Consider the following 142,923-nt stretch of genomic DNA (forward strand, 5'->3'; position numbering starts at 1 on the left):
TTAATTCGCTTAGTAAAACTACAACTGAATATCAATGCATCATTCGTTTGCATCCTTATCTTCCATCTCGGTAATGAATCAGAATTAACAGGTCGGTTTACAGCAGGAGACACGGAGTCTGGCAGTAAAGACATTCAAAACAGTGTGATTTTACTCTATTATTACAACAGATTTTGACATGCGTCCATATATCAGCCTGGAAAATCTTGGAAGCATTGAAAACGTATTACTTACTCAGGAGATGGTTATCTAAACCCGACAGATATGTTACCTTCTTGCAATAATTCACGAGCGTTTCCAACAAATGCCAAAAACTTGTCACGCCTAATACACACAAGTTTTAAGGTAAGTAGCACAGCAGCCACAACAGAGGATTGTATCAGGTTACCCAAGATGGAACATGTTGGAGTTCTGCATTAGCAGACGTCTGTCAGTGACGCTGACGGATGGTTGGAGATCATCCCATTGGACAAAAAAAAAACATTCTTCCTGGAAAGTGTTTAATTGTTCAAGGATTTTTACACAAGAGACTTTTTCACTTGTCATGGTTGGAAAGTAGAGGTGGTACTAACATTAACAATGGTTCTATTAATGTTAACAGAACAATCTGGTCAGGACAGGAAACCATTACGCACAGTACCAGGACCCAGACACTGATGCAACACAGATTTCAGCCATTAATGTCTGAAACAGGTCCATTGTAATATTGGATAAAAATAAACTGCCAATCATGAGCCTTGTTGTTACACTGTGGACTAGATGGAGGCGTCACTATACTATGACAAAGAAGTGTATGAGTACATTATAATACTTAAAATATTAAATTAACTGACTTAATAATGATAATCTGACAACCACCATCCCTTTGCTCAATAGCAACATTGGTGCAGATACTGACACCATGTGGCCATCATGGGAAATGCAGCTCACTTGAATTATTTTGTTCTTTCAAATGCATTAAATTCTGCATAGTCTTGACACACACATGCAACTGGCAACATACACATGGATAATTTTGAAATAAGGTATTTGTGCCATCTAGTCTCTTTGTATGTGTACTCTAACAACTAACCTATATCCAAGTCATGTTTGTTTTTATTATCAATTTATCATAGTCTTAAATGTATGTGCCACTTAATACAAGTTACATATAAAAGCAATATTCTGTATGAATGAATAACCATTACTGCTACCACATTAAAAATATTTCTGGAAACATACCCCTCTACTGATGAACCAGTTCAAACTAAAACCCTCCCTCCAGAGGCCGTCTCTGGTTACAAAAAATGACAATCAGTATATTGTGATCAAATAAACATCTTTATTAAATCTGTTCACAGCTTAATACACGACAAAGGGCAAAAGATAATCCCACCTGTACAGCACTCCTTACTTCCTCCCATTTAACTCATCTGAAAAAAAATGTTGACGATGAAATAAACGCATGTACAACACATTTACACTATTTACAGTGTCCGTAAACTCTCGTCACACTAGTGTGACTTAGTGAGTTTGTGTTTGCGTGCTTTGGAGGATTTGCCCGATCTGACTTGAACCCAGTGACCGTAGGGCTTCCTGCTTTCATAGCTGTCCACTCTGGGAGTTACCTTAGCAGAGGACGGAGCTGCTACAGTTGGTTTGGCCACAGAATTCTAAAGATGAGAAGAAAAGGAAACCCATCAGGACATCATCATACGTTCAGGGTGATGTTAACAGCATACGGTCTTGTATATAGACATCATATCTATAACAGATCAGTAAAAACAGGGACAAGATGAAACTTACATTAATGCTGAAAGAGATGGTTTTTCTAATAGGGGACATCTTTGGGTTGGAAATGTCATCAGGCTCTTCATCACTGCTCTGTTTCAAAAAGACAAGACAGACACACCTAGTTAGATGTGAGCAAATCTAATGCACCGAGCTTTGACAGTTTATTAGGTCTATATAGATGGATTAAAAAGGATAATGCTAATATTTTAAAGCACTTCTATAGCATCGATAAGCATTAGCTTCAACAAACTGCAGCTCTCATGCACACCCCCCAACAGCTGTCAAAGACTAAACTCAAACATTCAATGAATGCTTCCATAACAGACCTTGCAACTGAGTTAAACTAAAGCAATGCAAACAAAAAGAACAAATTAGAAAGGATGTCTTCTCTGACTAGAGTGGCAGAATGATGGTGACGCAGGTTTCCCAGCCCCTCAGCACACGCCTCGTGTACCAACTTATCTTTGGCATACGGAGAGGAGTTCTTCGTCTTTTTTAGCTCTCTTGACAGGAATAGTCACTATAACGCAGTCCACACGCCTGCGCTCCATCAGTGAGAGGAGGAGTCTGCTAAATAACAATGACCCATTTCAACGGCAAGCATACATACAATTGTAATGTCAAAATTGATATTGCTTTTCTATATGAAGTGTCATAAAATATCACAAATTTTGTGTAAAACATCCTGGTATCAATGTGTGTAGTTAGCATTGTGTCAAAATGTGAGCATGTTTACATATATGGGTGGGTTTGTTTGCAGACCAACATCACAAGAATTATCAGTTTAACCTTTCAAGCAAACACAATTAGTCTTCACCCAAGTCACATGACAGCCTTTTTATCCCAGGTGCCGATGAGTGAAGGAGACCACTGTCATGTTATCTATGAAGACAGGAATAAATACAGAGAGTATGTGTGTTCCCTCAGAGGTCCAAAGGTCAACACAAGACAGGAAATTCAACACAGCACAGAACTCATGCTTATCAACAGACATGTATGTTACACTGCGTTTGATCAACTACAAGTCTGTTGCTACTTTGATAAAATGGTTTGACAGCTAGGAGCAATTTTTCTCTCTTGCACAGTCTAAAAATGTAATACATGGTCACTGCACCATTATGAACAAGAGGTATGAAAATTATTACCTACCCTTAATTGTCAAATCCACTTGATTTGTACCTACATGTAGTCCAGGTTGATTAAAAACTAGATGCAAGACGGTTTAGAATCTGTGACGATGCCTCTTGTATTGTGTGTGATGTGTTCAGTATGAAGCCTACATTCACGTTCTGACACCCACCTGTGATGTCGTCTTTTCAGGGTCTTGTCTCACCCATGTCTCCCGTTCTGGTGAAGCTTCTTTGGACTCCACCCACTGCTCCGACAGGACTGGTTTCACACTTTCTGGAAGATCAAGCTTCTCCACTCTGAGGATCTTCATTGCGTTGGCTTCTCTCTTATCTGGGCAACATAGGGAAGTATTGAGAGAAGATTCAATCAGATGAAAAAATTAATGGGAAAAAGATTAAGATTACCTGTAAAGGCGATTTTAACTTACCATCAACAGCCAGGCGGACTGTGTGTCCTGAAGATCTGGATTGGCTCCTGTGGCTTCTGTTTGGGGATCTGGAAATTTTGTGTCTAACCTGGCCCTCGTTCTTCCTGTTTCTACTCCTGTAGCTAGCAGACTTGGAGCCTGACCTGTGATTTCTTCTACTCGAGTACCTGTCCTTCGAGGACGAGCGGCTGTGGGAGCGGGAGCGTGTTCTGAGGCGGCGTGGCGGGGAGCCCCTATGACGGTCACTCCTGCGATGGCTGTCGCAGCGGCAGCGTGAGGAACGTCTGTGGCAGCGAGGGTGAGAGCGGGACCTAGGGCGAGATGACAACTTGCAGCTGGATGAGGATGACACTGAAGATGAGGATGAAGACCTGTGAGGTCTCCTGTGGCTGGCGCGCACCCTGTGGCGGCCAGAGGAGCCACCGCTGCTGCGGGAGCGGGAGCGAGACGAAGCAGGGATGTTGTGGTCAAAGATGACGCTGATGCCGTCACTCTGACGAGCGTGGGCCATTTCTGAGTGTGAGACTTCTCCTTTGGCCATTGTTCTGATCTCTGCCACAAGCTGAAACAAGAGCAGAAATCATGAGCTTTCAACAATTCGCTTTTTATACAAATTCAGATTTAATGAAAAAAGTTTATATAGTATATCAAAAGTTAAATATATCAAAGTTAAATATAATATTATAACCGTTTGATTTAGAATCAATGCCTTAATAATACCCGCTTGTTTATGAGTGTGTGTGTGGGGGAGGGGGGGTTATGACTGTTGCATAACAGCTGATACCTCAGTGCTGCCTCTAGCGGGCAAACAACAGACACGTGATTGCACAAACTGGAAATTTCCAGAATGACTCAAGCTAAAGTAGCCCCGACTAGCACGAGCTACCGTCTGCTCCAACCAATAACACCGTCATTATCTCACGGCCCTCTGCATGTGATTAATTACATGGATATTACATGTATATTTACAACAGCCCGTTAAAGACGATTACAATAGTTAGGCCGTGACTCTAGATTTTTAAAACAGAGCTATGCTAACGTTAGCTGCCGCGGTGCTACTTACCAAGGCCGGTCGAAGATTCAATCCTTTGTTCGGAGGTCGTCGGTATAAACGCGGTTTAGAGAACGTCGCTGTGAAACACGAGTCACCGGGTGAAAAGCGAACGATAAGAAAACCGCAGTTGTGATGTTTCTCGTTGGTTTGAGGTGAAATCTGTTCTAAAGCGCAGGAGTCCGTCTCCGTCGAGGTTCGAGCTTTTAGTCGTCGTCACTCGAATGAGGTGAAGGAGGCGGAGCCACGAGTTTAAACGGGCTGTGGAAAATTCCAGTCACGTGGTACACGGGAAGGTCGGACCGTTTTGAGCGGCGTACCGTCGTCATGGCAAACACAACCGTTCACTGTGGCAGCCATTATTTTCTTTATTATGATATGTGTTCTCCTAAAGTGACACATGTGGCCTTATCATCGAATAGAATAGAGGAATATAACATATAGAATAAGTGGAATAGAATAATACAATATAACACACAACATAACAGAATAGAATAATAGAGAATATAACATAACACAACACAAGAGAATATAATACAACACAACAGGATAATAGAGAATACAATATAATATAGTACAACAGAATAAAATAGATTATAATACAATAGTATACAACACAACACAACATAACTGAATAGAATAGAATAGAATTAAGTAGAATAGAATCATAGATAATACAATATAACGTTACATAACATACTGTATTATAAGCTTTTCCCCCATTACTATGTGAAAGTCACACAATTCATATGAAACAAATGTGGTATACAATTCAAGCAAAGCGACAAAACAAAACATTGCACATGGTAGAAAAAATTAAAGACTTTACTCATTTCTACGGTTTCTTACTTTATCGCATTACAATTCTTCAGTCTTTGTATTGTTTCACTTTGGTGCCTGATGTCTATTTTTGAATCGTTGTATGTATATTCTATTTTAGTCAGTGTTTCTCATACAGAGTAAAACGGTTCAAACTGTCTTTTACCATCAATAATAATATCAATTCTTACCAAACAAACGTGTATCGTTATTTTCTAAAATAATAGTTTTGATGTATGAACAAAATCATTTAATGCATAAAAACAATTCAACGACACATAATCTCGTTATTGCGAAAGAAGCGATTCCCGTCAAATTCATCTGTGGGTCCAGAAAGCGGCAGGAAGTCTCGCGATGTTTTACGTAACCGCAGTGTTGTTGACACTTCCTCCTCTGAGTCGGTTAAAGTCGTCTCGCCTCCGCGTGTTCCTGCAGCTGAAACCTGACCAACACGTCGAGCGGAGATGGACGTCCTCACCGTGTTACCCTCCAACTTCGGTTACGCCATATTTACCTACCTGTACAGCTGGGTGATGCTGGGGTATTTGGCAGTCAAGGTTGGAGGAGCCAGGAAGAAGTACGGAGTTAAGGTCGGTGAAGTTGGACTTGTAGATAATTATCTTGACGGTGGAATGTGAACCAGTCTGTCTGTTCTTTATTGAATGTCTTCATGTTGCATTGGATCCTTAAACGTGTTATGGCAGCCTTTCTAACATGCATGCTCTCTGCAGTATCCCGCCATGTACAGTGACAAGGAGCCAGTGTATAACTGTATCCAGAGAGCACATCAGAACACCCTGGAGGTTTACCCTCAGTGGCTGGTGTTCCAGACCATTGCAGCTCTTGTCTATCCGGTATGTATCATTTTTAAACAATGGTGGTCAATTCGAATCAACTACTTGTGTTTTTTGTGCAAAACATTCTAATCATTTTGACTGCACTAACTACTCAGAGGTGGATATTATAAGCTACATAAGGTGATATTACATGTTATGTCAGATTTGTGGGAGGAGCAACCACTCCTTGTGATCTTTGGTATATATTCTCCAGATAACAGTCAAAGGGAAAAAAAGCAGAGTCATTGTGATGAAGCATTTTGTCATTAAACTAACCCTTGTGTCTTCCCTTTGATTCTGATTGTCTGTTTTTTAAATCTCAGTTATCAGCGTCCGTGCTCGGGGCTATTTGGGTGACCAGCAGGTTTTCCTATGCCTGGGGCTACTACACCGGAGGTAAGATTGACTTTAATGGCTACTGGTTTGTGAAATGATGTAACAGGAAAGGACAGATATTACTTTCTGTTTAATTTCTTACATATACTAGAAATAAACATATAATAAGGTAAACATGAATTGATGGTATGTTTTCTGCAAATGTCATTGTGCATTGACCCTCAGGGCCACTGTACAAATGCACCTAAACCCTTTGTAGCCACTGTTTATATGTGTTAAATAATTTTTAAACACAATTTTAGGCTGTTACATTTTAAATATAATTTATTAATATTCATTTGTGAAGTGTTGACATGAGTTAGATGTGTTAACGGGCCTTGAAAGATTAAAACACAAAGTACATAATTTCCTATAAGCTCATATTTCATCCATTTTATTTCCCACTGCTCTGCAAGTTTCAAAATTTTCCTGTTTCGTGTTTTATTCCAGATCCAGCTAAGAGAATGAATGGTGCCTATGGTTACATTGGACTCTTCGGAGTCATCTTTCTGTCCATATCTGTCGCTCTACAGTTGCTTGGTGTCTTTTAAGGTGATTGTCCTTTTCTCTGACTGATGACTTTGCTCATCATTATTAGCTTGCATGACATTTTCAAATGTATCGACAATAAAGTAGCATTACAATTCTTTAAATACTGTCTTTTCTAATTATATGTGAAACACACTTTGATAGACCACTAAATGCTTGATATCTTTGTATTCCAGTATTTGTATGAAATTCTGCTTCATGTAATCACTGACAATAAAGAGGATTCTTGTATCACAGACTCTCTTAAATCTGTCAAACTTGGACACAAAGATTTATTGATTAGGGTTTGCTGGTCAAGAGCACGGACTGTACTGTTTAGGAAGATGGACGACATGACAGTTGCCCAATAGTGAAACAAAAGCCCCAAATCACCACCAGGTGCCTGGCTGCAGTGTAGATCATAAACCTGACTGCTCCATGTTATCCGATGGGGCATGTGTCAAACAAAAAAAATCAAAGCACATTTCAAATACAATTTTCTCAAATGTGGTTTACGTCATGTTAGATAGTTCTTATTACACTGATGTTCATGTAAGTATTTTTTTCCCCCTTAACTTTGGTTTTAATGAGTTATTTGATGCTATAAAAATGGGGTAAAACTTGACAACGATTGGTCGAGTGTGTGTATCAGTGGGACCTCAGTACCTTGGCTCCATCTCGCTATTGCTACTCTGCAGACTCTGGCTCCAGATGTGCAAGATGGCAGCAGGAGTATATAAGTAGGATATAGGATATAATTTTGGCTTCATTTATGGACAGTGGGAAGAATTAGAGAGGTGTCGTCCATCTTAATAGCCTCTGCGACCTCATAAAGCAAAAAAAATCCCTCATATGTTTAATAGGACACGATTATGAGATTTTTTATCCAAAAGGGTCCTGGGTGAACTCACTGTGGCATTATTATGTTCTGCAAAACACTTGTCTGGTCATTGTTCAACCAGCCATAGCAGAAATATAGACTCTAGTTTACTTATAATCCATTAAATTACCCTGTCCCTTACAACTGTTACAACTTGTAATTCGTCATGGAAGAAAAGGTTTTAACCCAACTTTGATCAAGTTGGTAGGACAATAAACCACTAATGGTAGAAGGTGGACATTTTATTGAGACATATGCTTAGTAAATACAGAGTCATTTTTTAAAAGTTTTTAGAGCTGCCTTTATTTCCTCCATTGTACTGAGATGAGACGAGGTGCATCGTTGTAAGAGCTGAGCTCATTCTGAGTGGAAATGCAATGGATTCTACTTCGATTTCCTCTTAGGGTGATGTCATTGTTTGATGTTGCATTTGTTCATAATACATGCAACTAAAAGAGAAATGTGGACTGACCTAAATGCCACAGAAATGTATAATTTCCAAGGAAATGTGGATGGCATCAAGAACAAGCTGGCAGCAGTGTTTTGTAAAACCAACTGAATAAGCGTTGAATTCCAAAGAGGCAGGAATATGGGGTTGTCAATGCAAGGCTTTCCATTAACTTATAAGCACATTGTAAACTCTGCTGCCCTGAAATCTCAGGAAAAAACCCTGGTCAATGATTTTTTCAAGAGAGGAATGCTGTGTGATACCACTGCTTCACATACAGTATGTTCTTTATAGTCCTCTACCCAGTTGAAAGCACAGTAGAGTGTGAATAATGAAAGACTTAGCAGGAGGCATGACAGCCCCATGTGACTCACTCACGCTGCGTAGCCAAACCAAGCACTAATGTCCTATGAGGTTGAGGATACTCAAGATCCACAAACAATATTAGATGAAGTCAAATGTACTGTTGACTGTCTGTTCTGATAGACCCTCTGTTATTTAAACTTGTATTTAGCCGTTGTGCTGACACACTTTGAGCTTAGTCAAATGCAAATGGGCCATGCAGGTCTACAAGGGACAAAAATCTTCCCAACTGTTCTAATAGTAAGGTATAATCTCTTTCTTCATTTTGTTTTCACTCTTGCAGCCTTCACTGAAGCTGCCTCCTCTCCTCCATTTGAAACAGCATTTAGCTGGAATGGTTCAAATCAAATCAAATCACTCACATTTGTGAGTGTGAGGAATGTGGTGCAGCTTGATTAAAGTTAAGGAGACGGTTGGGCCTTGGCAAAGGTGAGCGTCATTCTAGTTTTAGATTGTTTGCCTGCAGGTCTTTATTTTTAACCTGTAAAGCACCTTCTAACTATGTTTTGAATTGTCATATAGATCAAGTTTATTTTATTTTATTATTATTAGTAGTAGTAGTAGTAGCAAAAGCAATAGTATGAAATGCGTCAATGGATCTCTAAAATATGCTCATCCACTGTGTTTCATATTAAGTAAAATATAAGTTGAACGTATTACTATCCCTTCTAATGAGGTTTACTACAAAATGGAATAGTTGCGTTCATGTTCGTGTACTTTTAAGAACAAGTCCCGTCATGTCCCACAGTTCCTGAACGCAGCGGATCTCTCATCTACCAACTGCGCATGTGCGTGACCCCAGCTCCTTCTGAAGCAGAGTGTGGTTGAACCGGGGCTCCGCTGCTGAACACCCACCGAAAGGTAACGAATCCATTTCCAAGACCCTGTCGCGAAATAAACACACTGAGCTGCATGTCGTTGTTTGCCTCAGACTCTGTCCTTCCTGCCACGACGCTGTTTTCAGCCTCTTACGCAGGAGGAAGAAACCTTGAAGGAAATGATCGCTCGTATCAAAGCGATGAACAAAAGCCTCGACTCGGCCGTGTCGGTGGGGAACTCCGTGAGCTTCTGCTGCGTGTTAATGTGATATGTCGACACTCTGGTGGTTGAACATGTGTCAGTCTGCTGCCGATCCAGTGGATAAAGATGGAGTTTGTGTTGTTGTTGTTGTTCAGTGTTCGACCGAGGAAGCTGAGCATCATCTTTCCTGCTCAGCTGCTGCGCCCGGAAGTAGTCTACACGCTGATTTCTACCCACTGTACACATCGATCTGATGACGTATACAATCCACCGTTCATCACTCGTGTCGTTGATCTGGATTCAATTATTTCTCTGAAGTTGATGATGTTGCTTTCACTTTCACACTCAACAGATTGAGTCATGTCAGGTTTTCTGGACGGAATCCGGTGCGGAGACTGCGAGTGTAATGTGGACTGGGGGGAGCGGAGGAACACCATCGCATCTGTAGCAGCTGGAGTGCTGGTATGAACACTGATGTCCTCAGTTTAACACACACACACACACACACACACACACTGTAGGCTACTTTGAGATCTGAGTTACTGTTGTGTATTTTTTTGACAAGAGCTCAACTGTCTGCTGACCTGCGGAGCTTTAATAATAATATGTCAACCTCTGCGACAATCTGTATACAGTTAGTCAAATTGGGGAAATGTAGGGGCCAATCCCAGCTGACATTGGGTGAGGGGCAGGGTACATCCTGGACAGGTCGCCAGGGTTTGGCAGGAACAACATTTAGAAACGATCATTCCATTCCCACTCTTCCCACTTTAGAGTCTTCAATTAACCTTCTGTGGGCTGGGGCACCTAGAGAAGAACCCACACAGACATAGGGGAGATCGTGCAAACTCCCCCCAGAAAAAGCCCAGTAGACTGGGATTCAAACTGGGACCGTCTTGCTGTGAGGCAACAGAGCAAACCCCCGCACAGCAAGACAGATGCAGATTATACATTATTGTTATTAAAGCTTCATGGATCAGCAAATTGTCAAGCTCTTTTCAGACACAAACAATATTCGGATCCCATTTTCCAGACATTTTCCACAGTTTACCTTCCACATTTGGGGAACGCAGCAGAAGATTTTGTGGATCAGACATGTTCACAACAAGGGAGATGCCCGGAACATTCAGGCAGGGGTTGGTACTGCATGTCGGAGGCAGGACATGGCGTGTAAATTCTGCTGTGGAAAGCACAGTGGTTTTGTTTACTGCATACCGACATTGGTGTAGGTGCTTAACGCTCTCAGATCTTGTCGTCTCTCCACATTGACAAATTCGTTCGCTTCTTTTTATGTGTATGTATTTGAATTCTTCTGCAGTGTGTCCGTCATGTGTTACAAAGGCCATCAATACGTCCACTCGCTCACTGTGAATTTTTCTGGACATTTTCCTGCAGGATTCTCACTTGGACTCACTCTGACATTTTACTAGGGGGCTGCGATTTGCGTTCTCACATACTCTGGGGAAACTTGTGTGGAAAATGGGTGGACTTCAGTTCATGTCTGAAAGCAGTGATCTCCTCTGACTAACTATGAATCGTGTTGTTGCAGTTCTTCACTGGTTGGTGGATCATCATCGACGCTGCGGTGAAATATCCTGATCAGGGAGAGTTTCATCATGCATATCACACTTGTGGAGTCATCGCTACAGTGGCTTTTCTCATGTGAGTCACCATTAGTGGACTATTTCTCTTGGAGGGAATATAATCGCCTAAAGTTTGGGGAAAATTGTCACTGCATGGTCCACTCACTTTGTGTTGCGGCCCCATCTTGAGGTCTCTCTCAGCAGATAGAGTTAGGTTGCAACTGAAATGGAACATTTGTTTTGGTCACAAGATAACAGGTGGACGTATGATAGTGGGGTTTATTTAAATGTTTTAAATCATCCTTAGTCTTTCACTTTAAGTCTACTGACTACTGGTTGTTGAATTATGATCTTTTCCAGTTATAGCTGCAAGTCTGTTTATTCTATTTTCCACTTTCTGACATCATGTGACTGAAATTCCATACTTAGGTCACATGATAGCGACTAAACCGTCTCCATGGCAATTCAGCATCTACATCCACAAGTAAAGCTGGGCTCAGATGACAGGAGTTTTAAAAACCTTATGAATTATTATGAAATTGGGTTCCACTAAGAACATGAGGACCATCTTCATAGATATTCTTCTCTATAATCTTAAACACACCCACACTTAAAGATTAGAAAATAATGGCACATCATGCACTACAGACTCCATCTCGAGTCTCTCCTGGGACCTCATGGGGAAGCATGTAGCGACAACTTGCTATAATGGTAATAAACAAAAGCAGAATGAATAAATCGTTGCTCAGTAGCACCATCGGCTGCTCCTGTCTCTCTCATTGGCTGTTCCCGTTCTGCTTGGAAATTACAGATATAATCATCCAATCAGGATTAAATAGGCAACTTATTAAGTAGCTTCTGATATGTTTGTAATTGTTTTTTTTATCTCTCCTTTGACCCATTTAGGATAAATGCTGTTTCAAATGGACAAGTGAGAGGAGACAGCTACAGTGAAGGCTGCATTGGACAGACAGGTGAGTGTGGTAGAAAAGACACGATGAGTTACTCTGTATTATGAACATATTTCTCCATATACAGTTCATTTTCTCCATTTCTCATTTCTCATCTCCTTGTACAACTATTACAACACATATGCAGTAAAACACAAACCCATAAGGAAGCAGCATTTTGAGCCACGTAGTAATCCACCCTCTCTTATCTCTGTCGGCAGGTGCACGAGTGTGGCTCTTCATTGGCTTCATGCTGGCTTTTGGTTCTCTCATCGCCTCCATGTGGATTCTGTTCGGAGGATTTGTGGTGCCTCGTAAGTTTGTCCACATGGCGCATCGACTGTTCAGTAATCGGTTTTGGGGTGTCACGCATTGGAAATAGACGACCCTTCTGTCCGTACTCTGCTTTCATTTTGTCCTTATTCGTGGACGTTTTGTGAAAGCTTGCAGATACGGACTGAACGGAGCATGGCCACTGGAAATCATGGAGGTAGCGTTAGTAGCTCAAGAGAGACAATCACAGGACACCAGTATGAAATTTCAACAAAGAATTCACTGTCCACGTGTGTCCGACCACAACGCGTTTACAACTTTCTCCACCATCGCCGTGTTTGTCAGAAACTCTGCCCGCTTAGTGGATATATCGCTTAACAGTCAATATAAGGGATGCATGCAAGTTTGTGGACAGTGACGGACAGTTTGCATCAGACGAACCTGTTTGCGTACATAAGCTGTGTGTTCTCAAAAGACAGAGAGAATAAACAGGAGTAACTGAAAATACATATGCTGAAAAAAAGAAAAAACATATTCTCCAACTTAAGTGTGATACTTAACAAAATAGTAGAAACTACCCCACTTGATAACCTCTGTGAACCTGTTGTCTTTTGCAGAGAAGCCTGTCGTGTACCCGGGTATTGCCATCTTCTTCCAGAATGCATTCATTTTCTTTGGGTAAGTCGATAGTCCTCAGTGGCATCTTACTTCCAACCCATTCTCAGCCTTCACTTTCTCATACCACCCTCCTGTCTCTCCTTGCAGGGGTTTGGTCTTCAAGTTTGGTCGCACAGAGGATCTGTGGCAGTAATGGACTGTGTGTCTTTATGTCCGCTGTTCTACTCGTTGCTTTCTATATTGTATGAGACAATATACTTCACTTTATAAATATATATCTAAAAAAAAACTTTTTTAGCATTTAAATTAACATGTTTAATTTAAACCATTTCCCGTTTAAAAGCTTAATCATAACTAAGCACAAATTGTAATAGAATCATTGTAAGTTTAAGTATTTTCAAATGCACTGCATCGTTAAATGTAGCCTAGTTAGTGGGTTTACAAGTTGTGTATAACAAAATATGTGTTTTGGAAGATGCTCTGTCCTGAACTGTCCTTGTTTCCTTTGGACTGCTACGACGTCATTTAATTCGAACTGTTGAGTGAGCAATTGGAAAAACATAAGTTATTATGATACAAAATGTATTGAGAGCCAGGTTTCAAAATACTGTACACATACACACATGCTGAATGTAACCATATTGGGTTGTTTGTAAAAGACGTCAGCTCTGAAGCATCATCCACATTTATTGTTTTATTTCACTGCTATATTTACTCATATACATTTTGCTTGTGTAATATCCAAATCCATGAGGTTATTTCCTGACAAGTATGACAGCATTAAACATAAACCTACTGAACAATAAATGACTTACATTCATGTTTCTCTAGTTAAACATTCATTCTTAAAAAAACACCCTTGTATTAAAATAATACATGTATATAATATTATACACTGACATGAAAATATTTTTCACTTCCAGGATTCCAGACTTGACCCATTTCTTTCTCCACCGTCTCACTTTCTTACTGCTAATTTAGGAAACTGCAAAATATAGAAATTATTTGTCTTTGAAAGAAAACAGAAAAATGTGCAGAACTGTTTAGTCTCACTGGAAATGATTTTCATTGTAGAAAGGGGAATATAATGTCGATTACATACCTCCCAGAAAGCCTGGTCATCGAAACATTTCTTGTCCTGGGGTGGTCTCCAGAAGTCCCACTTAAGCAGAAGTCCTTAAACAGAACAGTCACCAAGAAAACAATCTTACGAATGGCACACATGTAAACACAGTCGATACACAGCTGGGGTTGTGATCCGTTGTATTGTAGGACACTGTTAAATGAGGCGTTTTAAGGGAGTTTCACACATTTTATTCATGTTCTGTCCTCTGTTATACGAGGTGGTGAAAGTGGAAACTTACCAGTGATGATTCCCATGACCAGACTTATAGCGATGGTGATGAGAAGAGTAAAAATGTGAAATACAGCGAAATGGATTGCTCTGAAAATGAAGGACACAAGGTATCACACCTTTTCTGCCTGTGTGTGCTGTGATGCCTTTCATACGACTGATGCGTTCTTACGTTGTGTGGTCGTCGCAGTCTTTTATCTGCAGCAGAAGATGTGCCGTCCATCCCAGTAGTCCAGGGAGTCCATGTGTACTGAGAACAGCACAGGTGTCGTGGCATAGAAATGCAAGTTGCATTTGAGTCTGGAAAATATTAGATTATCAGGAATCTGGACGTATACATTATTTGATTTGTGCTATTGGTGATAAAAACCTTGATGTATCTGTGTCCAATGGTTGATACAACAGCAGCAGTGAATCCAATCATCATGGCCTCCCATGGCTGATGAACCACAGACATGGACACACCAACAGCAACACCACCAGCAAGGCTGCACTGCTGCAGATGGATCTGAGAGAAGAGCGAAGACGCAAAGAATCAGATCATGCCGACACCACGCATATTGACTGATTCAATTTTAGGGTAGATTTCATGGTCTCAAGGCAGTTCCATGAAGAGGCATAAGTGTGTGTTAAAAATATCAGGTGTCAGATCGTACCAGGTTGAGTTTTCCTTTGGGACTGGAGAGCACGGAAAGGGCAGCTGCTGTAACAGAACTGACAGCCAGGGCCAGGTAAGTGCTGCACACGGCCCCGAGCTTCCCCCAGGAATTACGATCGTCCAAAAGCACAGAGTTAAAACTTGGCCAAAACATCCAGAGGAACAAAGTCCCTGCAGAACAGAGAACAGGGTTTCAATTTTGTTCTGCCATCCCACCTGCTGCACAACAAACCTTAGCAGTAACACTAGAAAAACTGAATGTTACACACCCAACATGGAGAATAATCCAGATCTGTGGTGGATTTTCTCTTTCTCAAATCGCCATTCTGAACCTTTCCGTTGCAAGATCCAAGTCAGCATGAGTCCAAAGAAAGCCCCAAAGATGTGAAGCATCATGATGCTGTTCACCAGTCGCACCTGCAGTCAGGGAACAACAGCAGCAGTATACAGTGCCATCAAAATCAGGACAAGCCAATGCACTGATGTTGGATCTGATGAAAGGATCAAATGTTATTTACCTTCAGCAGAGTCTGCAGGACCCATTTATTCAAGATGAACCCCGACACCTCCAGCAGGGCGATGGGGATGAGCTGAACAGGGTTGGTCTTACCCAGTACAGCTCCAATAGAAATGAGGACGGAGGCTGTGCACATTTCTGCTTCTACCAAGCTGTATTAAAACATTCCAAGCAATGGTTTAAAAGCTAGAACTCTGAAATTAAATACTAATAATAACAATAAGCTTTATTGATAAAGCATCTTTCAAAACATGCTTTTACAAGGTGCTTTATAAGTTTATAAAGAATAATCAAGGGTAAACAATAGAAAAGTAATTTGAAGATCACATAGACACAAATAATTAGTAAAAAAAAAGAGTAAAAACAATAAAGACAAAACATTATGGAATTATTAAAATAATTGGTTTAAATAAATTAATAAAAACAAAGACATGAAAGTGAATTCAGAGCAAAAGTCCTGTGAAAACACACTTCCCCTCAGGTCCCTCAGGAGGTCTTTCTAGCAAGACCTCATTCATGTGTGTATTCAGAGTGGTTCAGAAACTTCAGCCATTTTAATTTGGATATTCAATTTTAGGCATTTTTGCATTTGGAAGAGTTAGGAGAGGTTTGAAAGAGAATAGGGAGTTTACCAGACAGATCTCCTCGGGGGGATTGTTACAAAGAGTATAAGGGCTGTTACAGAAAAGGCCTTGTCACCCTTAGTCCTCAGGAATAGCTAGTATAGGGCCTCTGCTCAGGACCTCAGATCTGAAATGTACTTAGGCGTAGGTCCAGAATGGATCAGAAACCAATGAAGAGATGTTAAAATTGGAGAATGTGGATTTGGTGAAAGGTCTGACTGCTGTGTTTTGGATAAGCTGACATTTATGAAACTCTGTTGGCTCAGGCATGTGAGAATATCAGTTATCAAAACAAGAGCAAATGAAGGCATGAATAACAATTTCTGGGTTTCTTTTGGATAAAGCTGATCTTAGAGAGTGTTGACATGCTTGTTCAAGGTACAGTAAGATCGTTATTAAAGGTTCAGTGTGTAAGATTAAGGCGATCTATATACAGAAATTAAATATAGAATAATCCTAGTGATTTTTTCACTAGTGTGTACCATCTACCAATTGTTTTCTTTACCCGAGAATAGACCCTTTATAATTAAATTCTTTACATTAACATTGGGAGTGGGTCTTCTCTATGGTGGACTGTAACTTCACCACTAGATGTCACCAAATTCTACACACTGAACCTTTAAATGTGACACTGAGGTTTGTACATTTATATTAAATTTTTTGGGATGATCCAGGTGCTTTAATGTGTATTTGCAGGGCGGCTGTGGCTGAGGGGTACAGCGGTCATCCTCCGACCAGAAAGCCAGCAGTTCGATCCCCAGTCTTCGCCCATCTGCATGCCGAAGTGTCTTTGGGCAAGATGCTGAACCCCCTCATAGATGCACTATATGAATGTGTGTGAATGGGTGAATAGCAAAACTGGTCATCAAGACTAGAAAAGTGCTATATAAATACAAAACATTTACCATGGGCAATAGTCATTATCTCTGACTCGTCAATATTAGGCTGCAAGACATTTTTGAGCCATCCAGCATTTAATTTCCAGGATGGAGAAGGAGGTAAAGGAACCAGAACAGATTGCTCATAAAATCATTGAAAATAAAATATGACCTGGTACCTCCTCAAATCCAGCCGTATCTTTCCTCTGTAGTCTTCAATACCGTTGAGTATGACTGCCCACTGCGTGGCCATGACGGCCACGAGGAGGTTGAAGGCCGAGGCACTGAAACCATACCGAACAAGGAAAGTGCACAAGAAGCCAAAGCCAAAAATCACCATCACGTTCACATCCTGAAACTCTGCAAGAGAGACGTGCAGCATGTTTTAAAACCTGTCACATATCTGAATAACAATACAGATGTGTTATACAATCACTTCTGGTTCATTACTGCTATGTTTTCATGAGACAAACCACATCATCTGCCCCAAAACACAGCCAGTAACTGTAGGATGTTATCAGCAAGCAACAGTAACAATTGCAGCCCCTCCCTATACCCCTGACATATAATGTGACTTTATTTAGTTTTTAATGAAGCTATAACATGCAGATGAAAACGCATTTTTCTTGAATGACTCATGAAGTGTCTACATTCTACTCTCTTCCAAATTCACTACTCACCTGGGTAAATGTTACTGAAGGTGTCCCCATGTGGCTTTCCATGAACCTGGATCTCAGTGTAAAAGGCATATATGACAATGAAGGCCAGCTGCAGGAGGAGCAGCAGAGGAGCCAGACGGGAGCGCAGACTTGGTGCGTACTGAGGAGCCATTAGAGATGTTCTCTGCACACTTCTCCTTCAACTGACACATGTGGAGAGTTTGAACATGGGCGTAACCCTAAGTGTAGCTTTTTTTTTATCAGCCCTGGGCAAGCAGAGTGAAATAGCTCTAGACTGGTCCTGCATATCAAAGATTGATTATAAAGCTGATTGAATCCTGACTTTTATTTTAACTAAGAACACTAATCCTCTAGTATTCGAAAGAGAATTTGGGCAATGGTAAATACAATAAGATGAGATCAAACTAATCCCACAGTGAAATTCACTTTTTGGTTTGTGTGTTATTAGGTTATATATGTTTTCAATGTGTTGACTCTCATGGGTGATCATATTATTGTCAGCATTTCAGTTACTCACTGTTTATTTTTTGGCTTCACAACCAAAACTACGCCTTAATGAGTAACGTTTCCTAACAGTGACAGACAGTCTCTTCCATACACTCTGAGTGATGTGATACTCTGTGTGGGATTTGACAAAGACAAACAGAAAAAGTGAAGCCAACATTGCTGCCTGATTACACATCTATTTTTTTTTTTTTTGGCTTTTAACACGAAAGACAGACACTTACATGAAAAGTTGCTGTCACTGATACATCTTCACTTCTTGCCATGAGGCCAAGAGGATCAACAAAGTCATTTTGATTCCTCCTCTGGGGACCAAGAAACCAGCAGACTGAGAGATCAACCTCACAAGCACAGCAAAACATGTGAGGGCTGGACCACCTGTATTCAATTCAAGGTTTAATATCAGCAACAGAATTTCTCTGAGCAATATCTTAGCATTTATTTTTGCAGACCAAGGTCAATTTTTCCCCCAAAGTTTCGCTTCCATCATGTAAACACCAAACCAATCAGATTGTTTGTCATTCTAATCAGTTACCAGAGTAATTTGTACACTGTCACTGGTGTTTATGTGTTTAAGATAAAACAAAAGTCAAGGTTCAGGTTTCTGATGTGCGTGTGTGTGTCTAATTTACTTTTGAAAACTGAAGATGAAGGAAGATCCTAATGATGCCAAGGTTTTTTTTGTCAAACACACGATTATAGAGACAATACACACACACTTTCACCTGGTAACAAAACACAGAGAGCACACATGAGTCAAGTCTGTCAGTGAATATAATAAACCCCAGTGTGTTATAATGTTGGACTCTTGTGTTTGGCACAAACTATATTAGAGACGCGTTTTTTCCTGCTCACGATAATAAACCTAAAGCAGAAACCTCTACGACTGAGCCCGCCTTCCCTGAGCAGCTGATTGGTCAATCGTCGGTGCCCGATTTGTCCACAGACACCGGATTGGTCCAGGGCCGAGACGCTCCGCACGCAGCGGCCCTCGGCTCCTCGCTCTGTCCTGCTGCGTTTGGCGGAGAGAGGAAGTGACCGAGCGGCCGCGGTGCGACCTGAGTGGCTCGTCCCCGCATCCGTCACACGGAGCGGCTTCGGCGGACACATTCATTGGACGCTCCAGCCGTCTGACAACCGCACGTAACGTACAATACAGCGCGGCGGCTCGAGGCTTATTGGGCCTGCGCCGACAGAAAAAGAGGAGGTTCCCGAATAGAGTCCTTTATTTATTTCTTTGTTTCCAGCGGGGAGAGAAAAATAACAACAGCGACGCACGACCACAGCGACTTCATTTATCCATTTGTTTTTGTCCGCGTACGCAAGAAAACTGGATAAGACTACAGCGGTTGCTCGAAGGCCAAAGCCAAGAGGAGGAGGATGAAGCGGCGCAATGCGGACTGCAGCAAACTCCGACGGCCGTTGAAACGGAACCGAATCACCGAGGGTATTTACGGCAGGTAACTTCTATGGAGCCTGGCGGAGGGTCCTCCTCCTCACGACACAAACGAGGGCCAGTGAATGGAGATGCCCGCGGCTTGGTCTCTGCACAGCGTGGGCTTTAGTGTCATTACCACTCGCGTGTTAATGAACTGCAGCCGTTAGCACTCTTTAATAACCCAGCTAGCCGCTGGTATTAGCCCAGTGTATGCTAGCAGTATGTTTTCGGTGCACATTCAGTTGGAAGGCACCGTTAGCTGTTAAGCTAGCTGCAGCGCTAGGCCGCAACACAGGCCGTTTTGAACCGTGTCACAAAGTCTCTGCAACAGCAGCGTTACTGTCCGAATTAAGCTTTTGGTGATACTGTGTACACAGCCTCCTGTCTGTTGTCAGCCACCTCTGTCAGAATTAGCTGCCCCCCTGTTAGCTAATGTAACTTCAGTTGGCTAGCTCCACAGCAGATTTTTGTGCTCGTTGCCAACTTCACCACACACACCTTGCTGGTTCAGTAATACTCTAACCCATGTTAATATTAACCGTATACACGATAGCACTGCACCCAGTTCACCTGCCTACTGTTGACCCAGCTTTACAACCAGTCAATCTGGACACTAAACTGACTTGAGTGTCACCTGACAGATGCTACATCTTTATGACTTCCTATGAGTCTGATAAACCAAGCGGTAGAAGCCACTTGTTACACACGTGGCATCTAAGGCTGCAGGGAAGTCCTTGAATTATTGAGCAGACGCCCCCTCATCACACAACCATCATACTTTGGAGCTCAAAGAACCCCCCCACTGTGTCACCTTCTGGGTCTTACTGTTCCAACAACAAAATGTCAACTGAGATCAAATGAATCTATCCTATTAAACTGACATTGACTGTGACACCAGGACAGAGCCAGCAGCAATTTACATCAGCACACGCTGGACATTTGCTACTTCATCAGCTCTTAGGAAATACTGTAATAACATAATACATATGAGCTATTGTCATGTCCTAATGTTCAAAGCAGCATCACAAGATCATACCTAAGTGCAGACATAGGCCTGTTACAGAAATCCTGCACAAGTCTATTACATTTCCATATACTTGTACCCAGTTGCAGTTTTTAACATAAGCTGCTTAGACTAAGTGCAGCACACACAAGCACCTAATCTGTCAAACAGCAGCTCCAGAGACATTCATCTTACCCTCTACTCGACACACGCCCACAATCAAGCTCAGCTTCTTTGATATATCGACTTAATCACTCATGTGGGTAAAGATGAGTACCATTTATCAACACAAATCACACGGCCAATATGAAAATAAACACTTTTGAAGGTTGTGGTGTTTTTGCATTTCAAAACATCTCAAGTCATCTAATTTTCTGCTCATTTTTTCAGTACCTTCCTGTACTTGAAGTTCCTGGTGGTGTGGGCACTGGTGCTATTGGCAGACTTTGTACTAGAGTTCAGGTTCGAGTACCTCTGGCCATTCTGGCTCTTCATCCGGAGTGTCTACGACTCCTTTAGATACCAGGGGCTGGTGAGTAGCTATGGCTTAAATGTATTAGACTGGAATTATGCCTTCTGAAGAAACATTTGTCACCTTTTTCAAGGAAAATACATTAGTAATACAGTATTCAACATTGTACTAAAAATGAGACTAATTCTCACAGACAAAAACTAATTAGGATACTGGAGCACACTATTCACTTTAACAATTTACTAAAAAACATCTGACTAAACATCTAAGTTATTGTTAGTTATGCACAAGTATAAAAGAAGCAGCACATGTCTGAGCAGTTTAAAAAATGCGCAGCTTGAACAAGGATACCAATTTTAGACATTGACCACCTTTCAGCCTTCTGTCTTAAATTGCACACAGACAGAAGCACATTGTAGACAGTTATCTCACACACTGCAAAACCTGACTTATCATTCCACCATAAGTCCAAATGCCTGTACCTAAAAATAATAATATATATACAATGTGTTGCTGTAATATGCCATGTTATTTGTTATTAATAAGCTTAAATTGTGTCTGCTATGACTGAAAGCAGTGAATTCATACTTATGTGAGTGCACCAAATAATCTGATTTCTTATGTATGTGTAAAGATCATCATTGATATACCCCATCATTCAAGACGAAAAGGGATTTTGTGGAGTAAAACATCAGATGATTATCATCATATATAATCATAGAATAACACACAGAGCATTCATTCTGACAAAACAAAATCCAAACAAATGAAGGAGACACTTCATGAGAATCTGGAAGACAGAATAACAGGAGAGAGCATCTACAAATGCAGCAGGCAGAAGGTGCTGCAGCAGGTGAACAATGAACATCACAAATCAGATCATATTTTTAGTTCCATCCTAAAGAAATGAACACTCTCAGAAACAACTATCTGTTTGCTGCTTCTTTGGATGGTCCTTCTCATCTGACATGAAATACATATAGATATATCTATAGATCTGATCAGGCTTGCATGTCATTACTCTTGCTGTAAATCTTAAAAAATGATCCTAATGTTAATATATCATAATTTTATTTATCCATGGGTCCGCTATAGATGCTGGGTATCTTGTTCTCATTGAAATGCATTGTGTAGGTGTGCGTATGTTGGTGCGTCTGTGTCTCACAAAGATGTAGCAAGAGAGAAACGAACACTTAATATTTCTTTATTCATGTAGAATTGTTCATAATTTCAATATGGAGTTAATCACCCAGGAGGAGATCCCTCCCATTACAAATGATACAGATACAGCTACGATCCTTTAGTGAACTGATGTCCAACAATTAAACTCGACTTGACTCAACTGACTATTTGTCAGCCCAGAAACCATTTTCCTTTTGGTTTAAATTTTGGTTTAATGTGCTGACATTGGAATGTTTTGAGTTGAGCGTGAAATACTAACTACATCTCCCTTCCTTGCTTATGGTTCTTGTTTATTATAACCACCTCTCCTCTCACTTACAGGCCTTCTCAGTATTCTTTGTGTGTGTGGCGTTTACCTCGGACATCATTTGCCTCCTCTTCATCCCAGTGCAATGGCTATTCTTCGCTGCCAGTACCTATGTGTGGGTGCAGTATGTTTGGCACACAGGTACGGCCCTTTTCTGTTTAGATGTCTGGACATTTGTTATTACATTTTAATACTGCATAGGAGAAGTTGACAAATGTCAGTGATAAGGATACTTAAGGTTTCCAAGAGGTGTGTTTGTCAACCAGGAACAAAATTTGACATTCGTGTCTACAGAAGTTCTGTGGACCCGAGCTTTCATTTTATTTTCTCAAGACATTTAAGATTAATCCCCCTATCATGGTAATTTCTATATGTTAATATAGTAATATATAAAGTAAATATATATATACTATATAGTCATTTCACATACTTATGGGAAAAGAAGGTATAAAAAGTGTTGTTTGCTTCGCATTCACATTTTGCTTCGTGTAAGTGAACTGCACTTCACAGATTAGTTGTCGCTCTGATTTAGTGGTATCCCCCTGTGTTGACCAAAGGCCAGGTGTCAGATTGAAATACTTGTGCCAGTTGGGGGAGGGAGAAACACAGAATGGTCACCAGTTGCTTTCGCAGTCTTCCGACGCAACTTGCAGGACATTCACAACCATAGAAATATTAACATTTCTTACCTTTGCACAGCCTGTATGTATATGTGTGTGAGTATCTTACAGCAAAGAAGACAGTGGATAAATTCTCTACTGTGACCACAAAGTCATAAAGGTTCAGTGGTTATGCAGCAATGAAGAGATCACAGCAAGTGTTTACCAGGTTGTTAACCTTGTCTGTCTCTGTCTCAAGTGTGCAGGGACAGAAAAGGTTAACAAAGGCAGACAAATGTTAATCAAGGCTAATGGCCCTGCCATCATCTGTTGGGACACTTGAAGCGGTTGCAACATCATTATGTACACGTGGTCTGCAGTCAGCAGTGTCTTTACAAAACCAGTGTTGCACCTGTTGTTTTAGTTGGATTAAACAACGATAAATATAAGAATCAATCCATTTTGTACCAAATTCTTTAACTGTCAGTGAGAAAATGTTTTAATCATGGCTAAGTATTCTGTGCCAGCTTTGCTAGTTATTGTTACTCTTTACTATGAACACAATTTAATGCTCAGTTCTTACGTTTTCATCCTGCTTTTCTTTTCAGAGAGAGGTGTCTGTCTGCCCACAGTGTCTCTATGGATACTGTTTGTGTACATAGAGGCAGCCATCAGATTCAAAGACCTGAAGAACTTCCACGTGGACTTGTGTCGTCCGTTTGCTGCACACTGGTGAGCCACTGTTTTGTTTGAACAAGGGGCAGCGGCACACTGTCCTTGACGGGCCCGCTTTGATCGAAAGGCATGTTTGAGTTTAGTGTCGACTGTAAATGTGTCACCATTGTGCTGTGGAATGATGTGAAGGAAAGATGGCTTTATCTAAACCAAACACAGAGAGACAGACTTCATGCAGTCAGTGATGTCATGCTGTTGTGGGCCACTTGCCTGTAATTTTCTTCCTTTTGCTGATTTTCATGATAAATCGGTTTAGGGTTAGTTTTCCTGAAAAATGTAAGCCTAGAAACATAGCTTATTATACAAGTAGGAACTTCTGTATCCTTCCTATTGTTCTGTCCGCACATTCATGTGATCTGAAGGAGGCTTAAATGAGTACTCTATGGTGAACATTGATATTCATACACAGTATTGTATAAGGTTAAGAGGGCTTAATCATTTTACTCCAAGGAGTCCTTTATGTTAGCCTGTATTATGCCTTAAGTTAAGCTGGTTACATAGAATAATGCAGAATTATTAGTTTGATAATATGAGTAAATTTTTGCAGCAATATTTTCTTTACTGAATCAACACTTTCTGATTTTATTTTATTTTTTTCTAACTATAACCAAACGGTAGACTTGTAAGTGTATTTTCTATGTCCTTCTCTGTAGCATTGGCTACCCAGTGGTCACGCTGGGCTTCGGCTTCAAGAGTTACGTAAGCTATAAGATGCGTCTCCGCAAGCAGAAGGAGGTGCAGAAGGAGAATGAGTTTTACATGCAGCTCCTGCAGCAGGCTCTGCCTCCAGAGCAACAGATGCTTCAGAGGCAAGAGCGCGAAGCAGAAGAAGGTAAGCTTCAAACCCATGTGTATTTCGTACTGTGTGCACACATGAGGCATCAGGTTCATATGAGGTCTGGATAATAAAATTACACAGTTTTATTAGACGTGTAAAATCATAAAATAGTCTTGAAATGAGTCAGTAATGCCGCATCCACAGGCAGTAAGTTCTGCCAGTCACTTTGCATCAGTCATTGAAGACTGGTATAAAATCTATAGCAGGTACTTGCCCCATGATTCTGAAAAAATAAACATTAATGTATAGTTAAAGTTTGTACAGCTACTGTGAAACATGAAAGCCGAGAAAATAAAGTCTGTCTTTTATTTATGACCTAGTTTGTGTAAACTTGGTTGATTGAGTTACGAACAGACTGCAATGGCATAGTGACAAACATGCTGTACATCTACAATTCTCAAAAAAGTTAGAAAAGAATGACACCTAATAGTAGATATTTTCAGTTTATACAGAGGGAACATTCAAACATCAGTTACTTATGGAAAGAAACAGGACTGAAAGGTTGAAATAATATAATGACATGAGGAATAAAAGTTACAATTGAATGAAAATAAATCAGCAAGGGACCAGAGTAAATGATGTTCAGAGATAGGAATATAGAGTTTCCTGGTAGTGCTTTTGACTTTTTAAAAAATATATTTGATAAGTTAAGTATTTTGTGCATTCCACAATTGGGGAATTGAAATGACGATTATACTGTGAACCAAAAGTTCAATGTGTTTATTGTTCAAAATTACTCCTGACTGGACAAATGTGACGTTAAGAAATCAGGGGCTCAGGCGATCATGTGAGGATTTACATCAGTTCTGGATCGTGTCAGGAGAATAAAACAGCTATTCTGTTTTTATATTTACATGGATCTGTCTACTTACAACTGCCATGTTGTGCATGATTTCCCATCACTTTAAATGTTGCTGCTGAGATGAATTATGAGGTGGCATTTTGTCCTTTTCCTTCAAAAAAGATTGTCCAGTTCTAAAATAGATAAGTTAGGAAGTATTGAAACTCCTTTATCTTTTAGAGATAATGTGTAAGCAGATCTACAGACTTGTCTGATATACCGGGAGACTCTTTGAGATGAAGTCTCAAGGCATTTGTCATATATATTTCATCCCCTTTTTAATTTCTTGTTTTCATGCAGCAGCAGCAAAAGGAATATCTGAAGTGGACACACCTCCAGTGTCACAGAACGGCGCCCCAGCCAATAAAAAGATATCTGCACCACTGCCAGAACTAGAGTATAAAGAAAAAGGGAAAGAGGGAAGGGGCGGCGGGGAGACTAAAAAGCAGCACAACAGCAACAGCATCCTGCCATCATCAGTGGACACTAAACTCCAGGAGATGGAGTATATGGAGAACCATATGAACAACAAGAGACTGGCCACAGAGCTGGGCAGTACAGAGAACCTGTTGCTCAAAGAGGACAACAATTCATCCTGCTCCTCCTCATCCTCCTCCTCATCCAAAAACTACAAAAACGCTAGCAGCAATGCTGTAACACTCAACTCCTCGCCCCGCGGCCATAGTTCTAGCAACGGCAGTGTTCCCTCCTCTGCACCATCATCCTCTTCTTCCTCGGGGAAGAACGATAAGAAGAACAAGTTATCGCTGGGAAAGGGGATGTCGGGTGGCTCCCACAGGGATCCCACGGACAACTGTATCCCCAACAACCAGCTGAGCAAGCCAGAAGCCCTTGTTAGGTAAGAAGAGCATGCAAATTCATTAAGACTATAATATTGTAGTCTAAATGTTTGGTCAATGAATACATGAACATGGAAACCTGCATTATTGCTGTTGTTTGGTGGTATCCTCTTTTTTGCATTATATCTCTGATCAAGAGAGGAATGGTGTGGTGGATCTGATGTGGCAGGAAATCAGAAACAAAACTGTTCAATAGCAGAACTTTTAAAGTATGATTGTGTCACTTTACTTACATTGCTTGCTGCTAAACTGGTATCATTGGCTGAAAGGTATTTTGCTGCCTGCTGTTGATTTTGTGTTTTTTTTTTTTTAATTAAGTCACTCCTGTGTTTTTATTGAGCGCACCATTTACATTTTGACCTCTCATGCACCTGGAGCAAACAAACACAGGCTCAGAGATTGATTGTGCTTCATGCAGCCAAAATCCATTTAAAAAACTGAAATCTGCTCTGCTGACCTCCCTAGCTGAGGCCATTAATGATGTAAGAGAACATGCACAAAGCAAACAGATGGTCATCAGTGTTTCCCACAGAATTAGATTCTATTTGTGGCTGTAACTGATGGTTCAAATTGCCAAGTACTTGGTGACTAATAAATAATTGAACTAAATATTCAGTTCAGTTGCTTCATGTTGTGTCAAACAACATGACAGGGTAAAGACACTCTGTAAAAGCTTTCTAGAATTTTTGAAGAAAGAGGAACAGGACACTGATGTTGCAGGATTTCTCCTTGGGCGCCCAATTATGAAACAAAGTTTGAAATTTGTCAATGGTTTACTTTTTCAAATGTGGATTTTTCTTGGTGACTGCCAAAGTTGACAGCAGATAGGAAAAACATACCACATATAACAATATCTGTAGCATCGCATTCTAGTTGAAGAAGATGAAGAAAATGAAGAAGATAGTTTATGAAAATTGATATAAAGCTTCCTTCGCCCACTTTCCGGTTCTGAAAGAATGAATGAGATCATCATTTTTACAACCCTAAGAAGCATTAATGTGTAGTTTTCTTGGTTTAGTTGTGTATCAACTCATTAACAAAAATTAAGATATAAGAATATTAAGAATATTTTTAATATAATTCGTAAATCTTACATTAAATATGAGATGGTCTCGGAAGCAATAATAATTCAGGGAAAGCTTTGCTGAGACTCTTCTGTGATCTAAACATTTTCACCATGAAGGGTTGGACTCTATAGAGCAAAACATTAAGAGTCATGTATCCCTGGCTACATACATAAACATGTATTGATTCTAGGGTGTAATATTTCATGGAATGCAACTTGATCTGTGCTTACAGCAGCAGGCTTATGTATTTTCTAAAGATCGTGCTAATGTCATTTAAGCAGCACATCAATGCGTCTCCTCTTTTAACTCTTCCACCTCTGACAGATTGGAGCAGGATGTTAAAAAGTTGAAGGCGGACCTGCAGGCCAGCCGGCAGGTAGAGCAGGACCTGCGCAGCCAGCTTGGCTCACTGGGCAGCGCCGAACGCTCCATACGCACTGAGCTGGGTCAACTGCGACAGGAGAATGAGCTGCTGCAGAATAAGTGAGTGGTGCTCATTGTCACAGTAAAAATAAACAATAAGTAAACAGCAGTCGTTATCAGAAGAATCATTACATAATGCTTTACATTCACACACTAGTTTCTGATTGGGGAAATATCTTCTAGAAGATACTTTCAGATTGGTGAAGACTTTTCATGCTATGTACTTGTGTGCCTGTGCACTTGCAGACTTCATAATGCTGTGCAGGCAAAGCAAAAGGACAAACAGGCCGTGGGCCAACTCGAGAAGCGGCTCAAAGCAGAGCAGGAAGCTCGAGCTACCGCTGAGAAACAACTCGCAGAGGAAAAGAAGCGAAAGAAGTTAGAGGAGGCCACAGCAGCCAGAGCAGTAGCACTAGCAGCAGCATCCAGGTACGTGCACATCTGATGTTACAAATTTAGTTTTCAACCATTTTACTCTTGACTTGTGACTTGTTTCCTTCAAGGTGTGATGTGTTATTAGCTTTAATGTAATTGACTACTTTATTTCATACTTATTTATAGAGGGGAGTGCACAGACACACTGCGGCGGCGAATCACTGAATTAGAAACAGAGTGTAAGAAACTAACACTGGATATCAAGCTAAAGGAGGACCAGATCCGAGAGCTTGAATTGAAGGTGCAGGTGAGGATATAGATTTTTAAATTAAAGCACTTCTACATTTTCAACAAATGTTGCATGCAGTTGTCTGTTTTTATATTTTGGTTTTTGATCCTGCATACTGAATCATGAGTGGGAATTCATCAACTGTGGATCTGGTGTGTTGATGCCTAAGTTTTCAGTTCTTCATGCCAATAACTTTTACAATATTGTGGACCACAGCTTAGAAGTGACACAGCAAAATATAACATATAGTATATTTACAACAGTGCTCACGCAGAAAGCAGCACAGTATATGTTTAACAAGCAGTCAACTACAGGCCGTATACTACAGTTTTTGAGAGAAGCCAGTCAATGATTAACAGCCTTTTTTGTCAGACGGTATTTACACAGTGCTAACATGTGTGCTAACCAAGCCAACAACACAACATTCAGTCACCAGTATGCTAAATCAACCAGTCACAGACACTTACCTCCTGACCTCTATCTCTTCTCTTCCTCAGGAGCTTCATAAATATAAGGAGAATGAAAAAGACACAGAGGTGTTGATGTCAGCGCTGTCAGCCATGCAGGACAAAACCCAGCACCTGGAGAACAGCCTGAGTGCAGAGACGAGGATCAAACTGGACCTCTTCTCTGCACTGGGGGACGCCAAGAGACAGCTGGAGATAGCACAAGGTCAGCCTGATTGACACACATAACTTTTATTCAAATACTGATACTGAAGCTGCTTTCAGACATGGGACTTTTCCTTAAGTGTTAGTATGGACTATGCCATTTTCAAACTAAATTGAAGTAGTATGGCTGTAGCCAGAGTTCCTATCTGAAAATGGCTTGAGAGTGTGAGTACTCATTAATTTCCGACATCCCCTTTCCCATAATTGTAATCACATATTTAAGTTCTTGTTTTTGTTAATGTCTTCTTCCAGGTCAAATAATGCAGAAAGACCAGGAGATTAAAGACCTGAAGCAGAAGATAGCTGAAGTGATGGCCGTCATGCCCAGCATCTCCTACACAGCCGACACCAGCAGCATGACCCCCGTGGCCCCCCACTACTCCTCCAAGTTCATGGACACCAATCCTTCCGGCCTCGACCCCAACGCCTCTGTTTACCAGCCACTCAAAAAGTGAACGCTTAGTCCCGCCCGCCCCTCCCTCCCTCCCCTCCATCCATACTCTCGTCAGTTTTTATTTCACCTGCAGGCCCACCACCTTCCAATCTGTTCGGCATGTCTGCGGCTGAGAACGTTGTTTTTTTCTTGGGGTTTTTTGTTCTCTCCTCGCCAGGTCAGAAGGATGTTGTATTGTGTGACTGTATTTGTTGTAGTTAAAACAAAAGACAAAAAAAACTTGAAATGGACATGTCAACTAGGAAGTCCCAGATTTTTTTTCTCTTAAGTGTCTAGTGAAACCTCACAGAATCGGGTATGTACCTACATCTCAAGGTTGTTGCTCTCCCTTCCCCCCACTGCAACCTGATACCTGCTCTTTGGTCCTGGGGAATAGCTTCTTTTTTTTAGGTTGATTTTTCCCTCCTAAAATCAGGAAGACAAGAGTTCTCCATCATCATCATACAGCCTGACTTGTATCCCGGTTTCTTTGACAGATTGTTTTTCTCACAAGGTAGTAAGGCAACATCTGTACAACCAGAAGAATGTAGTGCAAAGTTGGCACAGACTCTCTCCCCTGTTATGTTTTATTTATTCTTTCTTTCCACAATCGGACACCAAATTAAACCTGCCCTCTGCTGCTTTGGGGTTTGCTGGTAAATAGTTTATTTTGTGGTTCTTCTCTTTTAAGATTCAAGTGACGATTTCAACAAGCTGGAAAAGATCTCATGTTGGAAACAGAAACAGACTTTGAAAAGAAACAAACCCCAGCAGCTCTAAATGTTGGCTCGATGTTCTGAAAGAGTTCTTGAGTTGAAGAAGTGCAGGAAGAGAAGACTGCAAGTGCACAGCTTCTCGGTACTCTGCATCGTCTTTCTCCAGTTGTCATGATCACAGTGCCTTGAGTAGAGGACATAAACTGAGAGATAATGAGACATGACCCAGCACAAATTAGTTGTGAAGCATCTGGCTTAAGATGGATGGGATAATAATCTATTGGTCTGATTTGGTTTTCTGGCCAATTTCCTGGAGGGTTGCTCTGTCCCTTTGTTATAGACATCACTGCTAACAGATAAAGTGGTACGCACCAAAACCAAATCCATTTCATTGTACTCATGTTTGCCTGTTGTCAGTATATTGGCATGATGTTATCTACCACAGAGTCTACTGCACACAGGTCTCTAAAGAAGCTCATCCATACGGCTGTTAAACCCCAACTCCCTCAGTTGAAGCCATCGCTCCCTCTTTTCTTTTTTTGAGTTTCAACTAAAAGTTGCACTGTAGAAAACACGCTGTTTGAAAGGGAAATTTATAAAGATGGATTGTGCAATGTACACACAGCATCGAAAAATGCCAACTTGAATATTAACAGTTAAATATTATTATTTATTAATCTTCCACTTCAGTTCGTGTGCCAAGACTGGAATGCTTGTTTCTTCTAGTAATGTGTTCAAGAATGTACCGCAAATACATTGGCTGACATTTGTTCTTTTGTCAAATATCCAGTTGAATATCACTTAATGGAAGTATCTGTTCAGCAGGTAGAGAACGGCGGTCACCTGCCTGTAGTAGACTGTGTAGTTAAAAGTAAGGGACTAGAAAGTCAAAAATTTCCTTTTGTGAATGTTACAGTATTTGCAACTGTCAGGCAAGTGGCTGTTTTTCTTTTTAAAAGCAGCTTTCTTTACTCCTGTTTCTGTTATTATGGTTATTTTCCTGCAGGGAGAAAATCGCTTGAGTCTGATGTGGTTTCGCTGTCATCTGAAATGATCACTGTTGTGCGTGTGGTTTTCACCTACTGTATAGGGAGAAGCCTTTTTTTTTTGCTCAGAATGCTGACATTGGCTCCTGGGATGGAAAAAAAAAAAGAAGTTGTGAAAATTACAGTTTAATCAGTTGTTGCGTCAACGGATATTTGACAGTTAAGAGAAGTGTTTTGGTTTGTTTTTTGTTTTCTATGCCCACAGTCGCTGCTCTGTTTCTCCCCAGGTCTGACCTTGGCTGTGCTCTCGCTCTGTGAGGTTTGCAAGGAATAAACTTTTTTTTTTCTTGCAAATTGACTTCTCTCGGTTTGTTGCTGCTCCTCGAACCATGTATCTTGATTTTACACTTTGAATACGAGTTTGTATTACTACTGATTTTGACACCTCAACCTCGTTTTTCTAAAGTTTGTTATTAGGGGATCTAACACAGGATGTTACTGATTGACTTTGTCGGAAATGAACTTAAAATCATGTTTCTCATCGGATCCCCTAAATTTAATGGTATATAAGATTAAGTGCATCTCTGAGCCATCTCAACCATTCCTGTATTACATATAAAACACTGCCAGCCTATCTTTTTAATTTTATTATAATGTCATCTTTCAAGAAAAAAATGATTTCATAAATCATTTTATTGACATAAATTCTCCCCCGAAAAAGCTTTAAAAACTATTAAGATAATTATTTTAGCTTCTAGTCTGAAGATCACCAAGATGCCTTGTCCTCTCTTTACCACTAGGATGCAGTGTCCCTCTGCATAATGTAGGTTAAAAGAGAGACTCTCTGTCCACACGGTCTGGTTACTCGCTGTCAAAAACCACTAAATCCCTCTTTTCAAAACCAGAAAATCCCATTCAGCTCAGACAAAAGACATTTATGAGAAATGTGTCCGTGCTAGCGGCTAATCACATTTTGTCAAAACATGTGAATCAGTGGTGCTTCCACTGCTGTCGGGCAGCATTGGGCTCTTTGGTAAATGAGGTTGTGCACCATTGGAAAATCTGCTGTAAAGAAAATTATACATTTCAAATAAACATATAATCCCAATCAGGGGGTGTCTGTGCTCTGCCGACCTCTGGGCCTGGGATTTCAGCAATGGACCCATAAAAGGGAGTCAATTCTGATCTTACACATTTGAATTTTGAGTGACAACCCTGTTGATGCACATGGATTGAGATAATGAATCTGTCTGCCAAGGACACAGAATGCTTGTACATGACAGAAGCTCTCTCAGCATTTTGTCTCATGCAAATACACCTGATAAACCTGTGCAGTGAGCAATGCCCCTCACCCGTTCTCTCTGCAGGAGGGTTAGGCCAGCTATTTGTTTTACAGTCAGTATCTTACTGCTCTCTGAGGTCATATTGGCACCACATGATTTGATTATTTGGCAGAATGGAGGATGTGGAATTAACAGATTATAATGCGTCTTTTCTAGCCGCTGATGTCTGGCACAGTTTTGCCTTTAGGCCTCGCAAATCTACAGCAAATCAGGCTGTTTGAGGAGAATGAGCCAATTCTCGGTCTTTCTCTCGACTTGTTCAATTAACATAAAGTCCGCAAGCAATTTCCTTGGTGGAAATACACTTTCCATCCCCCCTGTCCCTGTACCCGTCCCTGTGGAAAGCCAGGGACACTGCTTAAACTGAAATGGTTTTCTCAGCTGATCATGAGAGATATAGTGAGTTTTCAGCACAGGTGTGAATAGATGTGTATATGATATGATATTCTCACTGTGGGGCTGCATTTGGTCTTTTATACTCTCCTTCAGAAAGGAGAATCATCTCTGCTGAATGTTGAGCAACCTTCTCACAGTCCCCACCTCTCTTTTTCTACCCACCGGCAGAAACTCATTGATTTTTCTCGCCAAACACACCTAGTGTAACTATTTCCCTGTGGTGATGCTTTAAAAGCCCATATATGTCTTGGATACTTCAGAATCGGGCAGATTTACTGGTGGAGAGTGCACTCTTTTGTCTCAAGCCTTTCAGTGAGGCATGACTGCCGGCAAAGAAACTGATTTATAAGGAATGCACCTGCCTGAATACTGAAGGGTCGTTTAGTTTACAACACCACACTGATGGGATGATCATTCTCACAAGATGAGCTTTAAATTCAGTATTTGTGGTGGAGTTGACTATAATACGTCCCTGGGGATGTATTAGCCTGTTGCGCTCCTATCTCTACAGCTTCCTGTGAAATCTGGTGCTGCAGGTTTTTTTGAAAGCCATTCTCTCTCTGGTTCACCTCCAGTGTGACGGTGGAAGATCATTGAATGTCTGTGTAGAAATCAGGCTCCCTAATAGCACGAGCGATAAATTGGTTGGCCGATTAAAAATCAGACAATATAATCCAGTCACAGAAATGTCGCTATCTGGATTTTTGTTTTCCGATATGAAAACTATTAATGTTTACCTTTTACATTTATTTGTGTTTTCTTTTTATGATGTTATGAATAATATAGGTATCGGCATTGGCCCCCAAAAATCCATATCAGTAAGGGCCCTACTTGGAATCATGGGAAATGTTTCGACCCCACCCAAACAACAACCCTGTGATAACACTATGTTCTTTTCAAAGAATTACTAAATAGACTAAACAGATAGTACTATGCGAGGGAGAGCGGGTCATCCACTAACCAGAAGGTCGGCGGTTTGATCCCAGTCTCCCCCATACCACATAGAAAGTGCACTGTTGACTGCAGAGACTGAGACTACACTATAGAGTCATTCTGAGCTTCAGCCGTTGTTCTTGGCTGGTCAGAACGGTGTCTCCTCAGCAGGGCTGTGAATCGAGACATTTGTATCCACAGTCTACATCTCCCTGTAACTTAGGGAAGCTATTGAGTACATTTTCATCAGGAGACCCCCCCCACCCCCCCTCAACTGCAGATGTTCAGCTCTGACTCTGTGGCCTTCCATTGTGAACAATGACTCACTGATACAGAGCGCCTGCCATGCAGCTGTTCTACTGGATGATATTAGCCAGGGGCAGAATGACGAGGGTAGGGTTATAACGGGGTTACATACAGCACTTATATATAATGTCATATATGTCATACATTATATTCAGTGTATGCACCGTATCATATCATATCGGAAAAAGTGCATTGAAAGGACATTAATTGTTAAGTAAGAATTTCATTTTTTGCCTGAAGGTAATTATTCACAATTACAGATATGTGAGGTGACATGTTTGATTACAGACTTACCAAACTAACTTTTCATTGGAATTCATCAAATAACTCTTTTTGGACAAGGGAGCTTGCAAAAATATTTGGTAAAGCTGGCCTCCAATACATACATGAATAAATAAATAAACAAGACAACACTATCAACAGAAGTGGTCAGATGATGATTTGTTAAAACCAAAATTGAGAGCTCAGGTGAGCTCAGGTGATGTGTGTCTGTGCTCAATGGAGATGTGGTGTCTTGCCTCTGGCAGTACGTGTTGTACGTTATATGTGTTTAGGGCACAGTCAATGCCAAAGTTATGTTTTTACATGTTTAATATCCAAGAAATGTAATATCCAAGAAATGTAATATCCAAGGAGAATGACACCACAGCTCTGCACTGTTGTAATTTCTCCATTTACTGCAAGGCATATTTATCTGTCATCTTCTGCTGGGATTCAATCAGGGGGAAAAGAACTGCAACTACATAAATAAAATTCACTATAATGATGAGAAGTGACCTCAGAATCAGAATTCCTTTATTGAAATTAACAACGTTGCAACAGCAAGATAATCAAACAAGCATGAAAAGTGAAGAATATAAAGTAAAGATAAGATAAAACAAGATAAATGACTACATACAAATTACACTTAGACTTCTGCATTGGTTGTATATGATGAGGTTCTGTGTCTATGTCACTAAAGCTGCTTTCAGACATACTCCGGATAATATCCTGGCTTTCTAAAGGGGTTATATGTATAAATGTGAGTGTAGCACCTTTGCGTCAACCTGGGGCGGTGAACGGAAGTGTCCCCATCCTCCAAACCACTCGTGACATCACACACACCTCCACAGAGCAGACGGTGGTTTTAAGAGCTGCGCACACAAGAGGCCATGTGGAATTAAACATGAGGTCCGATTAGTGTCCGTGACACGACTGCCGAACAACCTGTCAGTAGAAGAGCCTGTGTGTGTGTGTGGGGCGGGGGGAGAAACAGGAAGGAGAGCGGCTGCAGGGGGGAGAAGCGGCACCGCCCGCCCGGGATATGATCACCGCCACCTCCGCTGCTGCAACAACCCGCTTCCCCTCCACTCGCGTGATTCCTCAAACGGGCGTCACGCACGTTATCCGCTTCATTTACATACATGACACCGCCCAGGGGGACGAGCATGATCCGCAGCCGTCGCCTGAAAGCGAACCGTGCGGAGGAGGAGTGGAGGAAAGAGACGCTGAAACAAAGTTTGGACGGGAGCGCAGTGATTTAGTCCGAGCCGAGTGTTTCCACAGCAGAAGAACCGGGGGCGCTCGTCGGAGCTCTTTGCCCAGCATACTTTTTCGGGGGGGGGGGGTTGGAATTACGGACATGGACGCTTTGAAATCCGCCGGAAGGGCAATTATCCGGAGCCCCAGCATCGCCAAACAGTCGTGGGGTTCTGGCAGACATAAAAGTAAGTATCTGGGCTGTTTGTGTACATCTCCTGCGGAGGCGTTAGCCGCTGCTAATCTGGCTAAACCAAGCGACTAGCTAACATGACAAAAGCAGCGTTTACTTAGCGCTACTTTACAACTCGTATGCGTGTGTGTGCACGTTAGCTAAAGCCGCTGGGAATCGAACAGCTGTCAGTCGGGAGGGTGGCGAGGCACGGGAACCACCGAAACAACAGGTTTCACAGAGAAGGCGTCCGTGTGCCTGAGTCAGAAATGTTTCGTCGTGCAACTGAACTTGACGCTCGCAGTGACAGCAGCCCCGCGTAAACTGACTCCTGTCGAGGCGTGTGTGAGTTCAGCTGCCCGTGCTGCTGCTGGAGGGGGGGATCCGACGAGTCGCTCACTGACACCGAGAACAGCGGGGGAGGGAAAAGTTTGAGACTCCCGTCGAAACCCCGTTGTTGTCCGCCACGTCACTCGGCTGACAGCTGCGTGATGCGGAGAGTGGTGGTCTCTCCGGCGAGCCTGTGCCATCCTAGCAACGCGCTGTTGCTAGGCGATACACCACGGGGGAAACAAAAAAAAATGCGAGGCTGTTGTGAGGAGCCGCGGTAGTCACCTTTCATACACCTCTCTACAGATCCACAACATGGAGGCGCTTATAACAGAAACGGGTTTTAATTTCACCTCTAACTCAGGATTTCCGCCCGATCTCTCGAGTGTGTACAACCGCAACCCGGTGGTCACACTCGCAGTGCTGGCGTGGCTCGCGTACTCTTGTGAACCCTTCTCATGTTTGCATTCACAAAGAGAGAGGGGTGATGGTGGTGTCCTCTGCGCCCCACTCCCCTCGAACCTCTTTTTATCTCATGGACAATAGAGCATTTGGCAGCAAGATGTCACACGTGCCAGACCAGTGCAATCGATGCTTTGTTTCTGTCCACTCCTCTCTGGGGGGGTGGTAAATGCACAATAAGCAGCATGGTCCTTCCTGCAGAGGACTAATGGCAAATCAATAGCTGATGTTGAACTTTGCCACAAGCCCATGTTCAGACTGTGGCAAAAGTCACATCCTCTCTCTGTCGATCAGTTGCTGCCACAACTGTCGGAGGCAAACTGATCTCTCTCACATCATTTCTTCATCTACGTTATTTTCTCATGCCGATGTTATAGTTGTGTCTGTAGTTAACTGTTTGCCCCCCCACCCCCCACCCGGTCTGTTGAGATAATTACAGACTTAACTGAGTTTCAGCAGTACCAGTGAACAGCAACTTGTTTCATCTTGTAGAGAAGGTAATCTTCTGCTCCAAGGTGGACACACCTTATTTTCCATATTCACCCAGATATTGCAATTTCCTTCACCAAGGAGGTTACGTTTTCACCCCTGTCCGATTATTTGCTGCTTTGTTTGTTTGCTTTATTTGTTCTCAATCAAGATTACTCAAAATGACAGAACAGATTTCCACTTGGTGGAAGGATTCTGTATTTGTCAGGAATGAACCCAGTACATTTTGGTCCAGATCTGGACCAGGGTGTGGAGCCAGCTTTTTTTTCTCTCTCTAAAACATTGCAACATTTTCACCATTTTACCTGGGAACCATTTACAGATCTTTTAAAAAAAAGATTAGGCACATTCAGTCAACTGATATCTATGAGTTTGTGAAATTTGGTGCCGCTTGATTGTTGGACTGTTCACCCTAGGTAGAAGTTTGTGCCTTTCTAAGTGCTAATTTAGTTTACTCTGTTGATAGTTTGCCATCTGACTTGGGTTGTAATTTATGAAAACGACGAAGACCATAATTTGAGGCAGTATTGCCACATGTCTACAGTAAGACTGTCTCGCCCGCCCTGTGTTGGGCTTGGTCTTGTCAAAGCAGCCTATTCACTTCTTTGGCATCCATCAGCTCTGCATTCCTCCTCTCCCACTGTCAGTGATCAATCATAATAGCTTCCAGTATTGTTTTCATAGACCCGTCTGCGTCACTTTAACGATCTCCTGACATCAACATTTAGAGTATGCTCTGATTTGTCCCTGCAGTGCCCCTTTTACCCTGCTTTCACAGTCTTGTTTGTCTGCACGGCACAAACGTGTCAGCTCTGTCATTTCCTGCATGGTTTTAGCTCAGTTGTTTTTTGGAAGTCTGCTGAGCTGACAGAATGTCACTCGGCACCGCCCTCTCATTACCTCCTACAGTTGCAATTTCTCACAGGGAGAGAAGTGGTATGTCACGTCAAATATCTTTTTAGGTCATGAAGGCACTGTTTTTTCTGAAAAGTGTGGGAGGTAGAAAATCCCTGTCTGCATTGGGCAGAGACAGTTCCCTCCCATGTGCGCCTTGTCAAGGTCTTCTGTGGGCTGGTCAATATTATATAGCAACATGTTAATGTGTCAGTCGAGTCGTCGCATGTAGTTGGCTAATAAAGAGTGTGTAGGATCTCAAACCACATGGACTGCTCCATATATCTAAATGTGTAAACCAATGTTGTGGTGTATCTATATATATCTATAGATATATATATCTATATATAGTTAGTGCAGCTACTGATATTACTATATTATTCAGATAGTGTGACAAAATATGACACCTGTAGCTGTAATTTACATGTCATTGTGGTAAATAACATTTACGTATACTGTATATAAAAAGCTGAATGACATGATGACTCACCAAAAGTGAAACCAAAGCATCTTGATCGCTCTATGGTGGCTGGCTGCAGTGTAGGCCATACACCCTGCGTCTTCTATGTTAGCGGATGGGGGAAAGACCAAATTGAATCGTCAAAATACACATCATTATTATTTTCATCTTAGGTAGTTCTTATCACGCCAACTGTTTCATTTTTCCAATAAGTGTGGATTTACTTAGTTTCTAGATGCTATAAAACAGGGTGAATCGTCTCGATGGATACTGACTCACAATTGAACCATGGGACCATGATCCCACAGCTTCATCCCTTTTAGAGTGTGGATACAAGGCTACATGGCAAGGCTGGATTTTGACAAAAACTTTGACATGACCTTAGTGTGGGTTACATGGGCTGGGCTAATTTGTATTCTTTTTTAACTTGAACATGTCTGTAATCAGGGGAGATCCGTCATAATCATGTGTGTCAAAAACAGGGTAACAAACTCAGTGCAGCATATTGTACTGTATTAGGCTTGGGTCGGGTTCAGAAACAAAAAACGGAATTCTTGTTTTGGTCAGACTCAGTTATGTTTCTCTAGGGTTCTTACTCCAAATGACGTCCTAGTGGCAAGATGGCAGCATTTGTATCGGGGACATTTTTGCTTCATTTATATACAGGCTATGGCCACGCATAATACTAACAGGTGTTACAAGTACCATTCATTCTCCAACATAGGCACACAGGCAGTGCTTTGTCCCCCACACAAAGTCAAGCAAAGGCGGTAATTGAGATTGCCTCCTACAGGAATCCTTTATTGAGCTGTAAAGTCCTCACTGATTTATAGGCCTGTTAGATCTTCAGTATCTGTGAGCTGCTTCTATGTGTGGAGTCAGTGTATGGAGTTATGTATGTATGTGTGTGTGTGTGTGTTTGTGTGTGTGTGGGGATAGGACTACACAATCATGTTCTGGCGCCGCTTTCCACAAGGACACATTTTAATCCTGTGGGGAAATAGATATTTGACTTCCTATTGTTTGTGCTGACACAGCAGGAAAAAAATGATACTCTAAACATCATAATTGTTGTTTTTAAACCACTAACTGGCACAGACTCTAAATTGCAGTTTTATGAATTTGTGAAGCAAAAGCTGATTTATTCACTGCTGTTATTCACTCTGCTACATTGCATTTGGTTATCTGTGATTAGAAAAAAATCTATTGCTCCAACACATTTTCATAATAAAAAAAATTATGGTGGAAACTAGATTAAAAACTAAAAAAAAAAAAAAAAAAAGTCCCTCCCAAGACTGATTTATTTTTCTATTCAACAAAATTGATAGAGTATTTTTTTTTTTTAGATCCACAGTACCTGAAAGGACTGTTTCACTCTGGAAAAAAAAAGTAAAGGAGTTGGCAAGCAAGCAAGCACAGTGGCTAACCAGCTCACCTTCCTGATAAGAAATTGATGTAATCTCCCCCAGCCATATGTCTGGGACATATGCTCTCTGTGGTAGTTCAGAGGTTCGAAGCATTATTGTTAGTTGGAGATCTTAGTCACAAAATCAAGGCCATCATAGACTTGTACAGCGAAAGGAAAGCCTACAAATATACCAATTAAGTATATTTGGACAGCTGTCTTAGTCTAATAAGTTGCGTTGTTGGTGTACTCAGCTTTTAACCAGCTAGTTAGAGAGTTAATGAAGACATAATTGGCCATCTCCAGTAAGCATAGTGACCTTTCCTCTTGACTTGACAGGTCATGACAGTCACATATATGCGAAAGCAGGCACATGATAAGCACCTACCGATGCAAATTATATATAATTGCTTGGTGAATGTGGGCAGTGCATGATGTGACACACAGAGAAATTATTTGAATAGTCTCTAGTCTGTTTATTAATACACATTCCATTCATGTATGTTCAATGCTGGTCTCCTGACCCACTGCCAGCAAGGCAGCCTCTCTTTTTTTGGGCAGTTTATAATTTTCATGTCTGGCAAGTAAAGCTGGTTTAACTAAGCTAATATCAGGGCCTCCTTCATTTTGGCTCTCTACAAATCAACCACACAAATGTTATTGCTTTTGGTTGAGTCTGTGACATGGTTGGTCAGAGTTGAACACCACACAAAGCAATGAGGCGGATTGGTTTTGCCATAGGAAGCTTTATTCACTCACTCTCTCGCACAGAATGGAAGTGAACAGGAGGGGAACATTTGTCACTGCATGTGCTGTGAGGTTTGTGTGATGTCTTTTTGTTTTTTTTACCAGTAGACAGAACTGAAACTCAGGTAATAGATTAGGCAACCTTCCCCCCATCTCCCTTTCTTGTGAGCGTGTAATTCAGGTAAGACCTGCTAGTTTTAAGGACCTGACCTGACCTGCTTGTTTCAAAACGTGCATTTTTTTGAAGGTCCAACTATACCCCGAGGTATAGCTTGTGAAAATTGAATCCCACTTGTGTTTTGTTAATGAAATCTTTTGGAGTTCCTGGGATTGCAAGAGGGATTATTTTCATCAACTGTAGATTATTTTACCTCTCACTGGTCTGTCTTTCTCCCCGCCAACTGTCTGCAACATCAGGCATAAGCACACAACCTGGTCCAAATATACCCTCAGGTATTGCTTGAGAAAGAAAAATCCCTGTTTTGTTTTATTACTGAAATCTCAGGAAACCTAACACGACAATGTCACACGCTTTCCTGTAAACTCACTGGCCTGTCTCTCTCCTCACCACCTTTAATTCTGCAATGGCAGCAATACGAACAACTTGAAATGTCTCTGAGGTGGAAAAACGTCAGTGTTAAGATGCAGAGAAGAGCCTCACAGAGGAGCTGATTTTCAATCTCAGGGAAAAATTGGGCAAATCTGTGGTCTTGTGTGTCAAACACTGAACAAGAGGAATATTTATCAGCCTTTGGGGAATTATGTGACTAAAACGAGGATTCAGTCAAAGCAAAACAAATGACTCATTTATCCTTCTTTTTGTGCTGTTTTTCTTCCACTGGTTTGAGGTGGAGCTCCTTATGGGACCTTGTGGTTTCTACCAACTGAGACTTGACAATAACCTTAGCCGGGCTCAGTCCAGATCATATTCCGAATAAATGGGGCAGGCGGGGTCCATATCTGTTGCTGCCTGTCTTGCATCTATGAATCTACTCGGGTATTAAACACATTGTACTGACACAAATTTACTTACTATGAGTTGGTGTGTAATAATTACCAGTTGTCTGAGCAACAGAAATTGGATGTATATCTGTTATGGTCTTTACATGTAAGCTACAAGTGAAACCAAGTGTCATTGCTTGGTTTTATTTTAAATCAGTTCTGACTGTCCTTGATGTATTTTGGGTATTGGGATTCAGTTTTCCACAAGTCTCTTTCAGATCAAGTGCAGTGATTTGGTTCTGTGAGAGCATGTACTTGTATAGTATGTAAATTATTTGAACATTAGGGTATTATCAAAATAATGTTTGTCAAAATTTTTCGATCATCAACCAAATGATTAATCAACTACTATTCGCAGCTCTGCTATAACACAATCCCCTAGTTAAAATATCAGTATTGGGCCTCATTTATACTCCCTTGCAGAAAGCTGCGGACACTTTGGACTTGTAGTTGTTCTTATTATATTTCTTAGAGTCTGCTTGGTGCCTTTGAAGCATGGTGAAAGCAGACAACAAATTGGAGGATACACAAAGGTCCTCACAGAGCTTTTATACATGGACCCTTGGATACAAAACTGCAATCAGCTATTTGACAAAAATGCCAGCCTACTGTCAGTATTATTTGAGTTTTAATATTATCACTTCTGTTAATCGTTGCTGTGCACAGGGCACCGTCAGGATCAGTTTCATAACCCTGATTCCTGCTGAGAGCACATTCTGGCCTCAGCTGGACATCAGCTTGTAATCCCTGACTGGCATGACCACTCATTCCTCTCCTCTCTCTCCCCCTCTCCTCACTTTCCTTCTTTGAGTGGATTTAGCCAATAGTGAAAGACACGTGTCTCAATGTTACGACTTAAATCATGACCATAAGACTCTTATCCTCTGCAAATCCTTTCGCCTCACCCAACTGGATTTGTTTTGGATGGTCAACAAATCAGAGAGCGATAGCTTCACAGTCATGTGCACCTCCCTCTGTGACTTTGAAAATGCTCCAAGTCTGATATTTCAGAATATCATAAGCCTGTTGTTTGGAGCTGAAACCAGAGGAGCATCCTGGTGCCCAAGGACGACAATAAAAGGGGTCACAGGCTAGTGAGCAGAAATGATCCCCATTGACTGTTTATCTTACTTACTTAATATTGATTTCTCCCCTCGTCAACAGCCCTGTAGTAATGTCCATGGTCATTTTTATCCAATATTGTTAATTGTGTATGTGACACTCGGAGAGACTCTGACTTGGGTTATTGTTAATATGTGAAACATTTTCTGTATCTCTACCACTGAAGCTAAAATGAAAAGGGGGAACAATGGCACTGGATCAGACAGGCACAGACAGTGGCTATTGTCCCATGTGTACTAACACACTTTTTCCCTTTTGACTAACACTCAGTCTTTGTCTTCTGAACAATTCTCTGCCTCAGCCTTTTCGAAAAATGACTGTCTGTTTTTAGTTAGTGATGATGGTGCTTGTCTGTGACCTGCACAGCCTGAACAGATATAAGCTTACAGACACAGTGTACAGTACAAAACATGGTCACACGAGACCACTTATCAATAGTCTGCAATGGAAACGTAAGACTTAACTTTTTTGTGGCACAGTTAAAGGTTATATAAGGCTCTCTCTTAACAAGCCTTGTGCTGCATCTTTGTGCATCCCCCCAGGCATCTTTCTTTATCTGAGTTGGCAGTTTCTAAATTATCCCAAAGTGTCCTGATTGGAATCTGATAATGCTGGAAGAGGTTGTTTTTGCACTTGTCTTTGATAGATAGATAAGAGGAGGTCATCTCACAACAGGCGTAGGTCAGCTGATTCATAAATAGCTGAAGACACATGAGCAATTCTGCTTTTGTCATTGGTTGAAATTTAGGCTGTATCATACCGTTTCAGACATAACCTGTGGGTAAAATCCAGAGAATTGTCAACGAAGTTTACCTGCGTTTCACACATGCACAACACAGCGGGATGTTTTCTGTACAGACATTTCCGCAACTGAATCAAATCCTTCGCATTATTCAGACGAGAGCTGGAGCAACCAGGTGCAGCGGGCAAATGCAGGAAGTGACATATTAATTCTGCTGTAGAGATCATGTGATTTTTTTTTCACACAGACAGCGGTGTCAGCTCTTACGGCCATAACCTCTCTTGACATCTATGTGTACATGTGTACGACACCGCTCTGTCCACAAATATCTCCTCGCGTTTTCACGTTTTCACTCAGACATTTGCATTCACACATCCACCTCCTCAGGAGAAAATACGGAGGAACTGCGGAGTTCAGTGCATGTCTGAGAGCATCTTATAGTAACAGGAAACTTGATCTTGTAGACAAAATCCCAATATTTAAGCTGACCCATAAACCATTTGAATCATACTAGCATGATGATTCTGTTTCCATTTGCAACATATAATAGCATTACATTTTTTTTCTTTATATTCATCAGTGGTTTCTATTGAAGCAATTTCAAACCTCCATGCAAAAAGGAGGAAATCAGTCAAGTAAACTTACCAAAATAGATAATATTCAAAACCCGCTATTGCACCTTTTAAAATAAAATAAGCATCATGATGTAGGCCTACATATTGTAGCATCAAATCATGGGACAGTGCATATAACACAAAAATGCTTTAGAGAAACTGGATCAGCACAGCAGGCAGCCCAAAAGTGACCACACCATCATAAGATCAATACATCAAGCTTTACTTCACCCAAGGGATAGGAAAAACAACTTTGCCAGGATACAGAATTTGCTAAATAAATAATGCAAGACTGCGATCAGCAAAAGTGCTGTCAAAACAAGACTTTTTTGTCTCAGGGGACAAGTAGCTTTTCCAGAGGGGATATGAAGCTAAACTCATAAAATGGGTTACAATATACAAACATTTATCAGTGGGTGAATGGGAAAAAAAAATCATATATACTGATGAATCAAAATTTGATATTCGTGGCAGGAAAAGTCGGGTGTATTTCGGGAGTGGAAAGGGAGAGAGAATGATACTGCTGTGCATCAAACTAACAGTGATATATAATGGCGAGAATATTCAAGTCTTGCTTTGTTTTTTTTTTGCATACTCTGGAGTTGAACACCTGCACTGAACTGACTCGATACTGACCAAGGAGAAGTATAGCTCCATTCTTCAGAGACTGTACTCTTTGGTTTGCATCTTTGTCGAGAAGGATTCATACCTCAGCAGGATGACAAACACCCCCCAACTACTTTAAGACCAAAGAAGATCAAGGAGTCTGTCATGGACTTTCCACAGTCACCTGACCTCTAATGCACCAAATAATAATGGGGGCACTTGAAGACAGAGAAGACCAAACATTCTGACAAGATGCTCTTTGGAGTTCCTCCACATGTAGTTGTTGTAATTTTAAAGTGAGGAGACTCTGACAGACCAAGAATAAACAAGAGGCTCATACCCAAAAGAGGATCTACTTTTACTTCATCCTGCATCATTCCCCAAACCTGAGTGATTCCAACCAAAGCAAGAAGTGGGATCCTGTTATTTGCCTGGCATCAGTGCTTGTTTCACTGTGCAATCACCTATGTGTTTTAGAAACACAAAAGCCTCAGAGGACACCCATCTCGTTCAGGAGATGGTACCAAGACAACAAGTCATTCACAGTGTAATATCCAAAGGGCCCATATAAATGCACTGGGACCCCCTCTCCTCTCACTCATTCCCCGAAGCCCAAGAGACACCACGCAGGGACCTCTCAGTGCTCTGAAGCTCCTTTCAAAACTCAACAAAGGGGAAACTGTTGATGCAGCAGGCTGGACTTGTGGAGCCTGTTGGAGCTGTGGAGTGGTGAAAGGGCTTTGACTGAAACTAAAACCTGAAAGTCTTTATTTTTGTTTGTATGTCAATCCAAGCTGGGCCACTTTGTTGTTGAGCTCCCCCCGAAAAGAACCCCAGAATGATCATTCATGACTGACATAATCTGTTATCACTTGTTGAATGATGTCAGTAACAAGGATGTGAAGAGAGCTTCCCGGACACAACTCAAACATTAACTCCTACGATTTGATGTGACAGTTAATCATAGTGTGAAGTCACAGTTGACTGGCTCAGTCATGCCAAGTGCTCAACTAAGTCACCTTTGAGTTTGTTTTCGTTTGAGAAATATGTCACTGAGTGTGTTCGAGTGGGATTCTTCATCTTAAGTCCATCTGTGTCTGTCATCACCTGTTCGCCTTGCATTTAAAGAAGCATTCTCATCCATTTTCATGCAGAGAAACTCTCTAAATGTTGTCTGGATAAGCACTCTTGATGGCACTGATAAAATGACTGAATTGTCAGGATAGCACTGTGAAGATTTGTGTTTTCAGCCCCTTCTTGCTGCATGCATATCCCTCTCTGCCATCCCCAGAGTATTAACTACATTTTTCAGCCTGCACTCACAGCGTACCAGAGTTCCTGCTGTTTCCACGGTGATTAAACTGTTGCATCTCCCTAATTGTCCATTACATTTGTTATGCAAAGGACGTATGTGTACATTTGTGGTGGAAATTTTGACTCCATAATTTGCATACTTTTCTTGGTATTTGACTGTATTTCATGATTATACCTCACTTCCCCTTTTCTCTTTTATCAGATTGTGCTTCATTTATGATAATGGCTGTCCCTGTCATCCGCCCTTCTTTCAAAGCAGAGGCAAGGCCATGACAGGCCCATCTTCAGTCACTGTCACTGGCTGTTGACAGGGAAAGCGATAGGGATCCTCTCTGACCCACCCTTGTGCAAATTGTCTGCTTCATATCCTCTGTGTTGGCTTTTGACCAAAATACCCACCACCACCACATTCTCCACCCTTCTAATGTTCTCCTGCTGAAAGGCTCAGCCCTCAAATCCCTTTGATTATAATTCCCGAGACCTCTGTGCTGTCTTGGCTCTCTCGATCTCTTGTTGCATCAAAAGGGCCTAACTGCCTCTGTAGTTTTAGCTTCATTCAAACTTAATGAAAAATACCATCTTATGCATAGACATGAATGATTAAAAAAGATCTCTCCGGTGTGTTGTCCTCTATGACAATCTTGTGTAGAAACTACAGTGGGCAGATGAGAGCAGATTGTACACTCACAAAGAGACTGTTGGGATTCCTGCCTACAGGCTTACTGAACCTCACAGCTTCAGTAACCTGCATGAAATCATACAGGCCACTTTCGAAAGAACACAGTTTAACCTGAAATAAGGGTTAATACGGATATCCCTTTCCATATCAGAGAAAATATAGGCAAAGTATGGAAGAGGTTGTATACTGATCTTTTCTTGTTGCCATGTAGACTTTCTCTGAAACCAAATGGCTGTACATGTGCTAATAACTTCTGATTAGTGTTGGCGTTTCTTGTCAATGTTTAAAGTGCAGGTCAGCGGGAGAATGAGGAAGGAGAACATGCAGCAGGGTAATATAGCACAATACAAGGGTACCAGTTCTATAATGAGTTCTATAATGTGTGTCTGCCGTGACCCCGAAGCAGCGGTGGCAATAATTATGCAGCGGGAGGCCGTGGAAACATTGGATTGTTTTATCCATAAGTCTAATGTCCCTGTAAACATATCTTCTACTCGACTGACAGTGTCGTATAGAGATTTTAAAAGGTCTGTAGTGTTACACTGCGGTTTAGATGAGATCAAGTGCTCAGTGAGGAAGTAGCTATGTGTCTTTTTATTGCACCTTTGCTCTTCTCTTTTTTCAGAGTAGTATGGTGTAGTGTTAACACTTGTCTGAAGCAGGAGACAGAGGAGATGGAAGCAAGTTTCCATCTAATGGGCAGAGTGGACAACTGGCTGGATGATTTCAGACAGATCATTCTCAATTAGTAGCAAGTTCCAAGGAGGTGTATGTCAAGGTTTAGAAGTGCACATGCACATGAACTGTTATCACATCACAAATTACACATGAAATAATCAATTATTTACAATTCGGACAGCTCAGAAAAAGGGGCAGATCTAGAAGTTTATTTTTTGTGAAATGGGAAGTTTTTTGACACTTTTCCCAACTTCCCAGGAAATATTTCATGGATCTGATGAAAAAAAACCAGTCACATTTAGGTAACTGATACCTGTAAATGTGTGTAATTGGGTGAGGCTTGAAGGAATTTAAGGGGACTCTTGGACCTTGGTAGAGGAATGTATCCAAGATGAACACGAATATGAATAACATTTGAACACTAACTGAAAGTTTCAGGATGTTTTCTCTTGAATAGAAATATAATTTCTTGGTTATAAATATAATTTATTACATTTATGGAGACAGAGCGCAACTGTTCCATCAAAACTATGAACTTTATCACGAACCAGATTTTGACTCAATTTTTACACAGGCTTTGGCATGTTGGTGAACCTTTGTAATATACACAATCCAAGTTATCCCTCTGAGCTAATGTGCGGTAACTATGCTGATTCTCTAGTGTGTCTGCTATTACACATTGACTGACCAAAAAGATGAAGAGCACTTGTCTCCAACGGACGATTGGAATCTTTTATTTTTCAGGGGCAGCCCTTATCAAAAGTTGACAGACATTGGGAGTGGTATATTCTGAACCATTTTTCATCTGCTGGTAAACCAGAAGAAATTTGTCTTGTTTTATCTTTCCACAACACATTTTCCCCTTGTGTGGCATGAACATCTCCATTGAAGTGTTTTTAATTTTATGTAATGGGATTTTATGTGAGTGTGTAGGGTTGTTTGTTGTGTTTTCAGTTTTCCACAAGTTCAAGGTGCAGGCACCAGGCCCAACCTGCAGAGCTAGAACAAGGCTGAGTGAACCACACTGGTTCATTATCCACATCATTCTTTGAAGATGATTGGCTAATCAAACCCTTACACTTCCTGAGCTTGCTGACGTTGGGAGCAGTCTCTCTCATGATTCCTATTCTGCTCTCACTCAGATGAACATCAGATGCCTGCTCTCTCTGGTGTACGTACAGGCGAGTGCTGCTCTCTGACCAGCCGGAGCTCCAGCGGAGCCAAAAAGCCTTTGAAGTTTAGTCTAATCAGCACCGCAGCTGCAGAGAGCTGGCGTAGAGGGGGCTGATGCTGGGTGGGGGGTGTTGGTTGTGTGAATGCAAATGTAACTAATATGAAAATGGATTATTATTCCATACAAAGCAGTACTCTGGGTATATCCACCCTTCTAAAAATAGCCTCCATTCATGAGTTGCTCATTTGAACTGCCATTATGTCAGTTTTCGAAGAAAGCTGTTGTTTCATTGTTCACTAAAATTTTGTTTTTGTTTGCCTTTTTAGGCAAGTTTAAGATTTCCCTTCATCTGTGTATAGTCTAGGCTACATCCACACTACTACATTTAAGCATAACTGTATTGTTAAAGGTTGCTGTCCACCCTACTATTTTTGTGCACCCACTGAGACGTTTGGAAACACTGCTATGCAGAGGACTGACAGTGCGAGGACCCTATTAGAATTGCTCCGATTATTTTAGTTTGAAATCTAACAAGTTGCTTTGTAGTATGGACAGACAAAACCTGATACGTGTGAAAACAGACATCATCATCCACATTCCCTTCTTAATGTCAGTTCCTTCATCGTAGATCCAAGGAAAGAAATCCCTCATCTTACTTTTCACGATTGTTGATTCTTGTTCATAGTATCACCTGTAATTAAAGCAATCTCCTTCCTGTTTACACTGGCACACACAAGCCCAGAGTGATCACATGAGTGATCACATGATATGTTTTCAGGTGTGTTCAAATTAATGCACACTATTACTGATGCAGAGATAAACCACCTGTGTGGATGGTGATCATTAAGGTATGGCTGTGGCCCTAGTCTTGCACTAGCCTCCTCGTCTCTAGGGATGTGGTACTCCCTAGACTATGCATTCATGCTGAACTGCTCATCATCCCTGGAGACTTGCCCTCTGCAGGCATTAGTATGGGCAGTTGAAGCGCACAGGCTTGCCTCTGATCCCTCTCTGCTGGTCCTGCACAACCCTGCTGCTGCACTTGTGTGTATTATGTGAATGGCATCGCTCCTAAGCCTTGAATCATCCTGACCATTTTCAAAGCAAATCTGACAGACGGTTGGAAATGCAGACCTGCCAGCAATGCTTTATTGTTGTAAACGGCAAAAACTCTGTAATGAAGGTTCACTGTTGCCTTAACAAAAGTGAGCTAGCACTAAGGGTGAGAAATGTCACAGCAGCTGAGGCTATTATTGCCATTGTGTTTGTGTAACTGTTTGCTAATGTCTCAAGTGGCTACACCTACTAATGGACATTTATAGTCCACTTGGACCAGTCGGTAACTTGATTTAGGTCACTCCCAGCAGCGAGTGATTCCTTGCCACAGATGATATTACAGTGAGGATGCCACTCATCCAGGGACTAATGCAGCAGCAGAGGAGGGGGTTGATCTGTTCCCCATACTTAGGAGCCCAAAGATCTTGACCTTAGAGTGGTTGTTCACTGTTAAGACCCACCCATTACTTAAGTATGGGTTTGGTTAGAGCTGCATTTAGACCATTAAAAACCATTCTCCATAACCACTCACAGTTGGCTTGGTTTTGGTGGAGAGGAAAGGAATGTTCTAGGTTAACCTCTGCTGCTTTCTTCAAATGCTTCATGTGATATGGTTTCTTAAAAAAAGTCGTATGATATTTTGAGCGATGAACCACTAAAAATGTCTGCAAAAGAGTTTGCCTTTCACGTATGAAGAATGCAGCAGGACTTTGTCTGGGTCACACAGAACAAGATATTAAATTCAGATGTGGAAAATAGTGTTTTTGTTCACAGCACAATGACACTGGCATCCGCCCTTCTTACTAAAAGCTCTTGAATCTCATTTGCCTTTCCAAGATGACATCTTCGTGGGCGTCTTCTATGTGTCTTTATCATCCTGTGATATTTGTATTCTTCCAGTTTCGTTTCTTGTGTTAGAAACGCCATCGACACACCTGCTTGCTCACTCGCAGTGTAGTTTCCAGACTTATTCCTGCTGCATTCTCACAGGAGCTCACTAGGACATTTCCCATATATTTACTCAGGGGACAGGCAGGAAAAGTCCTGGAAAATGGCGGGATAGCCCCTTCAGAAAGTTTCAGGAAAATGTCCGCAGTTCAGTGCAGAGTTCAGTGCATGTCTTTAACAGGCCATAGTGTTCACAACAGATAAATACATTCTCAAAGCTTTTGAGTACTTCACATTAATAAGAAGATGGATAATGTTGGAATTGAATAATACAATGTAAATGTACTTTTCAAACTAAATGCTTAGAGTTTACATTTTGACATTAATTTGGTTATTCCATCATTAGTAAGAATAAGTGTCAATTTATCATTAAAACTCAAGAAGGGCTAAAACAGTTGAGGTTAGGAAGCTGCTGAGACAATCAATCTGCACAAAAATCACGTGCTGCTGAAGGAAATTACAGCACTCAGGCTACAATGGGGACAATGAATACATGGTTTATGTGAATACCATCAGATAAGTAATTTTTCATTTCAATGAATCAGCAATTATTTTCTCAGTTAATCAGTAAATCTTATTTTCTCAATTGAATACGATGAAAATGTCCCATCACAATTTCTGAGAGCCCAAGTTTGTCTTTTTCTGACTAATGGTCCAAAATCCAAAGATAGTCTATGCACCATCACAGATAAATATTTGCACAGTCAATTTCTTTCAGTTTTCAATCAAGCAAGCAATTATCAAGATTGTGGCCAATAAGTTTTTTTTGTCAATTGACTAAAGATTCAATTGACTTACAGAATCTGTATTAAACATGTGACAGTGTATTGTGTATTGGCTACACAAACATGTTTACAGCAACAACAGGAGTCTTTTTAGATTGCCCTGAAGATACTGGGTGACACGAAGACCACCCAGGTGGGAGGGGTGTTGTTGTTAACTGGGTTTCTTGCTGGATCTCGTTCGCACAGACAAATGGTCTCCAGTCACTATCACACCACATAATGGCAAGTCCATAAACTTTTATGAGCCTCAAGGAGAAGTTAGCATGTTTATTGCTGGATCAAATGGCTGAATACAAAAGAAGCTTGTTGTAGTTTGTTGTCTTTGCGTTTGAACTTCTGGTCTGAGATATTGTTTCCACTTTTTCTGCAACTGGTTCCTTTTATTACAGACTTGAGTGTGGCTAGTTTGAAATCTGCTGAATGTTTGAGGTCTGGTATTGACTGTCAGCATAATTTGTTTTGTTCTCTTGGTGTCGTTAGTTCTGTGAACCAGGCTCTCTTCATACTGACCATAGACTGTATGTAAAGATGGTAGACCAAATAGTCTCAATAATTGCCTGGTTGCTGGGTGCAGTATAGATCATAAATTCCACCTTCTCCATGATAGTAGATGGGACATGGACCAAACTAAACAAATGTTTTTAGTTCCTATCGAACTTATGTTTTTTAAATGTACATTTTTCTGGTAAGTTTTAATTATTTAATTGAAAAAATGGGTGAAACATCATGATTAACAGCTGAGACTGGCATGCGATTGAGTGCCTCTGGACAGACTCTGGCTCCGATGCGCAAGATGGCTGCGTTTGTGGCTTCCTGTCTGGATAGTGGAAGGAAGTGGTGGATTTGTCATCTATCTTTCTGTGTGGGTTATGCTACTGAATTAAAAAGGACAAAATGATGTTGTCTTTCGCAGCTGACTAATTCCCTTCCCTCTGAAAAAAGAAAAAAATCTTCATTCTTAACAATAACAACAATTTTGTGGGTTAGTGTCAGAGTCGTTGCCACAGAAGCTTAAGGAGATGATCCTTTATTAATAATACTTTGTTGGCTGCTGTTGGCAGGATTGTAGTAAAGAGGGACCAGTGTTATTACTTGACACGCTGTTGAATACATAGCTATTCCAATTATTACCACTGACATTTCAAAAATAAACTTTAATTTAGTTTTCATGGCATTTATGCTCGATTAGTCTGTGCGATAGATGAGAGGGATACAGTGGAGAGTGCGCACAGGCCCAGCATAATTATGGAGTGGATAAGAGAAACTTTATTGACCCCATGCAGGGGAATAAAAGTGTCACATCTACAGGGGTACAGAAAAGATTCTTCAATAAGTAACTTCAAAAACGTATAATATAACAAAACTACAATAGAAGCTATTAAACCCAATTTACAGTTAAGATTAATTTAAAGTTGCTATCTAATAGCATCTGGAAATAACAAATACTTTTCCTCATTTACATTATGAATCAAAAGGTATTTTCAGTACTATTTCTTGTTCAGCAGATTCCTATCCTGTTAATATAGTTAAGATTTAGAATTTGAGTCAATAATATTCTTTATTTCCATGGTTGTCTTTGAGACCTTCTTGGTATTTCAGAGATTTCAAGGTATTTATTTTTTGGAGAACTAATACTCAATGCTCACCTAACCATGCAGTACAAATTTGACAGGACCGCGGCCCAGGCAGCAAAAATAAATAACTTGGTGCCCTGTTCCTCATTTTAATTTGCAGTAACTCGTATTTATATTTATCTGAAAATAGATATGATTTTGATTTGATTTAGTTTAACCAGTGAAATATTTACTTCATAAAACACTTGATTTAACCTCACACTTCAGGAAGGTATAGCTACAGCATGTGCTCATTAGACACAGCCATGAGGACATGGTTCGGCTGCTGTCGTATCTAATCCAGCTGAGTTTAGCATCCTGCTAGTGGACCGAGAGAGAGAGCGCTGAGCTTTGTTGACATATGACACACAGAGTATCCTTCAGCCTGCTTTACAGTAACAGCAGCAGTGTTGTTGATGAGCTGTCATGCATGTCTCTCCTCACGCAGAGCTTCCGGAGAACTGGACGGACACAAGGGAGACCCTACTGGAGGGTATGGTGTTCCAGCTCAAGTATCTGGGGGTAACGATGGTCGAGCAGCCAAAAGGAGAGGAGCTGTCCGCGGCTGCCGTCAAGAGGATAGTGGCTACGGTGAGAAAGACACACTTTAGCAGCAAAGACACTCACACACACACACACACACACGTGCATAACTTAAATAGATTTAATATGCAGACCTTCCAAAATCTTCTCATCATCATGCCTTGGTTAAAGAAACGAAGTTTCTCTGAAGCAGCCACATTACGTATATTCTCCCCATCATCACCTCAGTCACTTGAAAATTATAGTCAACACCCCCTACTCACTCTCAACCCACCCGAGGCCCAGATTGACATTTAGAGGAGGATGCAATTAGTTTGGACACTGTCACTCATCGCAGGGCTCAGCCGGCTTCAACATTGCAGAAAAGGGCTTAATGTTATTGGATCTGGCAGCTCGATGGATAACAAAGTTAGTGGTGGCAGAATGGGGGACTTGGGACATGTCTGGGAGTGATGCATGGAGAGGGAGGCAGAGGCTCTGGTTGGGCCTGATCTATTGGCTGCCCTTGGTTTCCCTCCAAAAAAGATTTTAGGAGGCTGAATGGGAGTTTTTTTTGAAAACTTTTCATTTTGTGGACCCAGTGTAAAATATTTTCTCAGGCCTTATTTAGAAAAGATTTAATTTACTCTCTTTATTTTCTCTGTTGTTTAAACTTGTTTAACTCAGATATGTTTTGTTTTGTTTGTGTTTAATTTCACAAAGTCTTTGGTAACTGGCTTATGTCAGACATATATTTTCATCAAGTCAACAACAAAGTATTTGTTTAGAAGTTCAGTTTAACCTGAACTTTTTCTTTTGAAACACTCGTGCAGTTCCTGTTCTCAACATGTCTGTTTGGAATTGCCTGTCGCAAAGCTGGTTGCAGCTTTCTTTCGGAATCTGTGAAAGTGACCTGCAGTAATAGAGCCACAGCGAGTAGAGACCGACTGCTGGACTGAAGTTCAGAGAAACTCAAAGCAGAACCCCAAACCACAGAATCTGTTGCAGTTGTAGTGAATGCATTGTTGTGGTGATCCACGTCACTTGCATTGATTAGTCCCTTGTTTATTTAAAGTTTACTTATATTGAATATATTGTGCGTCAAAATTGCACCAAATTACACACCGCATGGAAGCCACATTCAGACAGTGAGACATTTCTAGAATTATTTGATAGATTGAAGATTGATGGTAGGAATTGTGCTTTTTGACTGATTTGAATTACTATTTTTTTAACATAAATTCAAGGTTGTATTGATTGTTTCTCCTTTCCTTTGTGTCTCTCTTTTCACGTATTGTCTCCTTGTGGCCTCCGCCCTTTCTTTCTCATCCTTCTCTTTCCCATCTTTCAGGCCAAAGCAAGTGGAAAAAAACTTCAGAAAGTCACGTTATCGGTCTCCCCAAGAGGAATCATCCTTTACGACAGTGCCTCTAACCAGCTGATAGAAAACATCTCCATATACAGGTCAGTTTTTTTCCTCAGGCGACGTGTCAATGTTTCTCACACACTCCGTGTCCTGGACTGAACTGGGCTGCTCCGATTATTAAATACTCGCACCCTGAATTTAAAACAAAAAGTTGTTTTTCCTCTCTTGTTCTCATCCATCACTGGAGGAATGTGAGTTAAAGGGTGTGTGGTGCTACATAGCAGGGTTGTGTGTGTAGTGTGTGTGAGAGAGAGAAATGTAGACGGTCCATAAACTGTACATCTCATCAATCTCTACTACCATGGGACTCCCTCACAGCTGTACGCCTGAGCTTTCACCTTAGGTGTGACTGACTGACGCACACAGCCACGCTTGCTATTTCTCTCTCGTCCTCACTGCTAAATATCTACAGATATCACAAAGCTGTCTGACCTTCACTGGCCTTGAGCCTTTGAGCATAGCTCACTTTTCTAAAATCCCACATTTATGAGTCTTCATATGGAGGCAAAATGGGACTTTCCATCATTCAGCATGAATAGCGTCATTTTGAATCATTTTGTCTGAAACTTGGCATACTGCTCATCGACGGTTTTCTGATGTTATCCTAGAACAATTTTATTGACAAGTTGTTTTCCAGGGTGACCTTGGAAATCTGAGCCATTTCAAAGTAAAGCCTAAGTCCTCCCACCTGCTCAGCTTTGCATCACTTGTCATCGAATAACCGTTTCCTGGCTGAGCAAGTTTGAGGCAACTTCTCAGGCTCGCAGCAGTTATCAATAATTAAATCTAGTCTCTAAATCACTGAGCTTTTTTTTTTAGATTAAACTTGAGTAACCTCTCCAAAGAAGATGGGTAAAACAGAGGATACAATTAAGTTGATAAAATGTGTATGTTGCTGTTAATTGCTGTCACTGATGTTAAGGCTGCAGCCGATTATTATTTCTATCATCAAGTAATTATTGTTTTGATTATTTTTTTGGAGTAAGAAATATAAAGAAAAGAAAAATAATAGTTGTCTATCTTTGACTATTCTGCATTTTTTATTAATTAAAGTAATGGTGCTGAAAAATTATTCAGCTAATTCTATAATATAATTTCTTTATTGCTGTTAATTGATTTATGCTTTTGAAGTTTACTCCCCCAAATTTGTTTTACTGTAAAAACCACAGATGTTCTCAACAAAGCATTTTCTAAGTTGAAAATATAAAGGAGGGTTATAAATGTAAAGAGATAATTATAGATATGACCTGAGTGTTACAGTTGCCGCTGCTACAGCAACAGTTGACCGTGTTGGTCAAACCAGCAGGTCTAACTATTTCCCTTTAACCTCCCATTGTTTTGCTTTGCTTCCACTTTGCCTCATGTGTCTCGAAGTCTACGTCTACACTGATCGTTACGGCTCTACAGGTTATGTCTTAATTTCATATTTGTAGTGTAGCACGACTTGAGTATAAAAATACCGGATTCATCCAGCCCCACTTTTATGCGATGCCCGTTAAACACAGCACTGATAATGGATTCTGTCATTGAAGAATAAAGAAGAGTAATTAAAAGGCTGACTGGATGAGGTGGGTCCAGCTGTAACCTCAGGATGGTGTGAAGACATAAAGCAGCTGGTTGTGTGTTGCAGCCCATTGGAGCTCTCCTCCCCAGACATCTGCTGAGAAGCCGAATGACCAATAAAAGAAATGGATTTGCAGAGACACCCTATTTCCCTGACGATCCCACCCAAACGCTCGCCTCTAAATCTTGATTTTGTTGTGCGGAGCGCAGCTGTGATTCTAAAACCTCCTCAAAGTTTTTTGGCCTTACTTCCTTTTATTGACTCATTTATTCCAAACTCTATATTCCCTGGTCATGAGTTTACCAACGGTGTGTACACCACTGTGACGTTGGAGCACATTGTCAAGGGGGAAAAGAAGGACAGATGGCAGACATTTCTTACAGACTTCCTCCATCATTTTGGGTCTCCCTCGTCAACTGGCCGCTGATCCCATCACTTTGGTATCAGGGTTATGATGACATGGTGATCAAACCGTGGAGAAAAGCTATTTGTGAAGCATTACATCTTAATTTAAAACCCTGCTGTGCACCTGAGACCGACAAGCAAGGCGGATACCTCATAAATATGTGACACAGACAAATCTCACATCAACAGGTGACCTTTGACACCACAACAAGCCATGAAACATTGTCTTTGAAAGTTTTCATGTACCAGGCCCACTCTATAAGCTATAATTTAAAACTTGCATGAGTGTCAGGTGCACAAAGTGGGAGTGTAGTGACTTGTTTCAAAAGCAGAAAGGAATGGAATCTGTTTTGCGGAACAGCACAGATGTCCACTAGGTTCAGTTTTATGATGATGTTGGGCTCTGTACCTGTAGACAGCTGGGGGGGTGTTTGATCACGTGTAGAGCAGTGTGAGTGTGTGTGTGCAGCTGGCTTTAAGAATGCACAGGGTTTTTTTTCTCCTGTTACACGTTTTGGAGAAACAATCTGATTGCTGGGCGAGCTTAAGGGCTTAGTGCAGATGAAGTTGCATGATGGCCTGATCTGTAAAGACTCTCTCTAAAGTGTCAGTGTTTTTTATGAAAGTGTGTTGTCTTTTTCTATCAGAATATCATATTGCACAGCAGACAAGATGCACGACAAAGTGTTTGCCTACATTGTCCAGAGCCAACACAATGAGACCCTTGAGTGTCACGCCTTCCTCTGCACTAAGAAAAAAACGGTGAGTAAATAGGTTCGTCCCATTGAGTGTCAAGTGAGACAACAAATGTGTGTGTTCGTCTAACATAGTCCAGTAACTTGTTTAGGATCCAAATATTAGTTATTATCTTTATGGTTCATTTCATGCTTTTTTTTAAATTAAAAGAACACTTCCACACAACACTAAAATGTGTTAAATAGTTACATGACTGCATTTATTTTGCAGCTACATCCAGCAGCTGGTTAGCAGATTACATTTATCTGAAAATGTCTTTGAGTCAGTAATCAATGTATTATATCCGTAGACTAAATATAAAGATGGATGACATGATGTTGGGATGAAATGTCATGATTGACAACTCAGACTGACTCCTGGTTGGTAAACCATGTGTATTTGTGGGACCTTGAGACCGCGGCTACATCCGCTCCAACCAAAGCGACAGAGACAGTGTTCGTATCTGATGATTTTTTTTATTTTAGCCTTCATTTCTGGATAGTGGAGGTGGAGACATATCGTCCATCTTTAAATAAACAATCTATGGTTGTAACGCATTTTGCCTTGGTCAGGCACTGTGACTTATGAAGTCTTTTTTGTCATTGTGAGGTTGCCAGGCAACTAGCCCACTCCCATCCAATAAACAGTCCCTTACAGGACCCCCATGTTAAACCATGACCTGTTGTTTCTACACTCGAGGTTTTTGGACAGAACAAACATGTTGAGTAATGAGCTTTAGAGATGCTGGTAGGTGGATATTGTTACATCAGGACAGAGACTGTTGTTTTCCCTTGTTGTTAATCCTAAATTATTTGGCTAATGGCTGTGGTTTTATATTTAGCATACAGACATGAGAGCGCTATTGATCTTCTCATTTAACTCACGGCAAGACAGCAAATCAACTAATATCCTTAGTGTTAAAATACCCCTTCACTGACATTAGTTACATATAAATAAACGTACTGTTTAAAGTAAGGCGACAGGGTACAAATGCAGGCGTCAGATTCTTTATGCAGTGGGTACGTTCAGCTCTTGCTCCTGACAGATTGTGGAAAGCAGTAAATGCAGATGTCTTGAAAAGAGAACTTTAGAGAAATTGCATTGCCACTTTGAGTCCAGGCATTAAATCAGGAGACAGACCAGGGGTGAGAACATGTAGGGCGGGGGAGGCTGTCATCCTTCTCTTGGCATTCTCTCCATCCCTGGAGGTTTTCAAAACGAGTGAACCACTCCCTCCTCTTCCTTCCCCTCACTAATTTAGTTCTGGCCAGAAGGCCATGTATCCTCCCACTTACATAAACAACTTGTCACGGAGCCCCACGGAGTTCTCTTCCTCCTCATCCAGTGTCTGTGGAAGGAGAGTCCTCCTTGTGTTCGTGCTCACTTCCTGTTTTTATTGGGGTCACATTTCCCTCAACTTCCTGGAGTGTTTCCTTCCCGTGGATGAGAAGGCTGATTATTCATCTTTATTTCATTCTTCTGCTGTATCTGACCCATGTCTGTCTCTCTGCTTCCCTCCAACAGGCCCAGGCTGTAACCCTCACAGTGGCTCAGGCGTTTAGAGTGGCGTTTGAATTCTGGCAGGCTGCCAAGGAAGGTACGCATGGTCGCCCCCCTGACGACCAGAATGTGATGGATGAGTTTTCCCTCTCCTCCCCCACATATTTTTTTATTCTCTTCCTCTTACTGTACACAATCATTTTATCTTTCATCCTGAGGTTTTGCAGATGGCTTGGAAACATTTATCATTGGTTTTGACCTTGACTTATTTCCGAGGGGTCAATTGAGAACTGTTTGTCTGTTTCCATTGATTGGACCAGTTCCCCACACAGTTGTTAAATCACCAGAGACCAGACAGACCTGCTTTGGTCAGTGACACCTCTTTATTACAGAAAAGTCAGTCATGGTTAAAATCTCATCTAGGTATCGACTTGGGGGAGGGGAGTAGAGGAGTTGAGGTTAGCCCGGGGCAGAGGTGGGCTGAGTGGAGGAGATCAGCTCTGATAACAGGACTCTGATGTGCAGGAGCAGGGATTTTCCCTCAGTATTTGTTTTCATCTTTTACTACCAAAATCCTCATAATATATTTAGATTTTTCTTTTTAATGTCAAACTTGTAAAGCATTGAACCTCTTTGAAATTGTGATTGCCCTTAATAGCAGAGTACAGTGAGGAGATAAGCATGCAGTCAAAGTGCTGTGTAAAGGATGGTGACACACACACCTCAGCAGAACATGTATGTAATTTACCGCATGTATGACTCCAGTGTAAATGAGCAGTTCTCGCCACATGATTTGGGTTTCAGCACCACCACCCCTCTACATGTCTACTTGTAGGTGCTCTTTGAATTTTTTGATTATCCATTGTTGCCGTCTGTTTCGCTTTTGCACCTGGCACCCTTAATCCCACTCACCCCACACCCATTGAGGCATTTTCTCTTCCCTCTCCTCCCCCTATTCCAGCACTTGCTTCTGTTTATTATGAGGACCGTGGAGGAGGCAAGTGAAGGAAAGAAGGAAGGGGGGATGGGGACATGGATAGGGAGAGAGGGCAGGAGATGATCACAGGCAGGGGGGGGGCTGGGGATGGTGAGTGTGTAAGAGAGAGAGAAAGGAAAATGATTGTGTACGTGTGTCAGTGCGAGCTCAACCCCGACAGATTCAGTGTCAGTGCCATTGATCTCGTCTCATGTGCTGGCTAATTCAGGACTTTAGAGACTCACATGCTCATGTATGAACATTCTAACTGCTTCTTTCATTCACTCCACATTTCTACCCCTTCTTCTTCTACTTATTCATTGCCTTCCTCTTCGTCGCCATATTTGTTTTCTTTGTCTTCTGACCTCGACGTCTGTGTGGTGGTCTTCAGCTTCCTAGCCGTTTTCTTCATCGCCATCGTCTTCGTCATCTTCTGCATTGTCTTCTTCTTTTCCCTCTTCCTCCTCTTCTTTTTCTTCTGCTTCACCTTCTTCTGTGTTGTTTAAACCTGGTTTTTATTTGTGCACATTTCCATTTGCAAGTGGATTAGTTTTCCCAGGATCAAGGCCACAGGCTCCCACCTCACGCCTCTTTATTTGGATGTTATTTTTGAGCTGCATACTAAATCTGCTAAAGAGAGCGTGCTGCCTTTAACCTCACTATTTTTCTCAAACATTACACCACCTCATGTTATTTTCCCCTTTCCTTCTGTTCTTCACTTATGTGTGTCTTCATTTTCTAGTCGAGTCTTAATAAACAAAGCTGCTTTCTCCTGATTCAGTCAGATGTTACTGATGCGGCACTGGGAGTGGTTTATGGAGGGTTAAATGATGAATTTACTTTTCAAAAAGAAGTAGTGGCATTCTCTTGTGGTGGAGAAGAAGAAAGCGAGATAGGAAGTGTAAGAAAAATCCTTTCGAGTCTGTTTCATTAAAGTTACAAGACCCCTGAGAATTAGGGCAGGAAGAGGGGGGTATCATCTGTACGTCTGTCTAGTTTGCTGTGTCTGTCTCTGACAAACTCCTCTCTACCACCCACAGCGGCTCTCCATAGCCCACCACACATTCCTGACCCACATTCCTCCATATATTACAGCTCCCCATCTCTGTTCAGAAATCTGTGTTCATAGAAAATTCCCCGTAAACACCACAGTGAGCTTTGAACTTGCATATCTTTAAGTCAGTTCCGTGTTTGGCAGGAATTTGTTTCTCGACTCAATCTGAAAGCTACACACTGGAAAGGCCAGGGGGAGAAAATAGTTTCTTGGGGAATAATGCTGCTGTTACTTAGCTACCTGTACTCAGGGGAAATGAGATGTTTTCTTGTGCTGCCTTCTTTTGTCAGACCAAGGATTTTGATGAGATAAAAACTCTGCATTGCTATGAGAAGGACTTTTTAGGACAGACAGAAATGGACATTTGATCTATAGCCATCGAGTTACAGTTCATCAGCATCTCTGTTTCTCAGGGATCAGTAGAGCAGAAGGTCTTGTATTCTCCTGTGTGTCTTCTTGATTCGATTGAGCATCTGCCTCACTTTCACATCATGGGCCATATGGATATTTTAGACAATATTGGGTATTCGTAAGTAGACTAATTTTTTTTTTAACTTTTAGTACAATGAGTCAAAGCATTTTATCAATTTACATTTGTCTCTGCTGATATTTCAGAGCTCCAGGACAGGATATTCAGACCGAGACATATATATATATATATATATATCGAGAGGAGACATGTTAATGGATGCTTGATGACAATAATTGTATTGAAGGATGGTTGTGCCAAAAACTCTAAAATGAAAATATTATTAACTAGGTCTTTAAATTTAGGTAGGTCTTAATTATGCGCTTTTGAGATTAGATCTTTAAGAGAAATGTTTTTTGCAGCATGCATAGTTTGTTATGTCTCCATGTGTTGTAGTTCTTTCTTAACGAAACAGAAATTCTCACATTGCAATCAAATCACAAACAAGGAACCGATAACTGAGTCACACCCCGTCAGGATTTATCTCGGTACCCTCGGCTTGGCTGTGGGAAAGACTACAGCAACCTCCTGTCTCTGTCTGTAGTATGAGAGAAACTCAGTGTTTTCTAGGCTACTTCATCTTATGTTCTGTTATGAGGAAGTGTAAGTAATTTCAGGATATGCCGTCACATGTCTTGAATTTCATTCATTATGGTCTTAAAAAGGTCTTTAAAAAGTCTTATGTGTAACTTTCTGAAACCCACAGAAGCCCTGAAAGCTGAACGTTTTTGATACTCTGCGGATTCACAGGCCAACACATTCCGACGGGGTTAGGGTTATTCCAAGAGGTGTAGCTGAAAGGAGAATTAAAAAATGAAAAGGAGATGGAGCGGTGTACCACAACACACACACAGGGGCTTGCGACATGTTCCTGTGCAACGAGTGCAAGACGTGGTACTGTTGCACATGGGTGTTGCCCAACTGTAACATCAGCCACTCAGTTCTGGTTGTGGACTTTTGTTTGTGTGTCATATCCTTTTTCCTCTTTCATGTCTTATTGCAGATGAGTCAAATAACCTGTTCTTGTAAATTTACATCAGAGGCTACTGCTTTGTTTACAGTCAGATTTTGACTGTCAGAGTACCACAATATGTCAGGATGATTTGAAGATCTGAATCTAACGGATCAACCTGTCCTAGAAATCGTCCTGGTTGTTGCTGAAGCTATAAGCATAGCACGCTACATAAATTAGTCCCACTCTGGCCCTGTTCACACCTGGTATTAGCATCCGTTCTGAAAGCTTTGTTCACACCTGAATGTATCTCCTGTGACCACTTGTGATCAGATCTCACTCCCTCGCTCCATATGAAAAAAACACATCTCATTGGTGTTTGCTACCAACGAATTGTGGGCTTTTACCCAGTCTGAGTTTACAGATGTGTCCAATGAAAATGTTTGTGTGTGTCCGTGCAAGAAAGAGAAAAGTCGAGCAAGCTGAGTCAGGAGGGGCTGAATGAATGAATCCACACAGCAATGAAGAAAGATTTTACCACTCTAAGAAAAGTCAGTCAATTATTATGTGGTGATCAGTGTTGATATTGTGGCAGAGGCTAAAAACAAATCATGGTATGGTCAATGAGAAGCTTAAAAAGCTGTCGATCCTTAATATGCGGCCTGGGTTGGATGTGAATACTGGGTCTGATGGTATCTCTCTGAGGTAGACGTATTTTTAGTCTAAGATTAACTTTCATCACAAGAGCAACTCTGCAATGCTTTGATAAACACAGGCCATGCAGCTTCTCTACAGTTTAAGAGCAGCGTTTTGTACAAAATGCAGTCATTGCTGTTTTCATTTGCACTTACTGACCTGCACTCTTTTAAACCACTTTCTTAGCAGGTACAAATGTTTTGGAGTGAGCAGAGCCAATTATCTGTCTGACCCAGACGCTCTCTCTTCTCTCTTTAAAGTCTGCTCTCACTGTACTTACTGCTGTGTGAAGTGTGTTACAATCTCTACAGCCCAGGCAAGCCCTCTGAGTTTCAGCCGACAGATGGCTTGAGTAATGGCCTCAACCTTATCTGCCAATATACTGCTGCTAATTTGTTTGCACACATTATACGCTTTGTTAGCAAAACATTCAGTTGCTAGAAAACAGTTCCCTTCAGCGTTGAACTGCGAGGGCATTCAAACAGTCGTTACATGTTCCTGAATTGCACCACCACTGGCTTAACTGACTGCTCTCTTATTTTTTTTTCTTTTTGTTATCCTCGACACACAGAGAAAGAGAAACGAGTGAAGTCGGGCTCAGATGGGGAAGGAGCCAGCAACTCCCAGTCAGAGAGCTCGGCAAGCCTGGGCAGCCTAAAGGGAGGAGGTGAGTCATCACATCTCTCTCTCTCTCTCACGCTCACTGTCACTGCATCTGTAGCCTCAGGGGATGGAAGAGTGGAAGAGTGTTCAGCCACTTGTCAAAGGTTGGCCTATATTAAGGCTGCAGGTCAGCTGAAAACAATCTGCATTCTATTGGTTATTCTTTCTCACTGACATCGCCACCATGAGCTGCCCATGACATTTTTCAGTGATTATATCTGATGGCAATTGTAATGATGATGCTCTCCTTAAGACGGAAATATTAAATCCTCCTCGCCGTGTCATGGATTCCTCCAAAACAAATCTTCTATCCTGATGACATTTAATCACAACAAAGAACTTTCCATGATTGCAAGTTCATATTCTGCCTGACGATGCTTGTGTATAAAGCTGAGTGTAAAGAGGCCCACATTTTCTTATGACCCAGTTGTTCTATCAGATTTCCTTTGTTTCCAGGACATCAGTTCAAGGGTCATGCCTTCTAAACATGCTGCAGAAATCCACTGTGCCAGAAAACCCTTAGGCATGATTACCTCCACATATTGTCCGGGGCCGAAGATCAGGGGCATCTTATCGCTTGTGGCTCAATGGCTGTTCACTTATTTTTCTCATCATGCTTTCTTCTTTGTTTGTTTTGTGTGTGTGTTCGCCTTTTTCCTGTCACAATTTATTTGTCGACGGCCGCTGTTGCCCTGATTTCAGGCATTCACTGAAGTCTGCACATTTTCTGCAGCAGAAAATGTTATGTGCGGCCTGTCCCCATGATGCCACCCCTTGGCTGGATGCTCTGGAGATTTTCCTGCATCTGATTCTGAGAATCTCCTCCCGTGTTCTTCATATGTGAAAGACAAACTCCAGAAAATGCCTGGACCCAATTTTCAACAGTTCATGTCTTAAAACCGGCTTTAAACAGCAACATCTGCAAACATCTGCTGTGCATGGAGCTTCCTCATCTCCCTGGTGGCCAGGTGGCTTCCAGCCAGAGAGGGATCTCTGTAAATCTGTTCTGATGCTTTATATGGGGCTGTGGCCCTGGACGTGTAGCTTTTTATGACCATCACAGGTTTTAAGGATGATGAGGCTCAACAAAGTTGGAAACAGATTCTCGTAACTGAGTGGCTTGGTGAGCATTTTTTAGTCCATTATCCCACTGACCATTCTGCGGATCTTTTTAGCTGCCAGTGGACAGGATTTCTGTAAAGCAAAGTGGCGTAATCATACAGCAGAGCCATGCATGGAGCGGTGGAGGCACGTGAGTGCCTTTTTGAAATGAGCCGAGCATTTCTCTGCTGACAGAGGTTTTTTACTGGCTGCCCTAAAGCAGTGATTGGGGACAGCAGAGCTTTGTAGCTGTCAGAAGGTTACATTTATGTAGTCTTCACTGTGAGTCAGAGGGACTCTCAGGATCACTGGTGTTGTCAGGGGTGATTCAGCTTTATTCATGAGACATGATACGTTCCACTATCTGCCGGCACCAGGCCTCTCACAGTGCACACATAATGTAAATACCACTTTCTCCTGAGTTAGTCTTGATTTTTAGGTTTTACTTCTTCAGAATACTAATTTTCAACAGTTTCATTTATATACTTAAAGGTCCAGTGTGTAAGATTTAGGTGAAAGGGAACTATTGGCAGCAATTTAATGTAGAATAATCCTTATGATGTTTTCACTAGTTCATTTCATCTAAATTGTATGAATTGTAGTTTTCTTTACCCCCTTTATATTTAAATACTTTATATTTACATTGAGGGGACCCTCTCTACAGAGGCCGCCATGTTTTTTACATTAGTCCAGACTTGACAAACTAAACACCTTTTGAGTTTTTATGACAATTAACTATCAGCACTTGATATCACTCAACTCTACACACTGTACCTTTAATGTAAAAAAACAAAAAAACAATTTAAAAACAATTTCCCAGTATGTGAAGTGACATCTTTACATCTCTGATATTTCCTTTACTGTCCTACATGACAGTACTTTCTGTACCTGTTTCAAGATGAAGATTAAGATTCCTCTTTATGGTCCCACACACAGCATGCAACATGCAAACATGGGGAAATTTGACCTCTGTATTTAACCCATCCGTGTGAACGGAGCACACACGGAACACACTCTCAAGTTTCTGTTGACTTAATCCATTAATATGATTTTACAAGGTTTTTATTGTTATTGTAGGACCGACTGATGCAACGTTTTATACCGTAGTGTGCTGGAATAGTTGCATGAATAGCTGTAGCATCACAGAAGCATCTAGGCAGCATCTCTGCAGCAGACACGCTCCCTGTGTGAATAACAGACGTGCAAAATGCATCAGCTAAGCGATGCGGCCATCACATATCATCTCTGGTCCAGGCCTAAGAAAAGCAGCATCATCTCCCATTTGAAAAGCTGGAAACACTAAATATTTGGTGTTTTTGCTTGAACTATTACAGACAAAATGGTAATTTATTTTTTGATCAACTAATTGATTTATTGCTGCATCCATCCATGCATCCATTTTCCTCCGCTTATCCGGGATCAGGTCATCGAGGCAGCCGGCTAAGCAGGATGCTTTTGATGCCCTCTCCCAAACCACACTTGCCAGCTCCTCCTGGGGTTACTGAGGTGTTCCCAGGTCAGATGAGATATGTCGTCTGTCACCCTGACTAGATGCCTGAACCACCTCAACTGGCCCTTTTTTACATGAATGAGCAGCAACTCTACTCCGAGCTCCCCATGGATGTCTGCTCTCCTCAACCTATCGCTTTCAAGGCTGAACCCAGCTATTGACAGAGAAAGAAGAGTCGAGTGGCTTGCTGGTTGTTTGCTCCCAGAGCCCCAAACTTCCACATGAACCTCAGCTTTTAACTTCAAGGCGTTACCAACCTTGAGCCGTCCCTCCCTCTTTTCCCCCATGAACCACAGTCAGTGCCACAATACTGGCTTTTTCATAACAGCAGAAAACTATAAATGCCTTTGAGCCTATGTTGACAGAGAGGCTGAGGAGGTCAGTTAAGGATCAGTAGTTTCAGGACTGAAGTGTGTGCACAACAAAGCATCAGAAGAGGCATTGAAGTTTTACTGTTCTGAACTTCTGCCAAAAGACTTGACAGGAATGAGTGTTGACACGTATTATTGACACACATTTATCACCGGGCGAGGCCATTACTCACCAATCACGTTAGAGATCAGCGAGTCAGGAGGTTACACCAGGCTCGCTCATCACAGAGTGACAATCCCCACATGGCTGCTTTAATGAGACACATTAGAGCCTCAATAAGAAAACCATAATGACTACCATGGCATTATACTTTGAGCACGCATGCTGCTGTTTACTGCTGCGTGACTGATAATCGCAGGAGCCGATCAAATTGTCATTTGGAGCAAATGAGTCATTATTATTATGACCGCCACCATTAGTGAATTCTTAGGCCTGTGCAGGAAGTACATGTAATGGGAGATTTGAAAGGTTTATTTATGTGTTTTTCTTCCCTCGTCTGCTTCATGTTACAGAGGCGGCCACAGGGAAACTTCTGGACCTGGCTGAGGGAGCCAACATGGCACAGGTCCACTCAGGGACCAAACAGGCGGAATCGGATTCCTTTATGGAGCATAACCACGCAACGGAGAACAACAATACTGTTTGGGTAAGACAGAAGTCTGGCTGCTCAGTATGTTTCAGCTGTTCGGGCTTGATAAGAAAGGAAAAGAAGGATACCATGCAGGAAACATTGACTAAGTGCCTGGTGATGTTCTGTACCTGTTCATGGGAGCTGCAGTGCTGCTGCTCAGAGTTAGACAATAGCCTATTGAAGAGAAGTGGCCTTATCAAATGGTCACATAGCTGGAGTGGGTGTGGGGCCGCGAGTAGCCTCCTGAGACCATTACAGCTTAGAGAAAAGTGTGTGTGTGAGTGAGTGAGTGAGTGTGTGTGTGTGTGTGTGTTAATGTAACATAATGAATCACTGTTTTACTGATCATCTCTCAAGAAAACAAACTTTAACCAACTTGTGTGTGTTCTCTGTGGCAGGAGTTGGAGGACGGTCTGGACGAGGCTTTCTCAAGGTGAGAACCAGTGAACCAGGATGTTGATTATTTTTTCTTTCCCGAACACCCAGTCTCTGCTAAACAGCCACACAAGCTGCTGCTCTGGAAATAGCCACCTGCGGTTTGGGCTGCTCTCATAATAAACACTACCTCTCCCTGCACTCGCCTCAACCCAGTGCTCTCCCACAGACAGGAGACGGGCTCAGCTTACAGGCCCTGGCACGGTCGACGAGCCTCCATGATTCACGCTGATTTTGTAGGGCTCCATTTACCATCGTCTCAGGCCCACACACTGATTTCACATGAGCTCTGGAAGCATGTGATTAGCAGAGGGACACGTTGCTTGGTATTTACACCACAAAACCACAGGAAAGTAACTTATTTTTGTAGCACAAAAAAAATGTGGGAAAAAAAAATGGAAATCTATAGCATAGATAAGCTCTTATAAGTTTCATGTCTAAGGTTGATGGGAAAGTCCATTGTCTGAGCCGAATTCCTTTAAACTCTCCCGATGTCGTCAACAAACTGGAGAATGAAGCTTGAGTCCAGTGTGATTAATGTTTCAGTTTAGCGCATATCAGCAGCACTCAGAGAAGCTGTGCTGGTCTCCAGATATTTCTCCTGAAACACCGTAATTCAACCTTGTATGAGTAGATATATATTTCCTTTGGCTCTGATGGGCTCTGACCTTCTAGTTCCCATGCGTCTGTTTAGCTAAAGAAGAGAATGGACTCCACATTCTCTGTAATCAGGCGTTAAGAGGCCGTTTTGGCTGTTATCAGATGGATATTTGTCTGCTCACACTTTAATTACACCTTAATGCCATTAATCTCCTATGCTGTGATTAATGAGGAAGCTCCCAGTGCGAGCAGAGACAGATCCACATGTAGATTTATGGAAGTAAAGGAAGATCAAGGTGCCGTAGAAGACGATTAGAGACAATTCAAGATTCTTTGAATGAGACTATAACAGAATGACAGTGTCTGTAATATCACTATAGCTAATAGTTGGTGTGTGACACGCACACACTTCAGCATGACGATTGACACAAGGTTCGGATAGAGTGACTGTTTATAGCTGAGTAACGTAAATATGCCCCGTCGTCCCCCATATCATTTTAGATAAAGACAGATTAACAGATTGGTGGACAAAGGGCGTAATTCTGTTAATCTCTATTGATCTTGAGAATCGACTACATCACACACAGATACGTTGAGATTGGGAAAGATTATTTTCCTCATCCTTCATTTTTTTCTAGTCACAGATTATTCTGTCCTACATTTTATCGTGTCAATGTAAACAGCCTGGAGATTTGTAACACGCAGCATCACAAAAACATTTGCTCGCTCACTGACCCGCCTGACTTTTAATAATTAAGAGTATGTTATTAGTGTTTTTATGAGTGACATTTGAATTCTCTTCAATGAGCAGTTTAACCCATGTATCTTGTGCTGTGAACTGCAGATGAATTCAAACGCTGTTCCTCATGTTGTTTATTTGTGAGACTGCACTGCCACCTGCTGGCTGAGCTCTGGTCACTGCTCTAGATGTAGAATCCTCTCACGTGCCTGGTCATCAAGATCATCAGTAGGATACATGTTTTCTGTCCTGCACAGAGGAGATAGATCTTTCAAGGTTGTCGCCCTCTGTAGGTCAAACTGAACATTCACTTTTAATTTTTATCAGGTAGTTCAGAACAGTAAAATCTTTTGCCTGACTTGTGATGTTTCCTCTGCACCCTCAGCCGCAGTCTGGATAGCTTTGAATCCTACTCAGGTAACAACATCATATATGGATCTAGTGACTTCCACCTCATTGTCCCTCAGTCGACCCAACATTCAAGTCTGCTCATCTGCCTTAATGCCAGTGTCCCACCGGATTGATGGAGACACGTGTGCTTTCACATTTTCATTTAAAGGCCACATACCATTTACATGCTGTAGCTCAGAACCTTTGTTTGACTTCATTCCACTGTTGGGTGTATCCCTGAAAGATGACGGTCTCTGCCACTGAACCTGATTAGTCCTCCGTTTGTGATTAGACGTTCGTGAATGATCTGATTCTTTTTCAATGGCTCTTTGGTAAGAATGAAAGGAAACAGAGTCGTGTTGTACTTGAGGTCTTCTTTTTAAAATGTTAAAGCCGCGTGAAAAAGAGCACTGAGTAGAGTGCATACCTCTGCCAAGGCCCGACATTCAAACTGTATTCAATTTCACACAAGCATAGATATCAGTTCCCTGAATCATTTTTATCTCTAAGATCCATGAAATATTCCCTGGAAAAATGGGGAAAATTACAAAAATACCCCAGTAACTAACTGGATTGGCACTTGAAGAGAGCATACCTCCACCAAGGCTATTGCCCTAGCTCGCTATGTTAAAGAAAGTGGGGAATAAATCCCTGGATCTGCCTGTTTATCCAGATCCACTCCAATATTACTGCCTTCTTCCTCGAGTCATTCTTCACCCCTCCCCAAAATTTCATGGGAATCAGTTCTGTAGATTTTGAGTAATCCTGCTAACCAACAAATGAAATGAAAACAAACTCCTTGGTGGAGGTAATTATTTAAAGGACGCTTTATAAGTTATTATTATTATTAACAATGACAAGATTTCCATCTCTGAGAAGGGCACTTCTCACCCCTTTAAGGTGTTTGCCCCACTGACGTTCCAATCTTATTATTTCTCTAACAGTGGTTTAATATCTATGTGAAGGTGTTCATCATCTAAGTGAGTGGTTACTTTAAACCCAAGATTGTATTTTACATGTGTAATGTTTACGATGCAGGTCATTGATATTAGGTCAAGCAATACAAGTAATTTGGTACTGTTAGACGTAGTGCACACATGCAGAAAGAAATCGGTGTTATCCTGGTGATTATATCAGGCATAGCATGAGTGACCCCCGCCCCCGTAAACCAAAGAACGACAAGTCATAGGATCCGGCTTCCTTCCAAAAACTTGAATTCCCATCACTGTCCCCCAGTGTCTTCATCACAAATGTTTTGTGTCTCTCTGCCTCACACTCATCAGCTTTGTCTCCTAGTGAGAGACATCACTAATTAAGTTGTTGTGTGTTCTGTATGTGCTGTGAAAGCATGGTGTTACTATTTTATTAACTAGTCATTACTAGTTCTCAAAGGGAAATATTTATGATTTTTTTATGATTTTCCTTCATGAAAAACAGGAATTCCACTTTCAGAATTCATGTTCATGTCCATATTGTGTACACACTGTATCATTGTTCACAAGCCTTTAAACGTAATGCAGTGACAACATAATGGCTGTTAATGATGAAATACCTCTCTCCCTCTGCCCCTCTAGACTCGCTGAGTCTCGCACTAACCCCCAGGTCCTGGACATTGGGGTAAACCCTCAGGACTTCAACACTGAAGAGTGCCTGTCCCCAGGCAAATGGGACCAAGACAACTCAGACTTCATGGCACAAAAAGATCCGTTTGGGTGCTAATATGAAGCCTCCGCCAAGAAGGGGAAACAACAGGGAAAGACTTGGCGAAACGGTGGTTAAAAAGACGACAAAAAAAAGAAGTAACTGCCAAGTTCTCTCAGTGGTGCGGTTTAGTGGCTGTCTGATGCTACTACACGCACGCGGACAGAGGAGGAGAACACGAGCAGGCTGCTCACAGAACAGGCCAAAGCAATACAAACCAATTTCTCCCTTTTCTATGGAAAAAGAACATGCAGTTATTTAATGTTTGTTACAGTCTGTGTGTTACTACCTTTAGTGTCTGTTTACCCATTCACTGTTTGTAATGTGTTTGTAATATGGACTTGTGTGCATCGTGCACAGAGTGTGAACGTGTGTGCACGGTTTATAAATGTACAAACCAATATGAGCGTTACAAGGAGCAGAGTGTGTAACAGTTCATTGAGTGAGTTAAGGTCAACAAGGGTCTAGATGTTTTATTTACCTACAGATGTTGAAATGTAACTGAACTAGAAGCTAAAACTCACTGGTGACGGCCACATCTAATGTTGTGCAACACAATTAAAAGTTACTACCTATGTGCTTCAAGGCATCTAAAGCTTTAAAAAAAACTGTGTGTACGTTTAGATCAAAGAGTGTGTGTGATAAATGAATGAGAACACCTGACAATCTTTTTATTTTTTCCCAATGCGAAAACTATTTTTGCACTCAGCATTCATCCATGTTTAAAAGCACATATTTCATGTAAGGGAATATAATGTCCAAATGCATCAAACTCATATTTCAGGCTTCTGTACTTTGCCTCTATTCACTCATCCTTGTGGATCTTTAATGTTTTATTGTTTGACAGCTTTGAATCACAGTGGATTCTTTACGCCGGTTCCACTTGAAATGTTCAGGAACACTCACGAGATGAGATACGTTTTGTCAGCGTGTCATCAAGCCTCATGACTCAACCAGGATTCATAGCTGAATAAACAAAACATCAAGTCAAACATTGCGAGTGTGTTTTACTGGCACTCTACCCTGCATTGACTTTGGTGGTTTACTTTTTTTTCCCTGGGTAAGGTTCCCTGTGTTATTGTTGGCATTTTGTTTTACAATTTACATAAATTTCAATAAAGGCAAAAATGTATTGTTAAGTCTGATGAGTTAATTATAAAATCTTCAAGACAACAGTGTTACTTCTTCAGTTTGTTGTATGTCTTAGCAGCACACACTTGCTCTGATCTGTATTTGCTGACATGTCTGGAAGACCAGTTACAGTGGGCTCAGTATTGTGCTGGTGGTGGTGGTGGTGCTTTGGTTGGACTCAAAGATTAACTGATTTGATTTTGGTGGTCAAGGTCGTTATGGTCTCAAATTAAAAAAAAATGTTTGCCTTGTGAACGCAGTAACTCAGGAACACCCTCAGAGTACCCTTTCAAATTTGGTACAAATGGTCAGTTTGTAACCAGTGATCTCATGTGGATGGACCATAGGGAATTTCATTACATCTTCCACAAACCTTCACTTGAATTTGAGGATAATCTGATTAGGATTGTAAAACATAAACTAGGGCTGCAAGGCAGCACAGAGCGGGCCTGAGCACTTGCGAACCTGGGACCTCATGCGGTCCCCTTTGAGGGCGGTCAGGGACCGGGCCAAACAGTTGTGTGTTGCATGCGCTTTGTGCACTGTGGAAAGGATAAATGATTCACTTCCTGTGTCCGTCGCACAAAGCCAAACCAAGCTCACCAATCAAGCACCATGGTCCAAGCCATCAAGTGCAGACCACAAGGTGAACATTTCATGTAAATTGAACTAAGGTTGTAAAACGAGGCTTCCTTCCTGTTGCCAATAGGTGGGGCTATCACTGAGTCCAATTGGACAATGCACAGTGGAGTTAAAAAACAACTAGATTTTCCCATTGATCAATAGGTGGCGCAATGACCCTGAGTTACTTCTGACATATGGAGCTGTTCAGGCCTGGACTCTGATCATGTATTATAATTTTGTGGCTTATTGGACAATGCACACTGGGGTAAAATAAATCCTGTTTCACAGTGAATCACTCGGTGGTGCTATGACCCCGACTTCCTGTTTTCATAATGCTCCTCAAGACTTTTTTGTTGTGCGTTTGTTTGTTCTGGTCATACACGTGTGTACCGGTTTTCGTGTTCTCAGGGACTGTGTTGTAGGTGGCACTGTTCAGCCATTTTGCCACACCCATTTCAAATTACTCCAGAATACGTACATTTTCACCACTTTTGAAGAGCCTGCAAAGTTTCATGAGTTTTCGAGTATGTTTAAGCCCTCAAAAAGGTAAATCACTTGCCTGAAAAATAATAATAATCATAAACGGCCCTAATAAGAAAGTGATCAAAGTGATTGAGACTGCACTGGTTGGCGGCTGCATACATCCACAGGAAGATAATTCTATTTTTATATCACAAACCAATTTATATAAGCAAATGTCACACACACTAGCTGTCACGTATTGTGACACCAGCAGGGACAGTTCACGGAGCAGGCCCCTTGTCCATCTCCTGTTCCAGAAATCTATTTAAAGGTACTATGTGAAGAATTCAGTGATATCAAGTGTTGAAGTTACATGTTGCGGCTGAACACCCCTCAACTCACCCTCCCCTTCCAAAAGTGAAAAGAACCCGTGGCAGCCTTCAGTTGTCATAAAAACTCAAAAGGTGTTTAGTTTGTCCAGTCTGGACTAATGTAAAAAACATGGCGGCCTCCGTAGAGAGGACCCCCTCGATGTAAATATAATGTATTTGAATATAAAGTTCCTTTTCTGGGCTAAAGAAAACTACAATTCATACAATTTAGATGAAATGAACTATAGTGAAAACATCATGAGCATTATTCTACATTAAATTTAAATAATAATAGTTCCCTTTCACCTAAATCTTACACACTTGACCTTTAAGAACTAACTTCTTTAGTCACTAGTTGTGTCAGCGTTGTGCCAGTTCACTCTTAAAAACAATTGGTTAAAAGGTCAGATAATACAGTGAAAATGACCAGTTCCTATGTTCATTTGTTCTGTTTTTTTTTGGGATGATTTCGAAACAAACTTACGATCATGTCTTTAGTCATTAACCCGATGTGAGCGTCACATCACGTGTTGTACTGAGAACAAAATGGTGACTGGTCACTTCATGTACTGATCAGGTCCTGATGACTGATGAGTGTTTATTAGTTATAGTGAGAACAGAGTGGAGGAGGAAACAGAAACTGTTAAAAATTACAATCATCAATTGTAAACTGATTCGTTCACTGCAGCCTTCACAAAAATAAATATAACACACATGTTCATGCACAACACTGACTGTAGATATCCCCTGCACTCATGTTGCTAGAAGTGGACTCAAGTGTTCTGCACCTCTTCAATGGAATGAGCTTCAGTCCTATAACTGCAGGTTTACACTCCCCTTGGTGATTTTAAATCTATCTTTTTCACGATTCTTGAAATTATTTTGATTGAGCCCTGTTTTACTTAAGTGTTGCTTTTATTTCTTAACCCTTTGTTGAGTTGTATTTCTTTGCAGAGTGTGAACGCCTCCTAGTGTCAGATTTCTCTTGCAAATGACATAAGAAAATCTGAGAGACTAACTGATTAAATTAAGATACAATCAAATAAAATAGTGTGATAATAGTGATACAGATCTAGACTAAATTGAAAAGAAATAAACTGGCATGCAAGTGAGATGGATACAAACCGGTGGTTCCGCCTAATAGAGAAGATAGAGGTGTGTAACTGTTCACCTACATCAGGTCATGGAGGAATGTCGTATATCCTTCATCTAAGAATGGTGGGGCCACACCGGGACTTTTTCATCATCACATGATAAGTGGAAATGATCCTTGCATCATCTTTTGAATGCGCCCATTAGGAAATGTTTGCGGCTGGCCTTACCAAAATAAATCTACAACGTTAGCAGGATAGCTGAACCTCGGTATTCTCCTGCTCCTCTGACATCGCTACACTAAATGATGTTTCCTGCAATGATTGAATACGTTTTGTTTTCTCGAGATCTCGAATTCATTATCTCGTTCTCACGGGAAAACGGCTGGAATGTATGTATGTATGTATGACCCTTTAGCGCTTCCGTACGATTCGACGTATTTCCGCATGTATTTTGATAGGTTTCTTTATATACAGTCTATGGTTTCGAGTGTGTGTGACGAAATCTGTGGGAGGAGCCCACGCGCTGTGGTAGCCACACACTCCAGCCTTCAAAGTAGCTTAGCGGCATTCACGGGAAACATGACGCGGGGACGGAGGTGCAGCGCTGCTCGGCTTGTTGTCGTCTGTGAGTAGTTCATTGAAATGATTTGATCGTGAAACCTGCGCAGCGAAGAGAGAACGTGTCGAGTGAAGGAGAAGTAATGACTCCATGTCTTTCCTTTGGCTGTCAGAAATGCTCATTACGTTTATGATGAAGTCTGTGTTAGGATTCTCACCTTTAAATGTGTCATGACGTTTGTCTATTGTTGCACAAAGACAGTGTAATCCGTCAATCGAGCCCAAAACATGACTGAGGTGTATTGTCCCTTTCTTTGGGTTGGGGGTTTCCCCAGCAGACTGGTAAAGACCAACTTCGCTGCTGAAGCAGGGAGCGTTGTTCAGTAGTGATGAGTGAATTCCAGCTCTTATATACAGTCTATGGTTGGCACTGAGCAGGTTCTGCCCTGAGCAGGTCCTGAGCAGGTTCTGCCCTGAGCAGGTTCTGCACTGAGCAGGCTCTGCCCTGAGCAGGCTCTGCCCTCAGCAGGCTCTGCCCTCAGCAGGCTCTGCCCTCAGCAGGTTCTTTGCTCGGCTCACTTAAAAGCCGGCTCTTTCGATGGCTCCTCAATTTTTTTGTTTGTAGCCTAAATAAATATATCACCAACAATGCTGTAAAATTATGTGTAAATGAATTAATAATATAAAAAGCATACACTATATCAAATGTTTATTATTTCTATAGTTTTATTTATATACTGCTGCAAAAATACATTTGAATCTTGCAGACTCTACTCTCTGCCCTTGTGTTGTTAGTTAACATTAGTAAAATGACGATGATGATGTTTCCTGCTGTTGTTCACTTTCTCCACTTTTTGTTTTCTCTCTTTCTCTCTCACCTGTCTCCCTATTTCCTGTAAGTGTGCTCACTGACAGTGCAGGGTGTGTATATCTCACATCTCCCCCCCCCCCCCCCAATGCGCTGCAGCTTTCTGATAAATGTCTACCCAGCTCAGACCTGAGGGCACTTCAACCACAGACAAATTGTCCATGCCTCTGGTGATCTTCCTGTTGTTCCATCCTCCAGATTGTCTTCTAAACGTTTGTGGGGCAGAGAGCATCCCCTGTACTGTCACTCAGGGCATTGACCAAACTACCTACAGCATCCGAGATGAGGGGCAATCAGGCTGTACCTATTCGTGGTCCAACGCAAGTGACACAGGTGTAAGTGAAGCAAACCAGTGTATTATTATCATAACTATTATTATTATTATTATAATCATCTGCCAACTAATTTCACAATTCCACATCTTGTGCTATGTTCATCTTATGTGCTTCACTCTTTTGTTGTGTGACGGATTTTCTCTTTTTCCTTCTGCATGCTGACATTAGCACAGCGTGCTCGCACATGAGGAAGGATGGAAGAACGATGGTCCTGTGAGGAGTGCAAACGTGAGCACCATCATCACCTCAGAATGCTTCCCATGGATCATCTACAAGCGAGACTGCTCTTCAGAGGTATTCACAGCTGTAATGTGAAAAAATATTTGAAATGTAAAAAGGAAAATAGTGATGAACCTGATTCTCAGAATTATGACTAGAAGGTACAGATTGTATACCTCAGCCCAGGCTGAGCAATCCTGCACGACTGTCTAGTTGTTATAGTAGACATATTAAAGAAAAAAGGGAGTGGTCTGTACACCTAACTGACTACAGACTGAACACCAAAACCAATGTAACTTATATTTTACTCTTAACTACGTGTGTAAATACTGAGCCCACTGTAACTAAAAAGGCTACAGTCACAGTTGTTGAACCAATAGTTATTAGAGATTTAAATAGGAATTACAAAATGTGAAGCTGCACTAAATTGCACATACTCATAAATATCAACTCACTAAATATGACTGCAGATTATAAAATCAACATCCAATTATTTTCCTCTGAAAAATGTACCAACATTTTGCTAAACACACACACACACACACACACACACACACACACACCCCAGACCCCTGGCCCTCACCCCACACACACAGACCACTGGCCCTGACCACACACACACACACACACACACACACACACACACACACACACAGAGAGAGACAGACAATCCTATGTGAAACGCTGGAACACGTACAGTATATACCTAAATCAGAACCATCATATCCTGTTTACAGCTGGTAACATACAGTATATCTTGTGATTTCTTCAACAGTATTTTTGTAAACGGAGCCAGATAGTCCTTTTTATTTATTGTTTTGATTGTGTGTGGTTTATTTTTTTCAAAAAGAAAAGAAAGAACTAAATATTCTTAATAATTAAGTTCAATGCTCTTTGGAACGGTGTACTTTCATGATTATGCTATAATATCATCATTATATCACTGGTTTGATGATGACAATATTATTATTGATCACAATCATTTCTCTATATTACTTAATATAATATAATTTATCATCCAACAAAATGTGTAACTATGAGGGCCATACATTAATGCTCTTGATAATGCACCAAGTTTGACAAGGCCCCAATTCCCCCCACCCCCGCCTAATTTTTAGCTGGGATAAATCCTGTCGTTCACTGTATTGTCCCTTCGTTTCTTCTCCATAGACTGAAGAGCACACGTCTACCTGCAACAGTGAGTATCATTTCCTGGCAGACCTATTCATGAACATTAATGATGTCTGACTGTGTTTTATTCATTATATTCTTTAAACTTTAATTTAAAATGTATATTTTCATTCATCCAACGTTCTGATGGAATTATATTTTCTTTTTACAGTTTCCTGTGTTGAAAACATTGCGTTTATTAAAGGTGAGGATGTACTAAAAGCAATAAACTATAGTTACCGTGTTTGTGTTGTTGAGTTGTGTCAGCCTAAAGCTGCGTTCAGACATGCACAGAACCCCCTAGTAAAAAGTTAGCAGAAAATCCAGAGGAGCCGTTGTGGGAGAACAGCAGGAGGGTTGAGGGAACACATGACAGCAGCAGAATTGAAAAAAAACCCCAAAAGAATACACACATCTCAAGATGTGTGTATTCAGGAGCCATACACATAGAAGACACATGTGAAGATGTCAAGAGAACAAGAACAACACAACTGAATTAATACGTTACATCCTGCGTGACATAGACATTGTGGAGGTGAAGGGGCTGGGAGAGCACCTTCACCTGCACCACAGAGGATCAGTCAGCACAGGTGAGATCTGTTAGCTGATTGATCCTCATGCTTGAAAAGGCAGCAGCAGAGCTGCCTCTGGGAACACACACTGGGGAAGAGACTGGGTGAAGCTAATGGTCCAGCAGAAAGTGCTGGACCTTTTAAGTTAAGTTTTTTGTCAGTTTTGTTTGCATTAAATAAAAAAGATGTTGCTGAGCACCCAAGGGTTGGACTGGTTCGTCTCTGGCTGTCGTGGTGGGAACCCCGTGGCATGGTCGACTGCCACAGACATATAGACAATTTCTGTCGAATGCACTAAATAAGTGATCTTTGATGATATTAAAAGATAGTCAATCCTGGAGTATGTTTGGTGCCGAGATGAGAAAAAAGTAAATTGTGTCTTGTCTGGGTGATGTGCTCTCCAAATGTCTACCATAGAAATGTAACGGGTTCGTCCCTGAACCGCCTGTAGTGTTTGCGTAATCTTGTGTATAACCGACAAATTCAAAGACGGGTGAAAACATAACTTTGTGGGTGGTGTGGGGATCAGATGTGGTAGACGACACCCTGCCTAACCAGTTCATATCATACTTGTGTCTTAAATCTGTGGATTTATTATTTCAAATTGAGCTAAATCCATTTTCCTCCCATGTATAGATGCTGCAGAAATGAAGACTACCTCCCGCTCCTGGATCATTACTTTCCTCATCATGTCCATCACTATCATACTGCTTGTTGATTGATCTGCTTATTCAAATCAAAGAAGTAAGTAGGTAAAGTGTGCAAAATAACATGCATTGTCCTCCTGTGGCATATTTTAAATGATGTTCTCTTGGTAGGAGGGGCTTTTACTCTCTTGTGAACATGAAAAATGTGGAAGCAACAGTGAGACAGAAGACTGACCTTCATCTGTCAACACGTAACGGCATTTTTTCCGATTAATCTGTCCATTTAATCTCTTCAAGAAGTGACTCCTAAATCTGTCTCTACTGCTGCGAACTACATTTTTGCTTGTAATGCTTACTGTACAATTTTTTAGTTCAAGTGTGTTTATTACGATATCATCTCTTTGTTACTTTTGCAATACTCACCTGGCCCAAATCAGTGCCAAGTGCCTTTCTGTTAGAGACCATCTTTGTTTTGTATGTAATGATGCAGCTTATTCCTTCACATTCAAGCTATTTTATCTCATGCAGTCATGGCAAGTATAGTAGTTAATATAGTATCCAAGGCTTTTTAAAGACAAACTGTCCATGAATGAAATCAGTTCAGGTCGTGCTAGGTTTATAGATATTGGTATCACTATAGGACTCAAGCAAAGACTGTTTGTGATGTACCTTCGCACCGTTTACATCCACCACTGTTGTCTTCACATGTGTGTCCAACTGGACACAACAGACTCTCTTCTTTACCAGCTGAAACCATACATGGCCTCGTATTAAGTCAGATTTTAAGCTTTTTTATATACTCATTAGCATTGGCAAAAAAACTGTTTTTTTATACTCCCAACATTGACTATGATTACATGGAGAGCAATTGTATCACTATTAACCTAATGATTCCACTTGTGATGTTCACCTTAGTTAATAATAGAACATTCCATTCATACTCCTGTTTACATGTTACAGATCATAGTCTGATTAGTCTTACCACTTCTTGTTTACACTTGAACCAAGGGTATGTGCCACCAAGCAGCTGGTAACTGCCATATGTACATATAGCGATTGATACGTCTACATAATGTGACTTAAGTCAGAATATTCCACATGTCTTGATTTGATTCTGACTCAGGCCGGGCATACACTGTGCAATTTGAGAAGGACCTTTCGCGTGACTTCAAATCAGAGCGATTTTCAGGTTCGTCAGGCTCCTGCACTCGAGTGGATTTCCCGATAATTAGCAGGTTTTCTCTCACTCTGTCTGCATTAAATGGCAAAGCACAAAAGTAGGCACAATAGTAGGAAATGTCGTTAATGGTCTGAAGCAATTGCACAGCAAGCAAGGTGATGAATTTACAATACAGTTGCCTCAAATACAGTTTGTTTGCTTGCCACAAAGATGGCCGAATCAAAATGCCCATGTCTTCCAAGCTACTTGTGTGTCTGAATGCTGATGCCTCTTGCACACAGGGTGACAAATGATCAAGGCAGCATGTTTCTTCCTTGTTCGCCTATCAGCAAACAAACCTTGAATTCTTCTTCAAAACGCCGACCTAGCGTAGAGTCTGAGCAGTCAGGTCTCGATCTACTCTTTAACGACATCATTTCTATGTTCAGGTTAATAGTGGAATATTGGTGTCCATGTTACAGTAATGTGGCCAGTAATAACAATTGCTCAGCAGATAGCTGTGATGTATTGGTGAACAGGTGAAAAGTTCTTCACGCTGTGGAAGCTGATGGACTCTTTGCTGCGCCAGCGTGTGCACTTTGAGGATCGGACAAAGCCCAGCAGCAATGCTGTTACTGCCCCAGGAGCCTGTAGTAGTCTTACAGTTCTCCTCTGATCAAAATCCCATTTTAGTCCCCCTCTTGCCTTTTATATGATAAGCCATAGAGAACCATAGTTATAGGTGGACTGGGAACTGATCTGCCCTGTGATTGGTCAAAGTCTCCTTTGACCAATCAAAACAAAGCAGCCTCTTCAAAGTCATTCATAAAAACCGATGCCATGTTTACTGTACTACCAAACCCAATGTGTCTCATACCACCAGTGACATCAGATGGGCTGATGTGGGGCTACTTTAGATCACATGACTCAGACATGAGGGGAACTTGACGTTGTGCTGATCTGTCAACTCATCTCGACATTTGGGAGAAAAAATGTTGTGATGCACAAACGTGGATGTTAATGTTGTGATGCACAAATCTCTCTTCATCCACTAACAAGGTGCTGTGGTAGCTTTTAACCTTAAAGTTTAATGAAGTCTTGAAGACTTTTATTTTCTATGTTAGAAAACATAAACTATCTGTGGATTAAACTGGTAGGGCATGTCCAGACATGCCAGGAAGAGACAGCATGAGCACAGCCCCTTGTGCGTCACGCTGTTAGATCGCCCCCTAGAGTGAAAAGAAAGAAGATTCAGCAACAGAAATCACCTCATGGGCATGCTTTATATTTTATTTATTAATAATAAGATTGCATATATAGAAATATATTTATCCTTATAATGTCGTGATAACAAATTATGATGATAACTACTTTTATGTGCAGAATCTACGACGGAGTATTAGGGCCACATTTTTTGGGGGGGAATTGATTACGAGAATAAAGTTGTCATTAAATATGTCAAGAATTAATTACGAGAATACAGTTGTAAATATTTTTACATTTGTATTTGAATATATGCTTATATTCTGAAATGTACTTTGAGTATATTATATATATCTATACACTATTATATAAATATATATATAATTATACATATGCTACACGGTTTGGATGCAATATTGAACAGTTCTTTTTTTGTTGAGTGAAATGTGCTGGAGATGTACTGTACTGTATTGGATTACATTAAGCTGTGGGGTTATTGTGTACAATCATTGTTTGAGTCCTTCTGGTTCCCCTCTGAAGAAAATTCTATTTATATCTCAATTAAATCATGTCCAACTTTCGTCCTTTTCCTGTCAAGGGGTGTGTCTCATATCTGATGATTTGTCTCAGCGAATCAAGGGGCAGGTAAATTGGTATGTGTTTGTTTGGTGAGAAACTTGTGACAGGAAGTGAGGGGATTTTTTTTCTCTTGTTATCTCACACATACACACCCACATGCAGAGAGGTTGGATGGAGATGTTTTCGCTCGTAGAGTCTGATCCTCGGGAACTGATCTGCCCTGTGATTGGTCAAAGTCTCCTGCAGGTCAAGGCTGGAAACAGCCTAGTGGAAATGCAAAGGTCTAATCTTCTCTCAGATCCCTTGATTTACATTGTGCTGAAACATTATTGTGGAATTATTATTAAATAACTTGTTGCCCACATCAATGAAACCGTAATTTAGAAAACCCAGTAAGTCACCTGATTCACTGGGGTCATGAAGTTTATCAGTCAATGTTGTGCGGCAGCTTTCACACTATGATGACATAATGATCATGTTATCATGACATTATCTCTGTGTGTAAACATGTGCAGGTCAGGCAATGAGACAGAGCAGGAAGTGATTACGCTTCATTGATGACAGTTGTTTTAGCGAGGCAGAGGTTTACTCAGAGGAAACACTTGTGCAATGTGAAAGTTCAAAACAAAGCAGCCTCTTAAAAGTCATTCATAAAAACCGATGCCATGTTTACTGTACTACCAAACCCAATGTGTCTCATACCACCAGTGACATCAGATGGGCTGATGTGGGGCTACTTTAGATCACATGACTCAGACATGACGGGAACTTGACGTTGTGCTGATCTGTCAACTCATCTCGACATTTGGGAGAAAAAATGTTGTGATGCACAAACGTGGATGTTAATGTTGTGATGCACAAATCTCTCTTCATCCACTAACAAGGTGCTGTGGTAGCTTTTAACCTTAAAGTTTAATGAAGTCTTGAAGACTTTTATTTTCTATGTTAGAAAACATAAACTATCTGTGGATTAAACTGGTAGGGCATGTCCAGACATGCCAGGAAGAGACAGCATGAGCACAGCCCCTTGTGCGTCACGCTGTTAGATCGCCCCCTAGAGTGAAAAGAAAGAAGATTCAGCAACAGAAATCACCTCATGGGCATGCTTTATATTTTATTTATTAATAATAAGATTGCATATATAGAAATATATTTATCCTTATAATGTCGTGATAACAAATTATGATGATAACTACTTTTATGTGCAGAATCTACGACGGAGTATTAGGGCCACATTTTTTGGGGGGGAATTGATTACGAGAATAAAGTTGTCATTAAATATGTCAAGAATTAATTACGAGAATACAGTTGTAAATATTTTTACATTTGTATTTGAATATATGCTTATATTCTGAAATGTACTTTGAGTATATTATATATATCTATACACTATTATATAAATATATATATAATTATACATATGCTACACGGTTTGGATGCAATATTGAACAGTTCTTTTTTTGTTGAGTGAAATGTGCTGGAGATGTACTGTACTGTATTGGATTACATTAAGCTGTGGGGTTATTGTGTACAATCATTGTTTGAGTCCTTCTGGTTCCCCTCTGAAGAAAATTCTATTTATATCTCAATTAAATCATGTCCAACTTTCGTCCTTTTCCTGTCAAGGGGTGTGTCTCATATCTGATGATTTGTCTCAGCGAATCAAGGGGCAGGTAAATTGGTATGTGTTTGTTTGGTGAGAAACTTGTGACAGGAAGTGAGGGGATTTTTTTTCTCTTGTTATCTCACACATACACACCCACATGCAGAGAGGTTGGATGGAGATGTTTTCGCTCGTAGAGTCTGATCCTCGGGAACTGATCTGCCCTGTGATTGGTCAAAGTCTCCTGCAGGTCAAGGCTGGAAACAGCCTAGTGGAAATGCAAAGGTCTAATCTTCTCTCAGATCCCTTGATTTACATTGTGCTGAAACATTATTGTGGAATTATTATTAAATAACTTGTTGCCCACATCAATGAAACCGTAATTTAGAAAACCCAGTAAGTCACCTGATTCACTGGGGTCATGAAGTTTATCAGTCAATGTTGTGCGGCAGCTTTCACACTATGATGACATAATGATCATGTTATCATGACATTATCTCTGTGTGTAAACATGTGCAGGTCAGGCAATGAGACAGAGCAGGAAGTGATTACGCTTCATTGATGACAGTTGTTTTAGCGAGGCAGAGGTTTACTCAGAGGAAACACTTGTGCAATGTGAAAGTTCAAAACAAAGCAGCCTCTTAAAAGTCATTCATAAAAACCGATGCCATGTTTACTGTACTACCAAACCCAATGTGTCTCATACCACCAGTGACATCAGATGGGCTGATGTGGGGCTACTTTAGATCACATGACTCAGACATGACGGGAACTTGACGTTGTGCTGATCTGTCAACTCATCTCGACATTTGGGAGAAAAAATGTTGTGATGCACAAACGTGGATGTTAATGTTGTGATGCACAAATCTCTCTTCATCCACTAACAAGGTGCTGTGGTAGCTTTTAACCTTAAAGTTTAATGAAGTCTTGAAGACTTTTATTTTCTATGTTAGAAAACATAAACTATCTGTGGATTAAACTGGTAGGGCATGTCCAGACATGCCAGGAAGAGACAGCATGAGCACAGCCCCTTGTGCGTCACGCTGTTAGATCGCCCCCTAGAGTGAAAAGAAAGAAGATTCAGCAACAGAAATCACCTCATGGGCATGCTTTATATTTTATTTATTAATAATAAGATTGCATATATAGAAATATATTTATCCTTATAATGTCGTGATAACAAATTATGATGATAACTACTTTTATGTGCAGAATCTACGACGGAGTATTAGGCCACATTTTTTGGGGGGGAATTGATTACGAGAATAAAGTTGTCATTAAATATGTCAAGAATTAATTACGAGAATACAGTTGTAAATATTTTTACATTTGTATTTGAATATATGCTTATATTCTGAAATGTACTTTGAGTATATTATATATATCTATACACTATTATATAAATATAATTATAAATATGCTACACGGTTTGGATGCAATATTGAACGGTTCTTTTTTTGTTGAGTGAAATGTGCTGGAGATGTACTGTACTGTATTGGATTACATTAAGCTGTGGGGTTATTGTGTACAATCATTGTTTGAGTCCTTCTGGTTCCCCTCTGAAGAAAATTCTATTTATATCTCAATTAAATCATGTCCAACTTTCCTTTTCCTGTCGTGGATGTTAATGTTGTGATGCACAAATCTCTCTTCATCCACTAACAAGGTGCTGTGGTAGCTTTTAATCTAAAAGTTTAATGAAGTCTTGAAGACTTTTATTTTCTATGGTAGAAAACTATCTGTGGATTAAACTGGTAGGGCATGTCCAGACATGCCAGGAAGAGACAGCATGAGCACAGCCCCTTGTGCGTCACGCTGTTAGATCGCCCCCTAGAGTGAAAAGAAAGAAGATTCAGCAACAGAAATCACCTTATGGGCATCTTTAGGGTGTGTAACCGTTTTTCAGCTCAGTTTCAAGTTTTTGGAGGTTCCCATCTGAGAGGACACAATAAATTCTTATGCAACTCACATAAGCCGTCTTCAGACATGACCTTCTGATAAAGTCTGGAGAATGGGGTCTGTACTTTACCCACAGTTGGCTTCTCAACCATGCACAAACCAGCAGGGGGTTTTCTGCACAGACGCTTTTGCAACAGCAACAAGTCTGTATTAAGTGAGAGGTAGAGCAGCTGGACGCAGCAGGAAGGCAGGCAGTGACTGTGCAACATACTGCTGCAGAGATTACATGATCACGCCTACAGCACAACACCATCGTCAGCGCTTATCATCACAAACTCTTTATTTAATTTTTTTTTAAATTTTTATAAATCTTTTTATTGTCTTTTTCATTTACATATACCAGCAGTTCACATATACAGTGTGTGCAAAATAAACTATCGAACAGTAGTCATCTAGTCACTTACTGGGTAAATAGTAACTTTGTTTAAGTACTCTAAAAAGGGTTGCCATGTATTCAGCATTATCAGAACCAGCCAGTGAGAATCTAATCTTCTCAAAACTGCCCTGATGGTCTTCCCGCCGGCCTTCAGCAGTCAGGGTTAGGGTCTGGTTTCTGTTAAAATTGATGTTTATCATTATGATCTATCTTTTATATTGCTTTAATCCTATTAACCTTTTAGTCCTTATCATATTCACATATTAGTTGTGCATTGTCTCTAAATCTAAATGACTTGTAAAGATCTTTGAATTACTTTTCATTTGTCTGAAAAGTACGCAAATAAAGTTTGATTGACAAATTGATTGGTGTGGAGTTTGTCTATGATACTACTGAAACTAACATATGTTGTAAAACGTGAACTTCTGCTAAAAGTAAATGAACAGAAAGAGGGGAGGAAAACACATTTACGGCAGTTGTTGTCGTAAGAACATAATCCCTTGGCAACACATCAGGTGACACCTGCCGTCAGGAAGCGGTAAGTGCAGGTGGAAGTTTGGCGGCAGATCCTCTGGTTCCTCATCAGCCGTCACTTCTCTGTGTCGGCGGAGTTTGAGTCTCTTCGCTCCCTCCTCGTTAAAGCCGGTGAGTTGTTAAAATGGACGCCTTCACCTTCTGTCACATCCATCAGCTGACACCGTGTGCGCTTCACGTTCAGATCACCCGCGACGCAAATAACCGGTGACGTTAACGGAGAGTTGTCCACGTTATTGCAGTTAGCTTAGCTGAGGTTAGCTCAAGTGTGACGCGCCGTGTTCAACGTTTAATCAAAGGTGACGTCGAGAGTAACCTCCAGTGCTCAGTCTGCACCGAGGGGGTAGTGTGGACAGCACCCCTGAGATAACTTGTCTGACGTATGATTAGTAAGTTTTAAACTTGGGTCCAGAAAATTACACCATGTGCGTGGAAGGTTGGCGCAGAAGTGCACGTTGTGTTTGCTAACTTGTAGCCCTGAATTGAAGCTAATGCTAACATTTGAACTTTTAACTCCAAGACGGTACAATTTTGAGGACTGCACCTTTTTAGTGGCTATGTTGATTTAGAACACAATTAAAAGCTCTTATCTTCATTTAAGTTATTCTGACAAATGTGATGCATGTAGACAATCAGTTTTTTTAGGTTTTATCATTTAATATAATATGATATAAGGTCAAGTAAAGCAGTAGGAGTTTAAGTTTGTGTGGGTTAACTCCTGACTCACATGTGGTTTCTGTTATGTCATGTAAGTTAACTGCCACCAAGCAAGAGTCCAATTCTGTACTAATCTGTACTGCAGTAATAATGTTTTTCAATATTTAATTTGAATACTCACGTACAATATTTGTGTTAAGTTGCTTCCATGCACCAAGAGCTTTTGTTGATAGGCGGCCAGTGTCGATGTGCTGTAAATCTAAACACATGACTTCCATTGTGGAATTTATACGTCATATCCTCCCTCCTGCACGCCCCACCCTGCTGCCTCCTCTCACCTGGAGGGTCTGGAAATGTTCCTGTTGTAGTGAACGTATCTGACTCAGACAATGTCCCGCTGCATTCTTTTCATGTTAAAATTCCGGAATATGTCAGGACCCAGTAGCTCAGATATTCTCTGGAGTTCATGTCTGAAAACAGCTTTTTTTGCATAATATTGATTTAATGGTTGGATTTAACTGTATGTCTGTGTTTGTGTGTTTTCCAACAGACATGGATGAAAGAATGAATGGACCCTTCAGGAGCACAGTTTTCAGTATGCTTACTCCAGCCCTTTTCGACTCTTTCACTGACCCCTGCAGCCCCCCACTCACTGTCCCCTTGCACTCTCACCACTTGGAATGTGGGTCCTTAACAGGGCCGGGGGTTAATATGGGGACACTTATTAACAGTGAGAGGGAGGAGTTTAACGTGGTATCTACCTTTGACTGCGATGTTGACAACATCTTGTGCCTCAATCAGGTTGGTGTGGGGGGATTTTCTGAAAATGTAGAGAGCTGCAGGAGTAGTGACACATTTCAGAAAAAGCACATTTTAAGCTCCACGTGGACAAGTGATGGAGGTTCTGTGGCACACCATCAAGAGTTGGAAAGTGGAAATGACCAAGTGGAGGATGGGCGAGAGGGGCTGAAGAAAGAACTGTATCTGAATGTATCAGATGAGGAGTATGATGATGGTTATCTCTCAATGTTTCATAAAAGAGCAAAAAACTCCCCTCAGTCAGGATACATTCAGCTACCTAGAGCTACCTCCAGAGCTACCTCCAGCCCCCAGCATTGGACAGATGAGGTTAGAGAGCCCTGGGGTGCGTGCCATCCTGAAAGTTCATCTGAACAAGCTGAGATATCTAGACGGCACAATTCCTTTACAGTCAGTGATTTGTGTCCGACTGTTAGCGGGGCAACACTGGACTCTGCAAACTCCGATTCGTTAGAAGGAGATATTGAAGAGGAGTGGACTATTGGTCGCCCCATATTTGAATCATCGATGTGCCACAGCGTCACACTGAAGTTGATTGCTGGTAGTGAGCAGAGCAGACAGGTGACGGAGGATGTGCAGCAAGGTGTGACGAAGCCTATCCGCGACTGTCAGGACACAGGTAGAAGAGACAAAGCCACTGCCCAGTCAACTGACACAAGTTATGAAACTGGTTATGAAACCACCTTATCTCCACAAGTACAGGTGAGTTGCCTCAGTTTCACTTACTCATCTGCTTTCTGGGTATGTGGAAATGTTCAGGGTTTCTCCGGTGGACTTATGTACTGTGAAGGCTTTGAGGGGAAGTGTTTGGGCATTGTGATGATGTGTTTTTTCACACAATTTTGGACCATTTTCATTACAATATTTCCCAAATCCCAGCAAAAGCTGTTGTTTTTCACTAATTCTATAATTTAGTAATCTTAATTTTAGGCCTTCGAGAGTCTTGAATTAGTTTAAATATTACTTACCAGATCTTTAATACAATTTGGTAGGTCTTAATTATGTTAAGGTTTAAGAGTAATTCCGCTGTGCTTTAAAATTTATTTTTTTAAAGGAATATGTTGTCCACAGTTTAAATGTCTTTGTGTGTTTTTCTTTTTCAACAACACAGATATTAGCATGCATTAGCAAACTACAAAAAAAACACATTGTGGAAAACTGATGCAATCAGATGCAACCTTAGACTTCAAGCTGACAATGAGCGCCCTCTGCTGAATAATGAGTAAAACAAACAGTAAAGCAATTTCTGTTACAGGCTCAATGTACGAGCACAAATATACACAAAGTAAAGCAGTTATGCAACTTTATCGATTCAATGCGCAATATTCACATTAATGTCAATTCATATTTACAGCAATTGTTCAATGCACAATATTTAGCTTCTCAGTTCAGAAATATGTTCTGCAGAGGAGCTGCTACTACAGCAGAATGTTTTTACATAGGCTTGTCTTGAATATGGCCATAAATATGAGTTCTGTGTACTCAAATAAATACCAGTACTATACAGTATTAAACTGTACATCTTCCTGCAAATATTTCACAATTAAACCCCCTTTTTTAAACAAAATAATGGTTTTAGTCAACAGAAAAGCTGGAGTGCTTTTATGTATACAGAAAGCGTTGCAACCATTTATGTTTGTGACTTAAATTCAACAGTTAAACATTAAAACTCAGGTGAAAGATAATTTTGTCAGTTTATTCTGCTGTGAACCACAGTGTGTATCTGTCTATGTCAGAAAGCTCTGATTTGACACTTCCACTCACTCCAATAAAAGCAGTATATCATGACAACTCTACTTTTTATACCTAAGTCTCAGAATAAAATAATGTCTTGTACAAAAGCCAATTCAGGTTCATCTCTCTTCAGTGGTAGAAGTCTCTCAGCCTAGTTTTGTGTGTTTTTTTTAAAGTCATATAATGGAAACCCCAGCTGCTTACTGAGTTCATGTTTTACAGGATGAAGTGTAAATACTGTATGTTCACACATATCAGCATCTGCGTTCTCAAGGTGAAATCAGTTGTGGTGGCTCCCAGGCAGAGCACAACCAGCAGCAGCTCCAGTAGCTCCAGCAGCTCCAGCAACAGGAGTAAAACAACAGCATCTTCTGTGCCAGAGCTGGAAGACAGTAACAGATGTGTCCAAAGTGGCAAAAGAAAAAGGTACTGTAATGGTTTCACCTCTAGATGGAGATGTTATGACCATGTTAAACACACTGTGGACGTTTTGGCTGCGGTTGTGAGGGTGACTGTCTAATCTTGATAATGGCCACATATTCTTGCAGAACCATCTTAATTGAGCATGGTTTTGCTTTCACTTTACTCGAACACTGCTTTCTGAAGCATGACATGTCTTCTATGGTTGACTGGCAGTTAAGACATATTATCCTTTTTCAGGCCAGAGGACATGGACATGGACTGGGAGAGTAGAAAGCAGAGCTATGTGCACTCTGTCACCAAACACATGCAAGAGCATCCAGGAACAACTCAAGGTATGAAGTCTTACACAACTTCACTGACGTTGTCTCTAATAAGATAATATAGCAGTGCAGTACAGACACACCAATGGTCACCTAAAGTCTATATCATGGTAATTTCTTTTTCTCAAGATGTCATGACTGAGCTCTTCAATCTCATCACCCATGTGGCTAAAAATACGCGTGGGGCTAATGGCAGACAGTGGCAGCATCCCTCCGACCTCACACACAGGTACATCACTCTCACTGGGGTTCTCTCATTCTGAATTTTTTTTTTCTTGTATCTTTATTCATGACCGTGGTTTGAGAGTAAAACTGATTTCACGTTAACGGGTGTGTTAGCGATAGCTAAACCCTCAGGTTTTAGATGATTATTTTCAAACAATACTCAGGTAAAGAGACTGTTTTATTCGGAATGTTAGGTCTTAATGGGTTAAAGTATGGGACTCTTAAAGAAGTCCTCTCCCACAACAGGGGAGGGATGAGTTCACTTGTCAACACTACACCCGTAATTCTATTGGTTGGGAAATTTGTTTTGACGTGTTGCACAAAAACAATCCAAGAGAAATCCCAGAGCAGAAAAGAAACCTTGTCAGCAAGAGGAGAAGAGCTGAAGCGCAGGAAATCTATCCAAGCTACAAAATATCTGAGTGCAAGTGCACAGTTTGAACACAGGCAGAGCAAGTGGTACTGTTTGAGTGTAAGCGCAGGATTTTGAGTGATAGCATAACAAAATCTAAACTTGAAATAAATAAGTCCTTCTCTCAGACCTTGTTCTTGAGTAAAGGTAGGACATAAAAACCTTTATAAATGGTATGAAGACACATGGTATAAGTACGCAGCTCAGTATCTGTGCTTACTTTCAGGAACTACCAGAGACACTTTGGAAATATGACGGCAAGAATGTCTCTCAATGAATGGCAGGAAAAAAACTCAAAAACATACAAGCGCTTTGCCAACGTCCCCAAAATTTTTGAAAGGAACCCGTTTCCCTGAGAACTTGTGGGGAAGATTGCACTTACCAAAAGGGCCTCACATCAATGTTTGCACTGTTTTTCTTTCGTAGTTTAATATGTGGCGTGTAGTTTTGATTTGTCCGTTTTTTTACTTTAAACTTTGCATGTTCTTTGTGTATAAAAATCTATGCATGTTTTAAGGGGTGTTTACAACTTGCACGGCAGAACAAGCACTTAGGCGTTTGAAGCATCTTAAAAGTCTGCCTTTTTACTAGATTTCTAGTAGCCTGTTTTAAAGTGTGTTTGGGTATGTTCGTACTTTTGCCATTTGCCAATTTGCACATTGGTTTTGTTGTCTCCTACAGAAGTATTCACCGTAACGTCCATTCAGGATTCGAGTTAAATGAGGATGTGTATGTTCTTGTTGAATTCTTGTTCCATGCAGCATCTGATTCTGTAGATATGTTTAAATGGCAACAGCTAAAAGAATTAAATATTTGAAACTTGAAAAGCCTGTGCAGGTTTATTGAATGATTCCTGTGACATTGTTAGTTCTTCTGCATCAACCTACAGTATACATTAGAGGGTAAAGACAAAACAATGATTTATTATGTAAATGTGTATCCGTGTATATAGGATTTATATATGTCTCTGCACATTTAGCTCTGAAAGGGATATTTGATAACTTATTTTTATGCCTTGACAATCAATACAACTTTGAATTTATAATATGATGTAAAATTGAAATGGGTGAATGTGCTGTTAACAATTACCCAGTTAATCTGGATAATTCACAGACATATCAACTTATTTGAATCAAGATATTAAACAGTTGTCAGTTAACTGTTTATCAAACAATGTGGGTTATTGTCAACCCAGAAACCCTGCCTCTGGGTCAGTCCATGTCAAATCTTCACACTTTTGGGCCATACCATCACAGATCTTAGAGAAATTTGGCATGCTGACTTGGAACAGAAATTCTATCCTTCTTGGATCCTTATTAAAGGAAATTTTGCCATAAGAAGTTTGTACTTTTGGGGGGGACTTTGTGATTTTGACTGGTCACAGAGAAATGGTCCTATTATTACTTTTCCAGCTCCATAATTATTTAAAGAGTATGTTAACTACAATGTAAAAAAAATAACAGCATTATGAGTAAATATAAAAGTTGAATTGTAAACCATATTTTGAAATAGTTAAAATTTTCTCTAAAGTAAGTTTCTAATGTCATCAAGATGTTTTTTGAGTCGTTACTGAGATAACTTGAATTAGATTACTCATCTGTAGTGGCCTCGCATCACTAACTCCTTGGAGGTGTGTGTGGAGTTAACAATAGATAAGATTATTATGGGGATGATAAAGAGCTTTAAGATGAAATGAGAACCATCTCTCTGTGACCCATATTCAGGGAGATTTGGCCACTCAAAGTCCCAGAAGTTCAAACTTCATTTGACTTACAGTATCTCCATATTTGAGATTTTCAGAAGTATTGTTGTGCACACAGAATTCCTGAGTACAATACTTCTCATCTGAGGTGTCAGGAGAAACATTATTTTTGGGTATTTCAAATTCTTTTCAACAGCTTTAACTCAACCACTCGGTGTTATAAGGGAAATGCTTTCAGTAATTTCTGTTGAATAGAGTAGCAGCGACTACGTTGTACTGTATCTGCTTCTTTATCTCATTAATCCCTAACATTGTATGGAAGTGCCACAGGTGCTGAGTTAAGAACACGATCCCCAGAGTCGGAGCAGGGTTGTGTTTGTGTCAGGGCAAGACAGAGCTGCTGGTAAAGAGCTCTTTAAATATGCTGTTCAAAAAAACACACTTAATGGTCACAGCTAAAGTCACACCACCAAACAAGAATGAAATATAAAAAGTATGTACACATTAAATGCCAAACATTTCCTCCACATTTTCATACTTACTGTGATATTTCCTTTTACTTTGCACGCTGAATTAAATATCATGTGATAAAGCAAATGACACAAACTTGATATACTTCCATCATGTTAGTGAAAACACAAGATATTATTTTTAAGGCAGTACTACTGAGTTTAGATCAGCCCTCAAGTACACCATTTCACTGTCTTAAAACAAGTCCACCTTACAGATCACAGCAAGTCAGTTAAATTTCAGGGATCTCAATCCATCTATTTAGGAAGCACAAGTCATAATGGATCAGTTTCATCTGCTTTGGTGCAAATTAAAGTGACAAAAGGTGCAATGGAGAAGCAAAATAAAGACAATCCACAAAAATGGAATGGTTTTGCATGTGCTGGCCACAGACAGCTGCTCTCTCTTTATCCTTCCTGACTAATTCTTTGTTAGTTTTGTGTTCTGCTAGTGTCCTTGTCACTACTAGTAGCATGAGTTGGTATCTGCGGCCCGATCATATCCTTGGAGGGTCGCACAGACCTCCATGTCATAGCCAACGGTACCTTGACTGCTGTTAGGTACCAGGATGAAATCCTCAGAGAGATTGCCAGATCTTATGCTGGTGCAGTGGTCCCTGGGTTCCTCCTGGTGCAGGAAAACGCCTGGCCTAATGTGGCCATAGTGTGTAGGCGGTTCCTAGATGATGAAGGCATTGATGCCGTCGACTGGCCCTCTTTCTCCCCTGAACTAAATGCAATTGAGCACCTATGGGACATTGTGTATCGGTGCATTGGACGCTGCTGCAGGAGCTCACTGATGCCCTGATCCAGGTCTAGTAGGAGATCCCCCAGGCAACCATCTGCCATCTCATCAGGATCATCCCCAGACATTGTTGGGTGTGCATAAAAGCATGTGGGGGCCATACACAGTACTGAGAAACATTATGAGTGACTGTGATAAAAGTCACGCAAGTTGGATTACCCTGTGATATCACTTTTTTCTTTGATTTTCGGTATGATTTTGAATCCATCCCTCAATGGGTTAATGATTTTGGTTTGACCGTTGTTACAATATTTTGTTTTCAACAAATAATATAAAGTACATTAGTAAAGTTTTTCACCATGGATAATTTGTTCATCAAGATCTGATGTGTGATTTAAGTGTTCCCTTAATCTTTTTGAGGCGTCATCGTGGTATGGCGACAATGCTGCATTGTTATTCAACTAAAGTTCTGTGCGCAGGTACAGGCTGACAGAAAAGGGACATGGGGAGTAAATTGGATCATGAAATTTCTCAGCATGGGCTCCAGCCATTGAATAATGCAGGTTGTTAAAGTAATCCTGTCTGTTCAGATAGTGGGGCAGCCTGTCCCTGAGCAGTCACCCAGAAAGCAGAGGTGTAAGGGTGTCAGTGAAAGCCTCGTGACACATGTTGTGCAGGCTGGGAGGCACGTGTGCAGTCACAGCACCTCTCTACACCTTCTCACAAAGTTTTCCCTTGCCAGAGTCTGGGTTTTTATCTGACTTTCTTAAAAAACAAACCACACAACTGAATATAAAATACGGTGAGAGATAAAAGTCATCCATCACTACAAAATCCCATCATCACCTGCCAGTCCAGATATCTACTCTTCTATTGATGCACAGACAGAAACATAATCTAAAATGGGTATCGGGTCAGATCCAAGTGATTTGTTGTATTATGCTATTGAACTTGATTTTGAAGCCATTATCATTTCAGGCTCGTTTTCTGACGCAACTTACTGACTCGACAGTAAATGCATTTGCCCGAATCCATTTTTCTTTTCTTTTTTTCCATGAAACTCTGTTGTCTGCACAGTAACAGTTAAGAGCAAGTTGTAGGTGGGCTTTTTTGTTTGGTGGCAAAAAAATCTTGACAGCTGAAGCCCGATAAAGGCTGAGGTTCACATTTACTATTCAAAAAAAATAAAATCCTGTCCATCTGGATTCTGAAAAACTCTCCTTAAGAAAACCATCACCATGACTTTTCCGTTGTTGCCCAGAAAGGTTTCAACGATCTTTCATATTTTGTTTTTAAATATCACCACTTAGTGTTTCCAATAAACATCAAACACATGCCTTTGTGGAAAATATTACATATTTTAATGAAGCATACACAAGTAAGCATACACCATACTCTTCATAATAGAAGTTGTGTAACCTTGTGCATAATAGTTAAATCATGCTAGCCCTCATTAAGCAATGACTGCTGTACACTTCGTACAATGAATATAAACATGATAGCACTAATAAAGCAGTTTCTCTAAACAATGCTTCTTTGTGGATCTCATTTCAATAACCCCTTGACAAAATAGTCTCAACTTCCTGGCATGTTTCTAGTCTAATACATCACAAAATCGTCCAGTACAGCTACCAAGCATATTGTTCTCTTTCAGGCATTGTATGGTACATAAAGTAGCTTGAGAAACGCCTTGGGCCTCTGGCACTGAAACAAAGTCCTCAGTGTGGAGTTGTGGCTTCACACCACAGGGCTCAAGTGGAATGTCGAGTTCTTACAGTCATCACCATTTGTTTTAAAGGAAAAAAGTTTTGTCTATCTGCTGTGGACAGGTGTGTATTTAGCCTGTTCTAACCAGATGCATCAGTGGTTCTCATGACAACAAACAACCAAACTCAGTTTCTCTTCAGGAGTAAGGTCTTGTGTGGCTGATTGAGTGTACGCTACGCTACCACGTATGAAATGTGTGGAGGCATCTTCCACTGACCCACCCAACATGTAACACCCTCTTTTTGTGAATGTTGGTCAAACCATAGACTGTATATAAAGATTGCTGACATGACAGTTTCACAAAAGTGAAGCCAAAACGTTTCAATTGCCCCCTGGTGGCTGGCTGCAGTATGTGAATTAATTTTCCTCAAAAATTGTTTCTGTCATTGTAGGTAGTTTTTATCACACTGATGTTCGTTCAAGTTCAATTTTTTTCCAGTAAGTTGGTTTCCTCTTCCGGGGCTCTGCAACACAATCACATTTACGCAGATTCTGGCTCCAAAGGACATCAGATGTGCAAGATGGCGGCACCCATGTTTCGGCTTAATTTTTTATAAAAGCAGGAAGTCGAGATGTGTTGTCCATCTTTGTATGCTGCCCCAGAGTCAAACCCACGTCTATGTAAAATCTAATGATGCTCCACAGCAGTTAACATCAAACTGAGAAGCACATGACATAGATTATACGCAGACAGCCTACTGCTGTCTAAATAAGTAGTTCAGTATTTTGGGAAATGTGCTTAATCAAGGTTAAAGAATTAGATGAGCTGATCAATATAACTCATGAGCTATGTAGCTCCAGCCAGCAGCTGCTTAGCATAGCTTTGAATATATACTGAAAACGGGAACCGCTAGCTTAGCTCTGTTAAACAATGTTTCTATAGCTAACTAGCCACTGGCTGTAGCTTCATATTTATATTATAAATGTGATAGAAGTGGTATTGATCTTCTAATCTAATGCAAAATGTTCTTTAACAGTTGGACAACCTTCCACATAAGTGAATGTATTGTAGCCCCACATTTAAACCAGTAATACATTATTTACAGTGGCAACATAGAGGTGAACCATAATGTGAACATGATGATGCACTGTTTGGATCAACTTTAATCAGTCAAACCTGTGAAGGCTCTGAAAGTAAACCTCTTATTTTGCTAGCTGAAGTTTAACTTATTGAAGCGACTGCAGAGGAGGAAAGTAAATAAAGAGTGCCTACAGGGAGCATTGCTGAGACATATATTACTTGGAAACTTAAGGCATAGCACTAGTTTAGAGAAACCGTCCAGGGAGACAATCATCACAAACCATTTCTGTGTGGATGGAGGCCTATCGATCGGAGAGGAACCAGTGCTTTGTTCCGGGGGAAAAAATGGATTCAGCCTTCAGCCACAAAAGTTTGGGGTGAAGAGCTGATCCCTCTGGAGTGATGCAGCACAGCGCTGTTATAGTGACATCACCATGTTTGTCCTGGCAACAGCACAAATGTCTGAGTGAATCAGTCTCTTTTCCCTTTTCCCACTCTGACTTTACCTTAAACCCACTCCTGCCTCTGACACAAGTCAGGTGCTTTCTTAGGGAGCACAATCTTGAGCTTTTTCTCTTATTAAGAGTGAAAGATGCGAGAGGGGGAGGTGGAGGAAGGAAGAGAGTGATAAAAGCCTTCCACTGCATTAGTCATTAGTCTACCTGCTCTACCCGACCGTATCCTTCACTGCTCTTTTACTTGCCTTTGCAGCCTTCCTCAGTTCACTACTGTTGGCGTTGTGATCTGTTTGTGTGCACATACCGTATTTGTTCACAAGTCACTCACGATGCTCAGCAAAATGAGTGCAGAATAAGAGGGTTTATCGCTCTGCCTGTCAATGGAGATTTCCAGCGGCTGTTAACCGATAAGTGTGGTTGATTATTTCAAATATTTTGAATTACATTCCTCATAAAAGTATTTTCCTATTGTACACAAAAATCACATTGATATAATGTGATTAAAAAATACATATTAGAGGGCTGCTATGGAAAAAGCTTGTTAATATCATGACTTTTGTAGCTGTGCATAACATAACAATCCCCAGTAGCAATGCCCTCCTATATTTTGAGGCTATACATTGTTCACATTAGTGTCATGTTTCATAAAAGACTCGCTAAAGTCACACCACCAAACAAGAATGAAATATAAAATGTATGTACACATTAAATGCCAAACATTTCCTCCACATTTTCATACTTACTGTGATATTTCCTTTTACTTTGCACGCTGAATTAAATATCATGTGATAAAGCAGATGACACAAACTTGATATACTTCCATCATGTTAGTGAAAACACAAGATATTACTTTTAAGGCAGTACTACTGAGTTTAGATCAGCCCTCAAATACACCATTTCACTGTCTTAAAACAAGTCCACCTTACAGATCACAGTTTACCTTCTTATCTCTGCGTTTTAGCCTCTTTAACATTGAGTTCAACACAAATTTTGACTTTGAATTGAGAAAAGGTTTTTGATCGAAGCCCTTCTGTCTTTGCGACATCTCTTCTGGACGTCACGAAGCAGTCTGAGGGTTGAAGATTTTGGACGCTTAAAAAAAGTTTATTTTTCATGCTAGCCATCAGAAACTAAAGTTTTTACAACAGCGCTTTAACTTTTTATCTCACTCAAATTCAGCATTCATTCCCTCACATATGTTCAGTTTCATCATCTCTCCGAACATTGCGTGGGAGGTTGAGTTTAGGACGAAGATGCCACAGAGTCCTGGCTCCTGCACTCCACTGAGGGCTATTATTGCTGATGCGAGGGATTTCTTCAGTCCACTCCTCTGTAGAGGTCCACAAAGTCCAGCCCCTTTTTGAAGTTCATTAATTAGATGAATGCACACCACTATGGCAGCTCCTTTTTCTCCCCCGCCCAGAAATGCTCTGAAATCCATCACCCTCTAAGAGAAAGACACAAGGAAATACTAAAGGGCTCATTCTGGAAGGTGGAATGTAGCATTTCAGAAATCTATAATAAAAAACAGGACAGAAGTAATAGAATGTTGAAATCCAAAGTGTGACCGCAGTAAATGTTAAGGACTTCACTGTTTACATGTGTTCAAATCGGAGATGACTTTCAATGCGAGCTTAAGAGTTTTGTCTTTATTTTCTTTTTGACAAATTTGGGAAATTCCGCTTTGGTAATGAGCCGAGTGATCCTGCTAACGCTAATCTAATAAATGACTCCTAAATTGTCAGGTTGAGTCTGGATTCCCTGAGGTGGGAAAATGAGCTCGCGAGAATAAAACCTTTCCCACAGGAGGATAACGAGCTTCTTTCAGAGGAGGAAAGGGGGTCTAAATGAAGAAAATAAAGATACCAGAACAACAGGTGTGCTCTGGTGGCACCATGTTGAAAATCAAAGAAGTAAAACTACAGTGATACAGTTGAATAATCTACAGTATTTAGAGTTAAAAACAGGATGTTATAAAAGAAATTGGGAGAAGATGCTGAGATCGAGTTACAGGGGATGAATTTGACAAAGTGGATGCATCCCAGTGCAACCCAAACTAGGTAATAAGCTCCAGGTTTGTGGCTTTTGATAACGCACTGAAAGACAGCAAGAAAAGAGGTGACAAAGGGGGAGAGAGAATAAAAGGGCTGTGGCTCTCTTTATCGGTTTTGGTCCCTGTGGTTGGTTTGTCTGCAGTCGCTCCACCTCTGGAGCCATTTGGCCCTAATCTCTGCTGCCCCATGGTACCAAAGTCATTGAGCACATTGAAGCCACTCAACTCCAGCCGCAGTCTCTCCACTGCCGACTCCGCTCTCAGAGCTGCACCGGCCAGGTCTTCGTGTCTGAGTCCCTGTTGTCCTGCAGCATCATCTTGGCACCATGCCCCGTGCCAAAAGAGAGTAGTAGGCCCCATGCCGAGGGGCCCAGAGTCCCAGCCTCATCCTGACAAGCAGATGGGCTTAAAAAGGGGCCCCGCTTGTTTGTGAGAACACAAAGTCTTTCGGATAAAGAGGTGACGTCCTGGCAGTCACACCTCAATGATGTTAACAGATGGCATCTTGTTGTTCTTGGAGAACTGTGGGAGGAAAATAGGAAGATGACAGGTATGAGGAGACAGGAGGACTCACAGGGATCACATTGTAAATGCCTTCATTAAGCATGAGGATGCCTCTGGATGGTTTTTTATGTTTTGAAAGGGAGAGCAAAGATTTGTTTTGACCTTGGTTTCCTGCTCTGGTTTTGAACACAGGAGATGAACATGGTATGTATAAGGTTATTTTCCCTATCAGGAGCGTGGTCTTTCAGTTTGAGAGCAGGACTTATTGATTTCATGTTGACATTTTGTAATGTCTCATACACCCTGCCTGTGCTTAGATGTCCTGTGCTCATGCTGCTTCTGTCTGCATGTGAAACATCTCGCTGGGATGACAGGTCAGTCAAAATTCCCCAACCAATAGAATGCCAGATGTTATGTTGGAAAAATGAAATTGCCCTGCACTTGTTTCATAACCTCTGCTGTTGGTGCCTTTCCCATAAAATAAAGGGATAAAAGAAACAGGGAAATGTCATTTATTTATTTTTTTGGTTGGTAATACTGGTCCCATAACATAAAAAGACTTGAAATCCTTGATTTTGCTGCCATGGAGGGTGGGAGAGCATGAACCCAGTTAAAGTAACAACCCTTATGGGACTCTCACATACATAAAACTAACACAAGCACAACGAGGGGGGGACAATTCCACTTGTCAACGCCACACCTGGTATTTTATTGGTTGGGGAATTTTGAGAGCAGAGGAAAAGTTGAGGTGCAAGCACAGAAACAGTGTGAGCGCAAGGATGAGAACTGAATCCCAGGAAATCTAAACACAAGCAGGGTATATTTAAGTGCAAGCTGTTTTGAGTGAAAGCATCACAAGAAGTCCTGCCCTCAAACTGAAAGACCACGCTCCTGAATAGAGAGGGAAACGTATATGTGGCTCTGTTTGTTGATCAAAAAGAACCGGAAGCAAAGATATGAGTTTGTCTGCGGCTGAGAGCTGCAAAGTCATGCACGTGATGGTGCCACGTTGAAGTAGTGTTTTAAGCTGGTGCTGGTGATGACACTATGAGCGCGCATGAGGTGTCAGCATAAAACGTCTAGAAGTGGCCGGGACCATTCACCTGCCCGGTGGTGCTGAGGGGGAGGCACCCGGGGAGAGGAGGAGGAGGAGGAGGGGGTGGGTTATACCTTACTGCGCAACAGCCCCCCTGTTGGGTGTTCAGGAGTACTGCACTCCGAGGAGTTTTTGGCTTTGTCCTTGTTGTTGTTGGGCTCGTTGTCTTTAATTATGTCGTACTGGCGACAGAAGAGAGCGATCACACCTGAGAGGGAATAGAAAGGAAGTGTTTACCAAACAGCCAGCTCCGATTATCCCCCAAACACACAATCCCAGCTGCAGCAGAAATAGTGCACGTGAAGCTGCCTGATCCTGGTTTATTGATCAGCTTTGTCCTCACCTGCCCACATGATAAGCACCACCACGATGATGATAAGCTCCCCTGCCCTCAGCTGGGTGGTCTGGCCCACTTCCTCCATCGTCACTTCGTCTGTAGGAGTCAAGAGGCAACATGTTAATAAAGTCGTTTTCAGACATGACCTGTGGGTAAAGTCCAGAGAATTGGGTTCGGACTTTACCGCGTTCACAACAGCACCAAATCCGCATCTGCATTATTTAGGCGAGAGATGGAGCAGCCGGGTGCAGCAGGCGGAGGCAGGAAGTAACGTCTTAACTCTGCTGCAGAGATCACATGATCATGTTTACAGCACCCGACACCGTCATCAGCTCTTATCACCACAAACTCTTGACATCTTCGTCTGAATGTGTCAAAGCTTTTTCATAAGCAGATATTTCTTTTTTTTTAAATGTTTGTGTCTGTCGTATGATGGACACGTCTTCAACCCCCACTCGCTCGTGGTGATTCCAGCGGGGGATCAACTGCTGTGTTCTACTCTCCTGACTTTGCGTGGACTTTATACCAGAAGGAGAAAGTCCGCAGAAACTTTGGAGGCACCACTCGGACGTTCGCGTTCACACGTGCTCCTCCTCCATAGAAAATATTGGGGATCTGCAGAGTTCAGTGTATGTCTGAAAGCAGCTTTTAGTCTGTTAAAGGAAGTAAAATACGTTTGACCAAAATAGATAAATGAACCATTTTACATCTGCAAGGAGGTTATATTTTCATCCTAATAACGTTAGGGAAGTGTGAAATATGAACGTCCCCTCCCAAATAACATTTTTACAGTCCCTGAAGGAGACTGTGAAAAGCAGTGTGAGTGCACTTTAGTGTCTCTGCAAAATTTCCTAATTGTCTTTTTTGAAATTGCTGTTAATGGGTTTATCTACAAGCTTGTAAAACACTTCATGGTCATTTTTAATTTGGTCATTACTTTGTTGCTGCACCTGCTACTCATATCTCCCATGACCACAAAGTCATAAGCTCTGTCTCATGCTCTTGGCATAGATTTCTGCCAACAGCACATTTTTTAATTCAACATTTACCCAGTTTTCATAGTCTTATCGATGTATTTTTTGGATGGTAAGCCGTTGGTTTTATTTTTTTTTTTTATGCACATTCATCGGAGGAGTTCTTCATTTCTTCTTCATTTCATGTAAGGGCTGTTTTTCTTCTGCTACATTATTTTGGGGCCAGTAGAGGGCACACTTGAGACACATCCTTCACTGGGCTCTCCATATATATTAACTTTTAGTCCTTTTTAGTTGTTTTTCTGTTCCTGAGAGAGCAAGTTTCTGGATGTATATTGCTATAAAGTAGACTGAAATATATTGCTCAGTTATTTTATACATTTGGGGTTTTATTGATGTACTTTCTGCTTTTATTCCAGACAGAAGTTATTCAACGTTTGTATTCTCCCTCTCCGGAGATCTCGAACTTCCTTGCAGTCTTTCTGTTAGCTCTTTTTTCTTATCGAGTGCTGGTGTAACCATATCACAGCCATCTTATTCCTCAAGGGTTTTATTATTCTTGTGCTTTTACCCATTAAGATCACAGTATAAGGGATGTTGCCACTTATCAGCTCATCTACTCCTGGTTCCATCACCCCATATTATAGGTGCAGCACGGTAATGGTTGGCAGCAGCAGCGCAGGTGTTGTTAAGGACCTTGGTTACAGTAGAGAAGCAGATTTTTAAAAGATATACTTCATGTATATGTTGGTGTATTCAAGCATGATCATTATTAGACCAAATTCTCTGAGCGTCTGATGGAGTCAAATGATCACAGAAAGGCAGAACGTTAGGACAGTCAAGGCTTCATCTAGGCTATTGGGGATTTCTCTACTTTACAGTGTGATAGAGAGTTGAAGCAATGGGGGAAAAAGTTAATCAGAGCAGCCAGGATCAATTTACACCAACCTCAATTAAACTTCACCTTAATCTTTGCAGTGGAATGGCCTTAAGGGGAGGTATCACAGAGATCTTGGTTTCACATACACAAGTCTTTCCTGTAGAGGAGGGGAGGCATCTATCAAACAGAGCAACCACACGTTGTAGCTTTTTCTCGCACTGCTGAATGTTGTGGAAGTCAGAGGCTTTATCTAAAGTTCACCACAGTGGACAGAGCACTCCTTTTCTTTTGATTAGATACAGTGGGTGACATTTCGAGGGCCCAGCGCGCAGGAACCCCGCGCTCCAGTGGCTTTTAGCAACAAGCAATTCTGCAGATCGATTGGCCTCTGTTGTATAGTGTTAACCAACCAAAGCAGAGTAGAACAGGGCCTCACTGGGGCTAACTGGTCAACTGTAACACCTCTAATGCTCAGTGACCACAGCCTGATCTTTTATTCAACACAGAATTAGGTAAAAACCTGGTGCATGGACGTTGATGCACCGCAGGATTCAGGTTACAGGTGGTCCAGCAGGTATAAGCAGGATGTAACATATTAATTCTGCTGCGGAAATCATGTTTTTTTTGTTCTCAGCACATCGACACTGGCGTTGGCTGTTATCACCACAATCTTTCTTGATATGCAGAAATTTACTATACAATATATTTGTTTCAAGTACATTTACTTGAAAACCCAATATGTGTAGCTTTTAAATATAAAAATGTTTACCATAATTAATTCCCAAACAATTGTTTTTGAAATTATTGTTAATATTAATATCAAGCATGTTGTGATATATAGTTCTACTCATTGAAATTGTAAATATTCTTTTCTTACAGGATAAACTTATAAGATGTTCTAGCGTAGACTGTTCACAAAGATGAACAATGTGTCTCCACTGCCTCCCACTATTCTGTGAATGTTGGATAGTTGCTGCGAGACAATAGATCTGTCAGCTTTTCAACATCATATCAACTCCTTTTGTAAGTTATTCACGGAACATCTCTTCTCCAACAAATGTTTCATTGTTGCATCTTGGTTTCTCCCAATAAGGCTCGAGGTGTGGCGAAATGTTGACCTTTTCCTTTAAGGTGCCACAGCCGTGTTGGATTTGTCCCGTGTCTTTAATATTGCTGCTTTTATTTCCATGGCCACACATAGTTTGAAAGAAAAGTTGTGTTCTTATGTTGGAGAGCTGTTGAGGGAAGCAACACTTCACTGCAGCCCTGTTTTGAAAAATATATCAAACTGTTATGTGGCAGAGTCGCTTTGTTCCATTCTCAGTTTTTGAGAAGTTTCCAGCAGGGCCAGAGAGAGGACGTTCTCCCGATAATAGATCAGGGGAAGTCAGATCTATTACAGTTTTTCCGTGTGTGTGTGTGTGCGTGCGTGCGAGAGCGTGTGAGAGACAGTCAATTTTAATTGTCAGGATATCTCCTGTAACACTGTGACTTCTTCCCTTTTCCTCCTCTGTCAGTTACTCTTTCCCTCCCTTCACTCTTTCTCTGACTCCATCTCTTCCTCTTGCTTTGTGCACAGGTTGTGCTGTTCTTTTATTTTTTTCATTTTCCTTTCTTTCTCGCATCGTTTGATCTACGGAAGCTTAAACCTTTTGTGAAGAGGAAATGAGAAGACGTGGAATAATCCAGCTTTCGCACTTATCCTTCACTCTTTGCACCGAGTTCAGCGTGAACAGAAGGGATGAGCAGATGAGCGGGGATGGTGAAAACCTCCCTTTTCTTCTTGGGACGTTTGCTTGTCATACCCAGACAAAGGACCTACAGCTGTGCTGAGAGACTGTCCCTCCCACACTCGCTGTGCAGATTATGAGCAGTAAAAGACAACGTCTGTTTTTCTTTTTTTGACTCATTTTGTAAGTCCATCTTTTACATTGGCAACATACTCTCCATTCAAGTAGCAAAAACTTCACTGTGCAATTAAAAAAACAGAAGCTCAGTTTTCTCTATTCATGTTACTCCAGCTGATGGGAAATTTGCAGGATAAGCAAAGAATGTCAAATAAAAAGAAATGAAAATGTTTAGTTATCACTAAATTTATCAACCTATTGTCGGTAGAAAAACATTTGCAAATCATTCAAAATAAAGCATCAATAAAGTATAAAGATCTCACATATCCTGCTCGGTTTAAACAATTGCTCTTGCCCACTGATTTTGATTCTCCCAATCCTAAACCCTCATCAAAAGGTTTCATGGTTTCAACGTGGCTCAGCTTATTAAACAGATATCCCTGAACAAGCAGCGTAAACGAGACAGAGGGGTGTTGAGTCGAACTGAGAAACTGTTGTTGAGTAGTTACAGGCTGATGAATTACAGATGTGCTCTGTGTGGAGATTTGCTTTGTGAAATGTGTGCATGGTGGGAAGCGTGGGGAAATGTATATGTGTGTAGACTGAGCGTGCCAACGTGGAGATCTTTCATGTTGTGGGGGGATGGATTATTGAGCTGAGGCAGAGTGCTGCTCCCTTTAACAGCCTTCCAAATAAAACAGGCAAACAAGCGTTCACAGAGGCATCAACTGCACTCGACTCAACAGCATCATTTAAAAACTGGAAGGCTGACATTTTGGAAAACGTCCTTGTTTTTTTCTGTCTGTGAGTCATATTAGAAGATCAATGCTACTCCCATGTACACAACACACTGTAATGGTGCTGGAGCCCAAGAAACGACGCGGTTTTCATAATCTAGTTGAAATAGATTTTTGCATTCATATTCATTCATCACTAAAGCTCATGTCATGCCAGAGAGCCAGTAAACCAAATGGAACGGTCAAAGCCACAATGCAAGAAAAAGAAAAAAGTGGCTGGAATTAAATCCTTTCTTCCGATCTGATGTTAGTGAAGATGAAAAGGCAGAACATCCTTTTATTCATCATTCATTCTTCTGACGTTTATATTAGCTGTCATGCTGTTACAAAGACACATTACAAAGCCATCCTAAACCTGGACGGCAATCATGCCATGTTCATGTCTGCTGGAAATTTGAAGTAGCTCAGCTATGTTTTCACAGCATCCTAGATAAACTTGACCTCTGCCTGTACAGCATCATTTACTCAGCATAGATGTTTCCAATGCTGCTTTTGTGATAAGTAAATTCAAAACACAAACATATTTGTGTTCATACCTACATTGCTTAATGCTATAACTTACAACATCCAGATATTCTCCAAGATGTTTGACTGACTTCTGCAAAATACTCAACATGACGAAAGTATTCATAGTCAGTCTAATATTTGATTGTGTAATTAGTTAAAGTTGACTAATGTATGTAAACTTGCCACCTTGCTTTAACGAGCAGCTGACTAATTAGCTTGTGCCTTTTTGATTTTAGGATTAGCACATAAAACAGAAACAACCAACTATAAATCTTTTAATTGTGATAATGCAAACACTAGACGAACCAGTCGAGATGTACGACCATGCACTTGGCATTTCTTGGTGGCTATTCCAGAGACTTTGGAACTCACAGAAACTTACATGATCATACATGACTTCAGAAAAAAAACGGGGGTCATCAGAAGGGTTGAATCAGACCCAAAGTCGGGACGATTATCCTCTAGCTTACAGCAGGCATTAGCTCAAAGTCTGTTAACATGGAGAAATAGCTTGCATGGCCAAGAGTAACATTCTGCCCAACACTGCTAAAATCTCAAATTAACATTTGTCTCAAGAATAAAAACCTACAATGTGTATTCTAGAGTATTGTCTAAATGGCCGAGAAAATCAGAGCTGTCAATTTTAACTTCTACATTTAGATTTGTGTACAGTTAATGTGTTTCAGAGTTGCTGGAAGGTTTCAGTGTTTATGTAAAGTGTGGCAGCTGCTGCACTAGCATCCTACAAAGTAGTGGAGAGTTATCAATCTTCCAGCTCTCAGCAGAGAGAACAGAAAGTGAATGAGCTTTTTCTTGTGTAGGAGTGTGTGTATGCCTGTGCTCACTATTCCTTCTAAAAATGTAATTACCACTCTCAGTAACTAGCTCCGGGTCCCCCCTTTTTTTATTTCTGTGCATTGTAAATGAGCTGGAGCCACCGTTGTGCCTTTGTGGCTTTTGAAAACAGCAGGAGAAAAAAAATCATAACTGAAATATGTGTGTGAAATGCACATGTATGCACTCGTCTATCTGAAGCCTGTGTGCAGATATTGATTTCTGTAACCCCCCCCCCCCCAAACCACATATTCACAACACCTCTTGTGCTAATTAGCCCTCAGTGGTGGAGTGTGCATGTCTTCAGCGCTCCGCAATGGGGTTTTTTTTATCTTTAGACTTTCTGGCTCCAAGGCCCTGTGTCTGAGTATGGTGGCAGCTTATATGAGAGATGAGTGTAAATGAGAGGAGCACATCGATTTGCCACCCCTCGCAGCTCTGACTATCTCCTCCCTCTGTGATGAATGCCTCGTCTCATCCTGAATTACTGTGCAGTGGTGCTGGGTGCAGGCAAGGTGAGTCCCAAAGAGGAACATCAATACACAGTGAAATATACATCCCCCTCGGCCGCTATTATTCCTGAGCTGTGGTCAGTGGGGCCAGCTTCAGCAGCACTCTGATGTGAAATTTCATTTCATGCTTTGTGTGTCTATTGATCTTTATTGGTTTCGACAAAATCGGTCCAGATATTGTCGAAAGGCCAAGTCCCCTCTGGACTCACTGTCTTGAAAAGGACAGAAACAGAGTGAGGATATGAAAGTGTGGATATGTGTTGCATGACTGAGCAACTGTTCGTCTTTTTGTGCTACTTCACCTTTACTCTTAGAGGCCTGAGTCTCGGCCTCCTTCGGCGTTCGGAAGCGCAGCGCTTCGCTCAGCGGGCTCGTCCCAGACATGCTGATGGACTGGACATGCACAATGTAGTCGGTCTCCTCCTCCAAGTCCCATAATGCACAGGAGCGTGTGGTGGTGTTGACTTCCTGGATGAATCGCAGCATGCGCACGTCTTTCTTCTGTTGGGAGAAAGTAATAAACATGATGCTGCAGGGAGATGTTTTGTCTCTAGTCATATGCTCTTGAACAATACTATACATTGATCATCTATGGGGCTGTGGGGAAATGAAAACATGGCACGACTCATTATGTAGCTAGTTTGGCTTTAAAAATCAGATAATTGCCTATTAAGCAAAGTGGAGGTCCATTTCACCGAGAGGCCAACTGGTGCATCATTATTGTATAATGATGTTTGGTAGTTTCTATTTTGGACACAGAGAAGCCCTGGGGCAGAAACGTTTGACCAAACAAGACAATTCTACACTAAGAGTGATGTTATTGTAAAAGTCAGACGCACACATTAAAGCATCACTGTTAAATCATTAGTAATTTAGGAAATTGATTGATTTCTTGTAAACAGCTAAAAGTTTGATATTACTCCCAGGTCTGCAAGCTAAACATGTTGTACCCAGGAGTCAGTTGCCTTACTTAAATATGAGATATTAGATAAACCACATACACAATATTAAGTTCTCAGCTGCAGAACTGCTGATGAGCAGATTGTCAACCCTTGGAAAAGAGTCCAGATCTTTTTCCCCACATTTCAGATTTTATTCTTAGCTAATATACCTGCTACATATAATTACAGTAGTAATCATCTTGGGTGACGCATGTCACTTTCAATGTGCATGAATAAATGTTGTTTGTCTCCATACAATCATGAGATAATAATAATAACTGTATTTGTTATTTTAAACAAGGTTGAGAAGTGCTTCATAAAAAAAATTCCATGGCAAAAAATAGATTTTTTTTTTGCAATGGATGACGGCTTGACGTCCCATGTGAACTAATAGAATCTATGTCTCAGCTTGAACTGAGTCACATACTGAGTAATGTATGTGACTTCCTGTGTGCGTGTGTGTGCTTGTGCGCTCCTATGTGTGATTCGCCTGGCTGTCAAACTCTGCTTTTGTCTGAGAGCAGACAAGCAGTCCAACAGAAACCAGCGTTCTCTGATCATACCCTTAATGCACACTGACTCAGAGCAAGGCAACAGCACAATAAAGAGAACCTGACATGACAGAAAACAACCAGTGATGATCTCATGGTTGACTGAACCACAGTTTAATTGAATTTGTGCGTGTGTGTTTGAGTAGCTTATACTTGCATAAAGGTTATCCACTCTGGTGGTACATTTACATATATAAATGGTGTGTGTGTGTGTGTGTACTGTGTGTGTGTACTGTGTGTGTACTGTGTGTGTACTGTGCGAGTCGCTCACCTGCTGTGTGATGGCGAAGCCAATGACGGAGTCTCCCTCGGGGATGTCCCATGTCACCACAGCAGAGTTTGCTTTCAGCGCTTTGATGGTCACATTGACGGGAGGTGACAAGCTATCTGCAAACACACACAGAAATAAAGGCTTGTTTCATCTCCTGCAGTACAAAGCATATGAGAAGTTCAGCTCCATTTTACATGTATTTCAGCCTGTCACAGAAACGGCGAATAAATGACTCTGGAATCCATTATGTAAGGTGGAATCGATGACGGAGCACAGAAACAGAAAATTATTTCTCGGGGTGTTACAGTGGTGCTGCCCAAAGCTCAGCAGACGGCTCAGTGTGTAAGATGAGGAGGGATCAATCCAGTCTGGGAGACTCAATTAATTGTAACATTCTCATGACTTTAAAACTGGGATTTGAAAGTTTTAAAAGTTATTCGAAATTATATGTGAGTATAAAATGTAAAAGTTTATATCCCTGCTTACAGAATGGAAATATTGATTGATTGGTCAACTCATCCAGGACTGATTACTTCAACAGCAATTCAATGGATTGTAGTGAAATTTGGTATAGACATTCGCATTGCCTCAGGACAAACAGCAATACATTTGGTTACTCTCTTATTTTTAATATGTGTAAACTAATGGCATCTTTCAGCAGTCTTGTTTGCATTTTGTGATAATTAGCTAATTTCATATCACAACAAATTACGCCTGCTTATCATCAGCATGTTAGCATTGTCACTTATTGTGAGCATGTCACATATTTTGGGTTGTTGGAACACTACAGTCAAGATAGCAGCTCTGTGATGCTCATGAAGCTAAATAATAATGTTAGCATGGTCCAGCGATCCTCTTCTCAATAGTTGTAATACTTGCATGCAGCTACAGTATTTCCAATGTTACAAATCTTGGAATGATGAGTAACGTTATTCATTTTTGTCGGTTGAATATAATATAAATAAAGTGTTGTGTGAATGAAATAAACAATAGAAAACTCATTCATAACTGTCTTTCCGACATTCAAAAGTGTTTCACTCAGACATTCAGAATTGTAACATGGATTTCTAACAACACAGTTTCAGTGATGAAAAGACAGAATACCCCAAACAGCCCATTTTAAACCGGTGAGGCTGATTCAGAGCTGAGCATAATGAAAGTCTTAAATCACTGTCTACAGTACGTTCTCATGAAATTCTGCTGCGGACTCCTGAAAGTGACTCACTGCTTTTAATGTTTTTGAAAGTACATTTAATGAAACAGGAGCAACAGGGCGGTTGCTGTTTCTGCTAAGTGTCATGCTTCATTTTCTAAACACACCTCCAGTTTAATTAGGGTCGCAGAGATTGTAGATACAAGATTCTAGAATAATGATTTGGTTTCATTATGTAATCAAGTGTGAGACTGTGTGTGTCCATGTGCACTTTGGTGACCTCAGCTACTTCTGAATAAGACCCTTAATTACAGTATGCGCCGCCCAGTCTGCACTACACACACACACACACACACACACACACCTCTACGTGCCCACACATCTAATGACTGTGTGTCTGCTGATCAGATGATCAAAGTGCCTGCAGCAAAGAAGAACCTCGGTTTTCTGCAGATAAGTGGGAAAAAATCTTCCTTCCTTTCCCTTTCATTTCCTTATAAAAATCATAAACCATATCAACCAAACAGGCATAACAAAAACCTTCTGTTTGTTCACTTACAAAAAATATATTGGGCCTCCTTTCATTCAGTTATGCTTCATGCCTGCTGGACTAATATAATTTTATCAACACTGTGAGCTGTCAGAGGTCTGACCTACTATCTGAAAGTATTAACATGTGGATTTAAAACCATAGCGTCTGTATCCTGTAACACACTGAAACTAAATGGAACTCAGTAGAGGACATACAGTCCCCTTGTGAAACCACATTAAAATTCACTAGATCCAGATATTTATTTGGATCTGCACCAAATTGCACACACTAATCAATATCAGACCCCTAAACATGCTGATTTTAAATAAAAATCATCATACATGAATTATTCTCTGAGAGACCAGGGAAATGTTTAAAAACTCTATGTTAAAGAAAATGAAAAGCATTTACTGGATCTGGCCCCTGATGCAGATCCAAATCTAAATGTAATGGGTTCTACCCTGATCCACACCCCGTCCATCCACCAAGTCTTCTGAAAGCCTTATTTACAAACCAACAAACAAACCAACAAACAAAATAAATACAGATGGGTTGAAAACATAACCTCCTTTGCTGAGGTAACGACAAGGACTGTATTGGTTTTCCTTTACATCACAGCAGACAGCAGTCCCCTCTGGGATTGACAGATAACTGTACTGTGAGGCAGAAGTGAGGGAGATGAATAGGAATGACAAGTGGTCACTCAGTGATGATGCTACTCAGCTGACTTTAATGGGATATATATCTAATTCTGCCATCAGTGAGTTACTGAAGAGGTTAACTCTCTCTTGTCCTTTGACGGGGGACAAATCACTCAGCTGGTGATTACAGGATGATGGGCTTCTGTAGCTCGTGTACACGCACTGACATTCTACTGTACATTCAGGAACGGCACGACACATCAATCCAAAGCAGGCTTCCTGTTTCCACCCTCAGCCTGCTGCTGATGTTTTGATGAATAGCTTGACTAAGGCCCTGTTCAGACCTGGTATTAAAATCATCTCTAAGGGCATCAGTTCATACCTGACACGTGTCTCCCGCGACCACTTCGATCTCACTACCGGTATGCAAATAAATACGTACGTCAATTCTGTTCACATTGACCATATGGTGGTGTTTCTGCCAGTGTGACAGACAGGTCCATTGTCCGTGTGTGTTTCTTTACTTGTACAGGTATATTTGTGAGGACCGTTTTGAGTCTAGAACTTATAGAGTGAAGACATTTTGGAAAATTGAGGACAATTTGTCGAGTCCTCCCTTTCTGACCTTCTTTCAATGAGCTGTTTGATGGTTAAGACTTGGTTTTAGGGTTCAGGTTAGATTTAAGGGTAGGTTAAGGTAAGGTTAAGGGTTAGGATTATGCATTTAGTTTTGACAGTTAAGGTTAGAGGCTAGGGAATATACATTATGTATAGGAGTGTCCTTACTAAGATAGATGTACGAGGTTGTGTGTGTGTAAACATACGAGAGAGAGCTTTGGTGAAATAGGTATGAAAGACATTTTACTCATTTAAAATAGTAAAGAAAAGAAAATCAATATCTAGTGGTCAATGTTGATATTGTGGATGCAGCCACACATACTGTAAATCAATGAACAGGAAACACTTATAAGTTTAAATATATTTTCTGTTCATCATGAAACTGACTAGATAGTCCTACAATGTGGCCACATTCATCCCAGATCAACTCTGAATGTGGTCTGAGGGATCGGATCTCAAATGTGGGTCTTGAGTTCATTCACACCTGAGCTGTCCACTTGTGATCGGATCACTCAGAGGTCAGGAGCGATGTTGATACCTGGTCTGAGTCGACATAGATTGAAGGATGGAACTCTTCATCAGGGGCGGACTGTGATGTTTGCGTTTGTTTAATGTCTGCTGTCTGTTTGCCTGAGGGAGGTGTGTCTTGGCTGGAGGGGGGCCGGGTGGAGGTCACAAATCAAAACTCATCTCTCAGTTTGTCCCCTCACAACTTTTCTCTTCCTCTCTTATGTGCTAATGTCGCTCTTGGAAACACACAGCATCAGCAACACTTAGCTCCGATAGCACCCCTCAGGGAACACATTCATTTCACAGACCGTTCCTTTGTTTACACACACAGCGAACTTCTGAAAGTGTATTGACTGTATTAGTGTCTGTGAGAGATGACTGACAGTAGTGCGGTATTAGGTCTAGACAGTGTGTGGTCCATTTGACAAACAAGCAGAGAGATGAAACATGAAGCCACATGGAAAATGTGTAATCCTTTAATAGTACCTAATCATTTAAGTTCATCACACTCATTCCTCTGCCAATCCTCTAAATATGTCTCATTCTTTCATCAAGATCCATGAATCAAGAAAATCAAGGACAATGCTGCTTAATGTCCTGTCTCACGTTGTTAAAGATATGAAAAAATGATCTGCACCAAAATGGAATGGGTACGTCCCTCACTCATACTGCATCCTTCAACCAAGTTTCGTGCCAATCCGTCCTGTAGTTTTTGCATAATCCTGCTAACTAACAAACCAAGCAACAAAGAAACAGACATGGGTGAAAACATAACCTCCTAAAAGGTAAAACAATGCCATCATAAGCTCCTGTGATTGGTCAGTTTGCTTTCACTCTATGAACCGCACTCACATTTACCTGCATGGAAGAGGATCTGGTTGTTTTGTCGACTCAGGTTTGACTGAAAGCTTTCACACCAACCGAAATGAACCAAACCAAATGGGCAGGTTAGGTGGGAAACATCCTCATTCTCATGAGTTCAACACAGAATACTATACTTCCCGTAATTCAGGTGAATCGTTTTCCCGGACATGGACAGAGCTTTGTGTTGACCTCAGAGAATGAATAATACCCATCATGCTGAGTAAATTCATTGATCTACTATCTGTAAAAGTAGAGTAACAATAGGCATTAAAGAAAGTGAATAGAAAGAATCAAACGACTGAGAGATTCTGACGTTTAACATGACTTTTGTCGACGACATAAATCGAGTAGAAAATGTTCTCTCCTAGATGTGACAATAGAACCAGTCTGGTGTCACTCTGCCCCTCTTCTTCTCAATAATAGTCTGATCAGTAAAGCTCTTGCGAAGTTGTGTAACTCTCGTCTCATGCCTCTTAATTTCTATAACTTTGCACAGAGCTGGTTAGCTTTAGATAAAGCCGCTATCTTTCAGATCTCTGCGAGAGTACTGCTCTCTTTACTCTTTAAAAAACAGCAGCCAGCTGCAAACACCCTTTGAAATCAGAAATTCCTCATGATATTTTCATTCGCGTCTGTAACTAATTTCTGGAGTGTAGTGTTCCTTTAGTTTTCTACGTCGTCTTTTATTGCATTCAGTGCTGACAGCCTGTTGAATTATAAGTGAACTATTGTGTTTTCAAGTCTCTCTTTGAAAACAGACTTTGATCTCTTTCAGACTCCAATATGAAATAAAAATGAAAAAAAGTATTAGCACTAATAAGAGATTATTCCTCCTTAGCTTCCTGAAAAACAAAGATAAAATATCTCTTTGTGTGTCTTCATGTCCCACAGCTTCTACTAACTTTTTGTTTGTCTTTGCCCGACTGCTATCACCAGTACAGCTGTGTTAGGCAGAGGGGCCACGAGTCGACGTCAGCCATGACCGTGGGCCATAATATCCACATGACATGAGTCAGCTCTAATGAAACACCAGACAGATGTCTTCATAAACTCTCATCGCCCTGACACACAGTCCGCCTCACCCTGAGAGTTGGGGGTGACTTTGAGACGGATGTCCCTCTGGTGTGTGTGAGACTTTGTTAGTTCGGTGATGATCAGAGTGACAGCTCGGTGTCTATCCCATGCTGAGCAGCTTAATATCCCCATTCATTAGAGAACCCACTGGGAGTGTGTTTGCATAGGTGTGTGTGTGTGTACTTTTACATTTTGAGCACAGACCTTATGGATTGAGGACGTTTTTGGAAAGTAAGGACATTTTTAGGGTTAGGCATTTAGTTGTGGTGGTTAAGGTTAGGGTAAGGAGCTGACAGATGCATTATTCCTGAGTGTCCTCACTAAGATAGAGCTTAGGTTGATCTTTTACAACACGAGCATGTGGAGGATAAACAGACCATCACCAGTCCTTGTCCTCAAAGCCTTTTATCATTTACTTCACTTATTATTTCCATCGACCTCAGAAAGACAAGGCCACTCCTCCCACACCTCTTCCAGGCCATGCTGCCATCCCTCCATCTTTACTCCCCCTCTGGATCCTCCTTTCAGTATGTCCTCACACTTCTTGACACTGGTTAAAATTCAGCTTTATACATGGAGAAAAATTGCAGGTAAAGTAATGTTAAGAACAAATATTTGTTTCTTTTATTTTACCAGATTTGATTCCATTACCTTTTATGCTGTATTTTCCTCTTTCTGTTTTTATTTAATTTTGTATGTTGGATTTCATTTGCACCAACATTCAGTCTGTCAGTATCTGGACACACATCTCTGTCTGCTGCACTCTCCCACATAGGTTTGTTAAGCATCTGCTAGTCTGTAATAAATTCAGATTCAAATGTATGTAAAATTATGCAGAAATATGCACCACAATATAAACTGAAACAATACAAACGTTTTTTTTTATTTATACAGGGCTTCTTTATACTGGGCACTAATCTTTAGGCTTTTAATAGTATAATTGTTGCTGTATATTTTTTGCACAATTTGCTTTTTAAATTTGTAAATCACCTCACAGTGCGTCCAAGGCCTCTGTGGCCCCTGATGGTCTGGGGCACTATGACCATTGTCTGCTCTGTGCCTGTTTGAAGAATACATATTAATGTGTAGGAAAAACAGATCATAAAACTGTTACGGTTGAAAAATGCCAGTTGTGAAGAAAGCCTGCTGGATTGTGTTATAGCCCAACAACTGTTGGAATACACAGTATATGAATGTCACCCATTCTGCTGCACCACACGTGTGACCCCGGTCAGCTGAAACATCGTGATTTATTGTGAAACCTGGGCGTACAGCAGGGCCTGAGAAACCACCTTATTAAGCCTGGAAATACATTTCTCGGAGTCAGGCCCATGGGCTGGTTCTGCTCCCTGGGATGCTAATGAGTGAGTCTGTGGGCTTGTGAAATAATAACTGTCTGTAAGCTACATCAAGTTCCACTGTTATCTGCACAGGTCTCAGATTTGTTGCTTTCTTCTGATCACTTTTTGGATCCCCCTGCTGATCCATAGAAAAGGCATCAACTATGCAACAGATACACCTGACATCCACACGACTCTAGAGTTTGGTAGACGCTAAGTTTGAAAATGCTGCTGGTCCTGTTTTAGGACTATATTTTAGTCTGGAAGGACAGAACCAGAAATGTCGGAAACTATGACATAGCTGCTCACAACTGCTTGCTGATTGGTTCCTTTGGGTCATGACGCTGCCTTCGCTAATTTGCCAGTACCTCGGCTACCGATGTTGAACACAACATGGATAATCATTTAAAAGCGTGATCATGTTATTAGTAGTGCAGTTAAATTCTGCATTTTACAATGATACAACTGCTTACATGCATAGATGACTACTGGTCATGTGATATACGTTTTGAGCTGTGTTACTATGAACGAAGATTAAAACTGATACAGAGTCAAAACACTCTTGTGGACAGAAATCGTTTTTTTCGAAAAGGCTGTTTTCAGTTTTAGTACCATGGATGAAGCCTAAGTCATAAAGTAGTGGGGCCTATATCACGACTGGTAGTAAGTAAACACTCACTTTGCATGAGAGGTTTAATAACCAGCTGATGAGAATACCTAAGCCAAAGTGTATTTATAGAATCATTGTGGGGGGGTAAAACTTCTCATAGCCATAATGGAATGATGGATGAAAGCATGAGCCTATGGGGAATAAGCTGCTATAAATTTGGGAATTACAATTGCTTGTTGGTGTTTTCCCCCTTTACATGTTATTGAGCCTCAGAGCTGTGTAAGCTGCGGTCGCACTATGCTCTCGGGGGTTAGCTTTGCTGGCAGGGACGCTGGCTCCCCTTCATTCATAGTTAATGTGCCATGATAGAGCCATCAGGATTTTTTGTGCCGATCTGGAGTCTGCCCTCACATGTGTCAGAGGAGACCTTGGGACGTGGTCTTGTTCTTGTATCTGCACGCACACTGCACACAATGTGACACTGACGGGCAAATACAAGGCGTTAATGTGTTTCATTTAGAAGCAAAAGCATCTGGTGAATAATTTAGAAGTTCCATCTAACGTGTGTGAGCCCATCTGAGTCACACTGTAACGCAGTCACATGTTTATAATTGCCTAGAATGCCTTTTCATTAGAGCTCGCCTACTGTTTCACAGCTGTGCCGCCGCTTTTCCAGTGCGGCTTCTCGAATTGTTACGTAAACCACCAAAGTCAGCTCCTCCGTGGAGATCCTCTTTGCCCTTCTCCTTGTGTCCCACTGTTTGTTTCATGCTGCTGTCAGAGCTTTTGGATGTGGATCCACCACATCCTTGTTGATAAGTTTCCTATGTTCCTCATGCTTTTTTCCCACCAGCTGAGACACTAGGGCTAAACTTCCCCCTCACCATCTATCTGTTCTCTCTTTTTATCTTTGTCTGTCTCTCCATTGCTCCTCGTCGTATTTCTGAACAGCTTCTACACCTGGTCTTTTTGGCAGCTTCTCTTTAGGCTTCTGGTGCGTAAAGCCCTCTGACTGTAACTGACACTTCACCTTGCAATCTGGGTGCAGTGTGGAGATGGTGGGCGATGAGGGGAGACGGTAGCCTAACTGAGAGTCTCTAATACTATTCATTACCTTCAGTATTCTAACATTGGCTGCTGATTAGCTGCTTTAGGATGTAGTCAGATGGGCCACTAATAAAATGAATCAATCAGTCAATCATTTTTTATTGTATGTAGCACCTTTTAAATAATTCAAATGCAATTCAAAGTGCTTTACATGTGACTAACAAAACATATGATGTCAAAAATATTCAGATTTCGAGACTACCTCGTGCAGTGCCCGCTCTAAACCTTCCTGTTCTCTTGTCCTGTGGAGATGCTCCTTAAACAGTTCTAAAATATGCTGTCACTTTTGAATGTGTGTTCGCTGGATGTTGTGTGCAGAGCTTTTTATAAACAGTCTGTGATGCAGAGTGAAGTTACAAAACTTCATCCTACCTGGTTTATATGCAATGAAAGTGTTATAGTAGATTGCATCTCGACAATTTCAGAGGTGTGTTACACAATTGTTACTATCTTCAGTCCCAAGTTCACAACTTCTCAAAATACCAAACAAAAAAAATGTTGTCCTTTTGCTTTGTGTTATTGCTAAAGAGGAAGCGATTCTATTTATGTTGCTGTGATTACAGAGATAAGAGACACCCTAATGTCTGTGTCAGTCCGATATGGTGAAATGAAAATAATCAAACTATCGGAATGAGCCTGAGTGCCAGATGTAATTGTTACAAATTGGACACAGATAAGAACAGCTCACAACATATGTGTTCCTCATACATACAGACAGAAAGATGGATGTTGGTGGAGTTAGACGTGTATAACAAAGCATTCAATAATAAATAGATAACAATAAAAGAAAGTTAAGCTGATAAGATATTTAATCAGCACTAAAACTTTATAAATCTACACTGAAGAAGATAAACAAAAATGTTAAACAGAAATAATAAAACCATTAAATGATAACACACTTTATAAAAGCCAGAATAAATAAGTGGGTTTTTAATTTACTGTTCTCAGAACCTCTGAATGGCGGTTCTAGCGACTCAGACCAAACTCAACCACATTTGGTTGTTCTTTAAAAATAACTGCGTGCAGCTGGAATAAAATTATGTTTTCAATATTGAATTTATATATGTTGCTTCGACAGCCACAGAGCATCTTTGTTTATGTGCAGGAGACTATAGGTGTGTGTTTCCTTCATGTTTGCATGTTGAACAGAGGCTGACACTCTCTCTGGTCCATTCTGCCTCCGCACACCTTGACCCAGCTCAGTTAAATAATCACACCTCAGGGTCTTTTGTCCCTTTTTGTGGAGAAATGAATTATTTACTCATTGGAAATGAAATTTCCAACCCCACTGGCCATGGAAACGCTGAGCCTGGAGAGAGTGGCTTTGCAAAAACAGCTTTCTCCCTCTCTTCTGGTCAGATGGACACACACACACACACACACACACACTTTTCTATAATTAAATGTCAAAAGGCAGGGTATGAAAATCAATGCAGCATTGTGCACAGAAAGAATGCAAGCCAGCTAATTTGAAAAGGCAAAGGAGTGCCGTGAGGCTGATGATTTGACAAAAGCTCAATGTTAATGATATCTTCTTTCCAAGCAGGAGTGCCCCCCCCAAAAAAAAGGGAAGGCAAGTAGCAGTGATATGTTGATGGGGCTGATAACACTAAAGGAGCTCACAGCTTGATATAGGGTAATACTTATGATTCTAGTGCTTCATGATACACTTTCTTCCTTTCTCTGTCTTTTCATTTCACACTCACTCTAACGTCTGTCTGTCTGTGTCTCTCTGGAGATCCTGCAGCCCCACTGAGGCCTCGGGCACAGCAAGCAAAGAAACGCCTCCAGACGCTGCCTGAGAGGATTGGTGTCACAGGCAGGTGGGGGGGGAACAATGTTCTCTCTCTGATTCCACTGTGTTTCTCTCTCTCTTCATCTGCCACTCGCCCTCTGTCTCTCTGTGGGATTGTCTTTCTCTCCTGTGGCTCTAACACTGCCACTCTTTCCTTTGTTTTCATTTACTTTCTCTTCACCCATCAACGCCTCTCGCTCTCTCTCTCTCTCTCACACACGTTATAACATAAACAGCCTTTGTAAGAGTCGAAGAATCACAAACACAAGGGCCCATTGTTCTACTGGCTGCTCAAATGTAAAACACGTCTTCATGTAAGCAAAATTAATACATTGTAAACAAATGCATTTTTTATTTTATTGGGAAAGAATGAAAATCATTGATTTCAGGGTTGAATTATTCCATTAATGCTTTGTTCAGCTGTTGTTGCCTCCAAAGAGGTCATGTATTCACCCGTCACTTTGTTTGTTGTTGGCTTGTCTCTTTTCAAGGAATAAATCAGTCGTAGTTAGGGAACTGATAACTAAGAGCGTGTGCAATTTTGTGCATATTGCCATTCAACTTAATGCTGAGATGCACCTATGGATTTATAAACAGTCAAACCCAGAGGAACTGTTATATTTCTTTATACAATACATTGAAACAATATGAGAGCAGAACAGTTTTTACAGAATTTCAGCCTAACAGGCCTCTTTGTGCTGTGGGAACCTTTATATACCGTTTATATTGCATATCACCTGTGGCGTAACTACATTTGTTTAAATATCCGAGAGTATAACAACAAATGTGAAAACGAGGAATGTGAAAAACTAAAATATTTGTACCAATACAAAATAAGTAAAGTAAATAAAATGAGACTAATGTGCATTAATCCTTTACTCCATATGCCTGCTGTGGTGAGGCGTTATATAGTTTGAACCCGACTGTCTGTTCTCTGTGTTTACGCTGCCGACAGATTGATATAAAACAGATCCAATTTTTCACTGTTCAATGCGTAAAAACTGTGAGTTTATTTGATGAATAAAAGAGAACGATGTTCCTCCAGACTCATTTCAAACTCTTTTGATAAATGAACACACACACACACACACACACACACACACACACACACACACACACACACACACACACACACACAATTATGCATACAAATACATTTATGGTATTGATTCCCTCCAAATGGCAGCTCAGTTTCTTCTCTACCTGCATAAATTCAGATACAGGACAGAAAACAGACTGCATCAGAGGGCTGCCGCTGCCACGTCAGTCTGTTGGCATTGCCCCGCAGGCCCAGTGTCCAAATGATTGCACCAATCTGTCACCAAATGCCTGCGCCAGACAAGTTTTGGTTGAAAAAAACCCAGCTTGACATGACTGAATAAATGTGAACATTAAGTAAAAAATATGTTTAGGCGAAAGATTACATTCTCAGTTCTTTTATTTGCTTTCTTTTCTCTGCTGTTTGGTCTCAATTCTCCTTGTTGCCACCTGATCTAAAAGCTTTAGCGCATACAAGCTCTCGTTATCAAGTACAAGGCCACTGCTGCATTCCTCTGCGTCTCACAGAGCCATTAGCGAGCTCTTAAAAGTGCAATCAAAAGAGGCTTTTGAAATGGAGAGGATGATGAGGTGCCAGAGGAAAGAGCAGCAGCACTAGCATGTTGGTAATCAACACTCCACAGTGCTGGCAAGAGTTTAAAATGCCATTTTAAAGGGGAATTTTCTCTCCGTTCCTATATTCAGCTTGTCAGGTGACAATTAAAAAGAGACAGTTGACAGTGAGAAGGATTTAGGGAGATGATCTAGGCAGCTCTGATTCTTTGACAGCAAAGACACAGGGACAGACTTGTTCTCTTTGTCTCCCAGTCCCAAGTCTTTGTTCCTTAAATACACAGACTCTAAGTCGAGCTAATAAATAGTTCTAGTTTCATCTTTGTATTTTAAAGCTTGTTCAGTCAGATCACCAGATACACACACATCATACCAGAAAACTTTTGTGCATACAGCTGATAAAAAGTACAAAAAATATTTTATTCAAGTTTGAGGAAGAAAAAAAAAGATATGCGTATTAAAGAGTATTTTGGTGATCAGCATCACCTGCTTGTTCCGCCCTTATTACTGTTGCCTAGGAACAGAGCTGATGTTAGACACGTTGAGAAAGTTTTAATGCCCCTTGGTTTTATTACCATGAGTACTGTTAGCCGTTTGTTTGAGTTGAAGCGTGATACTCAAGCATTACATGTCTCGTTGTTTAGTGGCACCATTACCACTTTGAAAAACGGTTTGTCACTGAAGTGCAGCTAGTTAAGTTGTAATGGTAAATCAAGCTTGCTCAGAGTTACCCTAGAATTTAGCGAGGACTTAATGTTCAAACCATAGACTGTTAATAAAGATGTATGTCATGACGGCTCCCAAAGGTGAAGCAAAAGTGTCTTGACTACCCCCTGGGGGCTGGCTGCAGTATGAGTCATAAACCCTGCCCCTGTTAGCAGATAGGACATGGACCAAGAAAGAGCAAATGTTCAAATCAAGTGAATTATTTCTCACTATGATTTTAGGTAGTTCTTATAACACGCATTTGAAACGTTGAGTTTGGTTTAAATTAGTTATTTGAAGCTGTAAAAACAGGGTGAAGAATTATTCTTTTTTGTCAGATAGTTGTTTTTGTGTCTGGGATATTTTGGCTTCATTTCTGGTTCGGAGGAGAAGTGGAGACGCATTGTGAATTTTTATGTACAGTCCATGATTCAAAGAAAAACATTTGTGCAACTAAATCCTGTCTCATATGTTCTTGTGTGATGACATGATAATAAAAGACTAATTTAGTTATTCATTGTAGATTTTCAGAAATAGAAGTATACTGATCCTTTAATACAGTTTACTATAGTAAGCTCATGAAAAAAAGTGCAGTGGTCTGCTTTAAAAAATAATCTGCAGAGAGGACTACAAACAACTAATAATTACAAGTAGCTAATCACATGCACACAGAGCTCTGCATCCTCCGACACACACACTCACTGACAGGGACAGAGATGTGTCTCCAGGACTTCAGAGGACATAACATTGACTTTATTTCCTTATGACATACTGAACTATAACTACAAATTGTCAAACCGTCACCTGTCTTCACCTTAATATTTAACGTTTGTTCTCTGTTGGAGCCTGCTTTTGATCCCATGATGAAGGAACTTATAGTTTGACTGTGTAGACTGATTTAGGTCCCCATAACAACAGTAAATATTTAATAAACATATGCATGTGTGAGTATGTGGTTTAAATATTAACTTTTATTAATGGAGACCTAGATACACACACACACACGCACACACACTCGATTCCCTGTTGAAGATGTGGTTCACAGGGAGCAGTGATGATTCAGCCCTCCAATCAGGAGGCTGCCCCAGATACCCAGCAGGTCTAAAGGACGCACATTTGAATAGCAGCATTTAAGAGAACTGAAAACACAGTAAACCACCAAACCCTCTGGCTGATTGTAAAGTCTGTCATGAGGAAATATGATGAGATCATTGTTTCAGCATCAGAGCATTAACATGACTCCTGCACTCTGCTTATCCTCAAACACTGATTACTTTTCTTTTTTTCTTTCTGATTGTATGTCTGCCCAGAAATCTTCACAGGCTAAGTATGTTTCTTATTGATGATAATTTGGTGCAAGATGGATGGATATAGCTTTTTGACAAACTTTGGCGCTCACCACCTGGACCTGTAACTCCTCTCTGTGGATGCTTAATGGCCGAGCACTTGACACCTGATATACTCTACTCACATAGAATTTATCACCTGGCAGGTGTCTGCCAAAACCTGAATTTCCTGGTTTACAGCATTTAAAAATTACTTCTGTGCTCCTGAAAGACTTTCTTTACTCATTATTACAAACATCTCTTTCCTCCGCTTGCATCACTGTTCAGATTGTGGATTGATTCATTGATTTTTTTTCTTTCTTTCTCCAATCTCAGAACTGTTACTGACTGGGGAGGAAAATTGCCTGTGAGGATTTATGGCTTCATTTAGGTGAATGTGTTAGAGGGTCGATTTACATTTTAAATGGAAACATTACCTTTCCTTTCTCCCGGATCAACCAACTGTTTACGAGTCACTATAAACACAGACACAGTAAAGACGTCACTGTAGTATACATTTTATGATGCCTGCCGTGGCGAACACCCACTCACTGCCTCGACATTGATTTGGCCTGGTTTTCTGAGTGCAGGTGTCTGACTGAGACTTAAAATAAACTGGCAGACAAAAACTTCAATCGAGTTGAGTTGTGATTTGTGAGAGTAATGCAGTTGCACTTCAGCCTGCAACTTTCTTTGCTTACATTTAGACTCACTGGGGTTCTAAATGTATTCCGAACCTAACAATATAACTTTGATGTCCATTTAGTGGATGTTCTGGAGTTTTTGATCATTTCACATGATCTTCATCAGCAGACGACGTTTGCTCAATTGTCCTTAACCATTATTTAATCAGATAATCTCAATGAGGTCAGGATCTGATTTCCCAAGAGAGACTTGAGTAGAGATGAATTAGTCCGAGAATCACAGACATCTTCAGTGACCTAAATCAAGAAATAGATTCAGTTTAGATTCAATTTAGAAATCCTCTACTGCCAATTATTGAAAAACAATGTTCTTAAGTTTAGTATTTATGGGGTAACTTGATTTTAACAGTCCTGAGATCAGCTTTAGTGACCTGTGGTTTTAAATCAGAGCAGACTGACAAAGTACTTCTCCCTCTGTACACATTTTGACACCAAAAATTGACTGGAGCCAAGTAATGAATTCTTGAATGTATCACCTATGAATACTCAGCCACACCCACTATCACTGCTGTGTCAGACGTGTGCTCTGCTCCACCTCTAACCACATGCAACAGTGATGTCACAGGGAGAAGTAATTCATCACCAGATCACTGATGCACTATAATGGAACATTTGAAATGTGTTCGTTGCCAAATTTGCAGAAAGAATCTAAAACCAGTGAATTAACAGTGAATACGAGACTGTAAGCTTGGTTAATTCGTGTAAATGAACATAATCATCATTTACCATTCATGACGTTTACACTGCCGATAAAGGTTTTAATACAAGACTTGAAGCAGATGAAAGTAAATTTAAGGTGAATGACAATGTTTGAACACCTTAAAAAAAAGCATGAAGATTCCCTCACGTTTCTCGGGAATAATCTGTTTTTCTCAAGTGCTCATTAACCTAGTTGAGCTCATACATTAAAGTGCTTATGTCCATTATAGACGTCCCACTTCCTGCCCACTGTGTGGCAATGTTCCACTTTCTAATGCAGCCTTTTTACACAATGAAATTGCTTACTCTGGTCTGTAGGACAAAGACAAAAAGCACACAAGACTGATAGTGAACCTGTTAATTGTGTGTCTCAGTAAACAGTGTGTGTGTGTGTGTGTGTGTGTGTGTGTGTGTGTGTGTGGACACGCTAGAAGAGCAACACGGATTTATCTTCAGTGAAAAGGTTGAGGAGCTGGAGGATGCTGAGTGAACCAGAAATGCATTTTGATGGCAGGAGTGTGTCACTCCAATGTAGTGAGCCATCAAAGTGTATTGTTGTGTGTGTTGCCTCTGAAAGCCATGTTTTATACATGCACACATACAGTACAGACACCAGCACTCAAAGGCACAGCAGCAGCATCACCAGCGTTTCCATGGATCTATGGGAGAGGACCACTGTCGCCCCTCAGCAATCCACTCCTGTGTTTCTAGTCCACTGGCAATTCGTTATAGCCCCATTTTGGACTCTTGTGAATAAATATATCTACTGATGATTGATATTCAACAAATGCTCTTACAGTACAGTACTAATTCTCACAGTGATGGATGTTATGGATACACAGCTCAGGCCAATACTGTGTTTTAGTGCAGCAGCTTGTATAGTACCTGATTGAAATGAGATTCAAAAGTCAGCTTGGCTCACATCACACACACACACACACACACACACACACACACACACGACTACTCTGTAGTTCGTTATTAGGCCAATTTAGCTCCATTTATCCTGATGAATCCCAGATGTGAATTGTAACCCTTCATGTCCCATCATCAGATGACAACTGGGCAATGCCAGCAAACAGACTACATACGCAGCGTCTCGCAACCCAACAATGCCGGCTCAAACCCCAGACTTCCACAACAACACCTCCGTGAAAACCAGCGGTGCGTTTTCGCCACATGGCGCCGCGAGCCGTCGTCTAACCAGGCAGCAAAGCACCACTCTGTCAGTCAGGGGCTGCAAACACAGCTGTGCGCCTCAGCATCACGCAGACATCCCCTCTCTCTGCCAATTGCTCATAAACAGAAACTTACCCGCTGCGACTCGAGAGACGCCGAGACAGCTGAGGACGAGCAGCAGAAATCTCTCCATCTTTCTAACGCTCGGTCGACGTGCGGTCCCATTTACTCTGGCCGGCGGTGCTGAGCTCTGCTGGGCTTGCGCTGCTGCTGCTGCTGATGCTGCTGCTCGGCATTCACGTCAGTTCATGCGTATCGTCTCGACTGGAAAAGGGACAGAGACGGTGCGTGTGTGTCTGTGTCTGTGTCTGTGTGTGTGTGTGAGAGTCGGGGGGAGAGCTCCTCACCACCTCGGGCAGGGCTCTCCAGCGACACCTCCACTCAACCACCAGCCTCCACCGGTCAGCCTGCGACCAGCGAGCGGCCACTGACCATCGTGACTGACGGCTGTATGCGTCCTCCAGCTGTGCTCCAGAGCCCTCCCCGATCCACTGATGCTGCTGGTGCTGATGCTGCTGATGCTGATGCTGCTGGTGATACTGGTGATGCTGGTGCTGATGCTGCTGGTGATGCTGGTGCTGATGCTGCTGGTGGTGCTGATGCTGGAGATGGTAGCGCTCGGCTGCTGCAGACACAGAGAAACGTGCTGGCTTTGTATATGAGCGCCTGCTCTATTCCTGCCAGCCCCACCGTCTCCTGGAGGCTTTACTACTAATGTTGCAAGACAACTTGCCCAAAAACTTTGCAAAATATACTAGAGTCATTTACTGATTACAAAAGAAATGAGGATGATTTAAATGTATTCTGCCCTCCAGCCTCACATGCCACTTTGCAAACACCCAGGCCATTCCATAAGCAACTGCTCAAATTTAAATCCACATGCACAAGAAACAGCGAGGGACCATACACATCTGAACAATAAAAGCATTCTTGTCACTGAAAAGCCTCCCTCCGTCCTCCCTCTCCGCTTGCCCACTTGGAGAGCCAGTATTCTGAATTATCGCTGCCCACTCATCCATGAAATATGCATACACTGGCCCACGCAAACAGTCGCCTGCGTGTGCAAAGACAATCTATCTGTCTCTGCTGCTGCTGCTGCTGCTGGTGAACTTGCTGTTTTTTCTCTCTCCCCTCCACTTCAAAAAAGAAACACGTGCCTCTTGACTTTACCGATATGTTGACCCTCCTTTTTTCCACAAGCACAGAGAGCGCACGATGAAGTGAGTGCAGTAGTGGAGAGGATATGAAGTCTGCAGATACAGTACCTGATGGTTTCCCTGCAGCGCGCTGATGTTGATGTGGAGCTTTCTGGGACAGATGTGTGTGTGTGGGAGCGTGTGTGTCAGTCCCAAGTCAGGAGACCGGCACTGTCCCCTAGCTGTGTCCCCAAGAAATGTTTTTCTCACCCCGCTGTACAACTCGATTCATTGCCTGCTGCCTCTGACGTGCTTCAGCAGAACACTGGTGGTGGTGGTGGTGGGGTTATTGAGTTGTTTATTTGCATACTTCACTCTCTTATAGGCTACGGCTCTCACCCTACATCTCTTTGTGTGTAGTGTGTGAAAGATAGAGGGAGAGTTTGTATGGAGACAAAGAGGAATATACTAAATCCCTCTATCACCAACATCTGTGTCACTGAGCACAGCAACAATACCACACAGTGACAAATGTTGCTGCGGCTAGGTTAGGTTATTAGCAGTATCGTTAGCAAAATGTGTTATCACTATCAAAAGTAAAATGACACACTGCAGGAAAGTTGCCCCTCTGTGTTTGACGGTAATTAGCCAAAGTCAAGCTAATTTGAACAATTTCTTATATTCTATCACATTTTCAAATAAATGTAGTCAAGTAAAAAGAAAAATGTTTTATATATAAAGGCTATTCAAATACTGGAGAAGCAGAGAACAGTTTTATTGGTACTTGTTTGCCCAGTGGAGGCTTGCAGTGTTATAATCAGATTATCGGACATCTTCCTAATTTATCTTACATTTTCTCAACACATTTTTCACAGAGGTCATTCTCCAAATCCATTTTTGGCCATATCTTCTTCTGACCTGTGGTGTTCCCCAGAGCTCCATCCTTGGCCCCTTTTTGTTTTTTTGTACACGTCACTGGGTAATTGTATACATAGACACAATATTCAGAGCGATTGTAATGAGTACCCGAAAGTATTGTTATGTCCCTTTAAAAACAAGTGCAACTTTTATCAATCTTGCCTGTCAAAATAATGTGCTGTACTTTCTATAACTTTTTCTGGCTTAATAAAAAAGACTCTGAAAATCAATAGTCAATTCTAGTTTCATATTTTTGCTTAGATGCAAAAAGTTTAATGTCCTGGCTGCTGAAGTCTCACATAATCCTGCATTTTGAAAAATACTGATTGGTTGGATGTAAAAACCTAGTCTCTGGACACATTATGTTTGGTGTTGGGGGTACGTGCTGCACATTGTCACAGTTCCATAATGTTGAATGAATGTTGTGATGACTTTGGATTTATGTCACTGGATTAGGGAAAAACTGAAGTGTAGAAGGATACTTCCTTGAATAATTTAAAAGAAAGGGAACACAGAAACGCCAGAGGCAAATATAAAAATGACAATGACATGCGATCACCTAGTTGTACGAGTTCTCTGTTGGCTTGTTTACAGATTAATTATGAATAATTATGTAGTGTGTATGTGTCAATTATGGCTCGTTAATCTGTAAACTTTTAAACCAGAACGTTTTAATGATTGTAAGTGGAAGAACCGGAAATTCAAATATTGCACAGAAAGCTCTGAGGTGGCAACGTGGGACCTAAACATCACATAAGCTTCAATTTTACACAGGTCAAACTTATACAATAATACAATATACAATACAAAGCAGCAGTATCATTATTGCTGTTGGTCTTTTAGTGGAATTTGAGATTACATTTATATCTTCACTTCAGTAAAAGATTTGTCAAAAAACTCTAAAGTAAATGTTGTCTTATTTTTATGTGTTTCTGGTTTTCTAACATCTGATGTGTTTTGTCCAATGTGACCATCTTGTTTTTAGCAGCATCACCATATTCACAGATCTTTGCCGTTAACAGAATTCAATCAGTAGGATTTATCTCAATGACTGTGGGTGTATACGGTATTCCAATCATATTTTGCCTCAGTCTCAATCAGCCAATCATATTGTTGCTGTCAAACTTGAAATCTGTTCTCATCTCCCTCACTGTCAGCAGTTTTTTTTAGTCCTCCACCACTGTCACAAAAATTGCACATTTCTTTAATTTATATCATATTTCATGTATATATATATATATCATTTGTAAGTGTTATAAACACGCTGTGAATATAAAGATGTAAGGTTATAAAAACCATATTTAACTTTAATAACAATTGGGCCCTGTTAAAAGAGGGACTGAAACTACTACACACTTTACAAATGATTTGAGCTGAAGTGAGTTCTACAATTCTACATTCTTACAAAATAAAGTTTGTTGGCTGTCTATTCATTTACATTCATGAATATAGTCCTTCATCAAGTGCCAAATTATATTAAACTATAGCCTCAGGTGATGTTTGGTTTTTTAATCACAGATGCCTGTGAGCATATGAAACACACTGCTATGATTTCCTGGCTGATAATCACAGACATTGTGCTGAAGGATAGGGCGAAATATCTCCATTCACTCTGAGCCCAGGAAGCACAAAGACAGACCCGGTGAACTGTCAACAGTTTCCACACCATCGAGAGCTCTCCCACAGCTCTCAAAGTCCTGGGCCAACAGAATGTTAATGGTCTTTAAATTCAGCACTAAGCAAACACATAAAGGACTCAGCCCAAGCGAGTAATTTGCTTCTGGAAATTGGCCTCACTGATACCGTACAGTGGTCTACATTAAACACAGATCAAGCAGAAAATCAGCAATAAATCTTGTGTCTTTATAGATATTCTAGTTGGTCTGTGCTCCAGTGAGTCGGTGGGAGACGCTTATCTTAGTGTGTTTGTGTGTGTGTGTGTGTGTTTGGTCAGGGAAAAGGATTTGTATAGCACCTGTAATCATTTTTCAAAAAGAGTAGCAGGGGGCGATGAAGTGGAACATTAGTCTGAAGTTGTCGAGGTTACGCTCAGCTTATCCAGCTCTCTGAAGTGTCCCCCTCTGCTAACACTCTGATTTCAGAAGACTCTGACTGTGCAGTGACTCATTTCTCCCTTCCTGCTCACATAATGGAAGAAAGGCCCAGGTCACACCTGACAGGTGAGTGAGCCACTGAGAGCAAGAGGTGGGGATTGATTATGTGACGCACTCGTGGTAAGTGGACGTTTGAACCCTGCAGCACACACACACAGGATAATGTCACCTGTGGTTGAAATGTCAGAGCCAGTGGTTATTTTGTGTCTCTGTTTGTTAGCGAGCTCAAACCCCAGTGGTCAAAGCTATTGCGAGAAGTTTTCTCTTCTTTTGAGTCCTTTGTTTGTATTTAAAAAACTTAAAGAAATGATTGTCAATCATCTCTAATGTTAAACATGTTGATAATTTCCAATATTCCCTCTTGAAACATCACTGTTTTTAAATCATCTCTGAAAACTCACCTTTACAAATACTTTTGCATTTTACTTCTTACTTATGTCTTTCTTATCCTTATTACTTATTATTACTTTTAACTGTTTGATGTAATTGTTTGTTACACGCTTGTTTTCTTCCATTTCAAATTACTTTTTTCTTTATTATTTGCTGTTGCATTTGATTTCAAATGTTGCACTATTTTTTTTTAATATGAGTGATAATATTTTATTTGTATTTGATGTTTTGCTTTATTTGTCCTTGTTTATTTGTCTCTCTGTGAGGCGCGTTCTAATGGCTGTTTTGAACGGTTATTTATTATAATTAATATAATTACGACTATTCTTTACTCTGCTGTTTGATATTAAGTCTCTGTGGTTCAGGTTGTTAGTAGAGTACCATTCTTAGTTAATGGGTGTTTTGGTAACAACTAATCAATATGTAGTGACTCATGAAACTTCACATAATAAACAGTGACATAAACACTTGGCTAAGTTTGAGTCGACAGACAGTTGGTGCAACTGACTGTTTGCTTTCATTACATTTGAATGTGTTTAAGTTATAAATGCTGCCTGCTCCACACGCTCAGGAATAAACAGATGGAGAGGTACTTCATCTCTGATATATGAATTAGCCTTTAAGTCAAGGAACAGGATGTGAAGCATTTTTAAATTTTCAGTTTGAGTAGACTAAATGTTTACTTCAGTCTTGCATTTTTAATTCAGATACAATTCTATGAAAAACATCACAACGGAGAATAAATGTTTAGATTAACACCTGAGAAATGTAGAGCAGAATGAGGAGAACACAGCAGGAAATAAAGACATGTAGGTTATATATTCTGCGGCCACCTCGACTAAAGAACTTATTTTTCAAAGGTCAGAAAATAACCTCAATTCTGAATCTCTCTCTCTCTCTCTGTATATATATATTTATTTATGTAATCTTAGTTTTTATTTCATCTAACACATAACAACCTGTCAATGTTGCAGCTCAGGGGCATTACTTCCTGCCTGTTTGAGACAATTTAGACATTTTGTTATTCGTTTCGTTCTGAAAGTGCTGAGACATGAAGCTCGACCATTATCACTTCTCATAACAAAGAACTCAATCTGACCAGGCGCTGTGGCCACAGAGGATTATAAAACTCCAACTCCCAAAACATTTGCAAAAACTGATTTAGCATTTTTTGTCCTCAAACACAGAATTAGACAGCAGCTCGGCCACTCCTCCATGAATATTTTACACGCACCAATATTTCCTGATGCAAAACTGGAGCTTACCAGGACTTTTCTGCCTGTTTAAAATGAGTTTGGATTATGAGCTCTGGCAGGTCGCTCAGAGGTGAGGACTGGTCCCAAGAGGGGATTTTGTTAGGAGAGAATGATGTAGGGTGGGAGTAAGGATTGAGGGTGTAGGAAGCGAGAGATGGGGGTCTTTGTTCCTGTTCCAGCCAGCAGGATTGGGACTCTGGCCCAGGGAGAGGAGATAACCCTTACCCCAAGGGAAGGTGTGATTGAACCTGGGAGAGAAAGACAAGAATTAAAACACAAAAAAATAATTTAATTAGCTAGTTTGAGGATTTTGATTGGCACCCACTGAAGGAATGAATGTGGTGTGTCTGCTCACACGTGAAGTAACTGTAGCTCTCGGATGATTGAGTTTCCTGCTCATAATCCCATTACAAGCGCCGCACATTCACAGATCATTTGTAGCTCCAGTCTGAAAAATAGAGAGAATCTGAACTGGCAGCAGCTCAGTGACTCAAAGCTTCTTATGGGACGACACAGAACGATGAAGCTTTGAAAGTGAAAATGAATCTGAATGAATATTATCGGCAGCAGGAAGCATAGCCACCTCTGATGGGCCTACACCTGTGACCTGCACCCATTAGACGGTACTAGCGGTCAGTCACACGGTATCTATGCCCCAATGCATAACCGTACTTCTTCTTGCCAACAGCCGAGATGCCCTCTCCTGGTCATTTGAGAGAATGCAGGTTTTAGGCACTAAATCCATTTTTATATACACTGCTTAACCCCTCCCCTGAACTGAGATCATCCAATCATAGCTCATCAACGGAACTTGCTATTGGTAGGCATAGTGGGCGTATCAGTTTCTTCTTTCATTAGCTTCTGACATATGGTCCGACTGAAGTCAACATATTGGGACAATATTGTAGTGTCCCTGCAGGCACTAGGCTCTCATGGTGCTTGCTGAAAATGCAGTTGGTGTAAGAGTACGTGTTAGCCTTCCTGCAACCAGCCGTGCTGTGTGCAGAGCAGAGGATTGTAAGTCAGTGAAGGCAGGAGGCCGACCTGACTCCTCTCTGAGGCAGAGAGGCCACATCCAGCTCCCAGAGAGATAAAAGAAGTCAGGATCATGATTTCAGTCATCTGCCTCCTCCCTCTGTCTCCTCCCGTCTCTGTCTCAACCTCCACATCCTCTGTGTTTGACTGAGTCGGAGGATTTACAGGCTCATTAATGACATTCAGTTTTTCCCACTGACCACAAAAATGTCTTATCTCTCTGACTTTCATTTGGGTTTAGTATCGTCTTCCCTCTTTTATTTATCATCATTTTTCATTTTGGAACTGCGTTCATCTCTTCTTCTTTTCTTCCCTCACTTTCTGATATCATCTTGCAATATTTAATATGTTTGCTCAACATACCAGACAGCAGGATTTAGAGCAGGTCAGGACTGCGCAGCCCATTCATTGAGGCAATCACACCATCCACCCCAATAATGACCGCCATGAATCAGCCCGTGAATGGGACAGCCATTGGATTCGGCATCACGGTCAGCACTTCTGCCTTTAACTAACCATACGAGTGGATGATAAAACTATAGTAGAGGCTGTTTGTGTGGAAATGCGTGTCACAGCCTCCTGCTCCCAGGTTCTCCTCGAGCTGAATGATTTGATTTGGTGGAACAGTTATAGCGGAGAGGGAGCATTTCTTCCCTAGTGGAGAAGTCAATTTAATTGACAACGTTTTGCATCACAGAGCACAATTGCATAGCTGTTCTTTTCTTTTTTATTTGTTCCTCATTGGAAGAACGTTTTTCTGCAGCAGCTCTTCATCAAGACTGTAATCTTGACTTTAATGAGGAGGACCTAATGTTTACTTTTCGAGGTGAAGGAACAGACCTGCTTGTTGTTCATTGGAAAGAAGAAGATAGTAAACCATTCCACTTTATGTGTAGTCTGTGGAGTGGTAGATGCACCATGTACTTTTTTATATATTTTTCAGATGAGTGAAAGTGCTGTCTTAATACGGAGAGATGGGCTCTTTAAACCCCCCCCCCCCTCAGATCTAAGGAGTGGAACTTTGTAGTGATCTCAAATAACAGAGACAGAAGTTCCTTTGAATTAACATTAGAAGAGCAGAAGAAATAGAGCGGCTCAGGTAATTCTCTGTGGGAGTGGGAGCAACTGGACACTCTGATTCATGGCCCAATAAGTAAAACTTCTCACTTTCAGTGCTGCTCTGTTGGCCCAGAGACGCTCTGCTTACACCCAGCACTGCCGATGAACTAACATCCCAACGAGAATTGGCATTTGCAAAAGTGTTCATCAAACCCACCATCGCGATCCACCACTTCTAAGAGCTCAGAGTGTGCACAGATCATCTGAGATGAAACGGCAGAGATTGACTTGAGAAATCCCAGACATCAGGTTTCTGCCACATCTACTCTTGATCTACAATGTCATTGAAGTTCTGCCACTCAAAGAAAGCACTCAGCAAAACGACTGCAGAAAGAAAGAGGCTGACATCATCGTCTTCTTTTTGATGAATATTCATAAAGCAGGAGGAGTGGGCTGTGACGGCATTGATCTACACAGCGAGAGGGACTGGGTGGACAAGTCTCTCCTTTATCTTTAAGTGCTATTTGATGGGAATATATTTGTGTGTGTGTCAAGACAAGGAAGACATAATAACATAACATTTGATAAGTGTGTCAGTGGTCTGTGACAGGAGGGAGGTCCCTGTATCCTGGTTGTCACGACCACTGACATCGCACACAACAAGCACTAAACCATCAGACGTCTAGTTAGTGTGTGGAAGCTTTTTTATTTAGCATCATAGATGAAAGAGTTGTGTCTCCCGACTTAATAAAATGTTGGCTCAGACGTGAACAGGATAGTGTCTGGAATGTTAAGGTGAGGGGTGGGGCCTGCAGAGCACGAAGGAGGCATGAACTGACGTCTTGGAAATAACGTTTTTGTTCACAGCACATTAACACTGGCATCAGCCCCTATCACTGAAAACTGTCATTGTATTTCTTCTTCTGCGTTCTAAACCTCTACGTGTTTGTCTTCTCCTTTTCGTCTTGAGATATTTGTATTCTTCCAGTTTCAGGTCCTGTTGTATTCTCATGTGATGTCACTTGTGTTCATAAAATGTACGACGTAAACGTTTCAGGAAAATGAACGGTGGTTAGTATGAAAATGAATTCAAAGGAATTACATGTTAGTTCCAATATATTTGAACTTGTTGCTTTGCAGAAGCCCCCTCCCCGTCCCTGAATGAAAATATAATTATCACTGATAATTTCTCTCATCCTCACCCACGTTTACACACACACACACACCACACACACACACACACACACACACACACACACACACACACACACACACACACACACACACACACACACACACATTAGCAGAGGATTAGTAGAGAAGACCGGGGGGAGAGAAAAAACAGGAGCAGGAGAATAAAAACACACTCTCTGTGCAGCACTGTAGGCAGTCACTACTTGTGCGGGCAGACTCACAAGCTTGAGTAACACAATTACTGAAACACCACAGGGCTCATTTGCCTGAAACAGTGCATCAGCTGCTGTAATCTGTAGTGCTGCTCTCACAGTCCTGCCTTGTCTTCCTGCTGGTGTGCTGCCCCGAAAAACTCAAAGCGTGTTATTGCATGTTATTGTGTGTCTGTGCGCGTCTTACTGTACAGCTGTGAGACGCTGCGAGGATGCTGCTCAGCTGTGTTCTGCTAGCCGACCTTTTCACTCTGGCGGCCTTTTCACTTCATCTCATCTTCTTTTTCACGCTCACACCGAGCGGTTGTATTGTTTAGCCTCCAAACAATAACACACACACTCACTCAGACACACACACGTCCATTTATACTGACATACAGATATACAGATGATGTTATCCAGCTATCTGCTACTGCTGTCTCAGGCAGTGTGTTATCTGTTTTCAACACGCATACGCACCCAGACAGAGAGACACACACACACACACACACACACACACACACACACACACACACACACACACACACACACACACACACACACACACACACAGGGCAAATAAACATTCACTCCACACAGAGAAAAATCTGAAGGAGCAGCCTCTAACTATCTGCTTGCTATTTCTCTGTGCATTGCAGCCATGGCAGGTCAGTAAATTGAATGCATCTACACAGAGCAGATCCCCACACATCCCACCTCACTGTGACAGCAGCCTCCCCATCTTCCTCTTCACCTGTCACACTGTGCCTGTCTCAATTAAATGGACCACTAAGCACCGGGGTTCATCATCCAGCAGAGATTTTCTTCAAGGTGAGGGACCGTGGATTCACAGAGCCAAGCCACGAATGCAGACACGGACGCAGACAGACAAAGATGCAGACACAGACGCAGGTGTGGATGCAGACCCTGACACAGACGTAGAGACAGACACAGAGACAGACATGGACGCAAATGTAGACACAGATGCAAGTGCAGACCCAGACCCAGATGTAGACAGAGTCAGATGGAGACAAAGAGGCTGATGCAGAGGAAGGTGCAGACAGTGATACAGAAACACGGACAGGGGACACGGACACAGGCACAAAGTCACAGACATGGATGGAGATGGAGAGGCAGATCTAGATGCAGAGGCAGACACGGACACAGGGGACAAAGATGTGTTTGTGCTTGGATCATATGTTCTCTGTGTTTGTCTACAGCTGAAGTCACAAAGGAACCTGACATTCACACCGACCTTTTCATGCCTGTCTAACCATGGCAAAATCTAATCCTGTGTGGGCTCTCCTCTGTTTATGGAGACATGAAACAAAAAATCTTATTTGTGCAAATGACTTAAACATCAGAATGCTGAGCTTGTGTGAAATCAAGCAACAGCTGATTTCAGTGAAACATCAGTATTCCAGGAATGACGCTCAGTCAGAAACTAAAAGTATTGAGACATGAACTCCCTGCTGCTGTGCTGATAAAAGGAAACTTGTCTGACAACTTGTTTTTCGTAGCTTCCTCACTGCGATTGAACACAACTCAGGTTTTTATCACCACCTCTGTCTTCCATCCCTCTCTCTATCTTTTGCTTCCAGTCGCATACCCCAGCACACACGTGTTTGTCCATCTGTGTGTAGTAGTAGAGGAAGAGAAGCATTTGGGTATTCAAGAAAGCCAGCCCACCAGGGAGCCGCGGCGGGCAAAGCACCAATGCTCACTTCAAGGTGTGAGTTGAACGCTGGCCTCTAATCGAAAGGCTCTTTCCCTCCGAACGCCTTCTCAGTCCAGTCTCTGATGTAACAGGTCACTTTCACACACCCACACTCTATAACACCTTGTTGTTCTTCCTTCATTGAAATGGAGTGGGTCACAATTGGGCAGTTATACTACTACTAGTAGTATAAAGTGACTGATACAGAAGTGTTTTGTCCAAATCAGTTAGTAGGAAAACATTTAAAAGAAAACTTACCTGAAAATATTTGAATAGATATTTGAAATGCATCAAACCTGTAGAATATAGTGGAGAGATGAAACGTTGTTGCTGTTGTTCTGTAAAACGACTGCAGTGGTTTACAAAATAATGGGAAAACCAGTGTAACATGGGGTTATTCTATATTTTTGTTATAGAATCAAAATCTCATGAACAGACAAAGAAGAAGAAGTATTTTCTGTGTAACCCATACACTGTGCATAAAAATGAACGACATGACTGCTCGCCATCTCAATTGCTCCCTAGTGGCTGGCTGCAATATAGACCATCCACCCTGCCTCCACCATGTTGGTGAACGGGACATGGATAAAACAAAAAAGTCTAAATACAACTCAACAAATTTGTTTCTGTTTCTTTCATTTTAGGTAGTTCTTAGTTCTCTCTCTGATGTTTGCTTGTGTTCATTCTTCATGTATGTTTGGTTATTTGATGCTATAAATACAAAGTCATGATTTACAGCTGAGAGCTCCATCCCCAGATCACTACTGCTCAGACTCTGGCTCCAGATGTGCAAGATGTCAGCAATACATCCAGGATATTTTCACTTCACTGTTGGATAGTGGGAGTACAGTAACTGGTTCTGAGTTAATTTGACAGCATCCTGCAGATCACCATAATGTGCTCTTGTGGAGAAACCTCTTCATCTGAGAATTTAATTGAAAATGCACCTAAGTTTGCTTCCCACTAATTATATTACCATGCTTATTGAGCAGTACTATATCAGTATAATTCATGCCCAGTCCAAAGTGACATTCAAGATGAGCGGAAATGAGCTACAGATTAGAGTGTGGATAGCCAACCTGAACCCAGGAACCAACAGGTTTGAATAAAACATTTTAAAATGATTTTTGGGCTTGTCTTTTTATAAGGGGAAAACAAGCAGTAACTATTGCATGTCAGGGAAAGTGTAACACAAACGTTGCAGCTTACATAGCAGCATCTGGCTCGGGTCAGGTTCGGACACAGCAAATAGAATCGCTGTGGGGTTTGGGTCGGGCTCGGTTAGTTTTCTCTTAGGCTCAGACAGGTTCAGACAGAAACATGTGGCTTGAGCCGCACTTGACTACACCTGGGAGAGAAGGAATAGAAGAAGAAATGTATAACGGTTACACAAACCTGTTGCAAGTAACACAACATGTATTGCAAGGTAGCGCAAAGGTAATCCTCAAGAAATGTATTTGAGACTATTTAACGACTCTATGCAAACCAGCTCATCTGGTATCAGCAATCAAACCGTTGTCAAAGTGACTGAAATCACATTTCTCACCTTTCAGAAGTTTGATGTGAGCATCAACTGAAGCTCCTGACCTGTGTCTGTATGTATTTTGTGAACCACTCTGCTGCCACTTGATTATCGAAATGATAAAGTCTTTGTTCCAGTGAAACATCAGTATTCCAGGGATGACGCTCAGTCAGAAACTAAAAGTATTGAGACATGAACTCCCTGCTGCTGTGCTGATAAAAGGAAAAGGTCTGTGAGAGAGAATGAAAATGATCTGACATAATCTGTCACAAACGTCTATGGTCAGCAAAGACGATGATGCCATTCATCATGATCACTAATGTGATTATGCATTTACGTCTCACTTTTGATATTAATTAACAGGGAACCCTTCCAGGGCCGATCAGTCAAATGCAACCACACAATTAATTTTCAATGACACATCTTTAATTATGTCATCCTGTTAACATCCTGTCCCACTTACTCTTAACGATTATTGTTTTTTTTTCTCACATTTTTCTAACATCACCATTTCAAATTAGACTCTTCTGATTCAATGATAAACACTTTTATTTTTTTTTAAAAAGCCATTAATACACATTATGCTTTAGAGGCCACATTTGAAAACACTTTCTCCTGCTTCATTGTAAACCTAATTCATCTTCTCTTTGTATTTCTCTCTTCCTCTGTGCGACTCTCTCCATCCTTTTCTTTTCTCCCTCATTGTCTTTGTGTCTCCCCAGTTTCTCAGACATAATTCAGCACAGGGCTGACAAAGACCTGCCTGCTGCAAGCTGATACAGCCACAGTGCACAGCTCCAGCCTCACCTCTCTGATGTTTGGCCATACACACATACACACAATAAATCCTCTTTATATTTAGAGTAGGCCACTATGATGAGTGAGTGTGTGTGTGTGTGTGTAGTGGGGGGTGCAATGCAGAAGGCAGAAGGAATTGATGCATTAATAGTTTTCTTTTCTTGACCAGAGATCAGAAGAGTGAAGGAATTTCAGCAGACAATGGAGAAAACACACCGATTTTAATTTGTAGAAAGATAACAGGATAGCAGCACTTGTAGAGACAAATGAAGGTCTGCAGACAATGATGGATGAACACAGGCGGTGGGTGACAGTGAAAAATGGGCAGATGAGAATTGTTCTTGAGGTGACACATACTGATGGCGGCAGGAAGAGAGCGAGGAATGAACAAAAAGAAGGGATAGAGGAGGATGTGTGAGATGAACCCGAGTCACCGGGTCAGAGGAAGTGAGTTTCACGCTGTGCAGCTGAGCCACGTGTGTGTGTGAGACATACACACAACCTGCACGCAGTTTTACCAGCCCTGAAGGGACTGACATACAAAGATAAATGGATTCAGCTCAATTTACTCAGGAGAGCACTGAGACCATTTTCATATCAGACTTTAAATGTTACAGTGTTTCCAGATGTGCACAGCAGATCACTGGGATGTTTGTGGTGATGTCTGTTACAGTTCAAGGATTTAAAAAAAGTATTTTTATTATAATACCGAATCCTCTTTGTATGAAGATGAAAAATATTCTCTTCATACTGATGACAGACAGGGGCTGGAGGCATTTTGTGTGTGAACCCCTTAAAGGAATCTCTTCAACTTTGGTACAAACATTTCATTGTTTAATTGGTTAGTTATTAGAGTGTGGTCAAGGTAGGTAACTGTGACCTCACAAAACACATTTTTAGTTTTTTGAATGCAAGCTCAATGTTCAGGGTAATGGTAAAGTCATAAAACACATTTTCTTTGTGGTTATTCTAGTTCTTATATAAAACAATATTAAATATTTATTGCAAAGGACAATAATGAGAAACACCTTTTGACAGTAATCTCATGTCTAGACTCTCATTTGCAAAATGTATTCATTATATTTCAGCATGTACAGCACATGTATATATGTATGCACAAATGCAGCCAAGCATGTATTTGCATTGATACATACACTCGTATCTATATGAGCATGTGTGCATATATTATTAATATGTTTCTCTTCCACCTCGTAAAACATTTCCATCTCATTTGTAAAACTGAATAAATAAAGCAGAGGTGGTGAGAAAAAAAAGCCTGCAGAAAGCAAGATGGCAGCGTTACTACCTACAACCTGCAACACACATGATTATTCACAGGCTGAGCTGTATGACGCAGGCTGTGATATTTAGGTCCAGCACAGCCGCCGTGGTGTGCCCGTCCACTCCACTGCAGGAGACAAGAACAATGTCACCAGATAGCAGCAGACATTTCACTATAGCTTTGTGCAGGAATGCAAAACCAAATGTGCATTTCATGTATCTCGTCATTTGGAGTCCCAGCTCGGCAGTGGGCCTTGAAACTAAATACCTAAAGAAGTAATATACTTAAACCCTGTGGATGCCATAAATAAACCTCTTCCATTAGGTAAAGAAATGTCCTTCAGAAATATGCAAATAAAATGAGAAACGCTGAAGCAATTAAAAGAAGTGAAGTATCTGAGTTTGGTCAGGGCGATAGCAGCGAAGATGAAGTGCCTCTTATTTAACGTGTCCAAACTCAATAAAGTAGTCATTAACAGGTGATGAATAACAAGAGCTGTCCTTAACCATCAGAAGCACATCTCCGTTTAATATGAGTCATAAACCACGTACAGTGTGGATATGACATCCATCAGGCAGGCAATCAATCTCTCAGTCATTTCAACCCACTCAGGAGGACTAAGAGGCACATTGCTGGAGCCAGACTGTCAACCTGTCAATGTCAGTGGTAAAATATACCGTGGTGCACTCTGGCTGCTGTGTGAATGATGAGGAACACAATTGCAAAGTGGAATTTGGCACTGGAGCGAGGTTAGCCCCGCGTGACCTCCTGTTGCTGCGGCTCTGAAGCCAAAAGCGAGCGGCCGCTGTAATTGGAGCGAGTGCAGGCCGCGTCCGAGAAGAGCGATGTTGTTCACAGAACAGGAATAAAGCACGCACCGCATCAGATTGTTGTCCTGTTCAGATGCTTCTTTGTTGTCTTTAAAGCACAGAGGAGCAGCAGAAAGACAAACTTCAATAGGAAGGCAGTGTCATGTGGCTGAATGACTCACCAACTTTAATGAGGGTGTCTGTCAAAACAAAGGGCTTTTCTTTTGATGTCTGCTTCTGTCTTCTGACAGCCGTATCAAAGCCGCATTATTTTGTGGCGACTTGAGGCTTGAGCTCCAGTGATTCATCCTCGCCTCAGATCCATCCATCAGGAAATCAAAAGTTCTTATCTCATCAGGATTTTGTTAACGTGGAGATGCTTTTCACACATGCACTGAACTCCTGATAATCTCCTGACATTATACTGAGGGGTCATATGTGACAACGCAAATGTCCGAGTGAGAGGCTCCGGACATTCTCTTGAGTTTCTACTGCAGCCCCCTTGTAACAACTCCGGATCATGTCCGAGTAAGTCCAAGTGAGAATACGAAAGGAGATTCTCGGGATTTGGAGGTGAGTGGATGTGTTAATAATGTATCTAATGCATGACAGACAAAAAAAACAAAAAAAAACAAAGGCAAAACAAATTATCCGAAACTGGTGCCATAGATGTAGTGTGACACCAAAGTCAAGAGCTGCTGCAGGTGTCACTCCAGAGATTTCTGTGTTGTTGTGAACAACAGATTTCCTCCCAAATCTGCTCAGTCTAAACAGAGCTTCTGCTCATGATTGGTCACCTCCACACCCCCTGACCTGCCTTCCCCATCGCTCCGGACACCACCGCCATCTGCTTCGTTCGCCC

At 41.1% G+C, this 142,923-nt stretch overlaps 8 protein-coding genes across 18 annotated transcripts; 5 read left to right on the plus strand and 3 right to left on the minus strand.

Moving 5' to 3' along the window:
* Nucleotides 1-1,301: 1,301 nt before the first annotated feature.
* On the minus strand, nucleotides 1,302-4,639 carry rsrp1 (arginine/serine-rich protein 1). Of its 2 annotated transcripts, none has more exons than XR_011244710.1 (5): nucleotides 4,395-4,639; nucleotides 3,332-3,893; nucleotides 3,074-3,234; nucleotides 1,786-2,340; nucleotides 1,302-1,652 (listed from the first exon to the last, which is right to left on the minus strand). XR_011244710.1 is itself a non-coding variant. In XM_020085170.2 (5 exons), the coding sequence occupies exons 2-5, from the start codon at nucleotides 3,870-3,872 to the stop codon at nucleotides 1,494-1,496; spliced, it is 939 nt and encodes a 312-aa protein (XP_019940729.2). In that variant the 5' UTR covers nucleotides 3,873-3,893; nucleotides 4,395-4,639; the 3' UTR covers nucleotides 1,302-1,493. The 2 variants fall into 2 exon arrangements, 1 of the variants encoding a protein (XP_019940729.2); XM_020085170.2 differs by having other exon boundaries at nucleotides 1,786-1,863.
* Nucleotides 4,640-4,938: 299 nt separating this feature from the next.
* mgst3b (microsomal glutathione S-transferase 3b) lies at nucleotides 4,939-7,192 on the plus strand. The gene is made up of 4 exons (XM_020084791.2): nucleotides 4,939-5,791; nucleotides 5,933-6,055; nucleotides 6,361-6,433; nucleotides 6,863-7,192. Exons 1-4 carry the CDS (start codon nucleotides 5,666-5,668, stop codon nucleotides 6,961-6,963), a joined length of 423 nt encoding a protein of 140 aa, XP_019940350.1. The 5' UTR covers nucleotides 4,939-5,665; the 3' UTR covers nucleotides 6,964-7,192.
* A 1,722-nt stretch (nucleotides 7,193-8,914) lies between these two features.
* tmem50a (transmembrane protein 50A) lies at nucleotides 8,915-13,895 on the plus strand. 2 transcript variants are annotated; one of them, XM_020084534.2, is made up of 8 exons: nucleotides 8,915-9,060; nucleotides 9,380-9,492; nucleotides 10,004-10,113; nucleotides 11,201-11,313; nucleotides 12,141-12,208; nucleotides 12,406-12,498; nucleotides 13,075-13,135; nucleotides 13,223-13,895. In XM_020084534.2, exons 3-8 carry the CDS (start codon nucleotides 10,012-10,014, stop codon nucleotides 13,266-13,268), a joined length of 483 nt encoding a protein of 160 aa, XP_019940093.1. In that variant the 5' UTR covers nucleotides 8,915-9,060; nucleotides 9,380-9,492; nucleotides 10,004-10,011; the 3' UTR covers nucleotides 13,269-13,895. The 2 variants fall into 2 exon arrangements, with proteins under 2 accessions (XP_019940093.1, XP_019940094.1); XM_020084535.2 differs by lacking the exon at nucleotides 8,915-9,060 and having other exon boundaries at nucleotides 9,463-9,861.
* Nucleotides 13,755-18,649, minus strand: rhd (Rh blood group, D antigen). The gene is made up of 11 exons (XM_020084533.2): nucleotides 18,514-18,649; nucleotides 17,786-17,967; nucleotides 17,285-17,465; nucleotides 15,606-15,756; nucleotides 15,357-15,504; nucleotides 15,086-15,258; nucleotides 14,800-14,937; nucleotides 14,602-14,729; nucleotides 14,440-14,519; nucleotides 14,178-14,251; nucleotides 13,755-14,060 (listed from the first exon to the last, which is right to left on the minus strand). The coding sequence occupies exons 2-11, from the start codon at nucleotides 17,934-17,936 to the stop codon at nucleotides 14,034-14,036; spliced, it is 1,251 nt and encodes a 416-aa protein (XP_019940092.2). The 5' UTR covers nucleotides 17,937-17,967; nucleotides 18,514-18,649; the 3' UTR covers nucleotides 13,755-14,033.
* A 662-nt stretch (nucleotides 18,650-19,311) lies between these two features.
* On the plus strand, nucleotides 19,312-31,878 carry maco1b (macoilin 1b). 2 transcript variants are annotated; one of them, XM_069535602.1, is made up of 11 exons: nucleotides 19,312-19,749; nucleotides 21,121-21,262; nucleotides 22,706-22,832; nucleotides 23,899-24,022; nucleotides 24,679-24,857; nucleotides 26,005-26,563; nucleotides 27,956-28,114; nucleotides 28,301-28,483; nucleotides 28,616-28,736; nucleotides 29,216-29,390; nucleotides 29,642-31,878. In XM_069535602.1, the coding sequence occupies exons 1-11, from the start codon at nucleotides 19,670-19,672 to the stop codon at nucleotides 29,842-29,844; spliced, it is 2,052 nt and encodes a 683-aa protein (XP_069391703.1). In that variant the 5' UTR covers nucleotides 19,312-19,669; the 3' UTR covers nucleotides 29,845-31,878. The 2 variants fall into 2 exon arrangements, with proteins under 2 accessions (XP_069391703.1, XP_069391704.1); XM_069535603.1 differs by having other exon boundaries at nucleotides 19,487-19,749; nucleotides 26,008-26,563.
* A 3,837-nt stretch (nucleotides 31,879-35,715) lies between these two features.
* On the plus strand, nucleotides 35,716-72,892 carry ldlrap1b (low density lipoprotein receptor adaptor protein 1b). Of its 2 annotated transcripts, XM_069535605.1 has the most exons (10): nucleotides 35,716-36,208; nucleotides 53,761-53,903; nucleotides 55,186-55,298; nucleotides 57,877-57,991; nucleotides 59,489-59,561; nucleotides 64,183-64,278; nucleotides 67,770-67,903; nucleotides 68,287-68,321; nucleotides 70,048-70,079; nucleotides 71,627-72,892. In XM_069535605.1, the coding sequence occupies exons 1-10, from the start codon at nucleotides 35,806-35,808 to the stop codon at nucleotides 71,671-71,673; spliced, it is 1,191 nt and encodes a 396-aa protein (XP_069391706.1). In that variant the 5' UTR covers nucleotides 35,716-35,805; the 3' UTR covers nucleotides 71,674-72,892. The 2 variants fall into 2 exon arrangements, with proteins under 2 accessions (XP_069391706.1, XP_019940728.2); XM_020085169.2 differs by lacking the exon at nucleotides 70,048-70,079.
* Nucleotides 72,893-87,171: 14,279 nt separating this feature from the next.
* LOC109627942 (S100P-binding protein) lies at nucleotides 87,172-92,634 on the plus strand. 3 transcript variants are annotated; one of them, XM_020084777.2, is made up of 6 exons: nucleotides 87,172-87,328; nucleotides 88,425-89,395; nucleotides 90,702-90,853; nucleotides 91,088-91,182; nucleotides 91,300-91,399; nucleotides 92,489-92,634. In XM_020084777.2, the coding sequence occupies exons 2-6, from the start codon at nucleotides 88,427-88,429 to the stop codon at nucleotides 92,622-92,624; spliced, it is 1,452 nt and encodes a 483-aa protein (XP_019940336.2). In that variant the 5' UTR covers nucleotides 87,172-87,328; nucleotides 88,425-88,426; the 3' UTR covers nucleotides 92,625-92,634. The 3 variants fall into 3 exon arrangements, with proteins under 3 accessions (XP_019940336.2, XP_019940334.2, XP_019940335.2); XM_020084775.2 differs by lacking the exon at nucleotides 87,172-87,328 and adding an exon at nucleotides 87,362-87,606; XM_020084776.2 differs by lacking the exon at nucleotides 87,172-87,328 and adding an exon at nucleotides 87,365-87,606 and having other exon boundaries at nucleotides 92,034-92,634.
* Nucleotides 92,635-96,101: 3,467 nt separating this feature from the next.
* On the minus strand, nucleotides 96,102-128,078 carry fndc5a (fibronectin type III domain containing 5a). 5 transcript variants are annotated; one of them, XR_011244711.1, is made up of 7 exons: nucleotides 126,716-127,631; nucleotides 110,114-110,229; nucleotides 108,653-108,851; nucleotides 102,006-102,095; nucleotides 101,737-101,870; nucleotides 100,289-100,584; nucleotides 96,102-99,456 (listed from the first exon to the last, which is right to left on the minus strand). XR_011244711.1 is itself a non-coding variant. In XM_069535606.1 (7 exons), exons 2-7 carry the CDS (start codon nucleotides 126,771-126,773, stop codon nucleotides 100,537-100,539), a joined length of 645 nt encoding a protein of 214 aa, XP_069391707.1. In that variant the 5' UTR covers nucleotides 126,774-127,262; nucleotides 127,906-128,078; the 3' UTR covers nucleotides 96,102-100,536. The 5 variants fall into 5 exon arrangements, 3 of the variants coding, with proteins under 3 accessions (XP_069391707.1, XP_069391709.1, XP_019940226.1); XM_069535606.1 differs by adding an exon at nucleotides 127,906-128,078 and having other exon boundaries at nucleotides 96,102-100,584; nucleotides 126,716-127,262; XM_069535608.1 differs by adding an exon at nucleotides 127,906-128,078 and having other exon boundaries at nucleotides 96,102-100,584; nucleotides 126,716-127,265.
* Between the last annotated feature and the right edge of the window lie 14,845 nt (nucleotides 128,079-142,923).

This window comes from Paralichthys olivaceus, chromosome 12 (assembly GCF_024713975.1).
Source record: "Paralichthys olivaceus isolate ysfri-2021 chromosome 12, ASM2471397v2, whole genome shotgun sequence".
Taxonomy (NCBI): Eukaryota; Metazoa; Chordata; class Actinopteri; order Pleuronectiformes; family Paralichthyidae; genus Paralichthys; species Paralichthys olivaceus.

Excerpts from the sequence above, each read along its gene's own strand:
- rsrp1 (XM_020085170.2), bottom strand. The coding sequence starts at position 3,872 with ATGGCCAAAGGAGAAGTCTCACACTCAGAAATGGCCCACGCTCGTCAG. Across the intron at positions 3,235-3,331 it reads AGTCCGCCTGGCTGTTGATG|ATAAGAGAGAAGCCAACGCA; the intron begins GTAAGTTAAAAT and ends TATGTTGCCCAG. Across the intron at positions 1,653-1,785 it reads CCATCTCTTTCAGCATTAAT|AATTCTGTGGCCAAACCAAC; the intron begins GTAAGTTTCATC and ends TCTCATCTTTAG.
- mgst3b (XM_020084791.2), top strand. The coding sequence starts at position 5,666 with ATGGACGTCCTCACCGTGTTACCCTCCAACTTCGGTTACGCCATATTT. Across the intron at positions 5,792-5,932 it reads GGAAGAAGTACGGAGTTAAG|TATCCCGCCATGTACAGTGA; the intron begins GTCGGTGAAGTT and ends TGCTCTCTGCAG. Across the intron at positions 6,434-6,862 it reads CTGGGGCTACTACACCGGAG|ATCCAGCTAAGAGAATGAAT; the intron begins GTAAGATTGACT and ends GTTTTATTCCAG.
- tmem50a (XM_020084534.2), top strand. The coding sequence starts at position 10,012 with ATGTCAGGTTTTCTGGACGGAATCCGGTGCGGAGACTGCGAGTGTAAT. Across the intron at positions 12,499-13,074 it reads CGGAGGATTTGTGGTGCCTC|AGAAGCCTGTCGTGTACCCG; the intron begins GTAAGTTTGTCC and ends TGTCTTTTGCAG. Across the intron at positions 13,136-13,222 it reads AATGCATTCATTTTCTTTGG|GGGTTTGGTCTTCAAGTTTG; the intron begins GTAAGTCGATAG and ends CTCTCCTTGCAG.
- rhd (XM_020084533.2), bottom strand. The coding sequence starts at position 17,936 with ATGGCTCCTCAGTACGCACCAAGTCTGCGCTCCCGTCTGGCTCCTCTG. Across the intron at positions 17,466-17,785 it reads CTTCAGTAACATTTACCCAG|AGTTTCAGGATGTGAACGTG; the intron begins GTGAGTAGTGAA and ends TCTCTCTTGCAG. Across the intron at positions 14,252-14,439 it reads GGTCATGGGAATCATCACTG|GACTTCTGCTTAAGTGGGAC; the intron begins GTAAGTTTCCAC and ends GTTCTGTTTAAG.
- maco1b (XM_069535602.1), top strand. The coding sequence starts at position 19,670 with ATGAAGCGGCGCAATGCGGACTGCAGCAAACTCCGACGGCCGTTGAAA. Across the intron at positions 19,750-21,120 it reads ACCGAGGGTATTTACGGCAG|TACCTTCCTGTACTTGAAGT; the intron begins GTAACTTCTATG and ends TCATTTTTTCAG. Across the intron at positions 28,484-28,615 it reads GCACTAGCAGCAGCATCCAG|AGGGGAGTGCACAGACACAC; the intron begins GTACGTGCACAT and ends ACTTATTTATAG.
- ldlrap1b (XM_020085169.2), top strand. The coding sequence starts at position 35,806 with ATGATCACCGCCACCTCCGCTGCTGCAACAACCCGCTTCCCCTCCACT. Across the intron at positions 64,279-67,769 it reads GGGCAGCCTAAAGGGAGGAG|AGGCGGCCACAGGGAAACTT; the intron begins GTGAGTCATCAC and ends TTCATGTTACAG. Across the intron at positions 67,904-68,286 it reads AGAACAACAATACTGTTTGG|GAGTTGGAGGACGGTCTGGA; the intron begins GTAAGACAGAAG and ends TCTCTGTGGCAG.
- LOC109627942 (XM_020084775.2), top strand. Across the intron at positions 90,854-91,087 it reads CAAAGTGGCAAAAGAAAAAG|GCCAGAGGACATGGACATGG; the intron begins GTACTGTAATGG and ends ATCCTTTTTCAG. Across the intron at positions 91,400-92,488 it reads CCCTCCGACCTCACACACAG|AAGTATTCACCGTAACGTCC; the intron begins GTACATCACTCT and ends TGTCTCCTACAG.
- fndc5a (XM_069535606.1), bottom strand. The coding sequence starts at position 126,773 with ATGGAGAGATTTCTGCTGCTCGTCCTCAGCTGTCTCGGCGTCTCTCGA. Across the intron at positions 110,230-126,715 it reads CGTCTCTCGAGTCGCAGCGG|ATAGCTTGTCACCTCCCGTC; the intron begins GTAAGTTTCTGT and ends GTGTGTTTGCAG. Across the intron at positions 100,585-101,736 it reads GGGGGCTGTTGCGCAGTAAG|TTCTCCAAGAACAACAAGAT; the intron begins GTATAACCCACC and ends TTCCTCCCACAG.